Raw genomic sequence first — 144,179 nt, 5'->3', positions numbered from 1 at the left:
GACATTTGTATACAGGAGGGCTACATATTTCTGTGAGTTAATTTTGTATCCAGCTACTTTGCTGAAAGTGTTTGTCAGCTGTAGGAGTTCCCTGGTGGAATTTTTGGGGGTCACTTTTGTATTCTATCATATCATCTGCAAATAACAATACTTTGACTTCTTCCTTTCCAATTTGTATCCCCTTGATCTCCTTTAGTTATCTTATTGCTCTAGCTAAGACTTCAAGTACTGTATTGAATAGGTATGGAGAGAATGGACAACCTGATCTTGTTACTGATTTTAGTGAAATTGCTTTCAGTTTCTCTCCATTTAAGTTGATGTTGGCTACAGGCTTCCTGTAAACTGCCTTTATTATATTGAGGTATGTTCCTTGTATTCCTGATCTCTCCAAGATTTTCATCATGAAGGAGTGCTGGGCTTTGTCATAGGCCTTTTCTACATCTAATGAGGTAATCATGTGTTTTTGTCCTTCAGTTTATTATATGGTGAATTACATATACTGGTTTTCATATATTGAACCATCCCTGCATCTCTGGGATAAAGCCTACTTAATCATGGTGGATGATCTTTTGATATGTTCTTGGATTCAGCTTACAAGTATTTTATTTTTGCATCTATGTTCATAAGGAAAATTAGTCTGTGATTCTCTTTATTTGTGGAACCTTTATGTGGTTTGGGTATCAGGGTAACTGTAGCCTCAGAAAATGAACTGTAAAAACTTTTATTTTTTTATTATTAAGAAATTTTCTATTCATTTTACATACCAACCACAGATCCCCCCTCCCTCTTCCCGCCCCCAGCCTTCCCTCACAACCCACCCCCCATTCCCACCTCCTCCAACTCAAGGTCTCCCATGGGGAGTCAGCAGAGCCTGGTACATTCAGTTGAGGCAGGTCTGAGCCCCTCTCCTTGCATCAAGGCTGCCCAAGACGTCCCACTTCAGGTACTGGGCTCCAATAAGCCTGCTCATGCATCAGGAATGGATCCCAATCCCCCTGCCTGGAGGCCCCCCTATACAGTTCAAGCTAAACAACTGTCTCACCTATCCAGGGGGCTCCACAGCTATTGATCCACAGTTATGGGTTTCTACTAGTGTGGCTGGTCCTCTCTGGATGTTTTCCCATCATGATCTCCATGTCCTTTGCTCATAGAATCCTTCCTATCTCTCATCAATTGGACTCCTGGAGCTCGACCTGGTGCCCAGCTGTGGATCTCTGCATCTGCTTCCATCAGTAACTGGATGAAGGCTCTTTGATGACAGGGTATTCACTAATCTGGTTACCGGAGTAGACCTGTTCGGGCACCCTCTCGACTATTGTTAGTACTTTTCTATCATTCTTTCTTTTCTTTTTTTTTTTTTCTGAGACAAGGTCTCACTGTGTAGCTCTAGCTGTCCTGGAGCTCATTATAAGCAGACCAGGCTGACCTCGAACTCACAGAGATTCACCTGCCTTGTATTTTTAAACTTCCATGCTTCCCTTGATTCCACTTCTCCCCCATTCTTTTTTTAATTAAGGAATTTTTTAATTCATTTTACATACCAATCACAGATTCCCCTCTCTTCCCTCCTCCTGCTCCTCCAGACTTCCCCCCAATCCACCCCCATTTCCTCCTCTGAAAAGGTAAGGCCTCCCACGGGGAGTCACTAGAACATGGTATATTCAGTAAAGGCAGGTCCAAGCCCCTCCCCCTGCATCAAGGCTGTGCAAGGTGTCCCACCACAGGTAGTGGGCTCCAAAAGGCCAGCTCATGCACCAGGGATGGATCCTAATCCTACTGCCGGGGGCCCCTTAAGTAGATCAAGCTAAACAACTGTCTCGCTTATGCAGAGGGCCTAATCCAGTCCCATGGAGGCTCCCCCATTCTTCATGTGAAGTATTTTCTCATTTTTATTGCTCTTTGAAATTAACTGGGCTGCTTAACCCATTCTAGGAACCAAGGAACAAATTTATCAGTGAATCAGTTCACAAAGAATATTTTAGTAAGAAAACATTATGAAAGGCCCTATTACAAAAGTAAAGTATTTACTTGTTCTAGTGCCTTCCACAAATAAAAGTAAGTGATTTTGTGAACTGTCCCCCTCAAATATGTATTTGGGGCCAGTATTGTTTGGAGGGTATAGGGAGCTCTGCACCTGTGCCTCCTGAAGACTGAGCAAGTGCTCTACCCCCTACCTACACCCTCGGTGAATATTGTTGACTTTTTCTTCAACATAGCCATTTCTTCACACATGGAATTATGGGTGAAATTGCTGGGTAATTTTCACATGATTTTATTTCATTTACTTTTTAACTATTTGGGATGAAAGTCCTATCACAACTGCTCTGTTTACTATATACAAAATGAAAGGCATTAAGACGTGAAAAGGGCCTGATAAACTTAAATTACAATCACGATGGGAGCTGTGATTAAATCCTTTCAGGCACAAGATGATAGCTGCGAAAATAAGTCATCTATAATCTTCTGCCTAAAAGAAAAAAAAAAACACTACCTTGCACTTAAAGATTAAATTAGGAATGTGCTTAATTTCATGATTTTACTTTCTTCATTACACCTTTGTAAAATTTTCCCACTTTAACTGAATTCAAACTACTGCCACGTTTGCCAACTTACTGAACTTGACAGTAATACTTCAGCCTATCCTGTGCAATTCCAACGCCCTTCCTACGGCTTTTGAACACAAACTACAGGTTGTTTAACCTTCTTGACTCCCAGTCTACTCTGTGGAGAAGGCTGTCCCTGAGTGCTATCACTGTCATGTAACAGAATTCTTTTTTTTTTTTTTTTTTTTTTGGTTTTTCGAGACAGGGTTTCTCTGTGTAGCTTTGCGCCTTTCCTGGTACTCGCTTTGGAGACCAGGCTGGCCTCGAACTCACAGAGATCCACCTGGCTCTGCCTCCCGAGTGCTGGGATTAAAGGCGTGCGCCACCACCGCCCGGCGTAACAGAATTCTTATACAAAAACAGAATGTTGTGACTCGCCTCCATTTCCTATGTATTTATCTGCATTTCTTCCTCCGAAATGAGAGCCCAAAGAAAGAAAAAACATGGAACTCAAAATTGCTTCACCAATTCTTATTACATAAATAATTTAAAAGCAAATGTAGGATATTTTTGTCTTTTTGTTATTATATTTTTCATTATTTGAAATAATTTTTAAATTTAAACGTATTTTGATCATATTCTTCCCCTCCCCCAATGCCTTCCGTGTCCTCCCCTTCTTCCTACCCACCCAACTTTAATTTTTCTCAAAATACAAACATAATACAACAAAACCAAGAAAACAAAACTGCACCCAAAAAGAAAAAAAAAGCACCACACTGTAACCAAATAACACACACACACACACACACACACACACACACACACACACACACACACAGAAAAGAAAGAAGAAAAAAAACCTGGGAACAAGTCCAATTATATGTTTGTCAACCAGTCCTGAACATGAGGCCTGTCCTGGAATGGTTGTTATACCCAGCATCACTCTATCGAAGAAAACTGATTTTCCCTCTCCCAGTAGGTATAAGTGACTTATTAACCTTTACTGTAGTGTCTAGGTTTTCATTCATTCATTTTTTTTAAAATATAACAAAATAAAATATAATAAAATAAAACAAACCTATCTCTTCAAAGTTGGAGGACACAAAACAACAGAAGATCCCAAGAGAAGGCCCAAGAATCAGAGACCCACTCATTTGCACACTCAGGAATCCCATAAAAACACTACTAAGCTGGAAAATACAATATAAATACAGAATATCTCATGCAGGTCTGTGCAGGTCCTGCAAATGCTATTCTTTGTGAGTTCACATGGATTTGCTCATGTTGATTTAGAGGCCCCTTTTCCTGATGTCCTCTATCCCCTCTGGCTTTTATACTCTTTCTACCCCCACTTCCCTATGGTTTATAGATCCAGCTATACCACTCTTGGGCATATACCCAAAGGATGCTTCATCCCACCACAGAGTCAATTGCTCAACCATGTTCATTGCTGCTCTGTCATAATAGCCAGAAATTGGAAACAACGTAGATAGCCCTCAACAGGTGAATGAATATAGAAAATGTGATATACTTGCACAATGTAGTATTACTCAGCAATTTTTTTAAAATGACATCGTGAAATTCACAAGTAAATTGATGGAACTATAAAAAAATCATCCTGAGTGAAGTATCCTAAAGTCAGAAAGACAAATATGGTATATATTCACTTATTGTGGATATTAGTTGTAAAGTCAATAATAACCAAGATACAATCCATAGAACCACAGAAGGTATAGAGTAAAGGACTAGAGGAAACAGATCTACTTAGTAAGGAAAATAGAAGAGACAGCTGTGGATAGATGAGGGGGTACTGAAATGGGAGGGTAAAGTCAAGAGGGGGAGAGGAGAGGAGGCTATTGGAGGGAATACAGGGAAAGACCACTAAAATTAAGGGGCACTTGAGGGATAGTATGGAAACTAGCACAGTAGAAATTTCCTAAAATACATACATATTAAATGCAATATAAATGAAATTGCCAAATAATGGGGAAGGCAGAGTCTCAGTTGTCCATCTCTTGTCATCAAATGAAGTTTCCAGTACCATGATTGGGTTGCATCTAATTGAGTTGTTGGCCAAAGGGGCCCCACAGAAATCCTCAAACAACCCAAGCAGTTGCCAAGACTGTAGGTTGCTTTCCTCAAACTGTCAGCAAGGCCCAGTTGCTGAAGACTACATCTACACCACTCCTTACAGATGGAGATGGTAAGTTGGTGTCTCTATATAGAGCCTTCAGCCCTGTGTTCTGTTATCTTTGGTACAAAAAGGTATTCATGCTCTCAAAGGAGAAACATAAACATGAAGTCAGCCACAAACCCTTTATCTATAATGATGTCCTGCCTGCAAAATATGCTAAGGCAATGGTGGCACAAAGCTTGTGGGAGTTACCAATCAATAACTGATTTAACTTGAGGTATACCCCACAAGATGCAACCTATACCTGACACTGCTTGGGTGACAAGAACCTGATACTAGATAGCCTAAGGACTTAGGGTAAAACTAAACAATACTGGTCTAAAAAAAACCAAAAAGAAATGTAGTAATGAAATTGCTCCCAATAATATTCTGCTATACTGATAGACCAGTGTCCTATTCAGATATCATCAAAGAAGATTCCTCCTACAGCAGATGGGAACAAATACAGAGACTCATAGCCAGACATTACAGAGAGTAAGAGACTCTTGGAATGCTTGAGACCTTGGAACACTCAGTCCCCAGTAAGGATGTCTCCATCAAATCCCTCCCTTCAGACCGCAAATGTAAATGTTTAACACAGAAATTTGCTTATGATAAAATGGTAAAAAAAAAAAATACCTTCAAGAAACAAGTCACAACTTACTGTATGCTAATTGGCTTTATTGTCGGTTCTAGAATCAAACAGCATGTTATTCTGTTAAACAGGGAAACTGTTCTGACGAATCAAGCAGAAGAGACAGGTTTGATAGTTAGCAAAGGACTGAGGAAAATGGTTCGGGGGAGAAGGTAGTTAACTAATAGTTTCAAAGTTACTTTTCTTCGTAAACAGGGTGGAGATAGAAATATAAGGGAGGGAAGCTTATGTGTTAATTTCAGGTTATTTCACGGCCCCCTTTTGGTGCAAAGACTGCAACAGAAAGAATTTATTATTGTGACACTGAAATGGGTCTGCTTGGGAATTTGGGCTGTTGCCTCTAAACTTTATTTCTTGGAAGCTTAGAAAAACAGCTTAGTATCCATTAGGTGAGCCAGAGCTGTGGTGGTATTGTGTTCCCCAAAATATTGTGTACCCTAATAAACTTATCTGGGGTCAGAGACAGAACAGCCACTAGATACAAAGGCTAGAAAATGGTGGCACTCACACCTTTAATCCTAGCACTCCAGAGGTAGAAATCCCTCTGGATCTCTGTGAGTTCAAGGCCACATTGGAAATGGCAAGGCATGGTGACACAGGCCTTTAATCCCAGAAAGTGAGCCTTTAATCCCAGGGAATGATTGTAGAAGGCAGAAAGGTATATAAGGTGTGAGGACCAGAAACTAGAAGCATTTGGCTGGTTCAGCATTTGGCTGGTTAAGCTTTCAGGCTTCTAGCAGCACAGTTCAGCTGAGAGCCATTCTAGATGAGGACACAGAAACTTCCAGTCTGAGGAAACAGGACCAGCTGAGGATCCGGCCAGGTGAGGTTAGCTGTGGCTTGTTCTGTCTCTCTGACCTTCCAGCATTTCACCCCAATAACTGACCTCAGATTTGATTTTATTAATAAGAACTTTTAAGATTCCTGCTACACAGAGCTTTACCACCTGGCCTTAAGGTGCCCTGTGCTAAAGTGTAATACTAAGCAACGACCTCCCAGTGTTTCACAGTGCAAACAGATTGATAACCTCTACATTTCTGTTTTCACTCTGCTTCCTGCTTTGATTTTTCTCTTCAGAGTCATTTTTAAATTCCACACTAAAGCATAAGGAGCAAGATGTAGAGATGTCTCCTCTCAGTTTTGAGAAAAACATGGCAAAGCTGCACTGTTACTCCTCTGATTCTTTAAGTCCATCCTCAGATTCTAACTTCTTTGCCCTGCATACTCAGGGAACTCACCGGCAGAGTCGCTTCTGATGCAGACTCTCATCACCTTCAGTATTGCTGATGCTAAATCGTATGCAGGTAACTGGCATCCTGAACAGCTTCCTATTTTTCCACATCATCAACCCCCCATCATTGTCTAACCCCACATGAGAGCATCATTTTTCCATCTCAACTATTAAAGTTTCTTTTCTTCTGTTCATATTGAATTCCAATATAATTTTAAATCCAAAGTGTTGGCAATGGTAGCATGCATATAAAAAGCTATGCAAATGAAGCATTATCACGTAAATAATACATGCGAATAACCATTCAACTAGCTATGCAGCCAAGCCAGAGATGCGTATAAGGGCACACATCCTGAAAGACCTGCAAGTGTCCATGCTGCTAAAGTTCTGATAGCCATTCACACATGAAACACAAATCTTAAAAGGTCTTATAATAAAAAACCAGAGCCAGATATTGGGGTGAAAGCTGAAAGATCAGAGAAGCAGAACATCCAGATACTAGCTTACCTCTACAAAATCCTCAGCCTCAAGAGAACAAGTTCCTGTTTCCTCATGCCTTATATACCTTTCTGTGTCATGTCATATTACTTCGTGGGATTAAAGGCATGTGTCACCACTGGTTCTGTTTCTTTCATATACCCAGTGTGGCCTTGAACTCACAGATATCTAGACAGATCTGTGCCTCCCAAGAGATAGGATTAAAGATGTGTGCCACCACTGCCTGACCTCTATGTCTAATTTAGTGGCTGGCTCTGTCCTCTGATCTCCAGGTAAGCTTTATTAGGGTACACAATCTATCACCAATACACACTTTGAAAGTTTCCATTCTCTCTGTAAATGAACTATTGCTGGATGACAGAAAGGAAAGTTATTTGATGATACATACACATATTCAAACAAGAAATGCGCTCAGTAGATCTTTGCTCAGAGCTCTTCCTCCAGGAGCGGGGTTTTCAACAACCCTATAAAAGGTTTGTTATGATAATTCATTTCTATTACTTTGTAATGGATCAGTTTACATTACTCATATTTATCTAACCAGCAAGTTCCTGCTCTTCTTTAAAATGAGACACCAACTAATTGACCTACAAAGAATTTTACAAGGAAATTTGGGGGTCAGATCATTTTCAAATATTAAGGATGGGAGACAGAGATATCTGATGGATACAAAAACTTTTTACCTAGAGAAAATACACTTGTAAAGGAATGTGAGGCCTTCCCATATGCTAAGTCTCCCAACACAGCTCTGTGCTGTTGCTGTCTCCAGGTACCAGAAATCCTTTTCCCTCTACTTACGTAGAAATCATAAATTTTACCTTGAAATACACAGGTGCTCTTCTTTTCATATGAATGAGGTCATTATTGATTGGCCTAGGAAATGGACTGGAGACAAGTGTTCATTTAAACTCCATTCCCTGAGGAAAGTACATTTTCATAACAATAATAAAAATAAAAATAAAATATTCTAAATGGAGACAGCTGTGCATTTCCTCTTATCTCTGTCCTTTTCTGGTAGTCTCTTAAGCAAAGCCTAATAACCGGCTTTGGTTTTAAAGAAAATTATGAAGCCTGAGGTCAAAAAAATCAATTTTGGAAGTAGTAATATCAATTTCCTTGGCAGAGTTGCTGAAATAGAGTTTTTATTGACTGTGAATCTCAGTTACTAAGAAAAATTAGTGATATTCGCAAATGGTTCCACTATGCAAATCCTTATGATAGAGTAACAATGGCTCATTGTTCACGGATAGATGTGGAAAGCATTTTTGAACAGTGGGAAATGCTTTACAGTGCCCTTTACAATGAGATTATGAAACGAAATCCTTGAAGATTATTCAACCTCTTCATACTAACCGGAGTATAAATTTATTTTTACTTTCTGTGTGAATGGATGTATCTGTGTCTGTATGTTACATATGTACATGCTCATATGTGTATGTGCACTGTGACCTGTATGTGTATGTGAGGATGTGCATGCACATGTGTGTGTGTGTGTGTGAGGGTGGAGGCCAGAGCCTGACATCAGGTGTCTCTCTTGATGGCTCCCCATTTTAGTTTTTGAGAAAAGGCCACCCATTGACCATGAAGATCTCTAATTCAGCCAGGTGACTGGCCAATGAACTACATGGTTGTGCTTGTTAACACCCAATACTGGTGCTATAGGTACACACACCATGTCCTGATTTTATGTGGTTCCTGGGAATCCAGACTCACATTATCATGCTTGAGTGGCAAGCACTAAACCATCTCCATAGTCTTTTCTCTTATTTCTTTTTTTTTTTTTTTATTTTTTATTTTGAGACAGGGTTTCTTTGTGTAGCTTTGCGCCTTTCCTGGAATTCACTCTGTAGCCCAGGCTGGCCTCAAACTCACGGAGATCTGCCTGCCTCTGCCTCCCGAGTGCTGGGATTAAAGGCATGCACCACTACCGCCTGGCTCTTTTTTCTTATTTCTATTTTAAAAACATAACTTCTTCTTTTGAGATTATAATATAGATACATCATTTCCCCTTCTATTTCCTCCCTTCAAACCTTCTCATATACCCCACCCTTGCTCTTTTTCAAATCCATGTCCCCTTTTTTCAGCAATTGTTGTACTACAAGGTAACTAAGGAATGCCAAAAGCTAAAGAAATAATCTTCCCCAGGGAAGAGCACACCACTTTGTTATCCAATACCAATTCTTCAGCTCAGAAAATGTAAGACGTGAATAACATACAGACTAAGAAGGTTATATTTACATATGTAGAAATATATACACAGATATGCTGTGGGGTGGTCTTTCTGAATGCTGTGAATATGTGTTACTACCATTGATTAATAAAGAAGCTGCTCTGGTCTACGGCACGACAGGTTATAGCCAGGCGAGAAATCCAAGCAAAGATACAGAGAGAAGAAAGACAGAGTCAGAGTAGATGCTGCAGGCTGCCAGGGGAGCAAGATGTAATGTAACACAGGTAAAGCCATGAGACATGTAGCAATATATAAATTAATAGAAATGGGTTAATTTAAGATAAAAGAGATAGTTGTCTCTGTACTTTTTCCAATCATGGTTCGATATCTCTTGCTCATATGATCCCTCCTCTCTCTCATCGATTGGACTCCTGGAGCTCGGCCTGGGACAACTAGCCAAACTAGTGGAAACACATGAACTGTGAACCAATAGCTGAGGAGCCCCCATGGAACTGGACTAGGCCCTCTGGATAAGTGAGACAGTTGTTTAGCTTGAACTGTTTAGGGGGCCCCCAGGCAGTGAGACCAGGACCTGTCCTTAGTGCATGAACTGACTTTCTGGAACCTAGGGCCTATGCCAAGACACTTTGCTCAGCCTTGGTGCAGGGAGAAGGGGATTGGACCTGCCTCAACTGAATGTACCAGGCTCTGTTGACTCCCCATGGGAGACCTTGCCTTGGAGGAGGTAGGAATGGGGGGTGGGTTGAGGGGGAAGGCTGGGGGGTGGGGGAAGGAGGGAGGACAGGGGTATCCATGGTTGATAAGTAAAACGAATAGAAAAATCTCTTAATAAAAGAAAAAAGGATAAAAGAGCTAGTTAGCAATAAGCCTGAGCCATAGAACAAGCAGTTTGTAATTGATATAAGCCTCTGTGTGTTCATTTGGGACTGAGCAGCTGCGGGACACAGAAAAACTTCCGGCTACTCATGTGCACAAGCGTGCACATGCACACACACACACACACACACACACACACACACACACACACACAATTAGAATAAAAATGAATGTCCCTCCTTTTGGTGTACATTAAGTGCATGCTGATATTGAATGATCCAATAAACATCCCATGAGGCCCTTCCTCTTAGGTACTCAGTATCTGAGGAACTAAATTATGGAAAATTTTGAACTAATGGAAAACATGTGACTTATGATTACTTATATTAATTTACTTGGTCCCATAACCACACCTGCATATCTTTTGGGACCAATTTACCAATCATCACAAGAAGATTTTTTTGTGTGTTTTACTTTATTTTTTATTGACTTATTCACTGTTATTTTTCATTCTTTCAGAATTATTTTCATTCACTCTCTGAATTTCCAAAGTTTCCTATCAATTCCTCACAAAAGTATCTCTTCTGGAGTGCATACAATGTCTGGAGTCCCTTTGAGCATAGTGCCTTTAAATTATTTCTAAAATATCTATTATAGCAGACCATAGCATACCCCAGTCAGTCTTCCCCGTGCACTTCCCAGAGCTTGTGATGGCTAAACCTTATAGTCATCATGATTCAGTTGAGAAGAGCCTAGCAGATTAGTAAAGGCCTCTCTGGGGTTATGTGCAAGGATGCTTCCAAAAAGCGTTATTAAAGGGGAGGGGCTCCAATGAGGTAGCACCACCCACCAGGGGAGGGGCCTGCATGAGCAGCCGCAGGAGGAAGTGTCCTTCTCTGCTAACTGGCTGCAATGGGGGAAACACTTTCCTTCCTCCACATGCTTTCTTTATTTATTTATTTAGTGGTTTTTTTTCCATTACAGAACACGAAGTGGAAAGATTGTGAGGACCAGATGATCAGGAGTTTGCTGTGAGATGGTCTAGTAATGTCAGAAGCTACACTAACAAGGCCTTCCCATGTTTTTATTGTGATGTCCCATCTCACTACAAGCTTAGAGATGTGAAACTCAACACAATAAACTTAAATCTCTGAACCCATGAGCCAAAATAAATCTTCCCTCTTTTAAATGGTTTGTTTAAACAGTGACAAAATATCAAAACGAGACTGGCTATGTTGCTCCTCAGCTTAACTCCTGCAGTAACTACCTGCTGTGTTTATAAGGGAATGCTTAGCTATGAAGGGTAAGTACATTCAAAACATGACCTTTTAATACTCCAGACTTATGCTGTACCATCATTTTTCTAGTATCTTCATTTCCATAGTATACTGTTTGTAGCCCCTTCAAAGGATATATTGTCATATGCCAAGCATCCTTCTTCATTTATACCCTCTCCAATCACACAGCAATTTTGTGATAATTTTATATAGACTATCTTAAAGATCCTACTCAATAATCCCAAGCTATGAGCAGCCTCATTTGATTCCTTCTTGTAGACTGAAGTTTCTTGGTCCCTCCCAGCCCCACCCAGGCAGCAGCCATTTTTATAAAATAACCACTCAGAGGCCTGATATTAATCACAAACTGTTTGGCCTATGGCTCAGGCTTATTGCTAGCTAGCTCTGACATCTCAAATTAACCCATTTCTATTAACCTATATTTTGCCACGTGGCCATGGCATTACCGGTCTGCTGGCATCTTGCTCCTTGGGTGGCTGGATGGTGTCTTCTCCGACTCTGTCCTTCTTCTCCCTGTCTCTTTCTTGGATTTCCCACCTGGCTCTTGCCCTGCCTTACCATAGGCCAAAACAGCTTCTTTATTAACCAATAGTGGCAACATACATTCACAGCCTACAGAGAGACCATCCCACAGCACCTTCTCACAAGACAGAGTTACTCATTGCATAGCTTTTTGGTACAGAGGAATGTGTGTAGGCTTCTATGATATTACACATCATTGTGATTATAAATATTAAACATGTCTTTTATATTTTTTCTTTTTTATTATTAAGAAATTTTCTTTTTATTTTACATACCAACCACAGATCCCCCTGTCCTCCCTCCTCCCGCCCCCAGCCTTCCCCTCAACCCATCCCCATTTCCACCTCCTCTAAGACAAGGCCTCCCATGGGGAGTCAGCAGAACCTGGTACACTGAGTCACTTATCTATATTGCTCTAGAAGCAGGTACACTACTTGATATAGAATACTCATTCAATATTTAGAGTGTGTGATGGTTTGAATGAAAGTGGTCCCCAGAGGGTCATAGAGAGCGGCACTATTAGGAGGTGTGGCCTTTTTGGAGTAGGTGTGGCTTTGTTATAGGAAGTATCTCACTGGGGGTGGACTTTAAGGTTTTAAATGCTCAAGCCAAACCCAGTGTCTTTTTCTCTTCCTGCCTCCTGCCAATCCAGATGTAGGACTCTCGGCTATCTCTCCAGTACCATGTCTGTCTACACGCCACCATGCTTCCCATCATGATGACAACGGACTAAACCTCTGAACCTGTAAGCCAGCCCAAATTAAATGTTTGTCTCTATAATAGTTGCTGTGATCATGGTGTCTCTTCACAGCAATAGGACACTAAGATGGTGTTTAAGAATATTTCAGACTAATATCATTTGAAAAATGCAAATTCCACTGTCAAGTCATTTTTTCTTAGTTTTGTCTTTCAATCAAGTATGTATTTAGTGATGAATAGTATTATTGTTCCTACAAGTGAGGTCTGTTGTCCTGTTTTTATTGTTCTTATGTACCTTACTCCGTATCACTTATATTTTAGTCTATCAGTTACTTTTATAACTTAAAATAATATATAAATGACTATGTGTGGTGTTTTATCAGGAGACCAAGTTACTGACCCATTCAGAGAAAGATGAGAATTTCTTTAGCTGCCACTTCCTTTCAACTCCCATATTCACCCAGACACACTTTTCTTGTACCAAGAGTAACAGTCCCTGTGTTCTATACTACAGAGTAATAGCTCTGAACTGTCCTAATTCAGCGACCCTTTAATACAGTTCCTCATGTTGTGATGACCCCCCCCACCATAAAATTATTTCATTGTTACTTCATAACTGTAATTTTACTACTGTTGTGAATTGTAATGTAAATATCTGATATGCTACCCCCTAAGGGATCATGACCCACAGTTGAGAACCAATGTTGTAGAACATAATTGTACCTCATAGTATTTTGTTGTACTTTGAAATTATCACTGACTATGTTGCTGTTGCTATGTAAATATTATGTTACACAACTAATAATATACCTTAACTGCATTTTTGTTTACATATACATTTATTGTTTCATTTGTTAGGTTTTATTGTTTTTTTTCTTGAGTTTTTACTTACATTTTTAAAAATTACTTTTCCCTTAAGACATTTCAAATTCTTAACAACATTTTAAATTTACTGGGCCTCCTTCTTTTTCTCAGGCAATGCTCCCCCAGAATCCCCTCTTCTTTCTCTTATTCCCATCTAGACTCACTGTTCTTCATTCCCATGCCTTTGTGTTTCAGAATTCTCTGGGTTGTCCTTCTTTGTCTTTTTTGTCCTAAACCCCAGTGCTGTATCCTGTAGTGGCCATCAAAGAGACACAAAACTTTTCTGGATCCTCCTACCTTTAGGTTTGGTTGAGTCAGTAGCTGAGCATATATGTATGGATTTAAACAACTATTTCTTAAGAATTTTTTGAAGTATTGTTCTATTAATTTATATTAAATATATATAGTGTAGTTGATATTTTCAGTGTTAAAAATAGACATTTTCCTTTTTCCCATTCTAAGTTCATTGTCTTGGAACCCCCTAGTGAAAAATAAGTTAACAAGATAAAAAGCATGAAGATTCAGTTAATGTAAGTTTATGATTTCATGGGAACCTTAATGAAGACAAAAACAATCGAAGATGAGACCTTTAGTAATAGTAGGCTGAAGAACTGAGTGTTGGAGAAGTGTTCTAGGACAAAAGAGACCCGATCTCAGGTAATAAACTGGAGACCTCAGCAAAGCTTGTTTGATCATTCTTCTTGATGTCCTGTGTCTTCAGAGAGAACCATGTTCTTTTCCTTCCAGTATAAGGAGAACCCTTCTCATATAGGCTCTTTGACTTCAGAAGACAGTTGGGAAATTGTTCCTGTGGCTCACGACCTTTTTCCTAGAGAAGGCACCAGAGAGGGAAAGTACTCGTATAGTTTTCTAAGATGTCTTCAATAAGCCACATGTTGTATTTTAGGGCATCGGATCCTGAACCTCCTCAGTGCTGATCTGATGTTGGTTGCTCTGTCCTTATATGTTTAATTTTAGAAACTTTTGCAGCATCTTTAGTGGTCTGAAAAATACTAACAGAAGAGTTTCATATCTTGTTTTGTCTTGATTTTCCCATGCTGGACATACTTCCTCCTGTTTAATGACACTGTCTTTCATTACACTTGATGGTGTTGTTATCTGGACTGTTAGCCCGTGTATTGATTCTCTATATACTTTTGTTTTTCTTATCTAACATTCCTCCCTTTAGCCTTTTAACCCACTTCGTGGCATATCCCAAGGTCATTACACTTACAGATGCCAGTTTGACTAAATAACAAACATTCAAAAGTCAATCTAGTTAAATGTTGCTGCTTAAGTTCAATCAAGCATTTTAAGATTTTTCTATGGCATGAAAACTTTTCCCACATAGAGTATAAACAAGATGACTATCAATCATACTGATTATATTTTATTTGGTATTGCTAAACATAACATATATCAACTAAACCAAAATAAAAAAATCTCTCTTAGGTCTGTATTCAGAATCCTGAAGCAGAAAATTCATTGGGATTGCATTTTTACTCTCAGATTTATTTTCCTGATCTGAAAAATGAAATTAAACATTGTTTAACTCATACCTTAAAGAAATCTCTTTACTTATAATTATATACAATTGACAATGAATGACATTTTCCCTTTTCATTTGAACAATAATGTTATACAATTACTAAATACACAAAACTTTGAAGCTTCCATATTTATCCAGTGGCACTGGTTGAACTAACATTAAATAAGGAGAATCTTTAAGATCGTAGTGACTGTCTTGGAAGTTAAAGTCGCCACATTCTATGGTCCAGCTCTATGCATGCACTTAATGCTCCACAATCAGAAACCAATTCAAAGGTGCCTTTCTTTGTTTACTTTGCACGTTTGCAAAATTGCCCTTTCTTAAAGTTTTAGAAAGATGAAATCAGCAGGTAAAGGAATATTGCTTTTATTCCAAGTCAAGCCAGATAGATGCCCCCAAAATAGACACTGATTCTGAAAATTATGTCCAGTGGAAAATAGATAATGTGATCCTTATTTACAGGAGTTCGAATTGGCCTTTAATCATTCGTTTTATCCACAAGACTCTTGATTGCTGCAAGGAGAAGAACCGTGACACCTGCGGAAGAAGGGCAATGTAATTCTGTGCTGGTGGCTGTCCCAAGCCATGGGGCTGTAATTCACAAAGGGATAGGTAACAGAAGGTCATTTTATGGTTACTAAGAATGAGTTTGCATTTGTTTGTGTAGTTACTATATAAATTTATAGATGCATTTTGTTTGTATCACATTTTAAATTTTAGTGGCTGAGCAGGAAGAGGATTGAAGAAGTACAAGGGAGATGCTCATGAACTCCTTCTTAGCAGCCACTTGGAAAGGTGGACTGTAATTCAACATGAAATAGGTTCGGAGTGTTCCCACAAACTCATTATAAATCAAGCTGCTCCGAAGGTATGGTGTTATTAAGTTTGTTTTTTGATTTTCTCCTGCCCTTCCTCCATCATCTTATCTAGAGAAAGAGTTTAAAGGCAGGAAAAGTAATTCAGCAAGCATCTCCTGTTAGTGGCTGAAATAAAGACAGCGCTGTTAGATACATTTCACTCAGTCACAATGCAGCTCCCAGAGCCAGGGCTTGCTTTTGTGTTGTTTTGTTTTTTTACTATAGCTGACTGACTTTGTCTTCTGTTCTCCAGCCCAAAAAATGATCATGTAGCAGTTAATAGATGCATGCAAAAATCTATGCGTTGGAAGCTGTGGACAACTGTCACACGAGTTCAGCAATAGTGATGAAATTCAGCTGATAGCAATAATATTGTCACATTCGGTGAACCTAAACCAAGACAAGAGTAAGAAAATATCACTAGGCTAAGAGCACACACTGAGAATTAGGAAGTACTGGGTATGCACGTGTTAGCGAGAACAATTTTCTGACTTTGCCTGTGTACTAGGAAGTTACTGTAAGTTCAAATTGTTCTTCTTTCTCTTTGGTCTTATTTACCATATATAGAACTGAACCTGGTCAGAGCAGTGGGAAGTCTAAATCGAGAGCAGTAGTATCTCACTAGAGAGCACTGTTGTTTGAGATGGGGATTATGCCTTCCTTGTGTGTGGTGGAGGCTGATATCCGGTTGCTTTTCAGTGTGCATGCATTGAGCTGGGGCGGAGTAAACTTCAGGAAAGAATGTTTTGCGAATAAATGCATTTTTGTAGCGTTTGCTAATTCTCAATACACACTCTTAACCAGGTCCCAAACATTTTTATCAGCCTAGGATTTCTTCCCAGTGTGAGTTCCCCTGTGATTCGTTTTCCTTCTAGATATTTCAAGCTGTATTACAGAGCTTGAAATAAAATAGGCACTATATCAGTGTTAACAAAATATAGAAAATAAATGAGAAAATTTCAGAGTCATAAGATATCTGAGTTTACAAAGAGACTATTAGAAAGTTGTACAGTGCAAAGCTGTCGCCACTTGAAGCTTGTAATTCTAGCTACTGTCCACACAGGTCATTATTTAGAAAATGCATTTCTGAAAATATATCTAGCAGGATTCCAATTTTCAGTAGACCCTTATGAAGATCAAATAAGCAAGTGACTTTTCCTGAAAACTCATAGAATTAAGGTAGATATGAAAATTAGGGAAATCTCTCCTTCCTACCATAAAGCACAAATTAATAACTATCATTGCCTTAGCCCATCCATTATGCTTTAAGATATTTCTGTTTATAAATGCTGTCAGAATCCATGTGTGCAGAAATTTTCAAAAATAGCTATAAGGAATAATCTAATCAGAAATCAATAATGAATTAAACTATATTCTAGATAAATAGGATTAATCACTCTTCTCCATATGCATAATACAGGTTTCCACTTCATAGTAATTGGTTCAGATAGTCTCATGGCTGGATTGTTCTTGTGCTTAGCTCTACAGATCCCAAAGTCAGTCGACTTACTGACTGCCCAATTCATATTACAGAAGAATCTGAAAATATCTCTACTCATCGAGCCCAAACGAACATGTCCTGTCTCTATGTCTTTACTCTTCTTTCACCCGTATTTCCCGTAAGTTCTTTTGTACCACAGATTTAAACACTGACTCTTCGTGTCTAAAATGAAAGTTCCTAAGAACCTAGACTTCGGATGTGAATACAGGGAGCACCTGTAAAAGAAATACGAACAGCATTGCTTGTTCCTTGTTCTTTCTTGTTTCTTTTACTTGCTGCTAATAGTATTTTTAACTCAGCAAATGTTTTAAAATGATTTATACTGAGTGACATAATAAGTTATACTGACACCAAGTTGACAGAAGTTGGAAAGTTGAAACAGATGGAAGTTGTGAAAATCATTTCACAGAGAATGTGATAATTCAGCTAAAATTTAAGAGAGTAGAAGGCATTAGAGGTGACTTGAGGAATAATAAACAGGGTTTTCAAGAGCATAAAACACACAGGAAAGTGTTTGTGCAGAAGACTGTGATGTGTTCCATTTGATGGTACATTTTTAAAATCATAGAAAATGTACCTTTCCCTGTCTCAAACATGATCAAGGTGTTAGAGAAGCCTGACAGTTGGGCACAGGTCTTTGAAGAGGAGAATGATTGAAAGGTAGAATAGCAAGATGTCCCAGCAGGCAAAGACACTGCTAAACCTGATGATGGACTCCTGCAACCCATCCTCCAGGCTCCACAAGCAAACCCCAACTTATGCTCACCCACAAACATAATCAATAGATAGTGGTTAAAAAATAAAGATCTTATGACTCTATAATCAAAGTACAGACAGCAAGAAATTCAGGTTTTAGGAACCTTAACCTGTATAGAGAACAAAACAGATAGGAACCAGTAGGTTGGATGAGACCAATTAAAAGTGTGCTGTAAGACAGAACTAGCAAGTTTTAGAATTGTAGAATTAGCCACAGAGATGGGAGACCTAAATATAAGCCAAAGGTATTTTACATACTAGGTGAAACATGAACAGAGTATGATAGGGCATACATGTAAGCCCTATGATGGAACCCATGGAGCTAAATCAGGAAGGTTCAGAGGTCAGTCTGGGCTCCATAGTGAAATCCATCTCCATCAGAAATAAATACATAAAAATAAGGCAGAGAGAAGGAGAAAATTATGAGATGTAAGAAGGATTTGTTGGCTCTGAAGATCCAGCAATGATTTCTTGTATTTCGGATTTGCTATGACGTTAAAAAAAAAAAAAAAAAAAAAAAAAAAACCGACTATTTTTTACTGAAATTACTGTTTCCCTGCTTTATTTTGCTGAATCCAAACATTCAAATAATAAAGCACCATCCACTACTGTCATGTTTTCATGAAAGAGGAACTGTTTTGTCATTAAACTCCATGGGCAGGCAATCTCTGCACTTGCTTGGCAGGCCTTTCTCCTTTTGATTGCCCAGGAGATGTTGATCTATGCTCTGAGACCCCTCACACCTTGAAGACGCTCAGAATCCACCAAAGCAAAAGCTTTCCATAGTACCAAGTGGAGGCAATTGAATATATTTAATTGCTCTATCTTGCACATCCTGTTCTTCCTAGTGACTTACTTGATTGGTTCTTCTATGCCAGTCTAAGTCCCTTGTGGACATCTACCTAAAATTATTTCTCTTCAAACATCAGTAAGTAAGTGTGGGAGCAATTACAAGACATGTTATAGCTGAAGGTCATCTACCCTCAGAGACTGTGAGCACTGTTAGTACTGAGAGGGAATCAGCAACAAGGGCTGGTCCAGAGAACAAGCAAGATCACTTCATTTTAGAGGGAGTGCTCACAGTATGTGAAGTATTATAAGTAAAATAAGAACAAGAAATACTAGTCATGTAGGATATGCTAAAATTTTAGAAACAGTCCAGTATGTAGGAATTGTCTGAATAATTGAGAACTGAAAAAGATTGAAATCTTGGTGAAGTAAGACTTAAAAGAAGAAAATAAAAGCATGAGTGTTAAAACCCCATTCATACCTATTAGGAAAAAGGTGAGAAAATTATAAAAGATGTGGAAGAGGAGAAGGTAGAGAGAGACCAGCAAAAGGTGTTGTTCCAAAAACCTGGGCAAGAGTGGACCTCCAAAGCTAGTGGCCAGCAGTAGGATGCTGGATTTATGCTTCATGATTTGCACACCAGCTTTGATGAAATCAGCTATATTGAACTGACTGCAGAGGGTCTGGCTTACAGCAGCTGCTAAGTGTTGCCCTTATGAGGGAAAAAGCCAGACAAGAATATATTATTTGTTGGGTGTTAAAGAACAAAACCATCTATACAACAGCTGCAAATGATAAGGATTGTGCTTTTCAACAGTGTGTCAATGAAAATGGTTCCTTGGGAAAGGTGATAGATAATTCTGGTTCAATGGACACTAACTCATTTTTCATTCCACTTTTAATGAATTCACATTAGAGAGGATCATTTGAAGACATATGTGTTATTTTTTTAATAATTTATTTCTGAACTTTAAAAATTAATAATATTTGCACAGGGCCATTTTATAATCACAATATGACACCTCAAGGTGTGAATTATGATATAATAACTCAAACTTTGTGCATTTAAACAAGCACTCATCCTATAGCTTCATTCTCAGTAAAGCAATGGGATGAATTATTATGTAATAACTCATGCTTTGCCTCATATTATTACTTAATTATGGAAGAAGAGGAGACTTTCAACTAATTTCAGTCTCAGAAAAAAATCTAACATTTTTACCCTTGGAAAGAAAGAAAGAAAGCGAGAATGCTCCCATACTCATTCGGTACAGTAGGCTCACCTTGGAATGGTCTCAAACCTTTTGTCCACCTAGGCAACTCTATGTAACCTTTCTGAAGCATCATTGTCCACACTGCATCTTCTCAAGAACCTTAGAAGGCCGTCAGTATAAAAATCATTCAAGCATCATCCTCTAGTATTACATATTTATTCAGTGAATTTACTATATGAACAAGTTTTCAGGATTGTTGTGATGAGAGTGAACATGACCTCTCTAATAAAAGTGAGTGAGAAATGAAGAGAGGCAGGGAAAGGGGTGGGGAAGCAACCGGAAGCAAAGGGAGGGGGAGACCAAGGAGGAAAAATAGAATTAAAGAAGAAATTTCTATTAACTATGAACATTTTCTGAAAAAAAAATTGTAAAACAATAGGAAGATGCAGCAAGATAGTATAAAATGTGCTTGTCTGTGTTCATTAGAAAACAGCTTGTATTTCATAAAATATGGATCTAAATATTTCCTCAAGGATATTATCACTAATAGTCATCATTAAATAATAGGGTTTATTTCAAAATTTATACACAATTTATGTAGTCAAGGCTTTCTGTGGAGGCAGTTTGCAAAAGCTTTATCTTGCTCTTTGGGAGCTTGCAGTTCAGAAAGGTAAGGTCAAAACAAAGGCTAGTTGTGTAACACAGCACAGCCCTGACATAAGAGAGCCAACACACCAAACCAATACTAGAGAGTGCAGAAGCTCTCATTTTTCAGATAAATCATTAAAGGGTTGTTCCACAGCTGTAATTCAAGTCCTCAGGACATGAAGACAGAAGGATCCCAAGTTCAAGGCCAGCTCAGACTTCATAGTGAGATACTGAATAAACAAAAAGATTCATTCAAAACTTGTAGTTTGTATAGTAGATAAATGATACAAAAAAGATGTTCACATGGGGGAATAAAACACCATGCAACTGACCCTTCAATTGCTGATTGATTGATCAATACTGTCTCCATTAAACTTCAGAAGCTCTACACTTTTCTCCCCCATCTGAATTACTAGCCTTACAGTATTTCCTTGTCTTGGCATTTGGATTGGTATGTCACTAACTTGAAGCTTAGGCTCAGTTACATTCAAAATCTACGGAATTTTCTCAATCAGTGTAAAGACGTTTAAGGTGGCATCACTAACGAAACAACAGAGTAACGAGGGAGCATTACCCCAGAGCCAGTGCTAGCCTGCCTGACCTTAAAGTTTAGACCTAGCCTCTTCTAAAACATCCCTAACTCCTAGCGGATTCCTTGACCTCACAATTCTTTGAGGATCCAGTGTTAACTGTATCTGTGGTACCTTCTAGATAACCTGACAGTGTTTTTATTTACTTTCTCAGATCTCTGATGCTATCCTAGTGCTATCTGATATCAGCCCTTGGTCTTTTCCAAGCTGGTTTAAAATGAATTTAATTAGGTTGCCTTGGGTTAGGAATGTGCAAAAAGGCACGTTAGCATGGTCTTGAATTACCGCGGCACAATAAGAACCAGCAAATATGTTGTTTCATTCTTTGTTGCATAATTAGATATTATATCAATGGATTAATAATTAGAGTTAAATTATTTATACCCCAATTCTTGGCTATAAATGGTACTTTGATATTAACCACTCATTTAATGATTTATGTAGTTTTTGTTTTAGGTTAATCATGTTATGCAAGTTAATTTTATATGATTTTTGTAGGACATATACTCAATTATGAAGCAATTGTGCTTCACAGTGCTGTATATTTCTTCCTCTTATGATAAAATAATTTTTATCTAGAGTATAAGCAGAATCACTTTTGAATTTTTATTTACACAAAAGTTTCAGAAGTTACAATGAAGATGACCCCAGGTCCAAGTCCCTCTCTCTCTGTGTTTGTGGGTGCCCTATGTGTTTTTTCATATGATGAACTAGTCATTTAATGAAAATAATAAAAATGTGTTTCTTCTTGGAATTAGATAAATTCCTGATTAATTTTCTGTTTTCCTGAGGTCTGGATCTCATTTATTATTTCTTGGTTCTGAATGCGGTAAGTTTTAGACATGACAGTTAAAAAGCTGTGACAAGTAAATAAATATCATGGCAATGACAATTAATAAAATTGTTTCTAAAGGAAAAGTGGAGACAGTGCAGTTGAGTTCAATTCAGAATGACATTGTTCAAAGAAAACATACTGCTAAAATTATACTAAAGTATGATTATGCATCACATAATAATATTTATTATTGCCAGATGCTTCTACCCATTTAGTTTATCAAGATACATCATGAATGCTGAGTTCTTTGTGATGTGCAGACTGTACTAACCTGGGACCCCTCCCACGTGCCAGCTAAGAGATGCTCTCCCAGATGCAGAAAGGACCATTGTAGTGTAGAGAACCTCCATGAGCTTGAGAACAATTTGGCAACAAGCCCCAAATGGCTTCCTCCTGATGTCCTTCATTTCTCTCCTCCAAATTCACTTTCCACACTCAGCTGATGAATATTCAAACTGACGGCCAATCTGAAGAATGTTTGTGACTATGTACTTCACAGTCACAAGAGGAAAACAGTCAATGTAGTCTTGATATGGAAGCAATAAACAAAAAGTAGCCCACATCCTCTTTTTCTACATTTGTCTAGTTCTTCATTGGGGCTTTGTAGATCAAGGTGTGTCCTTTTCTTTCTGTCTTCATTATGTCATAGCTCTAAGCAACTAGAGGTCCCCAGAAACTCACAAAGATACCTCCACTATAAACTACTGACGATGGTCGAGAGAGTGCCTGAGCTGACCTGCTCTGGTGATCAGATGACCGAACACCTTAATTGTCATGGTAGAACTCTCATCCAGTGACTGATGGAAGCAGATGCAGAGATCCACGGCCAAGCCCCAGGTGGATCTCCAGGAGTCCAATCGGCAAGAGAGAGGAGGGATTATATGAGCAAGAGATATTGAGACCATCATTGGAAAAAGCACAGGGACAAATAGCCAAACTAGTGGAAACACATGAACTGTGAACCAATAGCTGAGGAGCCCCCATGGAACTGGACCAGGCCCTCTGGATAAGTGAGACAGTTGATTAGCTTGAACTATTTAAGAGGCCCCCAGGCAGTGGAACCGGGACCTGTCCATGGTGCATGAGCTGGCTTTTTGGAACCTAGGGACTATGCTGAGACACTTTTGCTCAGCTTTGGTGTAGGGAGGAGGGGACTGGACCTGCCTCAACGGAATCTACCAAGCTGGGCTGAGGTGGGAATGGGGGGTGGATTGGGGCAGAAGGCTGGGGGGTGAGAGGAGGGAGGACAGGGGAATCCATGGCTGATATGTAAAATTAAATTAATTATAAAATAAAAATATTTAAAATTTTTTAAAAAGAAAAAGAAAAAATAATAATACTGTCTGGGTTTCCTCTTGTCTCCATCACTCTCAAAACCAAATTTGTTAAAAATTAGATATTAAATATGACTCATTTGGTAATAACCAACATTGTTTGACATTTCAGCATAAATTTGGTTGTTTCATGAATGTGCATGCCATCTGTTCTTTGAAAACAGCTAAGTCAAATTATTTTATAATACAGTAGTGTATAGTGATATGGTCTAGCTGAAACATCACAACGTGGTTTGTTATATTCTTATAAATGTCTGCCGTTTTAACATGCTGGAAATGTATTCTCAAATTTGTGCTAGGTCTTGGTTGTTATGGGGAAGAATTAATGTGTTCTATTAAATTTAACTTTTGCTGAAACATTCTTACCTCAGCTAAAGCTCAACACTGTAATTGGAGATGAGCCTCTAAGCAATTAGGAATAAAATACTTGGCTTTTATAATCCATCTTTTGTTCTGGGAAATGCCTATACTTAAATCAGTATGGCATTAGACAGGGACTTGTGACCACTAAATATTTAATTTCATCAAAGTCCATCCATATTCTGTGCTTTGACAAGCCTCTAACTAGGTAAGTATTATTTAAACAAGAAAGAATGTTTCAATTAAGTTTGTACTGCAAGTGATTATGGCCTGTCTGTGTTCAGAGGCCTACTGTGCTTCCTAGCAACATACAGAATAAGATGCAAAGACCTGAGCCCTGCATGCTAGTCCCCAACCCCCACTCTTTAAACCTATGCTCTGTATTGAGCCACCTTTATCCCTGCTTAAAAGCTGCTGCCAGTTCCTAGAATATCACCCCCTCTTACCTACTTACATCCTACTACTTATCCTTTCAAGTCTGTTCTAAGTAAATGAAAGCACGACATCCTCACCTGGAATTAAGCTTTCCATACAATCCTTCCAGTCTGCTTGTTAGCACTGTGTCTATGCAAAGGCTTACTTAGCACACATCATCCCTCAGGAGTGAAACAATCTATTCAATAGGAGCATGGTATGAATTATGCTTGTATCAAGCTTTCTCTTAGCTTAGTACCTTGGACAGAGCAGGCATTCAGTAAATATTCCTGGATTGCAAACAGACAATAGAGAGCATGTTCTTTAACCAGGTACCCCAGGCCTCATGGTTTGAGGTCCTAGGATCACAACCCACATGCTAAGTTAAATCTGTTAAAATAGCTCAAAGGCAACTCTGTCATGAGGGCCTGTCCTTACTGACGTAGAACTGTTTTTACATGTTTGCTCCTGTGCCCATGTGTTATGATGAAACCTGAAGCAAAGACTTAGAAAGCAGAAAATTCATATTAGTGAGTTGGAATACTTTCTCTTTGCTCTGGTACTACAGGTTAAAGTTTGTTTGTCTAGTCTAGCACATTAACCAGCTTCTCATTTCTCCTTGTATCACATCAATGTAAGAATTCATAAATTAATATTTGCAATACTAATGGCAACAGAAACTATCTTGCCATATTAAGAAATCATAAACCACTCATTTTATATTCATTATTAGATGGCCATTGAATGCTACAATTTTATCTGTTCAACAAGAGACTTCAAACTAAATTTTAATACTAAGCTGAACATTACTAGCCTTGTTTAAAGACTTTTGATTCACTGATATCCACTAACAATTTGTAGTCTTTTAATTTTGGTCAACTCTTTTTATACCAAATAAGAAATTATATTTTTAGATATACGTTATGTTTTAAATTTCTCATTCTTAAGTTTGACTTAACTATACTTTCCAAGAATATAATCAAGTTTGATGTACTTGAATGGTGGTATTAATGGAAAGAAATAAGAATCTCTGTTAATTTTTTAATTTTATTGCTTGAAAAGAAGGGTAACATGCATACACATATGAAAATTACCTACAGCTCAATCATTTGCATTATTTAAAATTTAAGTAAAGACTGACCAGTGTCATTCACTAAAATATCACAAACGTCATGCAGTCTTCCTAACACACTTTTCTACATTTACATAAACATGTGTGTGTACCCCCAATGACAATTTTGAAAAAAAAAAACTTGACTCATGAAACAAAGTCACCAGCAACACAGTGCTTACAAAATTCTCAAATTAAAATTAAAAATACAACAACAAAAAAAATTGCTCATTGTCACCAATCTCTGTAGACAAATTTCTAAGTGGTTTTATTAAATAAAAAACACAGAGCCAAAGCCTTAGACTAGGGAAATAGGGAAAGCCACCAGCCAACCTTACCTCAGCAACTCTGCAGCTTCCAAATGCGCCAACTTCCTACCTACCTAAGCTTTATATACCTTGCTATTCTGCCCTCTCATTGGCTTTCTTAACCCAGCTACCTCACTTCCTCTTCCTACACAGCTACGTCACTTTCTGTCTGTCTGTACAGACCTCCAGGTCTCTATGGTTGGTACTGGGATTAAAGGCGTGTGTCACCACACTTGGCTCTGTTCCCTAGTGTGGCCTTGAACACACAGAGATTCTGCCTGCTAAATGATAGGATTAAGGGTATGTGCTGCCTGACTTCTTGTTTACTTAAAATGTCTGGCCTTTTCTCTTGATCTCCCAGCAAGCTTTATTTATTAACATACAAATAAAATATCACTGCATTTCAGCACAAATGAAATATCACCACAAATCTCTTCATTAAGAAATATCTACTGCTACTGCAAATGACAGTATTATGATGCTCAGTTCTATCTGGTTCTTTTTCTGGCCTTCTGCAATTGGCCACAGTTTATTTTTCATTGGAATTGGAATCAGTTTCTGATGAGTTTCTAAACTGGTTACTTAGGGCTAGAGAGATGGCTCAGCCATTAAAGGCTAGACTCACAACCAATATCATAAACTGGTTACTTCAAATTTATTCAAGTTGTTTTGTGTTTTTGGTTTTCTTTTTTTCTTGTTCAGAAAGCAGTTGTTACTTGAAAACAGACCTATCTTTGAAGCACACCAAGTGGAAGAGGTAACATCATCTGAGGCCAAAGAAAGCAATACATCATGCCAACCACAGCCAGCAGTTCTCATGAAAATATAAATACATAAAATACATATTTCACAGAGATGAGCAAAAGGGTGGACTTCAATGTATCCCTCCATAGCCCCAAACTGCCTTAAATTCATGCAGGGGCTAAGTGTGGCCACAAAACACAGTGAGAACAGTCGGCAAACCCACTAGCCCTGCACGGAGGGAGTAGAAGGCAGGAAAGATCCTTGGACATGGATTTTCAAAAGAAGGACTCTACCCTCAACTCCCTTCTCCACTTAATAACTGCACATGCCGTGTACTGTTCCAGCACGGCAAAGATCGGTGCTTAATTACATTGTTTCCCTCTTTGGCTATCATAAATGCCACATCTATTTAAAGACATGTTTTATTTGGTTAAAATTTGTTTTATCATCCACAGAAAGGATTATAAAATTGAGCGGGTGACTGTTTCAGTTCAAGTTAAAATCAATAGCATTTATCTGGGCCTTGGGTGCTGAATTCTGAAAGTCCGTGTTTGCCACTTTGCTGCAGCGCCGTATCTAAGCATCGCTGGCGGTTCTTTCCAGAGTTCACGTATGATTTATGGCTGTTCTAGCAGGTGGGACGAAAGCTTCAAGGCCTCTTTCAGTGTTTAAGCTTCTAATAACCAACAGAGTTTTCCTTTCTTACCTTTTAAGCTGAGACTGTCATTCTCAGATTGAACTCATAAAAAATAAAAAGTCAAATCTTTAAAGTACAGAACTTGATCTGTTATAAAATAATAAATACCTAAGACGTAGAAAGAATATAATCCTGTGAGTCATATGCTCAAATTTTCTCTAAAACAAAAGTCCCCTTAATTCCTCACAATGGGCTATTTTAGCTTTTGTTTATTTTTCTATTCCTGAACAATAATCTCATGAGAAATGGCAGTTTCAGATGTCCTAGGGAGTTTCAACCAGTAAAGTTTATCTAACAGCAAACTTCTCATTCAGAAACTATAACTCATTCTTTAGGCATGGTGTTTCTATTTCCCAGCTTAATTTACATAATGAGAATGGTTATAAATAACATTATCTGAATGTTTCCCATCAAAGCAGAAATGATTATTAATTGTTTAAACACAAAGAAAGTTTGTCATTCAATCACCATAAAAATTATTTTTCATTATGTTGGACAGGCTAGGAACTAATTATTTAAATTTGCTTAGTTAAAAAACTCAGTATGAGACATCTCTCAAATGAGATCTATATTTTTGAGAAAGTACATTTCAAAGCTAAATTACTGAGAGCTAAACCAAAAAATATAACCCAAGCCAATTTGATTTATTAAAGTATATATGGCCAAAACTGTTTCTTAAGAACTACCGCATAAAAATTCAGTTGCTATTGCTGCGTTACAATGTACTATTTTTGTCTAATGCTGTCACCTCAATCAAAAAGTAGATGTATAACTAAATTGCACTTAAATAATTGTAGGATGTGTTTACCTACGAAAATTACTGGTCTGCAAAAAATTGAGCAATCTTTACAGTGGCTCCTCATTAGCTGTCTTCAATTTTCAGGTTATCTTATCCATTCGAATTCAATCTGAAAATAAATGAATGAAATCACCTCAAATACAGCACATAAAACCTAGGAAAGTTACACTGTGAAAAGTGTATCTAGCTCCATGCTTTTAAATCTATTTTAAAATGTAAAAGTGTTTTCTGTTAACACAATTGTACACTCATGTAATAATCTTATGGAAGGAACATTTTTGTTCTTTTAATCAATTAAGTTGACTTCCAGAATATTAACATCCTGGTTTTGTTTATCCAACTACTACTGGACTAGTAAACTATGTAGGAAACTCTTTAAAATAACTTACACAATAACAAATACATTATTTCAACAAATATTTTCAGTGGCCATAAAACCAAAGCTTGATATAAATAATTGGAGGAAGTATACAGATAACTTAATTTCTCCTCTGTGCCCCAGTATACAAGAATAGAAAGCAGTTTGCCCAAACATTGAATTCAATCCTGAAAACAGCTCAGTACACCATTTTATTTAGCATTCAAATATTTACATCTAAAACATCAGAAGTACTTTAGGATACTTATACCCAGGGCTGATCAGAAGCCTCCTTTCCCTTTATTTTTGAACTTCTGTTTGTAGGGAGAGGAAATAACCTTTACTGTATCGTAGGTATAAAAAGGGACCCGATGATTCATCTCTGTGAATCTGCTTGTTGAATTTGATGGATCATTCTTAAAAGCGACGTTGCTAATCTTCAGGTTTTCTTTTTTAGGTTATTCACAGATCAGTGGGTTTTCCAGCTAATACAGGTCTGATGCTCTTCTGTCTTCACACATGGTATTCATCATCTCTTGACAAGAAAAGACCTTCAGTCTACAAATAACCTTCACTGAAGTAAGACATGTAAGTGGGTTTCTTTATGAAAGATAGATTTTATGGCTGAATAAAAAACAACTGTAGTTAAAAAGTGTCACCGAGTGGCCTTATTTGAAGATTTTTCCTTTAAGGAACTTTAATATTTGGTGTAGAAACTACTAATAGACCAAAAAGGAGAAAAGTATTAAATTACTTTATCATTAACCACAAACGCAACAGGAAGGGTTGATCAGCTCTGTATTTTATCATTCAGAAGCATTCAGCCTTTAAAATATTTAAGCATCCACATTAGTTCTTGTCAAACTAGCACAAAGCAGTGCATAATATGACCTGTGGGTAAGAGCAGAACAAGATAAGAGGCTGCAGAGTGAAGTTTCCACAATGGGATTGCCCTGTGCTATAGATAATACTTTGCCTTCCTGTTTCCAGACAATTACTAAACGATGTTGAATGTTTTCTTTATATCTCCTCTTGGTCATGCTAAGCAAGGGCAGCAAGTTCAGTTAATATTCAAGTGGCAAGGATGAAACAATAAATTTGAGGCATCCTCCATGTCCTGTGTTATTTCATATCACCAATTAAAAAAGGAATAGAAGTTGGGGCTGGAGAGATGGCATTGAGGTTGAGAGCACATACTGTTCTAACAGAGGGTCCTGCTTTAGTTCCCAGCACCCACTTTAGGCAGCTCACAACTTCCTGCAACTCCAGCTCCAAGATATTCAGCATCCTCTTCTAGACTCTGAAGACACCTCACTCACACGCATGTGCACACACACATACACACACACACACACACACACACACACACACACACACACACACATCCCACACCTACACATATGCATATGGGTAATCTTGCATAAAAATAATCTTCAAAAGATAATAAAAGTCGTTCAAAATTTATCAGATAGCCTGATGGTTTAGGATTTCAGGTGTGACAGAAACATTTAAAGAAAATATTAAGAATTTTTAATGGCTGGCAAGATGGCTCAGTGGTTAAAGGCACATGCAAGCCTGACAACCCAGGTTTGTGGAAAGAAAGCACTAATTCCCAAAAGTTACCCTCTGACCTCCACACACCTGCTGTTGCATGAGCACACACACCCTCCACCCTCCCACACACAGAGATGTTAACAAATAAAATAAAAAGTACTTTTAAAGTAAGCATGCAATAATACAAACACTCAGCAAATCCAAATTACTTAATGAATGCAAAGAACATACTGTGTACTGTTTAAAGAATAGCCAAGAGTCTGGAGAGATGCCCTAGCAAGTAAGAGCACTCTTGTTCTTGCAGAGGATCTGGGTTTAGTTCCCAGCATCCAAATAATGGCTCACAACCTTCTGTAACTCCAGTTTCCAGGAGTCCTGATGCCCTCTTCTGGCGTCTTCATGCACTGCACACCCATGGTGCACCGACTTACATGCACGCAAAGAAGTCATACACCTAGAATACACATAGAATTTTGAAAGAAGCATCTGAGATCCTTTCTTTAAAACCCCTGAAGTGTCTGCCCCTGATCTTATCTATATTAGTAAAACCTTGTGCAAAACAAAGCAGGTCAAAACATGATTATCATTGAAATCACTATAGAACACCCAAAAACACCAAATTTCACCCTTCTTTGTGAGATGAGGAAAGGCAAGAGAAGCATAGCATTAGGAAGGAGTTACACATTATTAGAAAAACATCTTGCCAAACCTTCGACCCTTATTATCCACAGACATTTATTGCAAAGGTGTTCCTACCCTTGTCCAGCTTTTAATTCTATGAACATGGAGTGCGGGGGGGGGGGGGGGGGGGGGGGGGGGGGGGCGGCAGGGAGGTTACTATTAATGAGATAACAGGAAATTCTCCAACTTTAACCAAGTTACTCATTCATTCAACAAGCATTGAATTTATAGTATGGAGAAGTTCCTGAAGAAACAACCAGGAACAAGACAGATACAGGCTCTACCTCAAGGAGCTTGTTCTATGATAAGAGAGATAGTAATGAGAGAGAGAGAGAGAGAGAGAGAGAGAGAGAGAGAGAGAGAAAGAGAGAGAGAGAGAGAGAGAGAGAGAGAGAGAGAGAGAGAGAGAGAGAGAGAGAGAGAAGAGAGAAATACTAAACACCTGCAGGCCGGAGCATCCCGTGCATGGAATGAGCAAAGTGCTGCAGTGACAGACTGGTGAGGACACACCTGCATATGTGTGAATGCAGGAGATGGATGACTCCGTAGCAACCAGAACAATGCTGTTCCCTGCTCAGGAAGCAGTGAAGGACAGAAAGTAGAGAAAAGTCAGCGGAGTGGGTCTTGGTAACAGAAATCTAGCCCTACGGATGCAAGGATGCAACTGACAACTCTTGTAGTCAGGCTACAACAGCTTGGGAACAGCATGGATTTGATTCTAAAATCATTAAGAATTGTAATCAGTCTGAAAAAGGATAGGATAACATTAAAACCAGAGAGGAAAAATAGCCAAAGCAAACAGCATTTTAAAATAGGTGTGTTAGAGAAGAGCAAAGTTAAAAACAGACCTGATAACTTGTCCTTGTAAGTGAACCGTCATGGGAAGCAAAACAAGAGACTTCTCTTTGAGACAGACAGTGACCATGACAGAAAACCACAAGCAGTCAAAATGCAGAGCTGTGGAGCCAGCCCAGCACCAATGGATGCATCTACCAAACACTCACACACCCAAGGCTCAGGGAACATCATGAAAGAGAGGGCGGAAACACTATGATCAGAGATTAGGGAGTTTGCTGTGAAATTGTGTCTCCTAGTGCTGTCAGGAGCTACACCAGTCAAGTCTCACCAACATGGCTGCCTAAATGTGAGCCAGACAGGATGACACCAGTGAAATGTCAAACTGGACAGAAAATGACCACAAGGAAGGCCTCAACCCTACAAGAGAATTACAGACAACTGAGGAGAGGTAGGAATGGAAGAGGTGGCCTTCCCCGGGGAAGAGTACAACAATTGGTTGTCCAGTGCAAAACAGCCCTGAAAACATACATAACAGGTACCATTATATTAACTGAACAGATTATAGATAGGGCACACACACACACACACACACACACACACACACACACACACACAATAACAGTTGCTAGGGGAAAGGCCATGAATTGGAATAAGAGCAGACAGGGGTTTGTGGGAGGATTTGAAGGAAAGAAAGGGAAGGGAGAAATGTTATAATTAAATTGTAATCTCAAAAATAAAAAAATAGAAAAAAGAAATAATAATACAAGGAAAATAAGAAACAATGAAGCAAAAAACTTGGGTGCAGAACACTGATATTTCCCATCACATTCGTAGGCACTGGAAAGTTAAAATACACAGTTTGAAATATTTTGAAACAGAAGAGCTTTGCTATGATCACAGCATTGATAAAACTATTGAAATTCTACCTGTAAAAAAAGAAATTGCATGTTAGCTCAATATGTTTAATCTTTAATTTGTTTCAAGCTATTAACTTTTAAAAACCTTTTCTCTTTGTAATAATTACTTTCTACATTTTATTCACAAGGTAAGAATAGTTTTAATTTTTGAAAAAAAAAGATTTTTCCAGACTAGAAGCTTACTAAATATATGGGTGCTATCTTTAAAGTCTATATTGACAGCTGAGAAAGCAGTTCAATTGATAGAATGCTTACCTAACATTCACAAGTCCTCAGTTTGACCTCTAGTATGGTAGAAAATGGTCATAGTGGCACATGCCTGTGATCCCAGTACATGGGATGGGGAGGCAGGAGAATCAAACTTTCAACATCACCTTCAGCTACATAGGAAGGTCAAGGCCGGTCTGACATATGGGAAACCCTAAATAGATAGATGATAGATAGATAGATAGATAGATAGATAGATAGATAGATAGATAGATAGATAGATAGATGATTGATAATAGATAGATAGATGAGAGATAGATAACAGATAGTAGATAGCTAGATAGACAGACAGATGATAGATAGATAGATAATAGATAATAAATAGATAGTAGATTGATAGACAGATAGATGATAGATAGATAAATAGATAGATAGATAGATGACAGATAGATTGCATAGTTAAAACACAAACATTGCTCTATCATAAAAATTGCTTAAAATAACTTCATAAGTAAAGAGACAAATTAATAGATTTATGCTTCTGTTTTAATTGTTCAAGAGGTACTGAGCAAATAGCCAGAATTCAAGAAAATGAGTGAATAAACTAAGTTGAAGCAGTTGAATGTACAACATTTTTATAGATATGGCATTGGGTGTATTAAAATATTTTCTAATATGCAAAAGTTAAGGCATCAATGATTGGACCTCTCTCTAAGGTACCTTTACAATAAAGAGTCCAATCTTCTCTTTCTGCTTGCCAGGGATTTTTGTGTTTGGAGTTAGGAGATGGATTAGACTTAATCCTTTTCCAGTTTGTTACCGCAAATCTCGGTAGGAAAAAAGACCAACCTCTCCCTTAGTTGCAAGTCCTGGGAAGTGTTAGTTACCCATCCTTTCACTCTGTGTTATCTACTGAACAGTATTATACTTTAAATAAGAACTGTCTCCATAAGCTCAGGTGTTGAACACTTTCTTTTCCTCAGCTAGTGGTACTATTTGGGGTGGAAACTTTATTTCTGGAAACTTTAGGACATAGGTCCAACCTGGAGGTAGTAGGGACATGGCTTTTGAGATTAAACTCGGCACAGGTGTTGTCCTCCCTCTAGATTGCCTGTTCACTGTGGAAACAGCCTTCTTCTCCCCAGACTCCCACCACCAGGGTGCTCTTCTTCACCACAGGCACACAATCAATGGAGCCAAGGATTCTTAGCTGATATTTCTGAAACCATGAGCTAAAATAAATAAATCCTCTTTTGAAGTGTTTTTCCTCAAATATCTGTCAAGACCAAATGAATGTAATTATTACAAATGTAATTATTGCAAATCAAGAATTCCTCCAGACACTTGAGATTCTTGAAAGAAAAATCTGAGATTCACTAGTAACCAAACCAAGGAAAAGGCCTCTTCTCTCAAACAATGAAATTCTACCAAATAATACATATCAATTTTAATACGTAATTGAATTGCATAGTTGCTTAGAAGATGATAAATGTCACGGGAAAAGGCATAGTAGATTAAAATCCAGAAGTGAGCCAGAAAGCGGTTGGCCAGCATGAGCTACAAGCACCACCTTGGGAAAGTGACTTGCAAGCAAGGCCTTGAAGGAGAAGGGTGGCAAGCATCTGAGGAAATAGTATTTTAATCATAGTCTTAAACATGGTAAGCTGAGATTTTGGAAGAAAAAAGGACTTGAGTTTCAAGAGCCAGACAGTGTCATTTTGTACTCTCCCCAGCTCATGATATAGGGGCCTTGGAGTCTAATAAAAGACTCTCATAAGCCACAACGTGGAAGGAACAGAAAGTATTAGGAGCTTGCAACTTGACAAGTATGTTGTTTTCCTTTAAGTTTTAATCACAGAACCAAAAGATAAGCATGCATTCTAAAGATGACTATATTTAAGATATCCACTACAGTGTTAGGGTTTTAACTGTGACTTCCCACATCCTAGGCAAGTACCCTGTCCTTGAGCTATAACCCTAGCCCAAGTTGGTTTGTAACAGATATTAGATATCCCAACTTCGCACCATCCTATAGTCTTAAGTCATGGTTCAGAATCATTCTGAAGACTACACATGTTTCTGACAAGTAAAAATATTGATTATAAAGAAATCAGAATGACATAGAAGCCTAAGGAGATACCAAATGCTGGAGTTGGATGTGCAGGCAGCATGTGGGGAAGTGTGGTTAATAGTCAAAAAACTACAAGGTTACTAAAATGTGTTCATTCAAACGCTCTGCATTTCAAAATGGCACAATAACCAAGGAGAAATGACAAGAATAAAATATTTTGTGATCTGTCTTTTTTAGTAGTGGGTAGCACTCTTGGGTTTTTTTAATTAAATTTGCCCATCACAGTCAAATTTGGGAGAAATAGTCTTGCCATAGTTAACTATTTTTAAACAAAGCAGAAATCCTTTGATAAACTGTAAGCTTGAAATAGTCCAAAAGAAAGCAGATCATTCCATGAAGCAAAGTGTTTTTCTCAACAACTTAACAATATGTGTTTATTGCATTGGAGCCCAGGACCACCACGCTCGATTACAGTAAAAGCTCTGCATTTTTTCCATCTGGCAATGAGAACACAAGATGTTGTGTAAACTACCAGAAGAGCTCTATTTCATTGTAATTAAAATTTAGTGTTACATTTAAGCAATAAGGCAACTCCAGGAGATGTGATTATCATGAGATAATGACCTTGGGGTGTTAGAAGGCATACAAGGAACCAAATGCCTCCAATCCTCCAAGGGGCAAGATTATTTCTACATAACAACCTCCACCTCCTCTCTCAAATGCACCCCTGCCCCTGAAGCTATATGATCAGGGCAAGAGCAAGGCTTGGGATTAAGAGTACCAATATGATTTCTGTAAGAAGAGGGCTTTGGGGGACTGGTATATGACAAAATTGGCATTGCGGGTGCTGAAGCAGCAGTTTCAAATGAGTTGTGTTGTTTGTGCAATAATTATGCAATGGTTTTAGAATTCTCTGGACACACATAGACCTGTCAGTGATGTCACAGTCCTGTAAGTAATCTTTAGCAAAGGCACGGATCTAACCTTTTCCCCTTGTTTGGGTTTCATGATTTCCATTCCATAATAGCAATAAGATATGACAGGTGGTATATTTCTTGAGGGTTTATTAGTCTTCTTGGGTGGTTGAAGCCATTCAGCCTTTGGCCTGAACCTCTCAAGACATCTAAGATGTATAATAATTCCCCCAAAATGCAAGGCTTGTCATGTCTTATTGCTTAATTACTTTGTACTTGCCGAGTAATTTTTCTCAAAGTGAATGCAGATAACAGTGCTTACTTTACAATTTTACACTGATAGAAACTACTTCTAAAACAGAATGCATGACAATTCTACTCTGATGAACGAGGTATGCTCCATTATATTACTGTTATAAACTCTGAAATGTGGATCACTTAAAATTATGTAAAATATTTATATTCTTTAACAACTTGTTACAGGGGAAAAGGAATAAACTAAAATTGGACCTAATATAAAATAATGGCATCCTCAAAAACAAGTCATGATAAAGAGATGAGAACCATAAGCATTAAAATAATTCTTCAACATCAAAGAGGTAAAAGTGATAGCTTAATTTGTAAATAATATTTCATAAGGGAAAATAGATGAGTAAGAAGAAACATTAGAGTTCTAAGGAAACTCTTAAAATAGAGTCATAGAAAGGATTTGTATATGTGAATGCAAATGTGCATATGTATAATCAATGTCACATGGATAAACTGAAAAAAGGTATAAGTATTTGAATTTTTTTCTGGGGTAGGGAAGAATCCTGAGCCTGATTAACAGTCTACCCCTTCTGGGTTTATTCAACAATTTTATTCTTGTATGAAACATGATCACTTTGTTCCTCTTTCTGTTCATCATTTGCCTAGAATTATTTTCCAAAAGAAATCAACTGGCATCTTGTTGTTTAAAAAGAATCCTGTCCACACAGTACATAACACAAAAAAATGTTTTTCTTTCTCAAATAGATACTTGCACACATACTGTCTTGGGTCTATTAGCAATGTATAGGTTGGGAATAGAATCCAGTGACAAGTCTCTCTCTCTCTCTCTCTCTCTCTCTCTCTCTCTCTCTCTCTCTCTCTCTCTCTCTCTCCTCTCCCTCCCTCTCTCCCTCCCTCCCTCCCTCCCTTTTCCATATATATATAATACATACACATATAAAGATAGATATGAATTTATTTATTACATTATTTGTCTATATTCATAGACACCCTATCAATGAAGAGTTATACTCTGGATGTGGTCACCCAATTATTGTTTTTTTTTCCTTAGGGAATATGCCAAAAGTAAATAACACTAGAATTGTGTGGTAATTGAAAACAACTTAGAAAGACAATTAACTTTGTTTCAACTTCCTAGATGTTCTTTTTCAATGGTATTTCTGTAAGCAAGGGTGAAAATGTGGAGTATTTTCTAAATCAAGTACATGTACACTTTTGACCTGAGCTATTCATTCACCTCTACGAACTATTTGACCAGTCTTTTCTGACATCTACCTGGCAAAAAGAAAAAGAACAAAAGCAAACAAACCAAAACCATTCCTTAAAGATGAAATTTTTATTGAACAGCAAAAATCCAGGTAGCAAATTAACATTAAACAATCAGTAACCACTGCACATATGGTGATTGTTTCTGTTAATCTATCCAACCTCTGACCTACTTATCTGTCTATCAAATAATCATCTATTTGTTTATATGTTGTAGCTCCACCTGAGCAGAGCATTGTTTAGAATAGGATGCTCTATTCAGGCAAGAGGACCACAATCCCACTCTTCTTCCACTTCAGACAGCAGTGCTCTGGGAAGAATCTCACACACAGGTTTAGTAACTAACTGAGGCCCTGTGAGATTACACTCTCTCTTGGAGGTAATGGTGATAAGGCTGCTACACGCTGCTGCTTTATGGCTGAGTGTGACAGCCCAGTTCCTGAAATAACTGTTTTCCAGAGTGTTCATTTCCTTCACGCAAGTTTCCTTTTAGCAAACGTTTTTGTTGTGTTTTGTTTTGAGGTATCTGAAATTTATTCATTATTACATATTTGGTTTTGAAGTATATTGGTTGCTGTTTTATTTCTATTTTTATAGCAGTGATTTTTAATTTCCATCTCACGTTTCAAATGGTGGCAGCAGTTTTCATTAGTCTTGGGAAGAGGAGTTGTTTAGGCTAATGATTCAGCTCAGGTAAGAGAGTCATTTCCTAAACACCCACAAAGCCTGAGGTTTTATCCCTAACAGTATATACAGGAAACATCAGGATGCACCTCTGCAATACTAGCACTCAGGGGCAGGAAGGCCATCAACATTATCCTTGGCTACATAGTCAGTTCAAAGCCAGCCTAGGATACCTAAGACTCTGTCTAAAACAAAATAAAGAAGAACAGTAACAAAAGTCATTCAAAGATTTTCCCAGGAATCATTATACTACATTCTTGAAACTATATTCCATTTTATTCCCTAGTACCAGAACGGCTTATTAGAGGGCCCCTTTGATTGTTCAAATATACTTCATTTCTTGAACTAAAACTATAAGATGTAGGAACTTATACTTCAAGAGTGTCTTTGTAGTCTAAAGTTTTATCATCGTTCTGCAATTTTCCTAGCATTAATTCTTGTTGAGTGTGATAGATTCTAACAATGTAAGACAGTCAAGCCCTTATATTTAGGGCGTCTGGAATCTTCATGAAATTCGCTTCATGAATGCAGGTGCTATTCCACATGTGTCCTTATACCCTCGAACATTTCAGGAAGCTAAGTATGTTCACAGTTGAGGATGTCAATGGAGGAGGTTTCAATTCCTTTTCCCACGGTGACTATGTCATTGTCCTTGTATTCAGCTCTAAATGTGAGACTGAGGAGGAGTGCTCCAAATAAAAAGACAACAGGATTCCATAGAACCAAACCCTCTTTCCTACTTTAAATAATAAAATTGGTCAATCATGGAACGACTCTATTAGCCACTATATTGTCATTTACATGGTCCATAAAATATTGCTAGCATATTTATATAGTCATCAGAAAGTATGGGCTAAGAAATTAAAGGTTTTGTTGGGATTTTTTGAAAAAAGTAGATGATTCTATCCTAAAAGTATATTTTCTGTTTGCATGTTTTCTTTTTCTCATTAACTGGTTCAGTCAGTTTTAACAGAAAGCCCCATTATGAAAGGTAAAAGAGAAATAAGCAATAAAAACCCATAAAATACGTGAGAAAACGCGGACAAATGCTCTGGTGGGAAATCATAGAAGTTAAAATGGCCCAAAGCATCATAAGATACAAATGTCACAAAACATTTTTTTAAATGAATGGAATAGAGTTCAACAAAAGCAATTTTACTGTTATCAAAGGCATTGACAGAGCCAGAATTGAAAAAAATAATGCATCTATAAAGCCAAGACCCGAAAAACAACTATTTGGTACTCTAGTTTCACCAAATCATGAATGCAGGTTTCTAACAAAAAAAAAAAAAAAAAAACCTGTCAGCCTGAGCTTTCATCTCCTTCGACTTCTGCTTTTCAACCTCACAAACTGTGAAAGATAATAAGCAATCACTGACGGAAACTCACCAAACTCCCAGAGTTTTATTGGCCTCTTCAAAATGGTGGAGAAGGATTTCAAATGAGTTAGCATCATGCCTACTCTGTGTCACAACTGCTTCAACAGTATCTGGGTCAGAACATGGGAATCAGTAGAAATGACTTCTTTCAAGTCCTTGGCCTCCATCTCAGAGCAGTCAGTCTACACACAGTCTTTGCTTATATAAATGACTTCCTCATTTGCCTGCTTGAAGGGAATTAGCTTATCTGAAGCAGCCTAGTGACAAACCCAAAAGTTTCTTGATGAGAACAGATCATATAGTTCCAGTAAATTGGCACACACCAAGTCCAGGATGTGCTGAATCGTCACTGTTCCAACAGGCTCCGAGGTATTGTCAGCATTAGAAAATGGCCTTCAAGAAAACTGCTTCAACTAAGGCTCCTGGAGTTTAATTGAGGCTGTGACTAGACCCAGAGTGTTGAATCTTTGCTCCACTACTCACTCACAGGCTGTGTCCTCTCTGAGTTCATGAATTTATTTATTAATGCTGGAAAAGTTTTAATGTACCTCTCAAAAGTCCAAAAAGACTTCTTCATGGCATAGTTCTAAAACTCTGGTGCTTCTTTTGCCATAATTCACAGCTACAAGTAGGCAGAGGCTGATTCACAAGGTTGCTGTGTGGCCACACCATCCATCACAGCACTGCATCCCTGTCAGTATGTGGAAGTTACTAACTTGGTGCACCAAGTTTCATGAGAGAAGAGGAAGAATGTTAAAAATCATATGTGCAAAACATTTTAATAATTGTGAATTCACTAAAAGATCACGATATATTTCTGATTTGTGTTTTACATAATTCCAAATCTTCTTTCTGATCTCGTATCCTGCAAAGTCTGCACAGATCTATCTATCTATCTATCTATCTATCTATCTATCTATCTATCTATCTATCTATCTACCTACCTACCTACCTATCTACCTGTCATCTATTATCTTTCTATCTGTGCATCTATCATCTATTATCTATGTATCTATTTATCCATCATCTGTCTATCCATCATCTAACTATCCATCATCTATCGATCTATCTACCTATCATCTATCTGTCTATCTATCTATCATCTATCTGTCTATCCATCATCTATCTATCATCTATCTATCTATCATCTATCTATCTATCCATCTGTCTGTCTGTCTCTCTTTCCATCATCTATCTACAATCTAGATGGAGACAGAAACAAAGAGAGAGGGTAGACTAAATACTGAATCTTGAAAAGGGATTTATTCTGAAATTGCAAAGTGGAACTGCTTTGTATCTTTGTGTTTTTCTGAGTTTTAAATTATCTCAAAATTAAAACCTAAGTCTCTGAATTTAACGGATAAAGGTGTAGGGGGATTTATTTCCACTACAAGGTGCCCAACCAGAGTGTGAGAGACCCTGGGGTGGACTCTCAGCGCTATTTAAAAAATGCAGAGAAAGATTATAGAGATATGAGAACTAAAAGTAATACATGCTTCAGTGCTGGATATTAAGGATAAAAGATGATGATTGGTAAAACATCAATAAATTAGATGTATTGGGAAATTGCATGATACTACTTACCACTTCGATGTCATGGCAGTTTGACAGTCTGAAAGATTTTTTTAAGTTTCCTTTCCCTTTCCCAAATATGTGTGTTCACAGATGAGCACATTCACTGCTTCTATCTCCCATGTGTCATGACAGCACTTGCGTTTATATAAAAGACAGTAATATTAGTATTTCATAGTTGATAGATGGATTTCCAAGCTTTATAATCTTTGTTGTCATATTGTATCTTAAAAAGTTGAACCACTAATCCTCTTTTGAGTGTACTTGTACTGATAAAAAGAGAAAGAAAGAGACTAAAGACACAGGAGAATGGGAGAGTGCTTGCTGAGCATGGACAAGGCCCTGGCTACCATCTCCACCACTCCCTAAATCTTCCAATCAGTCTGTAGCAATATTGCATAACCATTCTCTAAGAGTCTGGTTTTTATTTTAAAAAATTTATCTATATCTGAAAAACACCTCAAAAGGTCCATGTATCCCACCTAGAGTTTAGATGGGTATCGCTTCAGTAAAAAAAAATGATTTAAACCATAGTTTAAAAAGAGAAAAATAACAGATGGTCATTGTAAATGCAACACTGGAATTTATCACACTATCATAGGGTTTTCTACCAGAGGCTTAATTTCTCTGCTATTTTCCTCTCACTTTCCCTGACCCTGGGAGGATACTAATGGAATAAAAGTAGAATTAGAAAGAATAATTTTCTCCAACAAAGACAACCCCATCAGTGAGAGAGGAAAAATATGCATGTCAATAGCCAAAATTATATATTTCTTCCAATATTATGAGGACTATGTGTTGATGCAGTCTCCCGGCTAAAACTGAGGTCTGCACAGAACTTTCCGTGGAGCTCTTGGGGTGATGATATAGTGAAAATTGATATAGAGAGTCTCCTTGGGGAAATCCAAATGGTGATAACCTTTAACACATTTTGCTTAGAAATATGAACACAGATTCAGAACAACAGCCAACTGATTCTCTGAAATTCTGTGAAGCCCAAATAGATATCAGTGAGGTTCTCTTCATGCTAAAGACCATGGAAGCATTCTGCCTTAGAGACCAAAATCATGAATGTTTCTATCTGAATAAATGAGCTTGACAAACTGAACTAAAGACCTTTGAATTTAACACGATGAAACCTCGGCTGTTTCATCACTGTAGAAACTATATAGTAAAGTGTGGAAAACAACCATAACCATAAAATGCCCCACAATGGGCATTTGGCAGGTTTGCTGTGTGCATATGATATGTGCTCAACGTGTTACCCTGCATGCAGCATTGCCACTGAACAAGATTCTTCCTCTCAACGCTCACTAAATGCCAGTGCTCAGCTCCCTCCATGCAAGGGGCAGGACGACCCCTTTAGGCCAGTCATTCACCCAGGACCCCCAAATGAAGGAAAAGAGAGAGAGAGAGCAAGCATGAACTCAGCAATAGAGAAAAAAGTGAAAGCCTTCTGTTTTTCTGTTGCTAGTGTTGTTAAGTTTGAAGTGTTAGGGTTCAAACCCATACCTTCACCCTGCTGGGGAACCCTTCTAGCACTGTTACACCCTAATTAATTTTACCAATTAATTTGGAGTATAATTAATTAATTGATTAATATTATTTTGAAGAGGATTCAAAAGCAGGATAATTTTGAAAATCTCTGAATTATTTTTGCCACTTAAAGCTCACATTTTGTTGTACTTCCTTGTAAATAATAACAAAATAAAGTATTTGCCCCTGAGACTTAAAAAGAAAAAGAGAGAAGAAACTTGGAAGACATGCGCACTTCTCAGGAAGAACCATGGAAACTCATTTCTAACCAATCCCTAGAAATTACTGTTCGAGTTCTACACTTTTTTTGGCTTTCTTTTTTTTTTATTTTATTTTACAATATAACTTAATTCTACATATCAACCATGGATTCCCTTGTTCTTCCCCCTCCCGCCCCCCTCCTCTTCCCCCCAGCTCACCCCCCATTCCCATCTCCTCCAGGGCAAAGACTCCCCAGAGGATTGAGATCAACCTGGTAGACTCAGTCCAGGCAGGTCCAGTCCCCTCCTCCCAGGCTGAGCCTACACTTCTAAACAGAGTGAGCAGCTGCAGTGCCCCGGCCTAGATGCACAGTGGACGTGGTGGGCAGGGGGAGGGGGTGTGGATGAGCATCTCCAAGCACTGCTGAGATTCGGAAACAGCTGCTGGAGCTAGAGCACTGCTGTTCTCTCTCTGGTGCTCCCATGCTGCAAGGCTTACAGCAGAGACAGGGATTTACAGGTTTATAGCTTAGTTGTTTCATCCCAGCAAGATCCAGATTCCTGGAAATAACTGACTGAGCATGTTTAGATAACACTAGTTCACTGGGTCCACTGCATTTTCAAGGAGGGAACCTTATCTAGACAGACTGGTATTGACCAGATTGGTTCACTTCCAATGATGCTTTTTCTGGACCAGAATCACAGGCACAGAAAGGGGTGTTTCAGAAGTAACTGATGATGTACTACTTTCTCAGGGACTGGGCAGCAGCCTATGAAAGATATAAGTGCTTAAATTTCAAAGTACTCCACACTGGACCCCTGTCATCCTAAAGGCTGCGGGAGGATTTATAGACCCTTTGGGGTTCTACCAGAAAACTCCAATAGCATTTTTCTGACAGAAAAGGCAGATACCAAGAAAACCCCATAAGTATTGAGATAATTGTCCCTTACTACAATTAATTATTATAAAATTAATTATCACTAATCATTGTAAATTAAATGTATAACCATAGCATATATGTTACATGTTACCAGAGGCTAGCCCCTGACAGCTTACCTAACATAAATGCTTCTTCATAGTATATCCCACTCTAGAATTTGTTTCATCGTGCATTGTTTCACTCTTGTACTACATGTAAACCCCGTAAGGACAGTGACTTGGCTGTGGGCACCATGACCATGGCTCCAAGGCAGCCACAAAATAAGGACATGCCTGGCCCACAATAGATACTCAGAAAGTGTCTTTATGCCAAAGGAACACTAGATCAGTCCTGTCATCATGACAAATAGAACACAGTTGCTCCAAAAGATAGGTAGGTGGAGTCAGACTTTCACACAGGTGTCTGGAAAGGTCTCATCTATGCACTATTAGAGTCAAGCATGCAGATCTCAGATTGTAGGAGAGGAAGGCTGATCTTAAAGTGAACTTCAGGCTCACTTTTCCAGAAAATCCATGATTGTTTTGTCATCGGTGTACCACAGCATCCACAGCTGAGCTTGTAAGAACTGTAGGCTACTGGAGACAGCCAAGAATGACATTGGTCAACCAGTTGACAAAGACGTCTTCCAAAAGCTTATTTCACAGTGCTCCTTGCCAAAGTGCTGAAATCACTTTGAGTAAATGTTCCTAGAATTTAGGTGGAGTATTTACAATGTGGCTTTTCATGGGACTTAAAGAACTGGTAACATTTTCTACAACAAAATGGGGAAGTGGATGAGAAGAGTCTTTCAAAAGAACATTTTTCAGCCTTTAGCTTTGGTATTTATGAAAACTTAGGTATAGTCCTACAGACCTTGGGGAAATTTCATAACAATGAGATTCAATATTTAAGAAAAAGCCCTAAAACAGCTTTCAGACCTGAACGGTACACCTTTATGGAACTACAGAGTCTGATAAAACGTAGAGAAAGAACAGCTTATACAGGCTACAAATAGGTTTGTGGTCCTTGGTACATTTTAGATTATCCTGAATAGTAATGTTCTCCCAGGGAGTGATTTATGGCCCTCCCTAAATCTGATCTCCAGAGCTGACTTAGGCTAATTTCTAGATTCTACTGCATCTACTTACATCTCGTTCCTCATATATTTTCAATGCTAAATGCAAAACATGTACACTATCAGTGGCTATATTTTTTAGGTGGGGAATGCAATTCCTCCCCATAGTGGCAGTACAGCATCCTCTTCGTTATAAATATCTTCACTTCAATGAGAAAAGATGATGAAATTCTTTTTGAAGACTCTCAAAGGGCTTGCAGATTTTTAAAAATATTACCGCCACTTTGTTTGGAAGAAATACAGTTTGGTCGTAAAGCCATCATTTGTGAATGGATTTATGAACACGACACACATTTGCATGCTGTGCATGGAAACCTTGCACCAAGGATTGGTTCCAAACAAGGAAACTGTTGCTGGTAAGAGTTTTCTCAACTGTACTATCATTAACAAATTTCAAGTCCCCCTAACCTGGTGAAAGTAAATGTAAGTCAAAACCAATTCCCTTTGAATGAACAGTTTACCAGCTTCAAAATTCATTGCATTTTCTTTGAATATTTTCTACTAAGTGAAAGAAATTTCTTTTTCCGATTTTCTTTTCTTTTTTTTAGCAATGGATTCTTGCCATCAGTCTGTAGAGAGCAACCTTGAGTCTTGGCAACACCCTGGGTTGTTTGGAGGAAATTTTTTTTTCACATAGGATGCAAAGGACTTTTTCCTTTCTAGTGAGACAGGGCAAGTATCTTTCTTTTTATCTGTGGTGTGCTAAACATTTAGAGTCTACCTGTAATTACCTTAGAATATCTTATTATTTTGGAACCTGGTACCTAGGAGTATTTTAAGTTTTGTTTGTTTGTTTTAAGCTACCTCTCATCATGCAGGACACTGAGCCAGGAGGATCATTAGTTCCAAGTCAGCTGGGGCTGTATATTGATACCTTGTCTTAAAAACAAATACAAACACAGAGAATTATGTACCAAATCTATTTATTCAAAAATCCTGACTGAGCTCAAGAACTAGCGCTAGTAGAAGGATTTATTTTTACAAAGTAAATTGACTTAAGGAAGCATATATTAGATATTCCTTCATCACAACAGGAAGGGAATAATGGTAGTTGTTGAACTTGCGATGTTTTACACTTAAAGATGCAGAATGATGACTAGCTGGGACCTGGGGACCTGACAAGGCTTCTGAGAAACTGCCATTTGTGTTGGGATTGAACAATTGTAGGACTGTAGAAACTGGAATGTAAAGAGTGTCTGAGGGACAGACTCGGCTAGCAATGCAGTGATTGGAAATCTTGTCTCAAATCTGCAGTGAGCTCAGATCAAAATTTCATGAAAGCAAATGCTTTGGATTGATATTGGAGATGTGAAATGAAGCCCAAGGCTTAATGCACACTTCTCAATAACTATAGTAAAGCAACCCTGAGGGAATGTGGTGAGTGACTAAATTATTTTCAGTAAAATCGTCTCCAAAGATGAGATCTATATTTTAAGTACCCAGTGTTTCCACACAGAGGTAGTACAAGTTAAGGTTCTATATTTTGACTGTTTTTTTTTAAACTGTACTTCCTGTGAGAAACAAGAATCCCTTTATAAAATAAAATGCAAAGCAGAATACATTTGGCAGATCGCTCCACATTACACGCACAGCACCATTATCACACCAGCAGCTGCTTTGGGTCCCAGTGTTTCATCCTGTCAATGAGAAAATCCTTGACGTGCTACTGAAGGCGCAGTTATCTTGACAGCCCTCTTCATGTAATATTCAAGATAGCTTTTACACAGCCCCAGTTATAATATTAGCCTGAGATCTAATGCTTACTCTTTATTTAAGGGATGATGAACTTGATGTGATGCTTTCTCTGCTGTGAGCCAATTCAGACTCAGAATCCTCCTGGGCAGATTTCACTACCTTTAACTGACCGTAAACTCGGGAAGTTCCTAGCCAAAAAACCTATTCTTACAAATTACTTACCCAGGTTTAACTGAAGAGCTGTTTTCATCAGCTTTCCACTGTGTAGTGGGCCTGACCTTTGAGTCCTGTAGTCACTGAATTGCTATCATCTAAAATCAGAAACAACTCTCACAGATTGTATATCGGTTTGAATAGAGGGGAAAGTCTGTGAGATCAGCTCTCTCGAGCCCTTTACTACCACGAATCATCTACAGAAGAGGGTCGGGATACAGTTCATGAGGTTGAAAGGTCTATTTGGAAAGGAAGGTACGAGGAGAGGGAGGGACAGGGGGAAAGGGGAGGAAAATTGAGCCAATACTTAGAAACTCTCAGTATTTAGCCAGATTTTCCTTCCCTGTTTTGATGTCATTTGATATACAAACCTAGAATAAAATCCACAAAGATACACAAATCCAAGAATGAAACAGCACAATTGGCTCAGACATGATTTCTGGGTTCCCACGAAGTTCGGTAATAGTGTCTTTATTTCTCTTGAGCACACTGAGCAACATCAAGCCCCTCACACACTACCAGGCAAGATCTTGGCAGAAATAGATGGCTCACTGTGTCATGACAGGAGCATTTTATATGCTGTGTGCGTGAAACATAGGAAACCCACAGTGAATTACACTGTGGAGAACATGCTATTTTCACTCATGATGCTGCTTAGCATTGTAGGAGAGCATTGGGACTGTGGATGCATAACAGCATATCCAGCTGCCTATATGTACATTCCTCAACTACCTCACCCATTCCAGAAGGTCCCAAAAGGTTAGCATGTAAAAGAATTGTACTTAGCGGTATGATCTTTTAGTTTCTGCCAGTCTCCTTAATTTCATTTATTTTAAGTATCTTCACCATTTTTACATAAATGTCTAATCTGTACAGTTTCTTTCACATGCCCATCTTTTCTTCCAGATGGCTCCTAGGAAGAGGAAGAAGCAGAACTTTAAGGGGTCTCCTGTGAGAGAAGCATCAGAAGTCCACCAGTAGGTCATGTTGCTGTCCCCAGCTCTGCCGGTGTCTGTATGGTAGCTGCTGGGCCTACTTTCATCTCGGGTCACTTTTCTGGAGACTTACTTCAGAGTTGCTGTTGCCCTTTGTGATGGTTACTCTTAATTGACAACCTCACATAATCTAGAGTAACCTGAGGAGGGAGTCTCTCAATGTGGAAATGCCTGGATTTCCCATAGATATACCGTAGATATACCTATGAAGCATTTTCTTAATTGAGTTTATTGAGGTGGGAAGATCCTCCCTAAATGTGGATAGTGGCAACTTCATGTGCTAGCCCTAGACTGAATGAAAAGGCTGGAGTGACTACAGAGCAGTAGCATGTATTTATCTGTCCTCTTGACTCTGTGACTAGCTGCTTCAAATTCCTGCCCCCTTGACTCCCCTGCAATAATGAACCGTAAACTGCCCTTGCTAACCAAGTAAATTCTGTCTCCCCTGAATTGTTTTCACCAGGGATTTTATCAGAGTACCAGGAAATGAAACTAAGGCAGGCTTGCTGACCAGGCCCCATCCCACCAGCACCTGTGAGGACAAGGTACAGCCTTAGATGGCCAGACTCCGACCTTCCTCACCTAAGTATGCTGCACTTTTGCTGTGAGGACTACCCAGGGACACTCTGGGGTCCAGACAACTCCAAACCCACCACGGCAGGATGTATGCATCCCCTGCCTCTCAGGGGTCATTCTCCCTTTTTCTTCCCTGTAGCTAGAGTTTTCCTGCCTGACTCACAGTCAGGACAAATCTCTCTCACCCGCCAGTCCCAAGCCACTCAAACCCGATCAAGTAAACACAGACACTTATATTGGTTTCAAACTGTATGGCCGTGGCAGGCTTCTTGTTAACTGTTCTTACAGCTTAAATTAATCCATTTCTATTAATCTATACCTTGCCACGTGGCTTGTGGCTTACCGGTACTTTACATCTTCCTTGTCCTGATGGCGGCTGGCAGTGTCTCCCTGACTCAGCCTTCCACTTCCCAGCTCTATTCTCCTCCTTGTCCCGCCTATACTTCCTGCCTAGCCAATGGCCAATCAGTGATTTATTTATTGACCAATCAGCAACACATTTGACATACAGACCATCCCACAGTACTTCCCCTTTTCTTTTCTTAAAAAGGAAGGTTTTAACCTTTACACATCTCCAAAGTCAGCTTGGTATATTTGGGAATTTGGGCGTAGCTTCTCTTACTACTTCCTGCTGGAGGGGGGCGCTGTATCTTCTGGGGAAACAAAGAAAATTTTAGAATCATGGAGTAGTCCGTGAGGCTGTATCATCTGAGCCAGTTGTCTTGAAACGGTTCTGGATGTTGGATCATCTGGGCCATGGTGTCATCGGAGACCTTTCAGGGGGTCTTGGCTGGTCAAACCTGATGTATCTTACTCTGGAACAAATCCATAGCCTCTTGCTTTCTGTGGAAACAAAAGAGACTCTTTTCCAAAGCAACATATCCTTACATCCAAATTTTGAAGTCAAAGTATCTTTAAAATATACGTACTGGTTTAACTCAGCTTCCTTTACAATCAAACATCTCTCTGTAGTTAAGAATCCCAAAGACAACACAATCCAGACTCTCTGTGTAATAGTCATCTCTACGTGGCTTATTTTTTATATTAATTTTACTGTCTCTTTAAAGACTTTATTTTTTAAAACCATGTATTTGTTTCTATACTGTATATATCACCTTTTTTTGTCTCTTTCAAGCCTACGTATATTTTACACACATTTTAAACTATTACATCTGAATCTGTCTTATTGTAAACCTGTTGCTTTAAATTGCAGCCTTCTAAGCCTGAACCGGCACTGTGGCTGCTGGCTCCGCCCACTTTAGCTTCCCAACATGGCGGTAGTATGCTTACCGCCAGCTCTGGGAGCCATCGTGGGTCTATGCTTTTATCCAAGCAGTGTGTAGCCCAGAAACCTCTTTTTTTGTTTTGTACTAGCAAAGGCTAAATCCACAATGCAGCTTAATGTGCCACTTGCAGAGGCTTCATTCCCGCCATACGGGGGCAGGTCGAGCGCACACGCTAGGAACCCGCCAGTAGCTCAAACCGGCAGCTGCCGCTCATTTGAGAGAGATAATTAGGAAGCTGTTTTTAGCTCCGCTTTAGAATCTTTTTTTTCAGGTTTTAGGTGGAAACTCTTGCCACCACGTTGGACGCCATTTGTAGCTAGGGTTTTCCTGCCTGACTCACAGTCAGGACAAATCTCTCTCACCCGCCAGTCCCAAGCCACTCAAACCCGATCAAGTAAACACAGACACTTATATTGGTTTCAAACTGTATGGCCGTGGCAGGCTTCTTGTTAACTGTTCTTACAGCTTAAATTAATCCATTTCTATTAATCTATACCTTGCCACGTGGCTTGTGGCTTACCGGTACTTTACATCTTCCTTGTCCTGATGGCGGCTGGCAGTGTCTCCCTGACTCAGCCTTCCACTTCCCAGCTCTATTCTCCTCCTTGTCCCGCCTATACTTCCTGCCTAGCCAATGGCCAATCAGTGATTTATTTATTGACCAATCAGCAACACATTTGACATACAGACCATCCCACAGTACTTCCCACAGTCACCAAGGCTGGTCTTTAGTAACTCTTCCCATCAGTAAGACAGAGACTACTTGGCAGAAGCAACTCAAGGGAGAAAAGGTTTGTCCTTGCTTGTGGTTTCAGAGACATGTCCACCCATCACGGCAGAGCAGACAGGGTGAGCGGAGTTGACTCCATTCTCAAGGGCGGGGGTCTGTGGGAATAGCTCAGTGTGATAGACCAGGATACAGACGGCACAGGCTGGAAACTCAAGTGGGGTTAACCGTCCAAGTTCACTCCTAGTGATTTACTTCTTCTTGATAAACCCCATGGCCCCAAATTTTCAGTTTGGAAGGAGTCTGGTGGAAGACCCACCTCCACTCCTTTCCCCTATCTCTTTTCCTAAACCCGCCCCTTCAAAGCCTGCCAAACACAGCTCCTCCCGGAGAGAGGCTCAAGACCATTCCCACGGGGTATATAAACTGCATCCCGGAAAACAGACAGGTGGTTCTTCCGGCCTCTCCTCCGTCTCCTCTCTGCGGTCCAGGCCAGAGAAACGCCTGGGAGCGCTTGATACGGCTTGTTGCAACGGCCTTCAGGCGGTCTTAAACTTATCATTCACCACCTCCCCAAACCGAACCACCAGTAATGAATTCAAATACACGAGCCATAGCGTCCAGTAAGGCCAGTTTTCCTCCTCATCAAACCTAAGATCTCTCCCTGGGACGATGTCTATGCCATATCAAGAAGATGCAGGCTTTCGGGGGGTGGGGGGGGGCAGGCAGGGTTCTTTCAAGAAGTCTGCAAGACCAAAGTCATTCTCAGAATACTAGCATGTTCTTTGCTTCTTGCTCTCATTATCCTAGAAGCATACAGTGGGATTTTCAAAAACAGACATGATGTGTAATACCTCAAAACACCGGCTGTAGGAAGCTCCAGCGATAACATTCTTCTAATCCTTTTCTTTTGGTTTCAGAAAAATATTGGAGTTTGATGTGGAAATGCATTATGTTCAATGAGTTTAGTTTTGTTTTTAATTGACGTGTCATAATTGCACACATTTATAGAGCAAAGCATGATTATTCTGATACATGTGTACAGTATATAGTGCTAAGATCAGTGTAACTGGAATATCCATTGTCTCAAATATTTATCATTTCTTTATGTTGGGAACATTCGAAATCTTCCCCGTTACTTAGTCTGAAATATGTAGTTAAATTTTAAGAACCATGGTTGCCCAACTGTGCTATAAAATATTAGGAGTTACTTCCTGCCATCTAATTGCACTCCAATATCCATTAACCATCATCACAGACTTTGATAACCATTCCTCTACCTGTGGTTTTGTGCAATCAACTATATTTGACATTTTTAAATGAATTCATGAATAAATATTTTGGAAATTTTTTCATCTTAAATTCTATTGAGAAAATATCAATAACCAGTATAATATTAAATTCTCTAGAATCCTCAATAATTTTTAAGAGTGAAAAAGCCATTCTGAAACCAAACATGAGGACTGTCACTTTATGCTGCTCTAGTTTCTAGGCTCATTTCTCTCCCATATAAAAACAAAATGTTACTCATAGATAGTCCCATCACCACCAGCCCTACAGGTCCATTTGGACAACTGATTCTTGCTACAGAAATACAAAGAAATAGCACTGATCCAAATGCTCCCATCTTGATGGGACCAGTATTCACTCTCCTGGCCAGTAAACTTGGGAAAGTAAAAAGTTCAAATTCTGAAAGTTAAATAATTTAGGGGTGGAGGGATATAAAAATGACAACTTGGTGTTGGCAAGATTTTGCCTGAGACACTGTCCTCTGTAAGATTTGGGGAGAAAAAGATCGATGATGTGATTCTAGAACCAGTGTCAGGACCCGAGCAATAAACAATGACCCAGAGTTGAAGCAGATATTTTTTGCCCACGTCGCTGCTCCCCAGTACAACTTTGGCTCTTTGAGAGTTCCAGGCAGCAAAACGGAAGACGTTGTCAGTATCCTGAAGTATCCTGGAACACAGCCCTCAAAGGAACTCATAATGAAGAAGCTCAAACATACAAAGAGGAACAAATTTTCCTGATGCCGAGGACGCCAGGAGAAATGGAAAGACTCAGGTTCTGCCATGAACAAGTGGGCGCCTAGTGCTACTAATCTTGATGAAACATCACTACTATTGGCTGTAAAGTCCAGTGCATGCATATGGGCTATGGGCCTAAGATCCAACACAGATGTAACTTAAGTTACCATAGCAATATAATGTGAAGCTTGGACCTGCCTCTACTGAATGTGCCAGGCTCTGCTGACTCCCCATGGGAGGCCTTACCTTGCTGTAAGAGGGAATAGGGGGATGGGTTGGGGGCAAGACCAGAGGGGTGAGAGGAGGGAAAAGAGAGGATAAAAGAAATATAATGTGATCCATATATTTTCTTTTTGCAACAGACAAAAAAATTATTCATTCTTATGGATATAGAGTAGCTATTTCAAAAATGTGAAAAATAATAATTACAAGTAATAATTTTGAAATGCTGTGTGTTTTTCTAAATGCTTACTTAGAAATTAACTCATCTGAATGTCTGACAAACTCTGAATTTTTTTTTCAGTTTTATCTTTTATTATCACGATTGCCTTTATACTCATATCCTACATGATGAATCAGTTCTGTGAAATAGGTTCCTGTCCCTATGCTCAGTTAGTTCAAATCTTCCAGTACCTAATTTTTTAAAAATCTGTTTGAGAATACACATTTTCCAGAGCCAGTATTAGGGCCTAAGTCCTCTTGCCGGTTAGTTTGTTTCCCTGGGATAATATAATTACATTTTTTTCCTTCCCTTTCCTCCCTCTGAACTCTCTACATACACCTTCTATCTCTCCTTCAAATTTATGGTATCTTTTCTTACTAGTTGTAATTGCATGTATAGATGTATGTTTGTGTGTATGCACATATGTATATGTAACATGTGTGTACAAAAATATATACATATATTTGTGCAAGTAAAAATATATATTCCTAACCAATTAGTAATTTGATTCCAAATGGTCAGCCCTGAAAATATACATACAGGTAGCATTATACAGACTAAACATGAAATTTTATATAAATGTTATTGTTGTTACAATCATCTTCATTATAGGATTGAAGAAATAAGAAAACAATTTGTCCAAGATTATACAGTTAGAAAATGTTAATCAAATATGCTTTTCAAATTTTTTTTTCTCTTCAAACCTATCTTAACAGTAAGAACTTGGCACTCAGTAATAAAAACAGTCATAATCACATTTCAGCATACTTGTGATATAAAAGACCCACTTCTCAGCTCTCTATCACACCCTACCTCTTCTTCATAGATACCCATTTCAAACGGTCCTGAGAAATGCAGTCTGCTTCAATTTGCCAAGGGACAGAAACTCCCACCAAGGTTCAGCGATTGCTACAGTTGGAACGCTCTGAAACCGAGGCCATGTTCCTGTCATGGCAAATTAAGTCAACATGGAGAGACATGGAGCCATGCATGGGATGACGGAATGTAAAAGTACATTATTAACTGATGTCCTCTCCATTTTATTTTTCCTCAGTGACATCTAACAAATTGAATTTAAGTGTTCAGAAACACAAAATGCTCTATTAGATGGCTTGGATAGACGGGGAGAGGAGGAAGTACTGGGTAAACTGGCAGGCAATGTAATAACAGACGCCAGCAAGGAAGAATTCGAGGAATGTTTCTTTTTGATTTTCTTTTTTCACTAATTAAATCGATTCTTTGAGAATTTCCCATATGGATATAGTGCATTCTGATTACTTTCATCCCCGCCCTCTCTAATCACTCCTCCAAAACCTCAATCCTCCCCACGAATACTGTCCCTACATGCATATGTTTTTGCTTTGTTTTGTGATTCACCCACTGGCTACCTGTGTGAGCATGGGTTTGGAGCTGTTCGCTGGAGCCTGGTGAGCTCACCAGTGCATAAGCAACTGCAAGACAGTGACTTTTCCTTTCTGTGAATCCAGCAGTAGCCAAAAGCTCAGCAGAGAGCCCTGCCCGATCAGTAACAAACTGTGAACAAGATGAGTCTTGTTGTAGGCTCAGTGCACGTAATCCCAGCTGCTGTGAGTGCGTGACTGCAATGGCTGAGTCATACCTAGAAAACGGCAGCTTGCCACCCTTACCCCTATCTTCTGGCTCTTATTCTTCCCAGACCCTCATCAAGGACTTTCCTTGAGTCATCAAGGAGGTAGTGTAAAGGTTTTGTCTAAGGATGAGATTTCAGCCATGACTTACTCTCAGCACTTTGAGCTGCCATGAGTCTCTGCCTTCACTAATGTTCACTGAAAGGTTTTTCTCACTCAGGCTGAGAATAGTATTTGTATATGGGTACAAACAGAAGTACTTAGGAAGAGTTTGATGCTATATAAATTTAGCTTAATAAGAATAGTCAGTTCTCCCCAGGGCCTAATGACTTCTCTATCCATGTGGTTTTGACCAGGTTTACAATATCAGACACGGATTCCCTCCTGTAGAACAGACTTCGAATCCAATCAAGAGCTGATATTACACCTACAACAGTTGTGTGACTACTGTGTAAATGAGCTCATCCTGCCTTGCAGGTTGGTGCTGCAGTTCAAAGGTTTACAGCTGGCTAAGGAGGTGATTCTCTCCTCCACAAGCCTGTATCGCACCTTTCAGCACTATGAAATCTAACCAGCTCAAATCAGGCTCGGTTTCTGTTCTACAACCAAGGCATGCAAGGTCTCCATCAAGAGTTCTGATGGAAAATCACAGGAGTGGCAATTGCCCATATTGTTTGGGAATCCCCTGACCAACAATTTACACAAAGGTATCTTACCCCTGGCTTCTAGGAAAAGTATTGTCTAGCCATGCAAGGTATCTTCTCCCTTTCTAAATTATGTATTTTTAATTGTGTTGCAAGATAGTAAGTTTCCATTTGGCTTTTTTGCATACATTCCTTGACAGTTAACCTCACCTGCTATCTCTTTCATCACTCTACTTCCTTTTTTCATGTTAGTCCTTAAGCACTCCACCACTTTTTTCCCAATCTACTGTTTTTAAATTTGGAAGAGCTAATTTTATAACCCGTGAGTGTTTAGAAACACATACTTTAAGATATACAAGATAATAGTTGTATACAATGATACTATTTAAAAAATTAATAAAAAGCCTAAACATATTAAGCCCAGCCTAAGCCATAATGAACACAAGAAAATAATTAATTTTTATTGACATTCAATTTTATTATGGATTTCAGACAATGGATAAAACAAATAGCATAGTTTGATGGCTACACATGGGCAGTAGATCTTTTAGTGGGATTCCTGACCCTATGAGTAAATAGCCTTCTTACCTTGGATAAGCTATGTTACTTCTCTGTGTCATTATTGCTTTTAGGGGATGAAGGGAGTTTAATAATACCTACATTAGGAACTTCAATAAGAAATAAATGAACAACACATGGAAAGTACTTTAATGTGATTTTGATCTGGTAGGCACTTGATAAAAGTCAGTTACTAGTATCATCCCAGGCCTGCCTTACTTTCCTGCTAGTCTAGTCTAAATGTCTTGAAGATAGAACTTAAATTCAGGATAATTTGTTCCTCTAATAAAACACAAATCACATCACATAACTTTATTGAAAAGAAAAACAAACTCAAGGGGCTTGAAAAGATCTTAAGTTTTATGGATGGCTTTTTGCTGATAGGGCAATATACAGAACAAAAAAATATCTAGGGCATGGACTTTCCAAAACAATACTATAGTCACCATATATACCCACATGCTTACATACAAATATATTCTTTCAAAAATCCACTCTAATATATTTTTTTAATGTAAGTCCTTGAGGGGTAGAGCATCACACAGATTCTTGGCCCAAGAGCCTTAGCAGAAAGGTTGTTTCAGAAGCTGGCATGAACCATGCCAATGTCCCACAGGCATGAGTCACCTTCCTCAGATTGCACTGATTCTGATGAGTTTGTCACTGCTCTTGTTATTTTTTTTTTGCTTTGAACACATAAGCACATTCATCTTTCCAAAATAGAATTCAGTTTCATCTCTAGCATAAACATCTTCATTTTAGAAGAGCATGTGGAGATGGAGAGATGCTCAGTAGTTAAGAGTACTTCTTCTATCAGAGGACCCATCTTCACCTCCCAGCACTTACCTGATGATACAAAACTATCCATAACTCCAGTTTCAGGAGATGTGGCACCCTCTTGTGACCTCTGTGGGTTCTAGGCATACATGTGCTGGACTTGCATACATGCATCAAAATATTCATACACATAATAAAATAAAGTAAACAAATATAAAAATTGTAAAAAAGAAGAGTGAGTATGTGCTCCCTTTGGTTCCAGTGACTTCATGTATAGCCAGCAAGAATGACCTTGGTCCACAGTCCTCCTGACATGCTTGCCTTTGCAAATTTCTGTTCCCACCAGACCTCTACAGACTCCAAGACATCCCAAAGAGAGCTCTTCCTTTATAATCTTTAAAAATCCAGGGTGACAAGTGTGTTTTAAAAAAATGAGTAAATCACATAAAGTCACTGCAACTGTGGAAAGAAGCAAAGAAGGAATGTTCAATAATCACAGAAATAGAGAAATGAAAAGATAGTTTCTTTGCTCAATGTACAATTAACAACCTAATATGGAGCTGTTTTCTCCACAAACTCAAACAACTTAGGTACAGATGGAGACAAGAATGATGAAACTATGAAAAACTGGTACTCTGATATGTTGTTAGTAAGACTGAACACAACACAGACACTCAGGAAAGCAACTTAGCTGTTGCTCAAATTACTCAATGTAGAGTTGTGTATGACCCTGAGATATGACTCTTAGTTGTATGCCCAATAGATTTGAAAATCTATACATACAGAAAAAGTTAACAAAACCATTTTACACAAATGTTCATGCTGTTACTACTTATGCCAACCAAAAAGCAAGAAGAGCCCAAATATCTACAAATTGATAAGCAATTGCAATCTGTCCATCATAAAAAATAATAAAATATTGACAAGCATGAATTAACCTTGAAAATATGACAATAAATTAAAGAAGCCCGTCCCAACCAAAGTGCATGTGATCTGACTCCATCACTGTAAAATAGCCAGCATAGCTGAACTCACAGCGACAGACGGTAGATTGAATTTTGCTAAAACCGGAGTTGGGAAGGGTACTAAGGACACAGGGTCTCCTCTGACTACAAACAGAGACGGTGGTGATGGTGGGACACCTCCATGACTGCACTAGTGACTCGTGAAATCTATACTTCAAAGAGATAAATTGTACGATACCATATAAAAGTTGTTACTAAATGTATGGAAAACCTATCTAAGAAAATGAACACTCTTTAGTGTTTTCTCATTAAATTTCATTTAAAGATAAAGAATTTGGTAGTGTAGACTCACAACATTGGTGCCTTCTGGCATGGATATCCATGAGAGGCAGGTGCTGTTTATTGATGTTTCATGTGGTCCAGTGATTCTCATTCAGTCCTACAAGAGAAGAGTCATTAAACATTAGCCAACATCACCAAAAACTAAATATTTCTTCGTAGTCCTCAAAGCAGAGGGAGGCTAATTATCCCTGAAAATAAAATACAATCTATTCTTACCCAATCCCAATGACCACTGCAGAAACCATTGACACAATGCAAGGTGAAGTGATAGAGAACGTGGTTTAAGCTTTTTAAAGTCATCATTTTTGAAAAATCAATTGAATGCTAACTCTTATGCTCTTAACACTCTCCAAGATGTATCTTGTGTAACTGGGAAACCTAAACATCTTTGAGATTTATGCAAGAGTAAGATGCACCCAAAGATGCAGAAGCTGAAAAATTAGGAGAAAAGATTGTCAGCTTTGTAAATTATATCATAAAATTGTTTGATTTTTATGACCTATTTTGTGCTTCACATATATTACTAAATATTTAATTCATTTACCCTAGCTAAACATTGAATATACTGCTATCAAAGGAGGTTGGGAGAGTCTTCCTTTTTTTCCTATTTAAGGTAAAGTTTGTAATATCCAGAAAAGGCCCAAAGCTCATAAAATCCTCCTCATAGATTAAGAGCTGGTAAAGTAGTTCCTTCATTATTGTATTCATGACCTCCAGACAATTTCCCACTTGTGAACCCAAGGATGCGCTCTAAAACAGCTGTGAATGTGGTCAGACTGTTCTTTACCTTCCAAATTACAAAGGGGGAGAATCTCTCTTCTCTCTCTCTCTCTCTCTCTCTCTCTCTCTCTCTCTCTCTCTCTCTCTCTCTCTCTCTCTCTCTCTCTCCTTCCCTCGCTCTTTCTTGCCCTTCCTCTCCTCTCCTCCTCTCCTTCTCTCCTCCCTCTCTGTCTCTCTCCCATTACAGAAGTCCATTTGAGGACTATAAAGACTTTTCAGTTAAATGCAGTGGGTTATCAAGGTAACAATTTCATGCTTCCTCTGAAATATTGAAACATTTAAAATATAGGTGTTTGGCTGAAGGAAGGAGCTGGAATCAGTCCTAAACACTTTTGGCAAAAAGAATAGGAACCTGCTTCTTTAAACCTTGTATTGATGCCAAATCTTCTCTCTACCATCGACTTTTCATTAAAACTGTTCACCTTCCAAGTGTAAAAAATAATAATAATTAATTAAAAGTGGTTCAGCAAATGCTGTGTATTTTTTATGAAACTTTAGCAATGATTTCCATGCCAAATGATTCCAACCTTCTTTACTTTATGCTTTGAAAACAAAGCTATATTTTCAATGATCAGCTATGTGAATAGATACTGAGCTGTGTAGGCATAAGTAAGATTTAAGGATGGTGGTTTGTTTTGTTTCTGCGTTGTTGATTTTTTTCTTGAGTAAAAGATGCTATCTTTCTCTTTCCTCTTTTTCTTTCACCTCTTTTCTTTTCAGAGGCACCCAATACATACTGAGCCTTTTGCTGTGTCTAAATAGGACCAGAATTTTCACAACTACAGGATTTTTAAAACACACAAATTTATGGAAGTCTTAAATCAGTTCATTAAGGAGAGATCCAGTAAAATTAAAGTTCAGGAAGCTAAAGATCTGTAAAAACAAACACCTCAAGGAAATATACTCAAACACATGTAAAGATGATGAAAGACACCTTAAAATGAATATCTCAAAGAAATGGCCTGTGCAAAGAGGAAAGCGAGAAACCTGATAGAATTAATATGATTTTGTGAACAGAAAAGTCTTCCAAAGCATCCATATATCCACACGTATAATTTTAAATAAGTTAGGAACGAACATAATTAAAATAGCCCTGCTTTACTGAACTGCACCAAGAGCATCCATAAGGCAGTTATGCTCACCACTATAAACAGCACCTCACCCAGAAATTCCTGGTTCCCATGTCTGCTTCCTCATGCTTTCCTACCTATGTTTGCTTACAAAGTGCTTTTTGATGAGATATAAGGAACTATACAATCGCATTGTATCATTGATATGTCTCCAACTTACTGAATAAACTAGCAAATTTAGTTAATCATTTTGAAAAATATCATATTTTCCCATTTCCCCCAATTGTATCATTTTTCTTATTTCCTATAGAAAAAAAGAGAGAGAATAAAGTTTCTGGAGAACTTAGTGGAAAACACTGATGAAAAAGAAATGTATGCATAACTACCACTCCCACCATGAAAGCCAAGCCAGTAGGAACTTGTACAACAGTTCACTCTTCTAGTTGACTAGTCACTCCTTGATAATAGGCTGCATTTCTTTTGGCAACAAGCTACTAAATTTTAGCAGTTGACCTACTTCCCCCATAAGTCACAGGAATGTTCTTCTCCTTAGAAATTTACTCTGCTCTCTTGCTGTACTATATACATGAGAAGAAACTAGGAGTTAGTCAATTATCTCACAGTCTACCTTCCCCAGGCTGCCTGGCTTGCCACACTGCAACCTGAGAACTGAGACATTGGTATCAACTGAAAACAAAGTCATTCCTACTTTAGAAGTCTATAAATTACTTGTTTACCATTTTAATTATCATGAGAAGCACTAATTAGAGCGGAACATCAACAAGGTGATATACATTCAGCATTCTAGTAAACAGTCGTCAGAAGTGTTTTTTTTTTTTTGTCCCAATCTTTGGTTATTTGAGGACCACCACTGTGTATGTATAAGTGGCAGTACTTGTTGTCAGGATAGGGGTGCATAGAAAAGTGGTCTCTGCTTCATGAAATGTATAACCTAACTGAGGAGATAAAGCTAATTGGAAGACTAGTTAAAGAATGGAACATGAAGAAATATACTAATTCAGTGAAATAAAATATTGGTTGGACTAGACAGTACCTGAAGGATTCCATAAAGCAAGCAGGACTTGAATGACAGCTATGATTCACACAGGCAGAGAGGAGCACAAGAGATGGGTTTAAGCAAAAACACAACATCAGGAAAGTTCCCAGCTAGGGCAGGGGTTCACTGGAATAAAGTACCAATGAAAAGAGTAGACCGAGATGTGGGCAAAAGGGGCTGTGGGTGTCAAGATCCTACACTCTCGGAGTGTGCCGTTTGGCTTCCAGGAGACTGTGTAGTCACTGAAGCCTTCTGGTGGCAAATGACAGATTGAAAGGGTGTTTTATGATCAGCTTGTCAGCAACATGAATGATGTAGTGGCTGTGAGAGAAGCTGGACGTCAGTGGCATAATTAAAATTAAAAGGTTTCTGTAATAGAAGAAATAGGGGAGATGGTAAGAAGCTCAAAGAGAATGGAGAATTGGGGAAGGAAGCAGAATCAAGTGACATTTTGAAGAAAAAAATGGCAAAAGTTGGCAACTCATAAGATCTGGAAGACCAAGAAAAGTGTATGAGACATCACACTTAAACATGGATGTAAATAAAAGTTACCAAGATATCACCTTGCACTTGTAAGACATGGAACAATTAATTCGCAAAACAGGATCATACTGGAAACAAAGACCTATAAGCTCTTGTGGTAAACACTATTTCTTGGTAGGATGGCACAAAATGTTTTCAACTACCAACTACCTTCCTTAAGAGTGCTGATAGGCTCGGCATCCTGCTGAGCCCTTAGCGTGGTTTGCTGCAGTTCCTCTTAGCTATGTTGAAGCAGCTATCCCTCTCCTGAACATGTGGACATTGAATTGGGCAGGATACTAAGAGAGACTGGATAGAACATGTGCAAATGTACAAAACAAAAACAATATGAGAAGAGAAGAAGGAAGGGAGGGACAAGGGAAGAGGAGAAGGAGACATTGACACATAAGCAGAAGACAGCATTAGTGAGACACCATTGCTAATGCCTTGTTCTGGACCACAAGCAGCCCTGGTTCCCAGGAAGTCTTAGCAGTACTGCTTACCTGTGGCTCGATGATGACGCACTCTGTATCCTCAGATGCCTCCTCTTCCTCAGCCTAGTTTGACCTGATATTGTTTCCTATGACAAAAACATCCCCAGGAACCCTCATAATGTTATGTCAGAGTGAAAGGCCTCTTTCCAGGGTAGGTACTGGGGGAGTCAGGGTGCCATGGGCCTGTTTGTGCACCCAGCGCGTCTCAGAAATAGGGTGGAAACCACAGCAGGCGTCAGATGTGCCGATTTAGTTTTGGAGGTAAAGGAAGTTGTACAAATCTTCTTGCCCATGGTGGCAGAAGGTAGGAGGAAGAAGTAAATGGGGCAGAAATGACTCAGGACTTTGCCGGATTTTCAGTGATGATAGTTCAATATGACCTAGAAAAGGGGGAAGCCATGTATATCTAAAGTTATGCCCTTGGTGTCCAGTGGCAGGAATGACCCTCCACCAGCAACCAGCATGGTGTACCTGTAAGGTTCAACCCGACAAGGGGAAATTAATCAACTCTCGGAGCCAAGAAGCAAGACTCTGCAATCCTAGTGTCCAGAACCCATCACAAAGTTGAACTTGCAAAACACATGTAGGACAGTATCTAAAGTTATGGCTTTAGACTTGATGTCCAGGACCCAGCTTTAAGAAACTACCTGGTTTTCAGCAAGGCTCTAAGAACTCCAGGAAACTCAGCTAAATTAGATGTGATCCTCATCTGCCACATGCACCTCAAGGCAAATGTGCCCTCTTAAATACAAAAATATATTGGACTTCAGATATTCCTGTCTTCAGGGACAGGGCTGAAGTTTTGTAAACAATATTAAAGAAGTTTCCCTATTTCAGATGTAAATAGAAGCTGTTTAATCCCTAAAATAATCAAAGAGTTAATCTTGCTTCATTCTTGCAAGAGTGGAAGCCACTGGCAAGCTGTAACCATGTTAATTTTCAAACTTTCAAGTCCCTTCTCAAACCACAAAAGCCAGCAAAGTAGAGGCAAACAAAAGGGATGTTTGGTAAGGACAGAAATGAACTATGCCTTTTGAAGTGTTTCCAGGGAAATGTGTTGGGAATATTTAAGTCCCCAGTGACTTACAAAGGTTATTCATTCACAAGTGAGATAAATTCATAGCTGTCAAATTGTCGAGATTCTCTGTGTGATCACCAGGGCTTCAAATCATTTATTTTTTTTTCCTAGCAAAAGTTCAATATTTTCACAGCTTCAAATTTGATCGTACTTTATAATTTGGAAATAAAGATTTGCTTCTCTTCCTCACCTGCTCACTGAAGCAATCACAGTCTATGAGTATATTAAAGCAGGTTTTCTCTTTCATTGTATTCTCTTTCTCTGAGTAAAGCCAAATGTGTCTAAATTGGATGTTTCTCCCAGGGAACTAGCTGCATATAATTAACAGTGTTTGGTTTCACCACTCTGATTTTGGGAAACCACTGCCACTGTAAAGTCTCTAGTGTTTAATAATTGGCTATATTAACCAGCATAATCGTAGATGCATGTGTTCTAAAGTCTCCCCAAATAAATTTGCCCTGTTTTTCTTATTCTTCTAAGAATATTGCCTATTAGCTTATGAACTACCCAATTTCCCTGGAAATCATACAGTGACCATTTCTGCTGTTCAATTTTCATCATGGAGGAAACGACATGAGACTATTTCTCAAGACTGCTGAGTGCATTTTTGGTGTGTGTGTATGTGGTATATGCACATATGTGCAGACTCACAGTTGTGCTCATGTACATATGAAAGCCAGAGGAGGACATCAAGTGTCCTCTATCACCTTGCACCTTATTCCCTTGAGCTGAACTTAGAGCTGAGCAGGCAGCCAGCAAGCCCTAGACATCCTTCTGTCTGCACCCACAGAGTACTGGGTTACAAGCACTCTCATTCATACCCAGCTTCTTATGAGAATGCCAGGAATTCCAATTCAGTCCCTTAGGTTTGCATAGCATGTGCCCTTAACCACCAAGCTACCTCCCGAACCCCACTGAAGGCATTTTGAACCAAGTCCTTCAGAGATTATTTCAGTTGTTCATTTTAAATTATATTGAATATTTATATTTAATTCAAATATTTTAAAAAATTTTATTAACATATACTCCTGTGCAAATTAATGGGCTTCATCATGACATTTCCAAATATGCATATCCTGTATTCTGATCATGTTCACATCTCTCCTGTCTTGCCCTCCTCTCCTGTTATCTCGCTTCCTCTTCCCAGACATCCCCACTTCTGCTTCCACATCTCTCTTTGTTTAAAATCTGGATTCCATACATGAGAAGAATCATGTGATGTATATCAGAGTCCAACTTAACACGATGTTCTGTAGCTTCATTCATTTTCCCGTAAAGGACATAACTTCACTTTAAAACCTTAAACTACTTGATAAAACTTAAGAGTTAGCAAATGATGAGCTCCAGGAAAGATAACGAAGATGCAAGAGGCAAGGAAACAGGTCGGAGCTACGGCAAACACTGGGCCTTGAACCTGCTTCTCATGACAAGTGTGCTTCAGCAGCTCATAAAACACCCAATCAGGAGCCCCCACGATGAAACCAAGCCAAGACGACCAGGGCTTGAGAACACCACCCAAATGAGGAAAATGAGAGGCAACTGATAACAGAAGGAAAATCTAAGTAAACGCTCTAGCTTCGCCGGAACTTGGTAAGCTTAAAAGTCACTAACCCCACCAGACAGTGGTGGTGCACAGCAACTATGGTGGTTAGTCATACATGTCCATTTGATGGGATTTAGAATCACCATAAAACATAGTTCATACATGTCTATACAGACTGTCTAGATTGTGTTAATTGTGGTAGAAAGATCCACTGTAAATGAGGGCAGTGTCATCCCCCAGGCTGGAGTCCCTAACTAAATAAGAACACCATATAAATCCAACCAGGCACCAGCACTGGTGACCCCCTGAATTCTAACTGCAGACACTGTGTTACCAGCTATTTCAGTCTTCTGTATCATGACTCCCCCACCACATTGGACTGTATTGTTGAAGTGTAAGCCAAAATAAATTCAACCTTACTTCAGTTTTTGTTTGTTTTGTTTTTTGTTTTTCATTTTTATTTTTTGGTTTTTTTGAGACATGGTGTCTCTGTGTAACAGTCCTAGCTGTCTTGGAACTTCCTTTCTACACCAGGCTACCCTCAAATTCACAGAGATCCACCTGCCGCTGCCTCCCAAGTACTGGAATTAATGGTGTGTGCCACCATACCTGGCAGAGTTTATTTTTTAAGTTGCTTTTCTCAAGCATATTTTATCATAGCAAATAATACAAGTATAAAACTAGCACTTGGGATGCTGAGGCAAAAAAACACACACTGAAGCTAGCCAGACCTACTCAGCAATGCCCTGTCCTGCCCCCTGCAAAAAAAAAAAAAAATGCTAATTTTTGAGGTCACACATCATAGTGACACATTAGTCTCCCTTCATCTATATTGCATACAACATCTGTGATCTGGAAGTTTTCCTTTCCTAGCACATATAGATATTTGATGGATGACTAAACATAGGATAAAGGACTTGGTATCTCTGATTTATACCATGTTTTTCTCCTTTGCTATCTTAGCCCTTCAAAAGACTCTATTCAGCAATGTGCAGATACATTGCTCTTCTGTAGACACATTGCTCTTTTGAGAAGACCATTTGTCTAGGACTATAGCATGGTCATACTGGGCTCTTGCTCTTTGTGTTTCTTCTACCTAGTCCTCATGATTTCTTACCTATGTCAGCTCCTTCAGTCCCTCAGCCTTTTCATAAAGCTCAGGACAAATCACAAAACTGGGGTGATCATACATGCTGATGATGCTCGCATCAGGAGAGACCCTACATTCCTAAGTCAAGCCCTGAAAGTCCTTCAGCCAATGTCAGACATTATTCAAGGTGATGATAATACCAGCCAGCAGTTCCTTATCCCCCAAAGTACAAAGCCAGAAGGCTTCCACATAAGAAGAAAAGCAACTAATGAATAATTACTAAACTTTTGTTAATCCCACCCCTTTTAGGAGAATGAAGGCTAAGGAATCTGAAAAACACTGGACAAATGAGACATCTGAAGAAAAAGGACAAATCATCTAGAAAAAAATGTCCTAAGAAAAAGAGTAAAATGGCCTATTGGTATACCATCTATAAAATTTCATGTCTTCCTAAATGTTTGTTTCTGCTCTTCTCAAAAGAAATTTAACACTATTGGTCTTCTTGTAGTCCCAGTTCAATTAAAATTTAAAGCTGGCTTTGGAGTTGGAGAACGGCTCTCTCCTTTAAATCCAAGCATGTTGTTAAAAAGAAAATTCAAACTTCCTGTATCATGCCAGAAGAAAGAGCCATCTTCTGATATGGGACAGGAGAAAAAAAAATTTAAGGGACTATTCTATTACTACTAATCTCAATTCATTGATTCTATTCTGATTCATTAAACTTTTCTTAAAGTATGAATTTTATATCAAAATTTATAAGATTTATATATATACATATATATATTAAGCTTTGTTAAGATATTAATGGTCATATAGAATACTAACTAATTCTTGAAAAAAGGCTTCAATTAGTTGCCTATACATGCCTTTGTGTTCGAGTCTTTATCAGTTTTCTGCAGGAAATCATGGCCAGGCCTAACATCAACTGAAGTCTCCAGGAATAAGATGGGGTCCCACAACAACAATAATTCCACGTGGACAATAATAGTACCACTAAGCTGACAAACATCATCTACAGATCAGCTTTGGACTACAAACTGCTCAGAGCAATTTTGAGATGGCTAGCTGAGATGATCCAGTTTCAAAGACTACTTAAATAAGGACTTGAGATAAGCCCTGAACTTTGGCATTATTCTCAGACTGAACAACAAAGGATATAGCTACCTTTCCTAGAATTTGACAATTAACCCAAAATTTTTCTTTTCAGAATAAAGATACCTTCGCCCATATCCAGCAGGAAGCAATTTTAAGAATACGACACCCACATTCCCAAAGAGGTGGTGTGGGGTGGGTGGTTTTTTGGTCTTCTAATGGGTTTTGGGTCTGGGATAAATTTCATTGTTTAGGAGGGTTGGTTACAAGTTGTTGTTAGGGGTTAGGAAAAGGACTAAGCAAAGGAGATTAGATTTAAGGTTCTTGTTTTAAAAAAAAGATAAAAAAGATATATTATTGAATCTACTTTTAAAAGACAATTACTAGTTTTAAATATTTTATATTGGATTGGGTTTTTGTATATTGTATATAAATTATACATATTGAGAATGATATTGTTAGAAAATGCTATATGTATATTTCTAATCTTGTTCAAGATATTGTACTTATACCATTCATTTAACAATGTAATGTAATTTGCTAATCCTTGAATGCTATTATTACCAACTATTAGGATACAAAAAAAATAAAAGTTAGTAGTTAGACATTACAATAGAACTTGTAGTCATATTAGGTATGTTTTCAAGATCGAGCAGATATATTTTAGATAGACAGGTCATCTTCAAACCCTTCAAAGATTTACAGAATATGGCATTTAAAATGTTTTAATAACTTAGAAATTTTTTTCCTTTTTTGTTATGACTATGAGACATGTCGGCTCCTGGCAGTACCAATCTACTTCAGAGAGAATATGGGCATTGAAGAAACTGCATATGGAGTTAACTTTCATTGTGGCAAAAGTTAGCCACTGGACAACAAAGTATCCTCAAATTGACTGCTAACAAACAGGACAAAATGGACAGACAGGACATGAAATGAAGGACTACCAATTCTTGCCAAGACAAGTGTGGTTGTGGCTTTAACAAAAGGCATCTTCTGAGTCCGGGACAATATGGCACCATCCCTGAAGTGGCCTTTACAATCCAGAAAAGGTACAGTGCCTCTTTCTTTGAAGGAAGCTGAACTGGAAGTGGGCCGGTGGCTTCTGATGTGTAGTGTAACAGCAGCTGAAACAGTTATTCTTGAAAGAGTAACTAAGGTGACAGAGTCTAACCTCTGAATGGTAGACTGGCATTTAATAGAGAGATGTGGAGAAGAACAGCATGCCGAGATGAAGCCACACACACACAGCCAAGAATAATGGACAGCTGAATTCAAAAAAATCAACAATTTCCAGAATTTAAAATCCTGAATCTTGACAGGACACTAGTGGAATTCAGGTGTTTCTGGTACATGAACTACTCTCACCAAATGCGAGGTTGAACTGTTGGCCTTGTATACATCCTACTTCACAAATGAGTCTGTCAAATACGCTAAGCCTATAGGCTGAAAAGATGCCCCAAGGGTGCGGAGAAACCTCAGGTGACTGTCCAGGCAGCTGGCTGTTACTATCAATTCACATTTTTTGGAAGCTGCTTGCATGCACTTCCTGTTTTTATTTTTGTTAGGTAATATTATTTCCTTCTTGGGTCTCTGAGGGAGTTGAAGATTGGATAGTTATAGTTTTCCTTGTTAAGGTTTTTAGAAAAGAAACTCACTAAAGAGGTGTAAGTGTATAAATTTGAAAGACATTATAAGATAGTTCTGTTAATAATATAAGTTAGGATAGAAAGTGAATCAGGTACGTTTTGGACTTACCAAAATAGGATAGATAATAGAATTATTTTCTCTGATTTTGTCAAATGCAAATGGACTAGATATTGTTTAGTATTTACTGCTTGTATATATTGTATATAGTTATTGTACTTTTTGTATGTAGTTTCTCTTAATTATAACTTTTTTCCTTTTTTCTTTTTATTAAAATAGAAAGGGGGAAATATGGTGATATTTTATTTATGCTGAAATGTGATTTTATTTGTATGTTAATAGATAAAGTTGCCTGGGGGTCAGAGCTAATAGCAAGCCATAGCAGAAGTCTGGCAGTGGTAGCACATGCCCTTAATCCAATCACATGGCAGGCAGAGTCTGTGTGTTCAAAGACACTACCAGCATGGAGACACATGCCTTTAATACAAACCATAGAGACCTGGAGGTCTGTATAGACAGGCAGTGATGAGGAGGTCATGTGGTTGGGTTTACAACCAATGAGAAGGCAGAACAGAAAGTAAAAAAAAAGGACAGACACACAGGAAGTAGGTCTCTTTCTCAGGGGAAGGACGGTAGCGGCAGCCTGTGATAAGAAGGCAGCTTTAGTCTCAGCTCTTAGTTACCGCTCTGACCTCTTGGCTTTTAACTCTGCATTTGGCTCTGTGTTTCTTATTTAATAAGACTGTTACATCTACACACACACACCCTGAAATAAATCCAAAGGAACTTGTAACTTCTTCAAAGGGGTGGAGCCAATCACCACCTTGATCACAATCTACATCAGCTCTCAAACCACAACCCCTACCCACTAAAACTTTTCCCACCTTGTTCAAAATAAATGGCTTAATCTCGTTTGTGAAGTTTCTGGGTCTCAAGCCCCAGTATTCAGTAGCAATAATATCTGGCACAGCAATTGAAATTATTCCATGGAATATATGAAAGGGAAGAGTTAGCTCTAGACAGAAGTGGCTACCCTGTCTGTTTCTGCTAAGAAGACAGCAAAGTCCTCACATGTGTGGACTGAATGTCACTAAGCCACAGTGTAGACGAATTTCTAAATGGTCTTATTAAATAAAGAACACAGAGGCAAATATAGGGGTGAAAGCCTTAGAGATCAAGGAAATAGTGAAAGACACCAACCACCTTACCTGATCAGCTCTGTAGCTTCCAAAATGCCACAACTTCCTGTCTACCCAGACTTTTATTGCCTTGCTATTCTGTCCTCTTATTGGCTCTTAGCTCAACTACCTCTCTTCCTTGTTACTGCCTGTCTATACAGACCTCCATGTCTCTATAGTTGGTACTGGGATTAAAGGTGTGTGTCACCATGCTTGGCTCTGTTCCCTAATGTGTCCTTGAACACAGAGACGCTGTCCGCCAAGTGATCAGATTAAGGGCATGTGCTACCACTGCCTGACTTTTGTGTTTACTTAAAATGGCTTGCTATTTCCTCTGATCTCCAGGCAAACTTTATTTATTAAAATATCAGCAAATTTCAGCACAAATAAAATATCACCACACCACAGTGATTCTGTATACATTGCATCTGAAGAGGATGCTTCTGAAAGTCCAGCTCTTTGTGACTCTCATGAGAAGAGAAACCATTACCATTCACACATTGTTGTCAATGACCTATCAAGCAGGCTGCCAAGTTAGAAGTGATCTTTGTCTTCTTGTAACCCATACCATTGGGCATTCAGGGATCTGTAAAAATAGTGAAGTTATAGCATATATGAAGGCATAGATGATTACTGAACTACAAAAAAAATGCCAGAGGAATTTGAAAACAGAGCTTGAAGGACCAAGAGCCAGGCATGAGTGGAGTGGAAAGTGATGGCATCTGGCTTGTGCAGTTGGAGGTGACAAATTCTGAACAAAGCAGTTAAGTGTTGGCAGGATACCCATGTAGCAAACAGAAGGGAAGATTGAAATGAGAATGAAATTAACGAGTTGGGGGATTATGTGGAACCCCTAAAAGCCTTTATAAAAATGTGTTGTATGTGAAGTTATTAAAACTGCTATCCTAGTATTGATCTGTAGATGGAGAAGGAAGAGATTATAGCAAAAGAGACATATTAGACATTATAATAGAGACAAATGGCTGAGAGCAGTAGCACTCTGCCTAGGAGAAGGGAAAGTGCTTAGCTAATGTGTTAAGAATTTACACAAAGAGGTTACAAAGCACACCGTACAGAAAGGGAGGATTAAGATCGACAAAAGGTGGACCAAGGTCAAGATTAGGACCACTTGATGAACAATGGACGACTTCATGCAAGAGGAATATCTTCTTTAAAGAATGATGGGACTCTGAGCCAGATAAATCAGTTAGAGACTCAGTTATAAATTCAGGCCATACTCAGTTCTGTCATAAATATGCATATATATGATTTGGTTCCATAAAACAATTTATGCATGTTGTTTAAAAAATAAAATACGATGTTTTCACATTTTTCTTAACACTGGACAACTTTAGCTCAGGTCTCACACTTCACTAATATATATGCTTTTAAATTGTTTATAAATCTTGATATTTTAATGATCTAAGGAAAATATCATTTAAGTGATTCTATTGTGAACTGCCCTGTATGCTGATTTATTTGTGATATGACATCATTTATTTCTCAATGGCTAAACCTTACAAACAGGGAAGGAGTATCTGTACAATCTTGTAAGATTTTGCTGAAGATGCCTCACAAAGCTGAGTGTAGAAGGAAAGACAGAAAGAAAGGTGAGTCTGGGTAAGCTCATGAGGTAATGTAGAAATGGTACCTTTACCTAAATGCAAGAACTAAAGGGTTCTTCTTAATTTGTCATTCGAAAGAACAGGTAATTTTGATAAAGCCAATTAATTTCAACTTTAATAAGAATTAGATTGAGAGTCTTAGATTGAATTTTAAAATACATTTATGGGGTTGTAAGATGGACAGGTGATGGATCCACTATGATGGTCCATCAGTGATGGACCAGTGATTAAGACACTTGCCTCCCAAGCATAAGACTGGAGTTTGTATTCCCAGAACCCATGTAAATGTGTGGGGGGGGGCAAATGCCAACCTATAATTCCAACTTCAGAAAGCTGAGGTAGGGGACCCCCCAAACAGGGTGGCTAACTAGAGAAGTTATATCAGAGAAGCTGTGGGATTGGCTAAAAGACTCTGCCTCAATAAATAAGGTGGAGGGGAGATCCAAGGTGATTCCCAACACCAACTTCAGCCTCACATCCATAGCCTTGGTGCCCACACTCATACAAACATGCTCAATACACGTGTACATCACATGAACCATACAAACATAAGGAAATGGGAAGTGAAAAAACGGAATAAAAATTTATAGTCATGAAAATGATGAAATGATGCAGAGGACAAGGGGGTGTGGACCAGGCTGAGCACAAGGTAAGAAGCAGCCACCATGAAGAGAAGACATGCAGCAGCCTCTCTAAAGGATTGGGAGCAATGTCATGAAGACGGAATTCATCTTTTAGAGAGGGAAGCAAGGAAAAGAAGAAACCTAGGGAAGAACTGGTGGTCATTCTAATAAAAACTCAACACTAATCTTTTGTTCTCCAGCCTACTTTCACGTCTGATAACCTAGTGGGATGAGTTGAAGGTGTCCCTGAGCAGTTGGCATTATAGAGACTAACTAAAACTCCATGCTTGAGCAGTCAAGCTCCCTAAGTCAGAGTCTCAACTCAACTCACAAGCCCTTTAACTTGCATAAACCCCATTCCTTCCCCTCAGGAAAAAAAACTTGCATGAAGGATATTACTCCATAGTTTAAGAGTAATGCACAGAAGCACTTACTAAAGACTCACATTCACAGAAAGATTTTGTCAAGTATGAGCTACTACCGTTATTACTGTTTATCACTAATATTAATAATATTATTACACATAGAAATCCATGTCCCTGGTGTCCTATGAATTTACCTTTTGGTGGCAAATTTGTTCTTTCTTATTGTCCTTTTCCTACATGTAAACAACTCATCTACTTCTACAAAGGAGTTGAAGGAACTGCAATTGATGCGTACATTCAATACGGTGGGAACGATGCAAACAGAAAAACTTAACCTGCAATGTATTGCATGTGTGACTAGAGTTGCAATGATCTAATCTCAGCCTCTTTTTTATTGGCCACAAGACAAAGACTGGAAGACATTAAATTATGCACAGCGTATTTTAGGATAGTTCTTGAAAGAAAACTAAAGACAAATACTTGGATCGTACTTTCTAGTATATTCCATCAAGTTTCATATGTTCCTCTCAAAAACCTGTGAGTCTATTTGCCTGCTATGATACTCAACTTTATATATGGAGAAATTAAATCCCAGAAAGCTTACACGAAGAAAACTTAAAAGAAACAGGTCTACGGCTTGAATCTGAGTGAGGATAAAAAGTGGGAGGCCAGGGTGACTGTGAGACAGCTCAGTGGGAAAATCACTTGGTAGGAAAAATCTAAAACCATTTGGATCCCTGGAGCCCATGTGAGAAGCTAAAAAGTCATTGCACTCCTCCTGTAATCCTATTGTGCAGGAGACAGAGACAGGAACCCCCTGAACAAGTTGGCTAGCCAGACTGACTGAAATGGCAAGCTCTGAGTTCAGAAACACTTTGTCTCAATATCTTAGGTCAGTGACGATGAAGAACACACCCAAAGTCAACCTGGGGCCTCTGCATACACGCACACATATATGTACATCCACCCACACACATACATGTGGCCACATACAAAAAAAGCATGCATACAACCTTCATATGCAAAAAGGGATACATTCAGCATAAGAGTACAGCTCTATGGGTAGAGTGTTCCCTTAATATATATGAGTGCCTGGGGTCAATTCCCAAGACTATGTAAATCAGGAGTGGTAGATCACACCAGTATTCCCAGTGCTCAGGAAGATAATAAATTTGGTCTTCAACTATATAACAAGCTTGAGGTCAGTCAGCCTAGAATACATGAGACCATGTCTCAAAAAACAGAAACAAAAAGAAAACTGTACACAGAAAGGCATTTAGCTATGAGTTCTCTTCAAGTGAAGATAGAAATGGTGAACAGACCAAAGAACAACCAAATTAGTAAAGAGATATCTGCTTACAACAGACAAGTTATGGAATCAGCCTAGGTTTTCACTAAACACACACACACGTATATATGTACATATGTATGTATATATACATATACATAGAGAGAGAGAAATATTCAGTCATAATAAAAAATGACATTGCATCATTTTCAAGAAAATGGAGGGAACTAGAGATCATTGTATAACTGTAATGATATTCTCACAGACAAGTATCACGTTTTTTTCCCATATGTGGAATCTGAGGTAGAATAATAAGAAGAACATAAAAAGGGAACAATTTGGGGTATGGCAGAAAAGGGAGCGTGGGAAAGGGATAAGAAGAGGTAATGGAGAGAGTGAGAACAATTCAAGTACATTCTATACATGTATGAAAAGGCCATAATCAAACGCCTTACTTTGTGAAACTGAAGAAAATTTAAAATATTAGGTGGCATAAAAGGCAAGGGCCATGCCTCTTCTTATCTGATAAAATATTTAATAAAAAGAAGCATGCCTTGGGCCAGTAGATCCAAGCTTTTACCTTCCACTAAGGGAAGAGAGATTAGTGCTGTGGATATTTATTCAAAGGCTTTCAACCACAAAGTGAACTGTGATTTTAGCAAAAGTCTTAAACAAAATACAGACATCTCTTTATGTGATTCTTTATTATGTAGCCTGAGGGAGTAATTTTAAATTGGTTCTGTGAAGGAATTATTTCCAAACAGCAGATGGCTGAAGCAACGCTTTCTAAGTAAATGGTATTCTTTTAAGGCAGATTTATTCTGAGCCTACTATGTGCCGGAACTATGCTACCCAGTGAGTATGCAGAAATGAAAATTAGTAGTGTTGTTCTCAAAATTCTAGCCGTTTAGTGGAGAAATTCAGTTATGAGGACACACTCATTTGGTTGATGGTATTTTTTTTTTATTTTGCTGTTGCTGTTTCCTTTTTTCCAGCTAGAGCAATGATAATGGATGGCAACCCAGCTAAATGTGCAAGAGGGCCTCAGTGAACTGGAGACCTGAAACTTTGGAAGACCCGTCAAATGAATACGAGGAGAACAGGTTTTGCAAACTGAAGGATGAGCATGTGCAGGTGGGAAGGTACGGCTGTCAGTGGACTCAGACATTAATCATCGGTGCTGCTGGATTTTTGATAAGATGGGAGAGAGGACAAGAAACAGGCAGTAGCCCGAGAGCTAGCATGCCCTGAGAGGGATGGACAGAGCTGAGGCTGTGAGCGGAGGGAGGCCACTGGTGTCTATGAAGCAGAGAACGGGCATGGCCCTACAAATGAGAGTCCTGACAGCCTCAATCCACTGGATAACATTTGGTAAATGACCAACTTGCTAGCATTTCTGAGCTTTGTCTACATGTCAAAATCGTTTTTCTCATATCAGCTTATAAAATTTACAGAGGTTTATGAATTGATAATTGGCTTGTTTTCATTTTGACTTTAATTGTTGGATCTTACAAAATAGATGTTTTACATCTGCTGCTGGGATACAACTGGGAGCTTGACCAGAGAATAGGCCTTTGCCAGGAAAACACAGGAAGTGAGCTCAGTTTGTTCATTTGGAGAGATCGACTGCTGAGAAATTGAAGTTGGGCCTTAAGCAGAGCTCTGGGAGGGGGACTGTGAGGCTGAGAAAACACACTGGGGAGAAGTTGGAATGGCAGGGACAAGTGGACAAGTCTGGAACCTGATGGGAAGAAAAAGTGGAGGAGAGAGAACAGGGACCCAAGGAAATGAAAGGGCCAGGCAGCCCAGCCTCAGAAGCCTCAGTCTTCACCAGGACCCTGATCAAGATAACTGCGAGGTAAGCAGTGTTGAATCAGATATTCACAAATTTTATGTCCAGAAAATTGTCTCTGGAGTAATTATTTCTTTCCCAAATAAGCGGGTTTCTGTATGGAAGCTCAGAAGAGATTTCTAGGAGTGTGGCTGGAAAGAAGATAGAGAAGGAAAGGCAGAGTTCTTTTCTTTTTAAAGGGGAAAGTGGAATGAATTTGTAGGCTAGGAAAGAGAATAAACAAATTTATTTTTAAAAGAAAGGATTTTTTGGTGGCAAAGTAGTCCCGTAACTATTGCCATACAAGAAAATTTCCCCAAACCTAGTGGTTTAATAAGTGTTGACATTTATTTTGCTCACAAGCCTTCAGTTTGCCAAGCACTTGTCAGGGACCGCTTACCCTATTCCTCTAAGGGTTGGCTGGAAGGGTTCAGAGCCTAGAGCTGCAGTGAGCTGAAGGTTCTCTCCCTTTATGAGCCTGGCAGCAGATGTTGACTCTTGACTGATGGTCTCAGCACTGTCCCTGTGGTGCTCTCCATGTGAACTCTGCTGGAGCTAATCTGGGCTTCCCTGGCATGGTGGGTAAACTAAATGACAATCATCTCAAAAGAAAGAACCAAGTGAAAGCCAAATGCATTTATCTGACCTAACTCCGACGGTCACACCATTTCCCTTCTGCTATATTCACAGGACCACATAGATTAAGAAGAGTGAGCATAGACCCCCCTCTTATTAAGGCAGAATATCACTATCATATAGTAAGACAAAAACAATGATTGGACTACACCCACACTGAACATTCCTAAGTTGAAATTTTTCAAATTCAAAATTATCCACATCTGTAACGTTTGGAGCCCTGTCATGATACCACAAGAAGAGAACGTCCAACCTGATTCCATGTGCTGAGTTACAGTCAAGCCACAGACATAATTTAAAAAAAAAAAAAAGTAAATAAGTAATGAATACTCCTGGCCCCAAGCTTTTCTGGTAAGGGATACTGAACATGTATACATGACCATCTTTGAAAAATACTGTTGTCCACCCAAGCTCATGGAGGCAGCTTTAAAAATTAACTGTGGAACAGAGATGAAATAGCCTTGTACAGGCAACGGGATGATTTCTTTGTTAGGAAGGGGCCAGGCCAGGAATACAACTGATTTGTGAGCTAATTTGAAGAGAACAGAGAGAACCAAGATAGCTATGCAAGCAGGTTTGGGTTTTTATTTTTCCATCTAAATCTCAGATGGTATCTTGGCCTGCAATTGCCCTCCTTTATCATAAAGCCAAGTACAGGGAGCTATAATTTGTTGAGGTTTGATGAAAGTTTTATTCACACATTAAAATAGTTGACCACAAAGTCTTCTTTTTTATTCTATGACCATCCGTAAATATAGAAGAGACTTAGCACTAGTATGTTGAAGATGTAGTTTTCAACATATGCGCATGCCTCTTCTGGAAGAAACGAAAGAAAAAGTAGGAGATAGTTTAAAAAGGCAGATACTGCAGTGACGTATCATGTCAACTTCACCCTGCCCTGGCGTTCCCAGCACCACTAATCACTAGCCGTTGAATTCTCTGAGGTGTGAAGATGTAGCTAGAGTTTTCCTGCCTGGCCCACAGTCAGGACAAATCTCTGACACCCACCAGTCCCACAGCCTCTCAGACCTGACCAAGTAAACACAGAGACTTATATTGCTTACAAACTGTATGGCTGTGGCAGGCTTCTTGCTAACTGTTCTTATATCTTAAATTAATCCACTTCCATTAATCTATACCTTGTCACGTGGCTCATGGCTTACTGGCATCTTCACATGCTGCTTGTCATGGCGGTGGCTGGCAGTGTCTCTCACCCAGCCTTCCACTTCCCAGAATTCTCTTCTCTGCTTGTCCCGCCTATCCTTCCTGCCTGGCTACTGGCCAATCAGTGTTTTATTTACTGACCAATCAGAGCAACATATTTGACATACAGAACATCCCACAGCATGAAGACCTTGTTACATCTTTCCAAGGATAAAGAACAGCCATCCCTAAATAACATATTTAATAATACTTAACACTTACCACTAAGAGAATGTCAGAATTTATAAACAGTTCACAAATAGTAATGCTGATCTAGTTTTCTTGCCTTTAATGAATACTGGTCTCATTTTTAAAATTATAAGGGATCATTTTAGGTCCAATCATTTCTGAAACATCTTGTTTACTTTAGAGATAACACAGTTAGAATCTATTTATTTCTTTACCCCTGGGTACAAAGGAATTTAAATGTTTAAAAATGCAGATAGACCATGGAGAAATATCATTTTCTACATCCAGTAACTTGAGGAAAGAGCAGCCTTGTTTACCCTGCCCTGAAAGTCAAGACCAGCTGCTCTGCTAATGGGTCAAGTCCTGAGCTTTAAGCAAGCTCAAAAAGCACAAAGGCTGAGAGTCTGAACCTCTGGAAGCCACGTGGATCTGCCGGCAAAATCTCTAAGGAGAGGTACATGTTAGCGGGGAATTATGAAGGATAACAGGCAGAGCACCTAGAAGGAACTCTAAGGCCTGATGCAATATTTGTCTGCTAGAACACCTAGGAAAATTCTGTATCTGGCTTTATTCAGTCCTAAGAAGGAAGCTTATTGTATGCCAAGGACTGAAAAATTGTTACCTCATGTGCAAAACTGAAATTCCTTTGGAACTCATATGCCTTCTTTTTTACCACATAAAGCATCTCTTCTGATAAAGGTGACTGCTCCTTTGAGACAGGTTCTGGGCCCCTGACTGTCTCATCTTATTAGACTTGTTCTGTGATTATCCCCCTTTCCTGTATCTTCTACTTCTTCATCGATACCAAATCACTTTTATAGTGGGTAGCCATTCTAGCTTTGATCTGGAAGTTCCAACCCCCACTGAGGCTTCAGTAACTGTCATGCCTACAATGCAGGGCCAAGGGAGGACCCTGAAGACCTGAGATCTGGATGGGCGAGCTCTCTCTGTTCCTGGACCATGGACGGTGGAGGTTGACTGAGCAGAGCTCCAGAGAACACCACTGGACTGAGATACACCTTCCCCAGACCCTGCAGCCTACCTATCCCTTCATTCGTAAGTTACCCCACCAATAAACTTTCCTTTTAACTATGTGGAGTGGCCTTAATGATTTCACCAATACACTCTACTGAAACGACACATCGTTGCAGAAACCATCCTCTGTCCTCCAACTGCCCAACATTCCTGGTGTGATAGTCCTTAAGAAGAAATTCACCTTTTAGTCCTCAAATTGTCTGAATAGTGGTCATATAAAGCATGAATGTCACATACTCTCCTGTGCATCCCAAAACTTTCATTTCTCCACCAGAGTAAATTTGAGTCCTATGAGCCAAAAATCAATCCAGCTCTTCAAGGAAGGCCAGGAGATTTTTCAAAGAGGGAGGAGAGGGAAGGGAGAAGGATGGAAGAAGAGAAAAAAAGGGAGGAAGGGAGAGAGGGAGGGAAATACAAATGGAAGGGGAAGAAAAGGGAGAGGGATGGAGAGTTTTATCTGAGTAGCTAATTCAAAAATTAATGAGACCTAACGGTCTGTCAGTAAGGAATCTGAGACACAGGATTTATACAGGAAAGCTAAGTTCACTTACCTCCACTAGACACATGAAATAAAAAAAATAAAAAGAGAAAGCTTTCACTAATTTATTGGAGTTGAAAAACTAAGGATGGATCTCTGCATGCAAAGTGCCATTGTTCTGTGAACTGTGCAGTTGAAGTTCATGGAATGATGCAGAAATGATCGAAGTGGAATTTTATCATTGTATGCCCTTAATCATGAAGAGCTCGGGTGCTTTTGAAAGAGGAGGAATTTGGAATAACAAGAGCATGAGACTTCTTTTATTTTAAGGCATTCAGATGTTGAAGTCATAGAAACTTCAAGTTCTTTATTGAGCTGCTACCTCAGATGAAGGACTTTTTAGAATTAATAAGCTCCGAGAGCCCCAACTTGTCAGACCCCCAGTGGCTCTGAAGAGTGTACATCTTTGTGAGCATGACAAGACGTCTAAACACCCTGAACCCAAGACTGCAGGGGAACGAGGAGCATTGCTTATCCACGTAGAGTGTGAGTGTGCAGGCTCCATGTGGACATGTGGACTGAGCAGATGGCAGCTGGGGATGGTACTCCCTTCCCATCTCTGAGCATTCAGAGCTCAATGTATTCAGACTGTCTTTGAAGAATTACAGAACTGATAGAAAAACAGTGATTTTTAGAAAGGATTTATACAACTTAACAAGTACAAATCTTGCTAATCTCTACAGCAGTACTTAGAGGAAACATCTGGTTATGGTGCCATGACATCTGCCCACCCGGAAGTGAAGTATCTTTTAAATTTAATTTAAGTTATGTCTGAATCCATTTGGTTGCAGCCCTTGAAACATTATTCTCTATCTGGCCCTGGTAGTATATTCCCTATTGAAGTGAATTATTCTGCCTGCACCACATCCTCTTGTCCAGGACTGGTGCATTCATGTCATATTGGCTACTAATAGCATAGAGTTAGAAAAAACAACTTTTTCAGGCTAACTTTCAGTTAAGTAAAGCAGCCTAACTTGGGAAAGTGTGCTTCATTGTCACTCTTAAGAATAGATAATAGCCAACGACTGTCTGAGGAGGAGAGGATGGTTTGAGCTTGCTTGGGAAAGAAACCTGATGATTCATTACATGCCCTATGGAACTCTCTAGAAGAGGTGGGTACTAGGCTACCCTTGAGACTTCATCCTAATATAAGTATGTTACTAATATACGACGTAGTATACTACCTAATATACTACCTAATAAATATACTACTTAATAAATACACTACCTAATATACTACCTAGTATACTACATAATAGACAACCTAATATACTACCTAATATACAATTTAATATACTACCTAGTATACTACCTAATATACTACCTAGTATACTACCTAATATACTACCTAGTATACCTCCTAATATATGACCTATCCTGTTGCTCTCAATCCTTTTTCTCTTAAGAATGTAAGACAACTACCTGAATCGCTTTCTTAGGCTTCACTTCCAGGAACTAGGAACTGCAATTGGTGTTAAAAGGGGTTCTAAGAAGCAGACTCCAAAGTGAAAGTTCTTGAGTTGAACAATTTGCCAACCAGCTAAACAGCCCTTCTATTATTGGTAGTGGACAGAGCTTTCAAATACGAAAAAATATTAGCAAGGTCAATCACCATGATTAATTGAGACACCTCAGATAAATGGCTGAACATCTTAGTGTACGTAAAATAACATGGTGTGCCTCACGAATAGAATGAAAGACAAAATCTTATTGTCATCTCAACAGGTGCAGAAGCTTTTGACAAAGGCGGGGCAGTTCTCAACAAGTTAGGGACCGAAAGAATGAACCTCAACGTAAAAAAGCCAAAAGGTTTATATGATAAATGCATAATTAAGGGCATTGTCAACACAAAAAGTTTCCTTTCGGGTCAGGAATCAACAAGGAGGCCTACACTCACCACTTCCACTTCACATAGTACTGGACTCTCCAGCAGGTCAAAATGCCTGGAAGCTGTGCAAAGAGATCTAGGGATGCAGTTTCCATGCATTATTACTGTGCTTTTCAGTGGTGATGCTGCCTTGGATTCACCCAGTTTTCTGTAACATCTCATGTAAGCTCCTGTAAGTAAGTGTGATAAACTCCCTAGTTCACTAAGCTAGACTTTGGGAAAATTGCTTCTTTGGTCTTTGTCAATAGTGCCTGCTCTGGTATGAATAGATGCTTCTTCACATCACCAAAGGGAAAAAAAACATGATGTTGGTCATGATCACTCCATGACCCAGATGGAGAATTATACAAGAGAAAGAAATAAAAAAAATATTCAAATTAGAAAGAAAAAAATGTATGTTGTCTGATTGTAAGCCACATGTTCTTATAGATAGAAAACCGTAGCAATTCCACTAAAAAAAAAAAGAGGTAAAACTAACAAATTTAGTAAATCTACTAGATACAAATTCAATATAAAAGTCACTGGAGTTTTTATGCACTAACAATGAACTATCTAAAAAGGAAATCGAGAAAGTAGTTGCCCTAGATTCAATTCTATTGTTGTAATGAAAATATCCTGAAGAAAAAAAAAAAAAACAGCTTCCAGGAGAGAAGGATTGTGTTAGTTCACGAATACAGGTTATAGCACTTCTCGGGCAAGGAAAAGCAATAGGAACTTAAAACAGTTTTGCATACCGTACCCACAGTCAAGAGCAGAGAAATGAATTCATGCATGACCACTTATTTGCTTCCTTGTGCTCAATTCAATTTCTTTGCTATTATATCGTTCAGGAGTCCCTGTCTAGGGAATGATTCTTCCAATAGTGGACTGGGTCTTCCCACAGGAATGAACTTAATTAAAAGAATCCTCCACAGACATGCTTAAAGCCTAACCCAGTGTAGGCGATTGCTCAATGAGACTCTCTTCTCATGTGATTTGAGGTCATGGCAACTTGACAATTAAAATTAACCATCACAACAATCCATTCTAAAAATAGGTAGGAACAAAATTAATTTGAAACATATTAATTGAGAAAGTAAAAGACATACATTCTAGACACTTTAAAATATTGATGAAAGAAATTGAAAAATACACAAATAAATAAAATATTTTCATGTTTATGTTAGTATTACAAGAATGTCCACAATACCCCCAAAATGATCTATAAATTCAATATCATCTCTGTTAAAACTCCAATGTCATTTTTCATAGGAACTAGAAAAGAAGGTAATTTTAAAAGTCATGTGACACTATAAATGAACTTTGTTTAGGATTCACACAATCCTAAACAAAGAGAGCAGAGCCAGAGGTATGCTACTACATGACTTCAAAATCTACTCCAAGCCTCTCGTCATCACACTGTTGATAGAAACACATGGCAACAGGCCAGGACAGAGAGTCCCAAAATAAGCCTTAGCATTTAAAATCAGCTAAATTCCAATGAAAAAGCCAAAAACCATGCACAGGGGAGTGGACAGTATCTTTAATAAATGGCGCTGGGAAACTGGATATCCACATTCTGAAATGAAATTTGGTCCTTGTCTCATACCAGATACAAAACTCAGCTCAGTATCAAAATTAAACATAAGATCCGAAACTATAGAATTACTGAAAGAAAACAGTAGAAAAACTCTTCCATGTCAGTATAAGTAAGATTTTTTTGGATATGGTACCAAAACACAGACAGCAGAGCCACAGAGCAAATAGGGTATATCAAATTACCAAGCTTTGCATTGCAAGGAAGCAACTAAGAGACAGTTTATGGCAGCTTGGTTGCAGCCATGCTATTGAAATAGCAAGCTAAAAAGAAGTCATGTCACTTCTATAGAATAGGAGAACCTATGACTGGGAAAGTGTGCACACTATGCTTATAGTAAAGGACTAATATCCAGGAAACACAAGGAACACAAATAACTCTACCAAGAAAAACAAATCTAATTAAAGAACGACAAAGAACTTTATACATTTCTTTAAAAAGGAAATTCAAGTGGCTAGCAAGTAAATAAAAAAATGTTCGTCACTGATTATCATCTAAGAGATACAAAATAAGATCACGGTATCACCTCATACTCAAAACTGGCTAGTATCAAAAAGAAAAGATATCATCTATTGTCAAAATGTAGAAAACAAGGAATTCATGTACATTGTAGGTGGGAATGGAAATCAGTATAGCCATTGTGGAAAACAGTAAGTGTGTCTTAAAGAAATTATAGAATTCCATATGATCCAGCAGTTCTGAATACGTACATGTCCAAAGGAAATGAAATCGATACATGAAAGAGATAACTATACTCTCATGTTCAATGCCATGTCATTTATAATACCCAAAATATGGAATAATCCCTAGCATTTATCAATGGATGTGTGGATAAATGAAATGTTATACACACTGGAATATCATCCACCCTTTAATAAAAAAAGAAATCCAGCCATTTGTACAATGGGGATGAATCTGGAAGATATGAAATGAAATAAGCCGGGTACAGAATTTTGTATACTGTGTGATCCCTCTTGGATGTAGAATGCAAAATAGTCACAGAAGCAGAGAGTGGGATGGGTGATCAGGTAGTTTGCAGTACTGTTGGTCAGAAGATACAAAATTTACTTAGACATAAAGGATGTTTCAGAAACATGTTTGTGCAACATGATGACTATCGTCATAGATAATTATGATTTTTATTTTTCAATTAAAAGTAAATATTTAGATAAAATATAAAATGAATACATTGAGTAAATAAATCCATCATGTTCTCAGAATGGGTCCATGGGACAGAAGCGAGTACTTGAGGCAAATATTTCCTCTTTGGCTTTTTTTCCTGCTTTGGATGCAGTTGTGTGACAGTAATTCCTGGTTGTTACCATGTCATGGCCCTGAGCCGACCAGCCAAAGGAAAATAATGTCACTTCCTGGACTTGACAAGGCAAGAGGTCGTGAGAATCCTCGGGCTTTGATGATGTCATTGAACTATAGCACTGTTCCTGGCATCTTTGCCTCCAGAATCCTTTACCTGTAAGATACATGTTCTCCAGGTTTTCTAGTTTGCTTTCTGCTGTAATAAAATACTCACTGAAACCAACTTGGGAAAAAATGGGGTTCATTTCATCTTATAGTTTGCAGTCCATCATTGAGAGAATGCAGGGCAGAAACTCAAGCCATAAATGAAGCAGAAATCATGAAGGAACATTGCTTACTGGCTTCCTCCTATGCTCATATTCAGTTGCCTTATACTTTACAGCCCAGGCCCACTTGCCTAAGGATGGTGCCACCCATAGTAGCGTAGGCCATCTAATGTCAATTAGCAACCAGGAAAATGTCCCACAGGTCTGTCCACAAGCCAATCTGAGAGTGGCAGCTCTTCACCTGAGAGTACCTTTTCCCAGGTGGGTCAGGTTGACAACCAAGATTTCTCTTTGGGCCAGGGCCAAAGTCTCACGGTTTGAATGTCATAATTTGAAGAGATCCTTTCAGTATCATTAAGGACAGGCAGTCTGTCATTTATTTACATTTAAAAACACATAGCCATGTTACATTTATTTTAGAAAGTATACATGTGCATTGTAGAAAGCATGCATGTAGTATAAGTACAAACACAAATGAAATGGACATATGCCTACTGTGTTACAGCAATTCCTTTAAGTGAGGGTGGGAATTAGATGAATTGGTAGAGCAAAAACGAACTTCTTCTGTACCTAAAATGTGACATTTATTTCATTTTTTAAGAAATTCTGAAGCAAATATACCATATGTTAGAATCTCATCAAGTTCATGATGATTCCCATTCTTCATCCTTCTCTTTCTCTGCTTGAAATATGTAAAGATTATAAAATTTATTACTAACTTTAAAATTAACTCAAGCAAGGGATGGTAAGAGATTATCCCAAATTTAGAAAATGTTAAGATTCTCCTGCACAGAGGTGTGTACCCACTCACCCATCTCCTCTGCCATTTCTCCTCTTCTTCTTTGCCTGAAAGGGAGGGGGGGATATAGACAAATAAAAGCCAGAAATAGAATCATTTGGCAATCTCATTGGCAGTCTTGTCCTAATCATATCCATGAGGGAATGTTTGAGCTACCTCTAATCCTTCCCTTTATCAAAAGAAGTGCTAGAAGCCACAAATATTCCTTCGCTCTGGACCACCATTCCCCTAACCAGCGTCTAAATGCTTGATTTAACTATGCAAAAACACTACTAATTATATTCATTTGTGTGACTGACTTACCATTTGAATCTAATTGCCATGCAGCAAAATAACTGTTAAAGCATATCATTAAACTACTTGAATAATTAGAGAGAAATTTTCTTGTGCTCTTAGTTTGAGCCTAAGCTTTAGGGCAGGGACCTCACCCCCTACCTTTAGTATGTTCTTAAATTAGCTGGAAGAGGAGCGTGTAAAAACACGGGCAGGCCAGCTATCTTATCAACAATCTGGGTCTGCTAACCAGCAGAGACGTCAAGGAACAGTCTATTATTCACTGTCTTAGTGTGGTTTGCTATAACAAATTACTTCAGACTATGTGGCTCATACAACAAACATTCATTTCTCACAGTACTGAAGGCTGTTGAGTCCAAAATCTGGTGCCAGCATGGTTAGTGCTTTCATGGACTGATCCATGGCCCTCTTCCAGGTTACTAACTGCCAGCTTCTCTGTGTATACTCACAAGACAGAAAAAGAGCAAGCCACTTTGCTGGCTTCTTCGTTTAGGAGTACTAGTCTATTTCATTAGGTCTCTGGTAGCATGAACTAAATGGCTGGCTCAAAGAGACCCCCATCTTTAAACATTATCATCCTGGGATTAGAATTCAGTGTAGGAATTTTAGGACCCAGAAATGGAAGGCATAGCATTCAACAGCCTCTCTCTTCCCAGAAAACATTCCTCCTCTGCTTTACCCAACAGTTTTCTTCAGGGACTTTCTTACAGAACATCATCCATGCCTAACCATTACATCCAATTTTCTTGGTCATTTCTCCCAAGTTACTGATTCTCATTGCACTCTTTCCTGAAAGCTTACTTATCTCCTTTATTCTTCCCATTCCACTCTGAGCTACCACTTAGCACCTGCCTCCTGTCCTTGGAAGCCATCCTCATTGAGAAACTTGCCCTTTGGCATTTAACCTACCTTCTCATCATGCTCTAAATTTTTGTTCCTTCAGAAACTTGACTACTTGAGATCACAGCACCTTCCAGGTACTCTCTTCTCGTGTTTATCAGTTCACTGAATATAGCACCAGAGAAAGAGGACCAGCCTTAGGGAAATGGAAACTGCCTCCTCATTTATTAAGAACATCTCTACAAACAATTTTTTTAATTTCCAGTGTTTTAAACTCAAATATTTGTGCCAAATTCTTCCAACTACATCAGCTGCCAGTTGCCTCTCTCCCCTTGGCTGTCACACCACTTCTGTTTCCTGTGGTCTCTTCAGGATCTATTGCCCAGTCACCCTCCCTTTTCTGCCATCCATTCTTATGGTTCTCAAATCGTCATCTTCACTAATTACCCTTCAAACTCCTTGACATTTGAAATTTCTGGCTCCAAACACTAGAGAGAGGGCCATGAGAAAGATAAACACAGTTCCCACCTATTGAGTTCCAAAGTTCAGAGAGGGTGATGAGTCGTAATCTACACACACAGAGAGAGAGACAGAGAGAGAGAGAGAGACAGAGAGAGAGAGAGAGAGAGAGAGAGAGAGAGAGAGAGAGAGAGAGAGAGTTCTTCAGTATAATATTATGAAAGAAACCAAAAGAGCACTACTAAATCACATAAGAGAACGACAGCACTAATTCAGTTGGAACAGGAGAGGTTTCATGAGCCAAGACCTGAAAGAACGTCCACGAGCCAAATGGAAAGGTGGGCAGGAAGCACAGCCGAGACTAGCACTCACTGCATCCCAATTTTCCCCAAATCTTAACTTTACAATCATCCTACACTTACTACACCTTGGATCCATAGCTAGATTTTTACTGTTTTTTATAAACTTCATTATATTAAAAAAAAAACTTTCAAATAAGTATTCACACACTGCCGGGTGGTGTTGGCGCACACCTTTAATCCCACCACTCGGGAGGCAGAGCCAGGCAGATCTCTGTGAGTTCGAGGCCAGCCTGGTCTACAGAGACAGATCCAGGACAGGTACCAAAATGACACAGAGAAACCCTGTCTGGAAAAAAACCCAGACTCAGAAGGACAAACATGGTATGTACCCACTCATAAGTGGATACTAGATGTAAAGCAAAGGATAACCAGACAACAACCCACAACATCAGAGAAGCTAGCTAACAAGGAAGACACAAAGGGACGCATGGACCGCCCTGGGAAGGGGAAAGAGATGAGATCTCCATGAGTAAACTAGGGATGAGGAGTGGGCAATGGAGGGTAAGGGGTGGGAGATGAGAACATAAGGGAATCGGATGGTTGAGCTGAAACAGGGATGGAGTGGGAAAGCAATGGGAGAGATACCATGATAGAGGGAGACATCGTGGTGATAGAGAGAAACTTGGTGCTAGGGAAGTTGTCAGGAATCCCCAAGGATGACCCCAGCATGGACTACTAGAAATAATGAAGAGGGTGCCTGACCTGCAATGGCTTACCCCAGTGATCAGACCAATGAATACCCTAACTGTCATCACAGAGCTTTTCTTCAATGACTGGTGAAGGCAGACGCAGAGATCCACAGCCAAACACCAGGCAGGGCTCCAGTAGTCCAGTCAAAGAGAGAGAAGAGGGATTCTATGAACAAGTGCATCAGGATCATGATGGGGAAACCTGCAGGGAAGACCAAACCAAACTAGTGGGAACTCATGAAAGTTGGATCAATGGCTGTGGAGCCTCCATGAGACTGGACTAGGCCTTCAGCATGGAGAGACAATTGTGTAGCTTAATTTGCTTGGGGTCCCCTAGCCGTAGGATCAGAATCCATCCCTAGTGTATGAGCGGGCTTTTTGGAGCCCACTACCTATGATGGGACACCTTGTACAGCCTTGAGGCAGGGAGAAGAGCTTGGACTTGCCTCTACTGGATGTGCCTCCCCATGGGAGGCCTTGCCTTCTTGTACAGGGGATTGGGTGGGTGGGCTGGGAGGGGGAAGCTGAGGAGGCAGGAGGAGGGAAGAGGGGCATCTTTGATTGGTGTGTAAAATGAATGAAAAAATTTTCTTAATAAAAAAAATTCACACACCGAAATTAACCAGACTCAGAGCCTATTACACTTATTGAACGTCTACACGGAGAGAATAACCAATCAGAGCAGAAGACGTAGATATTCTAATATACCCTTTGGAGAGACCTGGATTTCCTTTCCTTTTTCTAAACATACCAAGTCATTCTCACATACATTCAAGTTATCACTGCTACTCATTCTGTTACTGCCCAACCCCTAGAGCAGATGAAATATGAAAGTGTCACTTTATAAAGACTAGTCAAATATCAGAACCTCCACAATTTAAATGAGATTACTGGCGAACTAGTTGGACATCATTGTTACTACTTCTAGCTATAGTATCTTTCTTTAAATTTTTATTGTATTCCTACAGTCACTACACCGGTTTCTTGGTCACTGAGAGTTCCAGGCCAAAAAAAATATAAAAAAAACCACCAAAAATAGTCATCTATGACCTACTTTAAAATCAAAACCAATTATTTTTAATTGCTAACCTAATGCCATCTATTTCTTTATATATGTGCGTGTGCATGTGTGTATAAAATATAATACATATAAATGTGTAATAGATACATATACATATATGAACAATCTTCTTCTCTGATATAGAAGGCCACTATAGACAGTGATAAACTATTCATTGCTCATTTTCCTTGATATAGCCACTCTGGGATAGTTCTGCTGGCTCAGCTCATACTGCAATTGTGACTTCTACACAAAACAAACAGCGAATACAAGGTAATAAAAAGTATGTGAGGCATGTGGACAAGTTATTGCACTTGAATTGCAATCCTATAAACCACGCCAGGCAGACAATGCTATATTCACTTCAGAAGTGTGGACAACTGAGTCCCAGAGATGGGCAGCCAACGACAGCAAGCAATGGGCAAGCAGGAAAGTCAGGTGAGTGCTCCCTTTTCATCCTCACTCTAAGGTCTTCTGAAGTCACTTTTCCTAAGACTTCGGGGGCAGAAGAGGAACATGCTGTAGAGCCAGTTCTCTGTAAGCCAGGACAGACCACAGTCTGTGGCAATACACACCAGTCCTCTGCTACTACGCTTTTTGATGGGGCTCCTATTCTGGTTCCCTTCTATTTTCAAATTCCCCAAGGGTTCTTAACTTTTGGGGGAGTGATTTAAATGGAAGAGTTTGGAGATTGCACTGACCCAAGACTTGCCTCCAAACAGAAGAAAGAACTAGAGGAAGAACAGAGGTGGCTTGGAGGGCACTGTAAAAGTCAGTCAAACACTCAGTGCTTGTTCCCTACTAGGATCTTGTTCACTCTAATTTTCCCTGCTCCTATAGAGTTCCAGGTGTTTAAAAAAATAGTTCTTGTACATCTCTCTCTTTTAAAAGTCCTAGGTCCTTTTTAAGTAAACAGCTTGACAACCTTGTAACGTCAGAACTGCTGGTAAGGGAAAGGATGGTAGTCTTCCTAATTGTTACAAACTGTCTGTCTTTGTTTTGTTTTCCACTGATGGCTCTGCATTTCCAAAGCTCTGGGATCTGCTGTGGCTTTGAGAAAGAGAAAAGGACAAAAGCATAACTACAGATGAGTTCCAGGCACTGTTAGGGTTTCTGCATAATGCTTATAAGTACACAGAGGTGCCGAAATAGGAGGAGAAGAGGAAAAAGATGATGGCGGCCGTGGCACTGGCGACAATTTGCATGTTTCCTTGGAGAAAAAAAAGATGGGGAAACCTTATGTTTTAACTTTTCAGTTTGACAAATATGATGCAGAATTATGGTTTTCCAAAAACCAAAACAGTGGCCAAAAGTGTGAATAAAGAACAAATTTGGGGACTGGAGAAAGTACCTGTAAATTTGCCACCTCCCTTCACCCGCTCATGCTACCCTTTCTCCCCTCCGTACCCTAGGATGAAATGATCTGGGACAAACTAATTGAGAAAACTAGTAGCGCATGCCTTCCGGAGGTTTTATTAATGGAACCAGACACACTGCTCTAACAGAATGTACGACTGCTCTTTTACATTGATCTAATTAGAGCATTTACATACTGAATGCCTCCTGGACAATTCCCTACCAATGACACTCACTGTGTGCACCAGGCAACTGAATAAAGAAGTCATCGGGTCTCCTTTTTCTCTAAGAAAAATAACATTGTCAAGGTTATTAACAGTCAATAAGCTGTCATGGGCTCAGCAAGGATTTGGGTTGCCCTGTACTTATAGGAGATGGGAAAACAGAAGGCTCTTCATACCATGACAAGGAGTGAACCCTAATGGTTCTTTAAGCTTAAACAGAATGGGAGTAGGAATGGTCATCATATTGTTCAGCTGGTTATTACTTCATGACTTTGTACTATTTTTAAATGACATAAGGTGTTTTTAGCTCTCTTCTCACCCAGTTCTATAAAATCAATAACCAGTTTAGAGTAGTAGGAAGCAGGCTAAGGGGAAAGAAGACTGGAGGCCAGGCATACCCTGCTTGCTCAATCACTGGTTTATATGTACGTGTGAAAAGGAATATTTCTCATGCTCAACTTCTCAGCATTTCCTGACACATTCCTTCTAGCAGCCCTGAGCCCATGCCCATCTTCAAAAACCTTTAAAAAAAATTGTTGTCTAAAGTTTCCATGAGGTTGAAGGTATAGCCTCTGTAAAAATTAGCATCCCATGGATATTTAGAGCATATTAAATGTGTGATGGTTCACAACACAGTCATCTGAAAGGGAATTGGAAAACAAGTATTTTTCAGAGCCTCCACCTAAAAGGGAAACTGAAACTGAAAGCAGCTATTGGACTACTATTCTAAAGAGAACTGTTCTATGTCCTAGTTTAAGACAAGATTTCAAGGTTCTCTAAGGTTCGGAAAGAAGATGATGTGGGTAAAACAGACACCCACATAATAGGTGCTGTGCTTCAAAGGGGAGATAACTTGACTTCTTTTGCCCTCTCTCTCCATTCTACCTCATTCTCTTCTTTACTCTTCATCTCTCCTCACCAAAGACAGGGAGCCAGCCCACATGCAATAAAATTAGGATTCTCCAGAAAGTACTCATGTGCATCCTCTTTTTAGAAATAAACAGCAGCATGTTCTGCTAAGCAAACGAAGCAACTTGGGATTCAAACGAGCTCACAAGCAAGGTATTTCTCTAGTGAAAGAGCATTCATATGCAAAATATATTAAGTTCTGGAACTGCACTAAAGAGATGGAAGACCTGATCCAAACAAGGTTGTTTATATTGTTGACCAACAGCTGAATGAGCACAGCTACTGACAGTGATGAGCTTTTTATGGCTAGTTGGTGCTCACAATGTTAGAGAAACAGATCGTTCAAACACAAGCCAGGCATTTACAGAGAAGTTGTACATCCCAAATGCTCTCATTTTTATTCTGAAATTTTCCACCGGTGGCCCAATAATTACACTGTTGCTTATACGCTGCAAGCCAGACATATGTGTTCCTTTATGAGACCTCTAGGCCTTGTCCAAGGCACAGTCAGCTGGCCTACAGCCTAACGATGCCATTGTCAATGCCCCCGTGTCAAAGACATACAGCTCCTCCTACTTTCAAACCACAAAGAACCAACAGCCATAGATGAGATTAAATTTCAGGTTCTTGGTTGCCTGAACAAATCCCACACAGTGACAGCATTAGATGACATGAAAGCATGGATCAGGGAAATCTCACAAGGCCCTACTCCAACAAAAAGGATATAGGCAATTCATGACTGCTGAGAGAGAGAGAGAGAATTAGTCTTCTCCAGGAACAAGCCCCTGATAGGTTACCCATTCCTAAGAAGTCAACCCTAAACACATATACTTGAAAGCAACACTAAATGGACTCAATAGACTGTATTTGTACATTCATATGTATATGTGTAGCAATAATAATTGAAGAGATCATGAATTTGAAAAGGAGTTGGGGTAAACACAGGAAGAGTTGGAGAGGGGAGAAAAGGGGGTGGAAATTATCTGAATATAGTACTCATATATGAAATCCTCCTTTTTTTTTTTTTTTTTTTTTACTTATTCATGTTTCTATTTACCAACAAAGACTCAGGAGTCAAACGTCGAGGTGAATACCTATAGCTCAGAAAGGCTGAACAGCTAACAGCTGACCTTTCTTTTTGACCAGAGACCCACCAAGAGAGTGCCTCTTTAGCCATCCCAAACCAAAAAGTCTGTGAAACTCCAAATCACTCCCTACTCCTTCCTATGTGTCTCTCTATCCATATTGCTGGCTCCTCAGTACTCTCCGTAGCTAATTCCAGTCAACTAGTTGCTGGCTCCACCCCCTGATCCAAGGTTGATTTTATTAACACAGTCTCAGGGTCTCACAGTGCAATCGAACATCTGTAACATAGTCAATGTTTTTAAATTTTACAAAAACAATTGTTCTATTACATGTGTTTATTACATAAGCAAGAAAATATGCAAAAAAAAATTGATCTTTGAAGGCTGATTTGATAATCCTAATAAAGAGATCAGCCAACAAAGCAATGAAGTGTAAATTAAATTTAATCTAATCTACATTAAAAAGTAATATGAGGGCCGGAGAAATGGCTCAGAAATTAAGAGCATTGGCTGCTCCTCCAGAGGACCCTGATTCAATTCCCAGCACCCACATGACAGCTCACAACTGTCTGTAACTCCAGTTCCAGGGGATCCAACATCCTCACACAGACATAAATGCGGACAAAACACCAATTCACATAAAAATAAATATGAATAAATAAAAAAGAGTCATTTTTAAAAAATTGAAAGGTAGTATGAGAAAATACTTTTAAAAATAGCTCTTTCCCCCAGATCTAGCCCCAAATAGTGCCTTGATATATGGTCAATGACCTATAAAACTTCATGATGCTGGGATTAAAGAGATTCTCTGGTCATGCATTGGCTTTCTGGAATCTTCTAAGTAATGCCTGTCTCCTCACATAGCAGACTATCACACAACACAGCTAATCCCTGCACTTGATGAATTTCTGGTAGATTCTGTCTTGAGCTGAGCATTGCCTGGTGGTCCACTCCATGGGCCTGATCTTTACCCTACTCTTTATTCTTCCTGCCTACCCTGATAAGTCTCTGTGATATTCTTTAATCCCTGCCCTCCATTGCCCCCTCAATCTTTGCCGTGGTTGCCCAGTGAAACTTTGTGCATGTTAGCAATAGAAGTTCTGGAGTGCAAAATGGATCCTCTAGCTGCCTGAGCCCTCTCCACCACTGCCTTGTTATTCACGGGTTGACCGCTATTATGCAAGGACACACTGTTCCATATCCCATCAGAGTCAAAAGCGAAAACAGAAAAAGAGTAGAACAAGAAAAGTATCTCTACCTTTTTTTTCCATCTAACCTAGCAAATTCCCCTCTCTCTCCACTCAGATGTTTGAGGAGTCAAAATGAAAATGATGAGAAACAATTCTGATAATGCTCCCCTCACCGCCCACTCATCATCTCCCTGCTAAGCCCAAGACGAGCACAGGTAAGCTTGGGGTTCTGTTTTTCTCCACCTAACTAAATAGAATATTCCTTTATGCCTTAGCTTTCCATCCCCAACTGGTTTCATGTTTTCCCTCTTGACTGGGACCCAGTAGCAGCAGAGGGAAATTGGTTTCTTACTAAGCACACTTAAATTAGGAAGTTTTGTACTTCTGGCAAGATTTCAGAGGTATCTCCAATACAGAGAAGAAAGAGGGAGGATCCTTCCACAGCCCAGTACTGACCAGACCTGGTTTTCCAAATGAAACGCTGTAGAGTGTTTGTCTCAGAATCTCACCACATGTAACAGTTCTGTCCTAAGGCTTCTTGAGGAAGACATGAGCAGCACTTCCAGTCTTCTTTCCTAGCTATCTATACCCATCTGCTATAAGCAATTCCCGAACATCGTGTCCTTCATGGACGGACACAATATCCTACCCTGTTTTCATAGCCTGTTAATTTTAGAAGTTGTTTTCATAGTTTTAAGGACAATGTGAACACATTTCTTTTTTTTATAGTTCCCTTTGGTCTTTTGAAGTTTGATTTGTTTGTTGTCCTGTATTTGACTTGGACAGTCCAAGAACTTCATAAATGTTGGGAGAAAGGGAAGGCCATGCAAACTCATTTTATGGTTACTAATAATAATAATACCTTTTTCAAAAGGAGAAGTTGTCTTGAGTGTTTGGCCAATTTAAAAGAAAAAGCAAAACAAGACAAACAAAAAACCATGCAAGTGAGGTAAGTAGAGAAAATCCTTAACATTAAGTAAACTAAAAATATTGAATGCTTGTATTAATCCATTTTTCTTTTTCGTTGTATATTAATTGCACTATTTCTCCAAACAAAAGCACAATATAAACATATTTTTTTTATTTTTATAAGAAGGAATTACTGAGATCCTTTTCACTGTTCCACTTCAGAGCTTGAATCTGAAGTAGCTAGAATCAAACTATCCTTGTCTTGGAAGAAAAATGCAGTCTTTCCCATTCTGTGCAAAAAAAAAGCAGGGTTTTTCTGTCTGATCGTCCTGAATTACCTTCACCAGTATTCAGCTGTGAATTCCACAGATAAATTTAAAAAAGCCATTACAAACTTGTTGTTAGTGCCATGATTCTGCTAAGATTATAAATCTATTTTGTGCTTCCCTTAAACTGCTTTTCATGATTATCCTTCTTATACATATAACATTCAAGCCTACACTCCCCACAAATACATCTTACTTTTGGAAGACAACTTGTAGACAGAGTTCTACTCTGCAGATCCTCGGTGTTTGACTGACACACTTGACCAGAAAAGGTTGTTGTGTCCCAAACACAACATACTGCCCCAGAACCAGAAGTTAGTATAACATGAATGAGGGCAGCATCTCCACCACGGCACAAGTATTAGATTTAATACTGTTGGCTAATGTAATAGATACAAAATGTAACAAATTGTTGTTGTTTTTCTCTTCCTGTTGTTAATCAGACTGTAGACAATCACCAGTATCTTACGTACTCTACTCATTACAATTGCTTAAAAGCCCAAAGAAATACACACCTTCCATTTGTGAAGTCACACGTGCAAGAATGCATGCCCAAATGTGAGTCCCTCCTTCTCTAGCAGCAAAACTTATGGATTATGAAGGTCTGGTAGATATTTAACCCACTTATTTTTCAGTCTCAAAAGGTGCAATATGCAAATTGCTGCATAAGCAAATCCCAGAAAATAAATACTGAAGCAATGTTAAGAATTCACTGATACCCTAATTTAAAAAAAAATCATTAAAGATTTCATAATTAAACCTTATCAGTAAGTTTTGTGTAATACCAGTGCAAATTCCATCCAACCACAAAAAAATCATTTTGAACTAATATGAGAGAAAATTAGATGCATCATAATGTCCAGACCAAATCAGCTAAGTTTAAAATGTAATGGCATATATAAATGTATATGTTATAAATATAAATGAAATAGATCACAGAATAGTCAAAAAGTGACAGCTGCTTTAATTCATATGAGTTTAGACTTCCAGCCCCTCTGGAAATTATGAAATGAGGAATAACAAAAAAAACCTACCCCCCATTATTATCCAAGCACAAGTGGTGTAAGATCATTTATCTTGATGTATGTCACCTTAGAGCACATATTATCCCTATCTCTCAAAGTGTTTTTTCCCCCTTATTTCATCTCTGACATTCATTGTAAATTTAATGATCCACATACGATTTGCTGGTGTCTCAGTCTGGTGTTTTGAATCATGAAACTAGAGCTAAATTTATGGAGCTGCGGTACCGCTTAGTGAGTCATTAAGCAGCGCGGCGATTTTAATGATTTGGATCATACTGGACCTCGTCACTAGATAATGAGGTTCCATTTAGTGTAAATTTTATGTAAAAATTCAATTTGCAAACCAACAACATGAAACTACAACATTTTTTCTAACTCGACATTGTATTTATTTATCTCCTATTTCTGCTGGGTTCCACTGTTAAGTTCATTAATAGAATAACACCTTTCGATTTGGCTAGCATAATGATTAAATGACACTAAGAAGGAAAGCGACCAGCAATACCTACAACACTTTAAACTCTGTCATTGTAGAGTTTACAAAATGCAAAGGTTTCAGAGCTATAAACTGTTATGTGCTTTAAGTATCTTGTGTATATGTGTCCATTTTACTAGACACAAGCTGGATGGCTTTATATGACCCTTTGTTATCCAGACAGATTACAAATGTGACAAAGGAATGATTATAGTGTATCTCTCTTGCCTTTTCTATTTGACAAAAAAGTCTGTAGCCTTCAATAATTATGCTTTCTCTTGTGAAAAGATAAAGTTTAACATTCTAAATGATATTAAATTAAAATGCCAACTATAGTTCAGCGATGCCAAGTGAGTTTTCTCAAAAATAACACTTTGGCCTCAAAGCGTTGATTGTATTAACAAAGTGGCATTAAGCCCTACAACTGAAATTAGTTTTATAAGCAGCTACACTGATTTGATTATTCATGATAATTTTATTAATTCCCAGAAAATGAAACTGAGGATTCAAGAAGTTACATATATTGATCCAAGATATACATATATAAATACAAGTATAGCCACAGGTATTGTATGGATGTTGGGAAAAAAATAACATGCCCCTGGACCCCAGTCATTCTTTCCTGAAATTCTCTTTTAATTGAAGTAAAACATGGCAATGTATTCTTGTATCTGCAGAGAAAATTTCTGATTCCATGTTTTTATATCCCTGTTTCCTCTACATCATCAATGAGCTGATTTTGCTCTGTATTAAATGATGGCTTCAAAACCAGCTTCCAACAAGAGTGGCAATAAGTTCAAATGGCACAATGAAAATGTGCTGGTTTGGGGCTATCCAAAACAACTTTTAAAAGCTCTTCCTCGACCTAAGCAAATATAATTCAAGGAGCTAAACCAAGGGAAATGTATATGTTTTCCTTGCTTAGTCCAACTAAAGCTTTAAAAAATTGCATAAAGATTGGAGGGAAACCAAATACCTAGTTATAAAAGGCTCGTGTTTCCAAATAGAAAGGGTATTATATTTTTAATGTCAGGAGAATTGTGGCATCTATCCCCCTAAAACTCGCCCTAAGACCTTAAGTACATTAAGGAGGAAAATTGAAAACTTAGAGCTCAGTCACTTCAAGAGTTCTCTGGGATGAAGAAGCATAGTGTCTCTTACAAGACTATGTGTGAAGGGAGGTTGGGGAACCAAAACAGAGATGCTTAAGTTAAGTCTCTTCTTTGAAGTCCCAAAATGCCTTGTAGATTCTAATGGATTAGATGATTTGAATGAACTTTTCAGAGCTCTGTGGTTATTTCCACGTTGTCTGGCACTCTTCTCCAACACTGTTAATGTTCACACTTGTGGCTGAGGCTGAGAACAAAACAGAAGCAGGAACTCCCAGCCCAGGCTCCTGCCAGCTTGTGCTCCCCTCCTTTGCACCACTAAGCCAAGTGTCTGTATTTTACATGGATGGTATCTAGGTTCTCAGAATTAATAACGAAATCAAAAGAGAAATAAGGATATCTATCCGTCTCCTGTCTAACGTCTGCAGCCACTCCTTTTTTTAGCAAGAGATAAAACTGTGCTAGTGATCTAGACACTTGACTTAAGTTTGTCACAGTTTGCTAAGGTACAAAAACCCTTACAACAGTATGTTTCCAACGTGCTCTTCCTAAGACTCCGGATGGAGTATCCTGAGAATACAGGAATGAATGTGGCTGAAGATGGAAGAGTGGAGCTGCTGTTGAGTTTAATCCAATGAGGTTCAAACCATTGGATGAGGGGCAGCCAAGCAATGCTCCCAAGAGGATTGATGTCTATATTGCTGGACAAGACACTAGACTTCTGGAAAGGCAAGTATGCAAGAGTCCCATTGCCCCAAAGGAATGTGCGTTTGAAGATACTTCTGTGCCACAGCTGTCTACTTCACCTGGCTGCTACTGGTTCAGTCTTAGCGCCATGTTGAGAAAAACCCTTAAAATATTTATTCTTCCCCACTCCCCAGGCCCCATTTTCTTCTCTGCTCTTTAGGGCATCTCAGGGACCTTCAGCAATAAAACGGTGAAGAGTGTTTGTAGCCAAATGACCAACTAGTCGTTTTTTACAATTTTCTCAGCCTTCCTGTTGTCTGACCTGGAGTGTGAGTGATGCATGTTCAATTCTGGGATGCAGGGTTTCCTGCAGCCAGAATGACAAAAGCCCAGTTCCAAAAGGGACTATGATGCTCCCCCAACAAGTCCTGACTCTATCTCATCAAAAGGTCAAATATAGTGTACTCCTACTTGGTCCTCAGGCCTTAACTTCTCTAGCCCAGATGCTACCACTTCCATGCTCTTGTCCTGAATTCCCTTTCTGTCTCCTCTGACTGCCATAACATCTCCAGAGAACTTTGGCTTACAAAATCTAAAACCAGAACTGGCTGTGTTGTACACACCTGTAATCTCAGTACACCACAGAGATTGTGGGGATATTGACTTTGAGGCCACCCTGGTCTACATAGATAGCTCCAGGCCTGCCTGACAGAAGTACAAAGACCTTAAATTTAACAATAAAAACATAACTAGACTCAGTACAGAAAGTCATTTGGATGCAAGAAATACACTTGTGTTCAAGAAAACTTTGATTTCTGTTTTATAAAACAATGATGTAAAGGCAAGGAAACAAAAAAGTTCTGGCTGCTTTCTTGAATGGATGGGGAAAATGATTAAAATTTGAATTTCTCAACAAATAATTATCCTATTAAATATGTCAATCACAACAGCATTAACTAAGCTCTTACTGTGTCTTCGTTCCTATGTACCACTGATCAGAAACAGTTTGAGCCAACTTCTATATGATGGATACAGTCAAACACTGAGATACTCACATCAAATTATACAGAGGCTGTATTGATAAGGGATGAGGTCAGTTAAGTGGCATGGGGATAGGCCATGGGATTAAGTAATCACTGTAGGTTAAATGATCAATATAAAGTACAGTTAGGACTCATTAGGTTTGGTTGGTTGGTTGGTTGGTTGGTTGGTTGGTTGGTTGGTTGGTTGGTTTTTGATCACAGAGGAACCAGGGTCTCATTATATAGGCCCAGGCTGGTCTGACACTCACTGTGTAGCCCAGGTTGGCATTTAATCTCCCAGATAGTCAAGTCCTGAGAATACAGGAATGAGCATTTACCCTCTGTTTATGTTCTCATTCTAAATCTTAGATCACTGGGGGCTATCTGCAGACCATGAAGTGGGAAGTAAAAAAAAAAAAATACATTTGCAATGCCATAGATGGGCAATTGTCACAGAGGAAACTTGGGAAAAGGAGAGGCTGTTTAGCAGAAAACTCAGGCTCTAATGCTACATTGTGACTGGTTTGTTAGGCCTTACCTACTGTGCTCATGGAGATGTATAAACCTGAAGACAATAAACTTAGCCTGCTTTTGCAAATAGGTGACATCTTGGAGTGACTGTCCCCTGATTTTAGAAATTCACCTAAAGTTAAATAAATGTCACAGAAGATGAACTACATGTGGAGATATGTCCACAGACGATTTCTGAATAAAGGCAAAATTTGGTAATATGTACCCCTTCCACACACATCAGAATGGCAAGTAACTTGAAAAATCTCAAAATACCAATTTGAATCTATTTTAGTGACTTCATCGGTAGTTGGTTTCAAATAGTTTTTAACTTGCTGTTATATCCCATTGGGTTAGTCTTTAATGTTTTTAGTAAGATGAGGATCAAGGGAAGTGAAATGATATTAAACATTTAATGATATTTAAACATCACTAATTAGGCTGCTACGTTAAGAATCCATTAGAGTGTAATATGGGCCTCATCACTGTGCATTCATCTCTTCTTGATTGTTGAAGTCGTATCTTTATTTGGTTTGCTTTGTTTGTGTTTGGGTTTTGTTTACTTGGGGTTTTTTTTTGCTCACTTGAACAAGTTCTCACTATGTAGCCCAGGCTAAATTCATGGTCTTTTTGTCTCAACTTCTGGAGAGCTGAGATTATAGACATGTGCCACCACATCTGGCTGAAGCCAGCTTTTTTTTCCTTTAATTGGCAAATAACAACTGGGCATATGTATAGGATATAGCATGATGGTTCAATACATATATACATTATGTAATGATGCATCAGGGTGGGTAGCATAACTATGACCTTGTGTATTTATCTTGTCTTTGTGGTAAAATAAGCCATAGTCCAAATATAAGACCTCATTCATAAGTGTAATCTAAAAAGTTGAACACGGAGAAGTAGAGAGTAGAAACATAGCTATCAGAGACTGGGAAAAGACAGGGGAGGCTAGAGAGAGGTTGGTAAATGGAGACAAAGTGAACTGGCAGATGAGGAACACGTCCTGGGGCTCTGCTGCCCAGAGGGCTGACTGTGCTGATAGCAGCCTGCTGTATACACCAGAACCAGAAGAAAGCTTTGCAATTTTCCTACCACAGAGAAATAAAATAGATTTTAGGGAATATTCTCCTCCCTCCCCTGATGCTTCACTAAAATTTCCAAGTTTGGGGGCCAGAGCAGCGGCTCTGTGATTAAGAGTGCTGGCTGCTCTTCAAGAAGAACCAGGTTTGACTCCTAGTACCTACGTGACTGATCACAACTGTACATAACTCCAGTTCCAGGGGATCTAACAACCTCTTCTGCCCTTTATAGATACAATGATACACACACATGATACACAAATATACGTGTAGACAAAACACCCTTACACATAAAATAGGTTCTTTTTAAATTCTAAGTTCCAAAATGTTTCATAAACACATTTAAACTTAGGTTAGCAGACCATCTTAATTGTTTAGTACCCAAGTTTTTGTCTTGAAAGACTGATATTCATGGATTCAGTGCTTTGTATAGCATTTGTTGTAGCAATCCCTAAAGTGGGAGAGGTTACATTCTGATTATTCTAGCTATAGGGCCTCAACAAGTTCAGTTCTCTGCATGCAGGAAGCTGCAGGGGTAAAGTCCCTTAAGCTAAACAGAGGAATTTGAGCAAGGGCATGTGCCCTAAGAAGACCAACATCTATGTGATGAAATTATCATTTTATATCACTAACTATATATGATGATCATAGACAAAACAACTCAATGTAGTGTGTTCCAGGAAAAAAATTTTCAACGCAGGACATTATCAATTGCATAGACTTCATACGACGTGAAAATGACTTTTTAAAAATGTTTAGACGTTCCAAATAAATAAGATAAAAGCTGTAAGAAAAATGTGTTTGGCAACAAACCTGAACAGTAAGGAATAACTCCAAACTTTTGTCGTCTATAGTGAATCTCTACAGCCTTAAGTACTGTGCCAAGCAAAAGAGCCCTGAGCCAGGCATCCCACAGAACAGCTCTTCCTGAGCATAGGAATGAGCCCAGAGAGTCCAAGGGTTGCAACTTAGATCATGTCTCTTCTAGCCTCCATATTGGTTTCACAGGACTAAAAATGGGGACCCAGAACTTCAGGATTCCATAGAAAGACCTCTGTCCCCTAACGTCTACCTTGTTCACCAATTAACATCCTCATTGAGACCATCAGAATGAATCCCATGTGTCTGCCATGTTTACATTGGTCCTATGAAATCTAGGCCGTTGCCTAGTTTCTCACCTCCTGAACATTAATTGTCATACAGTTTGTGGGCAGAGAAGCAACAAAACTTCTGTTCATAGCCCCCGGTACACTCTTTCTCCCTTTGTGCGTTATTTTTCGTTAGAGTATTGACCATCAGCTGAAACGCTGTATATCCTTTCTACTTACTGATTTTCTTCATGAAATGTATGGTTGATGACGACTGGGCTTCAAACATTGGAAGTAGCCCACAGCAAACAGCAGGTGATCAATGATTTTAAGAACAAGTAGAAGAGAGAAGGAAACACAAACAAATTATATGTATTTCATCCAAATCAAGCTGTCTTTCTTTTATAGCTCAATGCGTCAGGTGATTGTGTCTGTGTGTACAGCAATTGTGGATATGGAAGTGGGTGAGACTCAGAGCCTTCGCTCTGCTGGTCCTTGACCCTTGATACTTGTTTAATTACTTTGAAAAGATAAACAGGTAGATAGGTGGGTAAGGTGGTGGAGAGAGATAGAGAGAGAAAAAGATGTTGGAAAATGAGCCACACAAAGAAAATACCAGTTTTGAATATTCCGTTTATGTGGCACTCTCCCATTTCCATAAGATAAAGTATAGACATGGCACTCACTTCCACTGTTTATGATGTAATTTATGTATAACCAATATTTAGTGAGAATTGCACGTTTTGCTATATTCCAATCAAATTCCCTTATCTGGCAAATGAAAATAATCTGTGCTGCAAGTCATCAGTGAGGAAAATATTACATCAAAAAGCACTGAAAGTCAGAAGAGAGAACAAGGTTATTAGCCAGCTTTTAGGCAATTTATAATAACCTATCTCTAGAGGGGTAAAAATGGTCCCATTTCTCATTGTTGGCAATTCTTCTCAATGACCAATATGTCTACCAACATTTTCTTCTTCAAAATACAGTCAAAGTTGTAACAGAAAATCACAGATGCAATCAAATTTATCCTAATGGTTGAAAAGCGCCATATGTGCTCTGCTACCTATGCACAATAGGGTGCAGCTCTAATGACTTTCTTATTGTGCCCCTGTTGTAATTAGGTATTAAAGGACATATGGTATGCTGCAGTTTTAACAGTGAATTTCCTTGTTTTTTATTGTTTTCTATCAGAAGCTTAACAGTCTTTCAGGGTAGTATTAGTAGTGAGAATTAAACCACATGTTGATTTCATTTTTTTTAAGCCTTGGAATCTCATCTTGATTAGCCTTATTAGTGTAGTGCCAAAGAAAACATCCAAATCGTATCTATTTTCAGTTAATATTGAGTAGAACACATTTGAATTGGTAAGAAATAAGTGAAAATGCCACTAGAAGTACAGAAGTCCTGGTACAATAATCTAAGTAAAGGTGTAGAAACCAAACAATAGCTTGTGTGTCCAGAAAGTCACCAAGCTGTGATGGTTTCAAGATATTTCAACCTTTTCCCTCCTTTTGAAAATAAACAACTTCTTTAAAAGAGATCCCTTTATAATTGCCAAAGACACAATAAATCCCAAATAACATAGTCACAATTTAAAACACATTTGGAAACCAAAAGTCAACTAAGTAAGATCTTAGATTAGAAAGCCAAGTCATGACGTTTCATTGAATTTGTTCAAATACAAGCTAAGCATTATTCAAAAACAAGAAGACTGATTTATTCAAATTTGCTTAGTTTCCAGAAAATCTGGATCCACAGAGAAGGCTATGTTTATCACCACTAAAGGAGAAAATTGAGAGGGAGGTGACAGAAAGCTATCCTTTTTCAAGTCATTCTAAAACCTACCTAAATTTAACTAAATCTTCCTCCTGTTTTTACCTTATGTAATAATAAAGCAGAGAGCAGTTTTAAAATCAAAGAATGCTTGCATTCCAGAAGAAATGCTACAGATACTTAGGAGGAAAATTTCGCTGCATAGTCCATCTTTCCACTTGGGCTTTGTTAGATTTCTTCATTCATTTCAGGTAAGGAAGGGAAAAGATCTTATCATGCAAGTTTATATTCTTCAGTCGTAAGCATGGCTACACATCTCTGTCCCAGTCAGCACTAGGGCCACATTACAGGATAGCCAGCCAGGCTTCCAAATGAGCCATGAAGATTAATAAAATACAGTCTCCAGTTCATGTTGGCACCTCCCTGTCAAGCTAGCTAATGAGTACTGTGTTACTGTAAGAGTCAACTGTCACATTATCTCTGGACTAATAAATGGGTTCAAAGACAAATAACAATACACAACTAAAACCCAGTCTGAAAAGAGCTTTTCACTTATTGCAGAGTGGTACAGCCCTGAGACGCTCTCAATCTGTCGGCACAGTAGCCTTGTCACGTTTACAGAAAGTATTCAGTGAGGGAAAGTAAGTTTATGTAAAAGAAATCCAGCATTACCTTTCTAAATGCAAGGTTTAACATGAATAGTGAGCTAGGAGCAAGTTTAATTCAATAGATGACCATGCCATCTACAGCATTTGCAGAAAACTAAGCTAAGTCTGACAAAAATATTTGGGGAAAATGTTTGGCTCAGTTTAGGGGAATTTTACGTTTTAAACATGAATTTATATCTTGTGGTGGACTTTATCTAGTTTTCAATCACAGACAGCAGAGGAAATTGAGAAAGTACAAAAAAGAGGGAAAAAAGCAAAGAATAAGTAAACTCAGAAAATTGTCAAGACACATCCATGTTGCTTCTCCTCATTTGTAGTAACAAGAAGTAAGCCTCAGTTCATCTCTTCAAACCGAGCTGATATGCCTTGGGCTTTGAGGGATGGAGAGATATAGATTTCCCACTTAAGGTTGATCGCTCATCAGACACTTATTTCCAGCACTTTGACCATCTGGAAGTCACTGTATTAACCAACACCCTCTAGAACAAGGAGCTGCTCTGCCCCAGGCTGAGAGCCACAGTAGTCTCCAGTGAACATACATATTTATAAGGCAGTTGGACAACAAGTTCATTTAGGGAAACAATGGTGGGTCCTTGGGCCCAGGTCCTCCTCAACCGTGTGCCTTTGACCAGGTTTATAGTATCATGTAGCTAGTCCCTCCTATGGAATAAGCCACAAATCTAATTACAAAGCAGTTGGTCATCCCCCAAAGAGTCAAGCCTCTACTACATCAGAGGGCACATCTTGCCTAGGTGGCTGATATTATAGCACACATGGTCTATAACTAGGTGAGACCAGTGATGAGTTTTCTCCCCCTCCCCACAGCCCGAATAACACTTGTGACTGTAAGCACTAGCCAGCCACTCAGTTCCATCCAGGTTGCTCTGTGTTTTGTAATCAAACTGCATGGTTGTCTTTGCCAATAGACCTTTCACCGTCTAGTGCTTCTGAACAATTAAGAGCAATTACAAAAGCCTGCATGTTTTGGGGGTGTCTGAGATGCCTCTGGCCAAAATCTTCTAGGAAGATACCCTGCACTTGGTACTGGGGTTCTTGCTTAAAAGCTATTGACTTGTGGGAGCAGCAGCATCTACCCACTAAGAGTGCCTCCATCCCAAGCTCTTTTTTAAATTACATTTTTTAGTTTATGAAGTCAATTTCTAGATGGTTTTTTCATGCATCCTCAGTTTTTTTTTTTCAATCTTCACTCCCACCCATACAATTTCCCCCACCCACTCTGCTCCAACCTCATTTACCCCTTTCCCTGGCTAGTATCCCCTTCCCTACTTTCATATCCTGTGTTTTACTATCTCTCAACCTTTAGGGCCTCTCCTACAGCCCTCCTCGACCTGCCTCCACTGTGCCTCCTTTCTTGCTTCCTGGCTTCTATAGGCTCTCTGTCCAATGTCAGTGCTTGTTTTGATACATTGACAGGGTGTTTACTAAGCACTTTTTAAGTCTATGCCATCTCTGGAAATAATGAGCTCTTTCGCTTACTTCCTTCCATCTGAAGCAGCGTCTGCTCTTTGGATTCCTCATGGAACTTGCAAGAAAAGATTCCTTCCATGTAATATGCAGAACAGTAACTAGAATATTTTCATGAGGGTCAAGCTCTATGTGCCAGGAACATTATATGCATTTTTTTATTTAATCTACATAGTATCATAAAGGTAAATATTATTGTCCCAATTTTACAGAGGTGGAAATGAAAGCCTGTGAAACTAAATAACTACAAGTCTCACCCTGAGCAGCAACAGTCAGGATTCAAACCTAGACTATCAGCATCACAGAAGAGTAATATTCCATCACTGATATGAAACCTCTCTACAAAGGCAGGTCTCTTTAAGGAAGCCCCTATGGGCAAACTCATGATACTTGACACCCTCCCTGTTTTAAGACAGCTGACCCCACACTTGAACCAAAGTTTAGACAGCCCCATATTTAAGGTGTTAGAGAAAAGACAGTTGATCAGCAGACACAAAATTTCATCAGCCGGCTGGTGAGGACAGAGATGAATGCCTGGAGGAGTCCTCTAGGAAAGACTTCTGTCTTCCTAGAAGGATGAATTTGATGTATGTTCTGCTAAAGTTTACAGCTACGAAAGGAAGATTCCTCACATCTCTGACATTTGCAAGGTTCAGGATTCCAAATGGTGGGGCCCCGGCCAGTGGAGAGGATGCTGCCATTCCAACCTTGCAGGCTCTTGCAGCATGTCAGAAACCCACAGTGGCTGCTTTGTTGGGTCTCTTTGTATAGAGATGCTTTTCCTGTTGCATGCCAGATTTGTCAGCCTTTTAAAACTGAATGTGAGAGAAAAAGAGAGGGAGAGAGGGAGAGAGGGAGCCTGTCCAAGAATAACAAATGACAATTTTTTATATCTTCAAAATATGTAGATTTGAGATTTGTTTGGGGGAAAAAATTCAGGGGCTCTACTGAGCATCTGTAACGATGATATATCTACACATTATATGGCCAGCTATCTTTAGTTTGTTTTTATATCCCGTGGAGTGTGACATCTGTGCAGAAATTATGAACTGACTCATATACATGCAGTGCTTATTCAGAGTTTGAAAAATGGGCCTATTCTTCTACAGTCCAATTATTTATGAAGAAATTAGAAGGAAACTTTAAAATCTGGGAATCTTTTTCTGAATTTATTTGTGCTTTGCACTAGTCAATCTGATCAAGCAGAAACTATCCGTAACAAGGGTGAAGGTTTTTCTAAGTGGGTTAATTATATTTATTTTCATGGCCACCAGCCCCTCATTTGCTTTTTATAAATTACTCAGGGCAAGGGGCTAATCTCTGTGATCGCTCTCAATCTAGATGTAACAGCTCAACCTTTCATTTGAAGAGGATCTTTTCTATTACAACCCTTTTATGAACCACCTGTGAAATGAAGGCTATATCCACACGGAGATACAGGTATATGCATATAAAAATTTATAACTATTCCCTAATCACTCAGACGTGTAGACTAAGCATCACTTATGATTACCACACGGATACCATTACACAAAGAAGTACATTTATATGGAAAACTAAAGAAAGCTTTTATTAGAAGAATAAATGTTCACTGATCCTTAACTCTAACTGTCCTATTAATGCAACAATAAGGAGGTTCTCTCATCTCTGCCAGTCCATACTTAAGCCCTCTTAGGTATGTCTGTAGGCAACTAAGAAAAATTAAATGATTCTCTCTCCTACTTGGCTATCCCGGCATGAAATTCTTTTCCCTTCTCCCTTCGGTGTATTTCTTTTACTTATGAATAATTTTTAACCGGAACTCCAGTATTGGGACGGAGAGTTAATCCTTGTTTGGGAGGAGGAAAGATCTTGCAAACGGCTTCTTTATTCAGTTCCATTTGACAGGAACCATGGACACAGACACAGGATAAGTGACTCTCATCTTATGGCCAATTCATCTCTGAAAGTTCAGCTCAGGGGAAGGAGAGTGAGAAATGGAAAGGAGAAAGTGATAGAGAGGCTAAGAGGAAAAACAGATTTTCCTTGAGCACCATTAAGAGCACGGTGGTTGGCCCTTAATATGTTTTAATGTGTCATTAAAAGGGATTAAGAAAGCTTCACCATTTCTTGGATTTGAGAGTTGACTTTGCAACATAGGGGGACAGGGAGAAATAAGCTTTAAATCTGTGAGGGTAGAGGTAATTTTCCTTCAGCTTTCTATATCTTCTGCATTTGGAACCAGATGTGCCTATCTCAGAGCCAGGCTTGGCAAAGGGTGTACATACCTCCCTTTAGAAGCGCTCTCAGTTATCAACATTCACACAGAGAAAAGTTTACAAATTGAATTATAGCAAGAAATCCACGGAGTCTGTTTAAAGGTCAAAGGAATTTATCAAGGGGAAAACCTCACTGTACAGAACAGAATAGTCAAGGGTTCTGGAACACTGTTCTGGCCGCCTGAGTCAGTCTATATCGAAAACCATGAGGGAGAGAAGAGAGCTAGTAGGTGCATCTCAGGTCTTAAGGGTCCCTGGGAGGCCACGCCCCAGGGGCATGTACCTCAAGGTCATAGGCAGGTAAAGCAGTTACCTGCTGCATCTCTAGGAGCAGTGCTTCAAGGTCATAGACAGAACAGCTATCCACTACACTGAATAGATAGTTTGTGTGCTAAACTCAAAGGTTACTTCACAGAACTTTCATCCACAAACTGTAGCACTAACATACGTCACTTCACGGAGTAGAGTCAAAGACTCATTTTTAACAGATGGACAGGGGACAGATACATGCTCACTCAGCATTCAGTACTCTGTCAGCTAATTGTCCACCTACGTTTGGAGGTAGATGATCAGGTCCTTTGAATTATGGAACATGGGTCTGAAAGATAACTTAGGAAGCAAATCTTGAGAGAAACTGATATTGGGAAGAAAAAAAGTACTGAAGAGAAATAAGTATGTGGGAATACAAGAACATTTTAATAAATTTTAATTTTTTAATAAGTTAGCATTTACTAAAAGTAGTATTTTAATAGATTCTCTTGGCAGTTCAGATTTTTAAGAAGCATGTAATTATACAAATACAGCCCCTCCCTTCAAAAAAAAGCAGGGGGTGTTTCATCTGCTTCTTGCTCCAATAAGCACTTGGCTTCCATCAAATAGTTCATGAGCAATCAGAAAAACTGGTTGTGAGAGGAATTTGAATATGATTTTTGAATGTTGGAGAATCCTTAACAGCAAAATTCTCAGGAGGTTGGCAATCATGAGTTGTGAAAAATTATGATTGATATTTTTCCTTTCTCATGTAAATACTTAGTTTTTAAAAATTGTAAGAAAAAAATTGGGCCACTAAAAAAAAAAGAAGAAGAAAAAAGCAAACCACAGAGACGAGTCTCCTTTAATATTTTGCAAGACTGACATCATCATTGTTAATAAAGCATTTATTGGGGGCCCACTGGGCACAGTGACATTCCAGCTTCCCACTTCTTCCCACCAAGCTCTCCGCTGGACGCCAGCCTCTCTGTGCACAGTTAAAGGCTGTGATGAAGCCCTCTCAGTTTATTGTTAATTAACTTGCCATCTAGATTGCCTCCACATATGACTGAAAATCCAGATTGTGTGCACTTTGAACATAAAGTCTTTGAACATTCCTCACTAATTGTTTAAATGATGTGTGGATTTTGTCTTTAGCAGTTGGTTTCACTTTAACCTTTGGACAAATTGAAAAGTTTTTTTTTTTTTCAATAAAACTCCTTTCTTCTTTGTAGTCTTAATTCTGTACCACGGGGACTGTTTATACACAGTTCACAGGAAGGAAAGAAAGACCTGAGGACCCAGTATTCTCAGTTTTCCCCAATGGTTAGACACAGAAATTAGTCCAAAAAATGAGAGGAAAAAAAAAGAAAGAAAGGAAAAGAAAACAAGATTATGATTGGTTACATATAAATGAGAGCAATTCCCTGGAGTCCTTAGGCGAATAATGAGACGAGAGTTAGTTACTGCTAAAATTGACTTTTTAGGTGTAAGCTGCTTTCATTTTCCCAAAAATCTTTTGTATATTTATTTAGTAATTGGTCATGAAATAGTGCTTTAGACAGGCATTTTAGAAAGCATATCTCCTGTTTAATAAATCTGAGAGTTTGATAATTATTAATACACAAATGCCAGTCCAGAGATGCTTTCCTCTTCATGTCATGGCTGAGCTATTAACGGTACTCAAAGGAGTGAAAATTACCATTTCGGAAGTGTCCGACGCAGTAAGCTGGTAAACAAGCCTGCAGTTAGGGCTATGGATGATGTGAATCAACAAGGGTGAAAAGATTTGGTTACTCTGTGTATTAGTGTTAATAGGAATAGATTATAGAGGAATATTTGTGATGTGACCTTCTGTGCACTAATTGAAATAGTATTCAGAGTCAGCATTGGCGTAATCAAGTTAAACACGGAATCATAAATCATCATGAAAAGGGCTGTCACAACTTCACCATTAATGCCCTGGACTGCTGGGCAGCCCCGAGAAAATATCTGCTATGCCGATCTTTAGGTTAATAGGAACAGAAATGGCATTTAAAGACTATTTGGATCAAATCTGCTCCGAGGTTGAAAGTGTTCCTCTGTTAATTTACTGGTAATTTGAAGTGATGTAGTTAGGGTTAGAGGGAGCACAGCTGAGCCCCTTATAGCAAAACAAAGGGCTGTGGGAGTTTCTTCTAATATTTATTTAATTGCTTTAGGGTACAGTGCTAATCAGTTCTAATCTACATGTGTACTTTCCTTTGTTTCTCAAATAGAAAAGAGTTGGCAAGGTGGTCTAGTGTGTCCCGCTGACTGCAGGCCCGTGGGTTTGACGAGTGAGTTTTTTAGCAGCCTCATATTTGACAGAGATCGGTTTTATTGTATACATGGAAATATTTCTGACAAGTTAAACTATAATGTGTCCTGGAGAAAGAATAAGAATTTACTAGCGATACTTGTCTCAGGAACGTTTCCTATTGATTGGATAGAATCAAACTAACAGGCTTAAGAAAAATCACAGCGGAATTTGTTGTGAAATGATATATACTGTTGCCAATAAAGCACCACGTCTCAACACCGAGAAAGGTTGTGCTAATTTAATCGGTTACTCATCAACTCATGTAGACAATAAGATATATGATGCTAAGACGGAAAGCGCTTGTTTATTATAATTTGTTTCAAATGCTATAAATTAATAGGAATTTCAGCAGAGGACTGATAATAGCATCTTTCCAAAAGTACCGTATTTTACTTCAAGTCTGAAAGCACCTCAGGTCTGCCCCACTTACAATATTAAAACTCTGGGTGAGTTAGGCACCCAGTAGTGATGCTGGGCTGGACGGGGGAGGGGTGTAGGGGGGGGATCTACACCTAATTGCTCACCTGGAGGAAAAGGCCTGTAAATAAAGTAGGACATTCTTGAGGAACTGTTGAATTCTGGTTGGCCTCACAGTTTATCTGTAGCACACAAGTGAATGTTGTAGGGCAGGGGCTGGAATCTAAACTCTTAGATTCTTCCTCTCAGGAGCAAGCTGGTGACTTCTGTAAGACTCTGGGTCATTCAGATGGTATTTTTCGGATCTTGGCACTGCAAGTTGCAAAGCATAGGCAGCCTGTCTCAGCTCAAACTTACTTTACAAAAGTAATAGCTGACCTTCCTGGGCAATGGAGTTTCCATTCCCACAGCCAGCCAGGTTTCTACTATCTAAAGAAAAGTAGTGGACCTGAGCATCTCTCAAGAGTGGCTCTGGAAATGCTCACATTAGATCTTTGTATGAAATGTTTATTATCTCTTAGATGCTACCTGCTTTTTCCCACGCAGTGAAAGTATTTCTCTGGACGCACTCAAACATAGAACTCGCAGCTTGTAGCCTCAGTAGTAATCAGTTGCTGCCAATCAAAGTAGTACTGCCAGTACGCCTATGTGCAATCAGTGTGTAAGAACCACACAGGACAAAGACTCTGACTAACAAAACAAGCACACCAAGCAACCGAGGTCATATTTTAGGACAATTACTAAGAAATACAGGGGGGAAATTTCAATTACTACTTTGTAATAGAGCATTAGTGATGGGACCACCAGCTAATGATCCTTTGACAGTGAATTTAAATCCTGTGACTAGGAAACCAGTTCTTCATCAAGAGTTGATGTAAGAAGCAGACGTAGTGTGGGAAATTTTACCTCCCATCATGTCTTGCTTCACCACGATGTTTACAAATTCGAATTAGACACCGATGCTAATGTTGTAAACGCACAGTGGACTAGAGGAAGGGTGCTAGAACTACAGGGTCCCATGCAGCTCTTCGGAGCTCTTCGGTGACTCATGGCGGAAGCAGGAATAGACATGGAATCTCCAGTCTAGTCAGAGGGCCACTTCTTCTCAGGTAACCGAGGAATCAGAGGATATCTGCCCCCCCCTCCCCCTTATCCTCAACTCTGCAGTGACTCGGAACAGGGAGGAGAAAGACCAGAGCCAATCCCCGTGTTATTTAGGGACTCTGTGGTCCTACAAGACAGCATCAGTTCTGTCAGCATCAGTTCTGTCTTCAGTCAGTCATCACCATTACGCTTCACAAGAGAGTGCCATCCCCGAGGCAGGTATCGGGAGCCGAGGAAGCCCTGAGTGAATGTGTAAAGAGAGAATGAAGTCCCAAGTGAGAGTGTTGACATGGACCTGGCTGTGTCAAGCACTTTTTGCCTCAGTCCCGTGAATGGCCACTGAGATGAGGCATAGAGAGATGGAAAGATCCTTCCTCTGGTTCAAGTACTAAGATTGACAGGTGCAAGTGGAGGTGTTTGTGAACGAGTGAACACTCAGTGTTCATAAAACCTACCAACTGCCGCTTCCTTCTCCCAGATGTTACAGCCTCAGACTGCAAGCCTACAGAGACCTCTTCCTAGGACTAGCTAATGCCTCTCCCTCGGCTACACATTAATAGAAGTTCCCTGGTGCCTAGTTGGTACCACTCCATCAGAGTTCCCACAACTCACTTGACCCAGCTTTTCTGTATGTATGTTTATCTGCCTGTGCTTTCTTCATTTCTAAGCCACAGATGTCCACAGGGAAGGAAACCGGAAAGGGGTCACAAAGGAAAATCTTATCAGCAACTTATGACTCACTGCTTTTAGGATTGAGGATAGGCAAGACTCTGTGTGATACCAATTAACACAGGAAACTATCAAATACATGCTAAGGCCTCTGGTCGTATTTATTGTCTCTGTTATCTTCTGGAAACTGGATTTTTTTCCCAGTTTGGGATTTTCTTTTCTTTTAATATTTACAATGATTTTGGTATTTTGTGGCACACAGTAAATGCTACATAGACATTTGATAAATTAAAAAAAAAATGATCCAGTATCATTATTTTGTTTGTGGTCAAAATCTTAGGATTTCAAGACTTTTAAATGGTAGGTTTTCAAAATGTATAATAGGAGAGCAAGAATAATTGGCATCTAAGTAGAGATGTTGTACTTCACTGTAACTATTTCACATCTGACACTAATTTTAAAATCTTTTCTCCCCAATGCCCGCTCACTACCTTGGCTTTATAGGCCGACCTGCCATCCGTGAGCAGAGCTGCGTGTCTCCTCCACTTGAAGAGCCCCATGAGCATAATATAGTCAGTGGGAGTGCAGAACAGGAAAAAAAATATACACTGCTTTGCACACAGCCTGAAAATCAAGGCAAAGAGAGAAAATAAATCAATGAGTGCCATTCAGCCTTTGCATGCATAATTCATCAGTAGAAATAAGTATCTAAAATGTTTTACAAGTGAATGGAGTATAAGTAACTTTATTTTTCATTAAGATCTAAGTCATATCTGTATCCCAGACAATTTCAAAACAGATTATTTGAACTGTGTATGCTAACTATTTAACATGTATATCAACTTGTTGATTTTAAGAATGTATTTCCTGAAAGCAATACAAAGCAGTTAAATCCTTTTACAAATAGCTGAGAGAGAATCAAAACAGGAGTATCTAAAGTTGTGAATAGAATTAAGATTTATCAAGCTTCTCCAAATTTTCCATCAGTGACATCAGCATTCTCACACATTGTCTTATTTATCCTTCCTAAACCTCATCCTCAGTGAGATCAGGGCTATATCTGTTTATATGTTAAGGCATTAAGATCCAACGGGATTGAATGGCTTCACTATGGGCACAAAAATATAAAACAACGGACTCAAGATGTGACCCCAGGCTTCTGTGACCTTAAACCAAACTCAATTTACTACCTGCATGCTGGTCATCTAATTATGGCATCAATTACCCACAAGAAAAAAATAGATGTGTGCATAGAGAGGGAAGAAGTGAGGAATGGGGAGAGAGAGAAGACAAAATTGGGCTCAATTAACTGTATGATCCTTCTTTGCTAAGCCAGGATTGCTCCCCAGTCCCTCGAGAACTTGCTGCTTTATAGCCTTCCCTGAAGCCAGAAGGCCTTCCCTTTGAGGAGTGAGACAGTAGAAAGAATGGGTTGGGTTGCAGAGCTTTGGTTTTGAATTCAATTTTCTATTGCAATCAGGCATCCAAAGGAATACCCTCACATAGACAACTTACATGATGTTGCAAAATGAAGAGAAAGATTTAGGACCACTAAACTCCAGGGTGGAAAAATAAAGGATGCAGAGTGTCAACAACTTCTCCCCAAATGTGAAGGGTCACTTTTAATTGTTGCAAATGTTCTGATAGCAAATTTCAAGACACTTTCCTCTTTGTGTAGACAGCCATCACACAGAGTTGCCTCCTGTAGATGAGCAGAGGGAAGGACATGACTGTACTTCACTTTCCTCATCTGAAGCCCTGCTCTCCAGGCAGAGGTGACTCATTGGCCTCATAGATGCAACATAGCTGAGCCGAAATGACCCACTGTACAGTACAAGATCAGATGTGTTTTATATATCACAGTTGTAAAGACCTAACTCTAGTAGATAAAAAATGCCATTGTGAGGCTGGGAAATGGCCCAGTGGGGAAGAGTGGTTACTGTGAAACCATGAGGACCTGAGTTCAAATCCCAAGCACTCATGTAAAAAGCTAGGTGTGGAAGCGTGCAGCATCTATAACCCCAGGAGTGTGGAGGCACAGACAAGAGGACTCACTGGGGCTTGTTTGCTGTCCACCTACCTCCAAGTCTCAAAGGAATGAGGAGAGGATGACAGAGTACATATGCAGCTACACACGTGTATATATACCACACACACATATCACTCACATACAGAAATTTTAAAATGCATTATGAAAGTCACCATTTTCTAATTTATCTTGTGATACTTGAAGACTTAGCTAATGCTACATAATGTAACCATCAGCCAAAAATGTGCTGCAATGAATTCCATGTAAAATTGCATTAAAAACACAAATCATATTTCAGCTATTACGTACTTAAAATAGACAAGTTTATCACATGGTTAACAATGTTAGCTCTTGAGTTTGGAAATATATTTATTCAACACATGAAATGACTATGCTTAAGTTAATGTCAATTTTGCACTGTTTTTGCTGGTCTATTCTCTATCACACTGTGAGCCCGCAATGTCTGAACATAAAAGAGCCTAATGTATTTACTGTTAATGTTGAGTTTTGACACAGTGTTTGATTCACTTTTTAGATGTTGTCCCATACTAAATCCTAAATGATTTTCAAATTGAATGCTCAATTCCAAAACTCCAAACAAGTCATTGTAATTGAGAGGCAAAAAAAAAGTTTAAAATAAAAATTAATGAAATTCTATCCCATATATTATCATGCTTGGCAATGAAGAAAAGGCTTGAAAGAGAAAAAGATAAATCAAATTTAGCATTATAACTCTTTTAATAATAAAAATGTATAGATTCAAAACCCCTTCAGTGACCCTGTCTTACACAGTATAATTCCCTAAAACTTCTAAGTCACTCAATGATAAGAGCCTGATCTAAAGGCTCCCACTGCATTAATCAAATACCAGGTCTAATTAAAAGAGCCATGCACAAAGCTTTTTCAAAATGTTGCTCAGGTATTGCAATAATTTCTGATCACCCAAGCCTGGAAGACAAATAATTAGAGCTGCCAGAGCATTCTGATGAGTGATGTCAGCATCTCCAAGTGACCTTCCCTCCACTAATTAATTTTCATCTTAAGAAAAGAGACCCTGTTGTTGCACATTATTAATTGAGTTCACTAAAAGATGCGCCTGATTAATTTTTGTTGATAATACTTGTCATTCTAGGCAGCGGCTGTAATCATTCTATTGGGTTTTATTTTTTTAAGTTGATCTAAGTCCTTTGCAATGTGACTGATAGATCTGATACAAAATATCATGCATAAGGGCATATCCTGTAATGTACCTGGCTATTTTTCATTGCAGTTGTTTGCCAAGGTAAAATGAAATGTCAGAGTGGAGTTTTCTGAGCAGTGGCAAACGGCAAAGGTGTCGTTTCATTTTGTCCTTGTAGCTTAGCAAGACCACCTATTCCTGAGTTCCCCCAAAGAGAATGCTGTACCCTTTTTTAGCCTCTTCAATTTTACGATGGAGTGTGCCATCACCAAAGAAAACACCTGCATTGATCCTACAAGAATCCTTCAATTGCAACAAAAGACTTAATAGAACTTCTTTGTTCTGAGAGTGGGACCGATGGTCCGCTAAGTATGTTCAAACATCTGACCCTGTAGGAGGGGCAGAGCCTGAGCCTGGAATTTGGAATTCTGCCCTGTTCATTCATAGAGCATTAGGAAATAAAAAAAAATAGAGCTGTATTAAAGTATTTATTTCATTAACCTGAAATTAAACAGGAAACTCAGGGACACACCTAATGAATGAAAGCCATGTTTGTAAGGGAACATTCACATGTCATTGAATTTCTGGGTCTTAATTAAAGCCACGGCTTGTTTTTAGTAGGACCTTCTAAATGTGGAAATAATTTCTTGGGAAAATGTTGTGTTTCAGACTCTGAGACATTTCATTTGCATTGAGAAAATGAACACACACACACACACACACACACACACACACACACACACACACACGCATGCACATAAGTCTTCTTATATTTTAATGGGGTCTGGTTAACCAAATTTTGATGAGTTAGTTCAATTGAACAGAAAATAAATATAACCATGAATAAAGTTCAGAAGCTTTGCTGAAGCCAAAACCTTTTCGTAGTGTGTTCATTCTTCAGTGTGGCAGAGGAGGTTCCGTTCTGGTGGCATTACCATTTGCTTAGGTGTTTCACGGCATCCATAAGCAGAATACAGAAGAGAAGGGAAACTGACGGAACCATGCCTCTCTCCTAATCTCTTTTGTGGCAGCTTCCCATCTGGTGAGAACCTGTTTCCTTGTTTGTTTCCCATTTGGTCCATGCCAGATGGTTCTCAATCATCCTGGGTATGAAATCGATGACGTTGCCTTCTCTGGAAGCCAGGTTCTTACCGCTTTGTTCATGATCTCCAGGCGTGAAGACGTAGAAGTGGTTCTCTAGTGATGGAGGCCAAGTTCATAGTTATCCATCAATACTGATGTTCACTGTCCATGCTGGAGTGTAGTCACTTTCTATATCCTCTCTGAAGACTGAATGTGATGTCTTTCCCAAGGAAACAAATTTGAAAACTCTGAAGTTTGGAAACAAAGTGAATAGTTCTGTGAACTTGAGGAATCTATTCATAATGTATATTTTAAAAGTACCAGTACAGAAAACACCAAAGCTAATGTTTCATGAAATGTTTTGAAATGATTTGTCACTGTATTTTCAGAAAAAAAAAAAAGATATATCACTTACCCAACCCTAACCCATCATACATTAAAACAAAACAAAAAAAATCTGACTGCCAAAACATGTTGTTTCATTGAACATAAAGCAATCCTTTCTCATGCAAACTAAATGTAGAAAACAACCAACAATGAGCACTAACTTGTATTTAGTTTAAACATCTTTCTTTTAGAATGATGAGCAGCACACATTTCTCAAGTGCCAGCACGGTTGTGAGCACTGTCTGGGTGTGTGAGTGGATGAGCACTGTCAGTGTGTGTGAGTGGATGAGCACTTAGCAGCATTGATACAATTTTTAACATTAAGATGCTAAGGGACCCATTTAGTCTGTTAAATAATCTAAAAATTATTGGCTTTTCAGCTAAGGGGTTAAAATAAATCAAAGAGAAGAGCAACCGAGGTGAAGCAAAGGAGGAGTGAGAAAGGGAGGAAAGGGGAAAAGATAACTTGGCATAATTTGGTCTCATTTCTTATGTTCATCCTCATTATACTTCTAAATTTTAATACGTGAACCTAAGAAAAAGTTTCCCATGTGACAACTTGTGACCAAAGTATAATTTCACTCATCTAAGCAACTGATATTGAATATTAAATACATTTTTTGTCATAATAATTCCATGAATCCCCTTTGTTCAACTTCTACATAGTAAAATCTTAGTAAACTTAGTGGCTAATATCAAAATCCTGCAATGTGTTTCCAAAACAATCAAGTGACACATACCAGGACATATTTTTTATCAAAGGAAAAATTGTCTTTGTCTTTTTAATTTGAAGAGAGCATAATGATCTTGAGAGAGCATCATTTTGGACCTTAGGGATAAAAAGATGAATAGGGCTCAGGATGTCTTCCTGAGGACAGTGAAGAGGAGATGGAGTGGAGTGTCAGGTATTGCTCTGAATTCAGGTCATTATAGCTGAAAGCACACCCAGACTTTGGAAGGTTGAGTGATGTGATTTAAATTGATATAGAGAGATCATCTCTGGCTAATATATCTGACATTAATCTTCTAATCAGATTTTAGCTAGAGTCTGTCAGCATAACGTTCAGAAATAATCATCAATATTTCACTTTGATATGAAATCTTCTTACTTTTCATCTGGCTTTTTCCTGTTTTAATAGTAATAATGTGTTTTGGTAATTACATTTAACCAAATTAGAAACTGAAAAGAGAAATTTCCCAAATTTGGATTCTGGCCTTTAGCTATGTCATTACCCTTCATAACCAGTGGCATCTTCAGTTTTCAGTAAAGAACACTTATGTAGAGAAAGTGACTTGAATGTTTGGCTTTAAGATGTATGTCTATCGCAGCTAACTAACTAATTTATTTAGTTTAACTATTCCCAGTCCGATCAATATTTTCTCAAAGAGTAACTGAATTTAAAATGCACGGCTTCAGTGTGTGTAGATGTGGCACACACAGGTACTCAGAGGCCTTTTTATCCCTATTACAGTGTGAAGGATGTAGCACCCATAGGGCTTAGGAGTGTGTGTAAGATTCAGGGATAGATTCGTTTTAAGAAGGAGTATGGAACTAGAGGGAGACATGCTGTGGGATTTGGAGTCAAACAATCTTTGGTTGGAACTGTTCTGTTAGACTATTATTTAAAGTGACTGAAACTCATTTTCAGTATTAGTAAATACAAACTTATGTTGCATTGAGGAGAAATAAAAATACAGGATGTGAAAGAACCAAACGTACAGCCTGCAATATTGCAAGCACTCAGTAAATAGCATTTCCCACTCAGTCTAGCTTCATTTTCCTGCTTCATTTCTGGAGAACCTTTGCTATTCAAACATCTCAGCATCCCCAGCTTTGACATTCACTTGTCTCTTCCTTCACACACAAAAGAAACACACAGACTGGTGAGTTCTCTGGAGACGGAGCTGATCCAACAGAGCAGGCTTGCCAGTCAACCTAGAAAGTATGGTTTCCCAGACTGATTATCCAGGGTGTGATGGCTTTAGACTCTCAGAGATGGAGAGCCAAGTCCAACTCCTGACTCAGGGTCAAGCTGGTTTGGGAGTTTAAGATTATATATCTTGAAATAGCCCATATTCAACAAGAGCTGTTCTGAGGCCTTGGAGTAGAAATAGAATAGAGAAAGGACAGCCATTGGCAATAAAATAGAAACTTAACAATTTGACTGGTTTTCAACCTGATTTGGTAAAAGAGTTTTAAACTTTAAAAGCTGGAAAGTATCGTGATCTGTGGCAGTTTAACTTCTTAAATGGAGTTTCACAGACCTTACTAATTTTTGACAAATTTCACATCATTTAATTTTTTAAGAGGTATGCTTGACCCAAGGTTTTTGAAATACCTTTATTTCTGACCTCAAGGGAACCTTTTGCCTACCCTCTTTTAAAGATAATTTTGACAGAAAGTTAGCTTTGGCTAGTAGCCACTTCACCATAAGTTTTGACCTTGAATGAGCTCCAATTTCCAACAGTATTTGAATAAGTGACTTTTAGGTGAAAATAGGGGGTCAGGAGATGAAGTAGCAAAGTTATCACGATTGATTTTTATTATTTCTCTCTCATTAATTGCCCATGTACTAACCCCTCCCCTCTAATTTAATATCTTCTGAAAATTCCCTTCATTTGTGGGTCATTAACAGCAGTTTTAATGTAGGTCATGTCTGAGGCAAAGTGATAGAGCTTTAGGCTTGAACTAAGAAAGCCGGAATCCCACCCCGGTTCAGCCACTATCTAGTTGTGTAAGGTCTTTTACCTTAGGTAAGACAGTAATTACCAATTTTCCAACCCCACAGAGTCTTTGTACAGTTTAAATAAGTTTTTCTCTACAAATACATAGAGAACACTATAAAGAATTACACACATAAATCATCGCACTAATTAAATTAGATATTTGATTTATGGTCTTGAATTTTTGAGGATCAAATATTGTTTTCATAAGTGACTCCTGGAAATAATTACACTTTAAAAATATATTGAAATGAAAATATTTGCATTCATGGGATATAAGCTATAAAATTCAAGGTTGTGATTTCTAAAATTATATTCTATGAAATTGACCCTGTTTTATGCTAAGAATCTTCTATAAGTTCATGCCATGTCTATTCTTGATGACATAGAGTTGATTTTCAACAGCTGCCAGAATGATCCTTTTAAACAAGTCAGATCATTTTACACTTCTGTTCAAAATTATCTCATGCCTCTTCCTGACAGAGCAATAGCTGGCCAGCAAGACTTAACATGTGTGGGTCACCTGTCATCTCTCTGACCCCCATCTTTGATTAAGCTCCCCAGATCCACACATCCTCCTTAGGACACTTGCGCTGTCTCTTTTCTCTGCCTAGGACACTTCTCCCAGACATGGCTGTCATTTATGGCATTCTAGTGTTTGTTAAAATATCATATTCCTCCTGACTAGACCTTCCCTGATGATCTCACTTAAAGGAGCACTCTTCCTCCAAATGCTGCTCTGATTTTTTTTCTTTGTTGTGTAGTAGATCCCTACTGATCTACCACCCTGTATAATTTACACATTGCTTATTATGTTTGTAATTTCACTCTACCCACAATAATGTAATTTCCACAGGAGAAAAGATGTCTTGGTTTTTTTTTTTTCAATATACCCTAAAAACTGTCTTCTGATATCTATATGCACACCTTGGCATGCATGCATCCACACTCACACAAACATACAATAATAACAACAACAATAAGGAATGAATGTTATAGTGACAATCTACATACATCTGTGTCAGTAGGTGTGCAGAGTTGCTGTTCTTATATCAGTCATAAGTCTTTTAAGACATGTGTATCAGCTAAGTCTGAGAAACACAGCCACAACACAAAGATAAAGCTGTGCCTGGCAGAGAGCATGATGAAAAGCTTAACGTCCATCCCCTCTCTCCCCATTTAGGTCCTGCATTCTCCACCAGCAGGGAGAGCGGTCACTTCCGTGGTCTCATCTTTTGGATGCTCCCTTCCCTCATCTCTAATGAGATACTGTCACCTGGAGACTGCACTAACCTGCTTCTAGATTAGTTGAAGAAAAGAGAGAAAGATGGAGGGAGAGAGGAGGGATAATGAGAAAGAAAGACTATGAAACCACCTAGCTATTCTAGGCACAGAACCCATGACCTTGGAATCTCTTTGTACATTTTTTAACCAACGATGTTAACAGCATTTTCTTTGTCCTAGGTCTACAGAACATGACAACATTAATCTCTTAGTAAATTTGCATAAAATTTGCAAATATAATTTCATGATCTGTAAAACCAAAATCAAAGTATAATATAGCAATTTCATTGACTTAATCTTCCAGAATTCTATCAAAAAAGTAATTAGATTTTCTTATCATTATTTATTCTTTTAAAAATACTTATAGCTCATCCTTTTATTCTAAAAAGATTGATTAGTAAATTTCCCTTTAATATTTACTTCAATGTTTAAATTGAGATTAAACTATTTTTACCTAATATCTAAAATTACCTGAATCTTTCCTCTTTAAATCCAGGAGATATTACATTTAACTTATCATTAGCTGTATAAAGTTTCATGCTGATTTTTAAACTCCATTTAGTAACTGGTCAAAATTCTTACTGCTTGGACATCCTATACCTGTGGGCAAGTTCATGATTCTTCCTGTGCTATACTCTACCTTTATTAAAACCCTAGTTATAACAGTAGTATAATAACACTGCTGACAGCTCTAGTCTTTCATTTACTCTTTGTAGTATTTCATTTCTTCTAGTTTGCAGCTGTATACCAAAATTCTGGTTATGTCCCTAAACTTCCAATATGAAGGCAAAATATTCATTCTGAACAGATTGAATGAAATCATGAAAATGAAGCAAAGCAGACACAGTCTTTTCAATAAGGCCATAATTTGTACTTATTTATTTACTTATTTTGTAGGTGTGTATGGTATATGTGTGTCTACAAGCTTGCACTGGGAATGGCAAGTGCGTGTGCGTGGAGGCCAGAGACATTAGGTATCTGCCTCAATCACTCTCCAGTTTGTGTTTGCTTGTTTGTTTGTTTGTTTAGTTAGTTAGTTAATTAGTTAGTTGGTTGGTTTTGTTTGTTTGAGGAGTTTAGTGGGGTTTCATTTTTGAGGCGGGCACTGAACTTGTAGCTCACTGAATAGGCTACAGTGGCTGGCCAGGAAGTCTCAGGAATCCTCGTCTCCTCCTCCCTAGGGCCAAGATTATGAGGCTGTTTTCATCTGTGGATGCCAGGAACCCAAACTCGGGTCCCCAAGCTTGTACAGCAAGCAGTTTGGACTGAGTCATCTCCCCACTCCAGTGCTAAAATTCTTAAATCACACTGTGCCTTTCACCATGCCAGCAGCAACACTGGACCTCTGAAAGAACCCTGCAGATGACCGTGGAATCCCTCTGTACACTTACTGCCCTGCAACAGAAGAACTGTTTTTTTAAGTCAATAACTCAGTACACTTTGCTTACACACTTTAGCAGCTTCTCTTTTTTTGCTTTTTCTTCTTCCCTTGTTTTTAACCAAGCAGTATGACTGTCTATAAGAGTCACTAAGCACGTTTTCCAAGGCCCTCATGCTTTTTGCTTTGGATCTACAGCCTCACGAATCCATTTCTCCTTTGTCTCCAGTAACTGTGACTCATCCCCAATGTAATACAAGCTCTCTAGTTTGAGGAGAAGTGAAATATTTGTCAGATTAAAAGGCAAGGTAAGTCTGAACCTCTCCCACTGATGACAACTGTGTCTCCCATTGTGAAGAAACTGGAAGATTAAACCCTGTGTCTGTGTAAATAGGACAGTGGAGTCTCCTGTGAAATAACACGGATCTCCACATGCCTCTCTCCTTTATTTCTGGGTATGAATTTGTTTGCCTTCTGACACTTAGGGTGAGGTTCTACAACATCATTCCATAAATGTGTTTCCTAAAATTTCTCCTTCCTCCTCATTAGTCTTTTTAAAGTTTTATTGTTTTCTTCCTTGTGGGAATATATTTTTCTAGAAACATTATATAGATATTACCCAGGTGTGCTAACTCCAGGGTTTTGGCTATTGTCCAACTTGAACAATTAGTTAAAATTCCCTTAGTTTTACACAGATGTTATAGCCCCCATTTCCTGACCTGAAAGGCACTTTTGGATTCTGGGGGTTTTTTAATACTTGTCTCCTTCCCTTTGTGAAGTAGCTGCACCCCCATGCTAACTTTTAATACAGTTCCTTATTCTGTATGCACATATAATTAGTGAGGTTTATACAACATTTGGAACAAATCTGGAATACTTTAAATATGAAAAGGCAGCATTAATGAACTTTGCTTTACACATTAGGTAGCTATCAACCTTAAATCCCCTTTTCCCACAGTTTTTAATCAAGATATTAATTACTAAAGAGATTGGTGTTAATTTTGGAATGTTTTCTAAATTTGAGGTATTTCCTTCTATTCAGAAAGCCCTATATACATGTAAACTACTAATATTAGATGGTAAGCACTCTTTCTGAAACTATGCCTTTAACCATTCTAACCATTGACCTAGTCAATGTGCTCACTTCATATGTCTCCAATATATTTTTATTAACATATAGCTATGTATTTTATACTTCAAGAATTCTGGGAAACCACCCCCAAGGTCAAATTATTTTTAGCCCTAACAAACATTAGTCATCCATGATCACAACTATTTAATCTTTTTCTCATAGCCTTTCATTTCCTGTTTTGTATTAATTCCTCAAACACCTCCAGGGAAAGAAAGAGAAGTGACTGTCCCCGCCCATCACAGATAACTGAACATAACCAAAAAACTGCCAAGGTATCTTGAGACAGCTGATAGGCAAAAGGCAAGTCCTCTCAGCTCTATTCAGCTCGGAACAAGGACAGGACCTTCCTACGAGGGAAAAGACAGAATGAGGAAAAAAAAAAAAAAAAAACATTTCTAGCATCCGAACTACTGAACATCTAGGTGTGCTTGTGTACCGACATCTTAAAGCAAATATTAGCCCTAAGCTGTGCCTAACCTCCCCAGTCTTTACCTGCAGCAACTGTTGAAACCAAATGCTCAGGTCTTTTAGATACAGTCTTTGAGCATTTAGATAAAAGTGAGTTCAATGGTTTTTTTTTATTAATTTTAGCAGTATAACAAGGATGGTGTATCATTTTGACATAAAGAGTTCAAAGTTACGATGTAAGCGCTCTGCCATTAATCTTTAAAATATATTTGCTGGGTGAGCAGCCAACATAATCCTGGCTAAACAGATAAGAAAATAGAGAGCTAGTGATAAGGTGACTTGTTTAAAGCTATATAACAAATCAAAGATAGAGCTGGAGGCAAGTTCTTGCTCCTGTTCCCAGCCCCAGGCATCTCCATAGGTTTGTATTCCCACTAGGAGGGAGAGACTGATGCTTTCCTGTTGCCCATCATTCCACAGGGGATGTACTTTAGTGGCAGAGCGCTTGCTTGGAACGTGTGAAGGCCTGGGTTCAGTCCCTAGTACTCCCAAAGAGAAAAGAGAAAGTAAAGAAGGAACTGAATAAATAGAGGTGCATGGTTGCTTTAAATCACTTTGTTTCCAAAGAGGAGGGGTATCCCTCAATGGCAAAGGGCTCCCCTGGCATATACAAGGTCCGAGGTTCAATACTCAGTCCTGCAATAAATAAGTGGGTTTTAAAAATAAGTTTCAAAACAGATGGGAGTGACTCTGGTCTTTTCTGGGGAATACAGAAGAGAATTTTGCAAATGGAATTACTAGAGGCCTTAGGAAGTAGGAAGAAAAATCAACTGTTTTCTCTCGTGTCAGTATTTATTTTGAGCCATGTTCTCGATTGCATAGCATCAGCTTTTAATTATTTAGAGAATAATTATTCATTTGTGGGTTATCAAGTCCTCTTCCTTCCCTCTTGCTTCCTGCCTTTGGGGCATTTCACTGTTCATTAATATTTGCATCAGAGGCCAGAGCTTCTGCTTAACTGGTGGGCCTGATAAAAATACATGGATGGACAAGTTAGAAAGGACTGAATGTGTGAACTGTGTGGTCATCTTGGGGTCACATCCAGACAGAATAGCTTAAGTCAACAACAATGTTGTTCCTTGGTAGAAAGGCACCACTCCTTCTAGCCTTTCACCCCACTGACATATTTTTCTCTAATTTAATACTTGCTGTTTATGACCACAGATCACTGAATTTGGCAAAAGATACAGACATCTGTCTGATAGGGTTTGAAAATGCTCATGTTTTTAAACTCTTCCTTTCCCGCTCCTAAACCCTCAATAAATACATCTTGCGTCTATTAAGAGATGAATGAAAGGTATGTTTTCTCCAAGTTATTTGTTAGTTGGTACATAAAATACAGCAACCTGGTCTACATTCCCCCACCCCTCAAGGATGCTCGGCTCTTAGGAGTCTGTCTGGTGGTGTCAGATTAGTGAGAAGCTGAGATTGCTTCATGAATCAGGGAGAAGCTGCTCACAGGTGGCAGTCAGTTTGATCTTCCTAGTCAGTCAAGGAGGATATATATCTTTTGTGATTATCACTCTCAGGGATATCCTTGAAGGAAAATGAGACTGCCTCACCAAAACACAACTAAGTGAGACAAACAAAAAGGAGCAGTGACAGGGAAAGGGGGCGGCGACAGAGAAAATTATTCGGAACCCACAGAAATCAAAAGGAATGTATATGTAAACTCCCTCTGCTGCTGCTGCTGTTGCTGCTGCTGCTGCTGCTGCTCAAATCTCCATTCCAGAGCTGTGCTGACCACATCAAAACAATGCTGCTGCATAAGCAAGGGAATAAACAAAGCAAAGACCCATTAGCTCTGTTTCCATTAGACACCACGCAGAGAGTTAAAAAAAAAAAAAAATAGAAAGAAAGAAATCAATAACAGGCAAACAGCAAACAAAATTGATAGGAAATAAATGTTAATTTTAGAGCTTTAAAATGAGGTATTGCAAACAATGGCATGCAATAAAACCTTGAAAACTATTTTTAAAACTTGCAAAATCATTTACATGGAGAAAGGAACTCTTGCAGGAGCATATACAGCATATTAAACTTTAGTGCATTTTTAATGACTCGTCTTAAACAAATTATGCATGAGATAGATTACACATCCTTCACCCACTTAACAAAAAGGCATACGCACGAACAAAAAACAAAACCAGGTGGCTTTTAAGAAGAAATTAAGTGTATACTCAGTGACTGATTGGGAGAGATGCCAAGTAGTGCGAAGGACCTCGAAGAACAGCATTCTCTTGAAAGAAGGTAGATTGATGGGCATTTCTGCCCAGACTGGAGGCAGAGCAGGACAAACGGTATCAGCCTCTGCTTTCAGATCCCACCCTGCAAATGCACTCAGCAGACAGGCTGGGGAGGGGATGAACAAGAACTTGCACTTGAAGGAACAGGTCCTTCATTTAAGTCCAGGCCTCACCACTCACTATTTGCCCAAATGGGGATGTATTTTTTCAAACTTACCTTTTCCCTATTTGTAAGGTAGAGACAATAAAAGAGAATGCTGTCTACTATCTCAAATTTGGGGTGAGGCCCAAGTCTTGGCGTTTTTTAGAAGTCTCAGCTTCTTGTGCTCCACAGGTCTGGTTTATAATCATTGGTTTAGATCTCAGGTATGCCTAAATCACCCAGAAGAGTTTGTTAGAACTGGGATGGGCTGAGGGTGTGGCTCACTAGTGGAGCACTCACCAGGCATGAGCACAGTCCTGGTTATGATCTCCAATATGGGACAGGAGGCGGGGACATGATAGAGACTTCTGAGCCTTCCAATATGTGAGAAGCTGCATTTCCAACATGCCCCCAAGTCATTTCAAGGATGCTTTCAGGGTCACAGTCAGAACTTCTAGTCAAGGCTTGGAATTTTAGCCAGTCATCCAGACCCTTAGACTTTGATGACCCATTCTCCCCAAGGAGAACCAGTGTTTAACAAAATCCCACACTGATCTATATGCACACTAAAGTCAGACTTGCTGGTCTTGGAATCTCTGAAAGCCGTGGAACCAAAGAAAATTTCTGAAAATCCAATTGGCGTTATTTGTAAGAAAAACTCTAATCAGAACAGCGAAAATCCAGATCTCTTTTGTAAAGTTAACAAAATATACCCATTAGAAACAGCTACCCTGTTTTTAATTCAAGGCACTGACACCGTCTGTGGTAGGTGCCAGATTGCAGAGTGCCCAGGTGCGTAGTGAGGTCAGATTCAAGCATTATTTATAATGCCATTCTCCTTTTAAAATATTTTTATAGTCACACTCATCGGTTTTTGTTCTTTTCCTTATGCCTTAGAAATCAAATCCTCTTTGTATTTCCTATCTGCAGATCCTTTTTGCCTATAATAAGGGATCTGATATGAATTTGATCATCAGGAAAGTTATATGAAAACACCAAGTTTATTTCCATCAGGGAATTCCTGAAGGCTCAAGCGTCACCAGGTTAAGTGTCAACGGTCTGTTATCAGCCTAGCATCACAACAAGCCCTTCGTTCAAACGAGGCTCCCATTGCTTGGCATACAAATCAGAGCCCCAGCTTCACATTTGTGAGATTTATATGACCATTTAGAGAAATTCCTCTTGTTGCTTCCCTGATAACCATCGCCGGCAATACAAAGCTGAATGGCTCACATCAGATCTCATCTGTTCTATGTAGTGGTTTAGTGTTTGAGGACGAACTTAGAGACTATTAAATTTATAAAAAACAAAGACAAATACACAACATAAAACAATTCAAGCTCCAAAAGCTTTATATTAGCTTTGGGGAAAGAATGGCTACAAGAAGAAAGAAGCCATGGAGATTAAATCTCTTAAGATTCAATTTGTCTGTCCTGTCATATAAAGGCTAACCTTGCTGGGGACTTAGAATTATGACTTTATTTCAGTCCACAACTAAGTAAGGCAACAGATATCATTTCAATGATATGTTTTACAGTAAAATCAATAAGAAAATATTTCAGAGCTACCCACTCTAATATTAATAATGTGAGTATCATGGCAATAACCTATGGATAATATTAACAATACAAACATGTAAATACCTGGGTTTTTCTGTTTTATTTTCATGTGTATAGTTTCTTTCCCAATTATTAAGAAATGGTGAAAAACATCAGTGACCATTAGAACCTAAGAGATATTTGGTACTAAACTAGTTTCCAGCCTCATAATCTATGAGGTTTTGTTACCAACATTGTAAAAAGACATCTCTAACAAATAAATCAGACTGCTAAATGCTGTCTACCTGCTAGGAAGCAAGCTCTTTTTCCAATAACTCTGCCTTTATAACCAGATATTTCTCCCTAAACATTTTCTTTCCTTTTGTTTTCCATTGTGTTTTAAATTTCTCCTAGCTTCATAAGAACTCAAGAATCCTTTTTTTTTTTTTTTTTTTTTTCGGTTTTTTGAGACAGGGTTTCTCTGTGTAGTTTTGTGCCTTTCCTGGAACTCACTTTGTAGATCAGGCTGGCCTCGAACTCACAAAGATCTGCCTGCCTCTGCCTCTCAAGTGCTGGGATTAAAGGCGTGCGCCACCACTGCCGGGCCAAGAATCCTTATTTTTCTCATGGTGAGCCTTCCTATTATGTACTTACATACAAGAGGAGAATTTCTTAGCCAATCTCATTGCATAATCCACACCCTGGTTATGCAAAGGGGATATGGTTGTTCCAGTTGAGGCATGTGTTAAAATATTAGTTGGCTGATGTAGACACACATATTATATATGGATAAATATACATATACTGGAAGCAAGTGTCTGTTCTGTACAAATAAAAATGAATAAAAATTCTGTATCCCAGCCCTAAGAAGAAACATAAGCATTGCAGACACCATTTGTGATTTTACACTGAGTTTTAGTGACTAAAGGGAAGTGCATTTTGCATATGTTCAACTTTGCTCTAAAAATGACTGTAGTAAATAAAAACAAAAAGGGAAGAAGCCAGCATTAAAACTGTGTTTTTGAGACAATAACAAATGAACCCCCTCTGAAGATTTATGAAACATTTCATGCCATGTCTGCAGTAACACTGGCCTTGACCAAACGTGAAGGGTTTCTTGACACTGGGTGAACATTAAATTGTCTCTGTACAACACCTGAATACCTGAGATTTCTCGGGTAATACCTTGTGCTGAATTAGGTAAGAAAATACTACAAGCAGATTTTCCCAGGTACTGAAAGTTTGCCCATTAGTTCCACAGCTTGAGGTCATTTTCTGTTCTCTGAACAGTTGGTATAAAGTGCTACATAATATGAACAACCACCTGCTAAAAATCAAGTGCCCACATCTAACATAGATTTCCCAACATAAGCACTAGTGTTTCTTGTCTACTGGAAGGGAAGACAGCCCTTAACCTTCCCCAAGGGCATTCTAGCCCCTCTTCCTCCTTCCAAGAGCAATGGTTTTGCTTCAGGTTTTCTAGCTTAAGAACATTTGATGAATTATTTCAACATAAAAAGGTGAATCAGATTAAATTCAAAAGAGGGCAAAGAGGAGAGAGGAGTGTTTATACAGTTCTGGAAACTGGTGGTGAGATAAATCCAATGTGACAAATCTCCGTAGACTTGAAGTTAATTTTGTTATGGAAAATACACATAAGGCATGCCTAATGAGGAAGGAGGTCACTGCATTCTGAGAAATGGGCTAGTATTTATAAATACTATGTGGTATCTGGAAAAATGCATTTAAGGATTTAATCCCTCATCTCTCCAGGGCTTACACTTTGCTCAGAGCATTACTCCAAGTGGAAAATAGGAGACAATACAGCATGTCGTCCTTCAGGTAACTACACATTTTATAGGGCAATGTTTACCTGTGAAAAGTATCCAATCTTTCATTTTGTTGAGCAGGATTCTAATTCAGGATTGTCGGGGAGAAACATCTCCACTACAGCAGAAGCTCCACCCTACAAGACAGAAATTTTGGATTTTAATGATGATCTGGAGACCACAATTTCTTTGTCTATAAATGGGACATTATATTGATGAATCCTAACTTACAATGTCTTTGTGAAATTCACTGACATGATACCTAGGGTAAAGGTTTTGAAATAGTGCTCTCAATTCATAATGTGATAACATTTTTAATTTCATCTGGCCCTCAGCACATCAGGAGCTACAAAAGGCTTTGGATAATCAAGACAATCTTAACCAAAAGCGAAGTAGAGACTTCAAACTGCAAAACTACAGTAACCAGAACAGTGTGACACTTCCATAGTAATGGACATCAGACCACTGAAACAGAACAAAGAACCAAGGAATAAATCCTCACATTTGTGGTAGTTGATTTCAAAAAGAGTCCTAAAAATATGTAGTAGAAATGTAAGTCTCTTTGATATATAGAGCTGGGGAAACTGGATATTGATCCAAGTTTATGAAAATAGTATAGAATTTTCTTAAAAATAAGAATGACATGTGACCCTCGTCATCTCAAAAGGATGAAGAAATAGATGTGAGCCTAAAAATTCATAGGCTGAGAGTCCTGTGACAGTAGTCTGCACATACACATTTGGGTATGATGCCAGAAATACAGGCAGCACACACAAATATGAACAGATGAGAATAAAACAAACCTAAACGATTCTCTATAGTCAAGAAAATAATTAACAAAGAGACCACTTACAAAATAACAAAAATATTTAACAAACTGCAGATCTGAAAAAGGACTAATGTCCAAAATATATTCTGTAAATATGATTAACACAATGACAAAGAACATATAGTCTGATTTTTTTTTTAAGGATATAGAAAAGAATCTGAAGAGATACATCTCAAAAGAGGACACTCGAATGGCCATGGAGTAGATGAAAAAAAAAATGTTCATCACTTGTCATCAGAGAAACCACAATGATATGACCACACACTTGTTAGGTTGGAGGTGATCAAAAGTAACAAGATAATGTCATAAAATATGACAAGTCAAAGCAAAATTAATGCTCCAACACACTGCTAGTGGGGATATAAAATCAGTGTTTCCGATATGGAATACAATATAGAGGTCATTCAAAAAAAGGGGTTTTTTTTTGTTTTTTTGAGGTAGGGTTTCTCTGTGTAGTTTTGGTGCCTGTTCTGGATCTCTCGCTGTAGACCAGGCTGGCCTCGAACTCACAGAGATCCGCCTGGCTCTGCTTCCCAAGTGCTGGGATTAAAGGCATGCGTCACTGCCGCCGGGTTAAAAAAAAAAAATTAAGTAGAATCCCAATATGATGTAGCAATACCAGTGCTAAGTAAAGGAAATAAAATCAGCATGTTCAAGAGATACCTGCATTCTAAGTCCACCACAGCACTCACTGTTCAGCAGCACAGGAAAAGAGTCCACCTATGTGTATACCATCATGAGTTAAGGAGAAAATGCACTGTTTGAAAACACAATGAGATGCAATTCAACCTTTGAGAACAAGGAAATCCTATTTGTAACAATATGGATGAGACTTGAGGACAAGTTAAGGAAAATCAACCATGCCCAGGACAAATACTGTATAATCTTGTTGATAGTTGGAATCTAAAGTAGTTGAACTCAGGCAGAGAGAGTGGAGTCTAGTGGAGAGGGGAGTTATTGGTCGGTGAAACAAAATTTTAGTTGGGAAGAAGCATATCAAGAGGTATCATTCCACATAGTGTATAGTTAATGTCAATGCACTGCATTCATTTTATACATTCATTCATTCATACTTTGAGTGTGTGTGTGTGTGTGTGTGTGTGTGTGTGTGTGTGTGTGTGTGTGTGTGTAGCATGAGTCTTAAAAGTTCTTTTTAATAAAATCAAACCTGAGCCAGGTAATGGGGTGAACAGTGGAAGGTCAGAGAGAGAGAACAAGCCACAGCTAACCTCACCTGGCCAACTTCTCAGCTGGTCTTGTTTCCTCAGACTGGAAGCTTCTGTGTCCTCATCCCAATGGCTCTCAGCTGAACTGCTGCTCAAAATCCTGAATGCTTAACCAGCCAAATGCTTCTAGTTTCTGGTCTTCACGCCTTATAAACCTTTCTGCTTTCTACCACCACTCCCTGGGATTAAAGGCTCGCTTTCTGGGATTTAAAGGCGTGAGTCACCATGCCTGGCTGTTTCCAATGCAGCCTTGAACTCACAGAGATCCAGAGGGATTTCTGTCTCTGGAATGCTAGGATTAAAGGCGTGTGCTACCACTGCCTATCCTCATGTTTAATATTGTGGCTGTCCTGTTCTCTGACCCCAGATAAGTTTATTAGCATACACAATATTTTGGGGAACACAATACCACCACAGTGTGTGTGTGTGTGTGTGTGTGTGTGTGTGTGTGTGTGTGTGTGTGCTCATGTGTGCAGTACAGGCACACATATGCTATGGTTTACATGTGGAGGTCAGAGAACAACTTTCCAGAATCAGTACTCTCCTTCCACTATGTGTATTCTGAGGACTGAACTCTCAAGTTTGGAGTAAGTGCCTTTATCCACGGAGTCATTTTACCCACCTCAACGTGTTGTATTCTTAGAAATTGACAAGAGAATAGATTTTAAGTGGTCTCATCACAAAATATAAGAAAAATGTGCGAGATGATGTATGGTAGAATAATATATATATATATGTATATATATATATATACTTTAAAATAACTTATACAAGATAAATGTGCATAAATTTCATCAATTTTATCTGTACAATTTTTATTTGAAATCCAGGGGTAAAGGGGATGCCTTGTAGTCATAATCTGTCTAGGTAAATTCTGCTACCAGTCCAAGAAAACCAGCCATTCCAACTTCTTTATTAATAAGGCCAAAGAGTGGGACTTCCAGAACCTCATCACATTAACACAGAAGTATTCCTCTCCTTCAGCACATTGGGTGTGACTTGTGTGCTCAGACCCTACTTTGCTCATCACCAGGACCCTGAATCCAGCAGTCAACTCTCACCAAGTGACTGTGAATGAACTGAAATGAATGAGTTAGCTGGTACAAGCAGAGAACTATGTTGGGGATAGTTTGACAGATAAATGAGTCAGAGCTCACACAGAGAAACAGAAACACAAGGAAATATCTATGCTCTAAAAGATTTATTGTAGGGCCTTATTTCTACTCACTCATGTGAGCTGTTAAACACTGAACACGGACTGCTGCTTATGTGCTTAGCGCTGAAGCCAGAAATCATCAGCACATACAGTTAGAAATAAAAGCTATTAAGAGGAGACCACAGGACCACATTGAACTGAAGGCATGAGGGGAGATCAACAAAGAAAAGCATGGAACTGCATCTGTGTCTTTTCACCTCCAGAATGCTACCTGCCAAAGATGAGGGTGTCCTGTAGGTAAAGCTTATGCCCATTGGGGCTAAACACACACCTGACCAAAGAGGATGAGGAACTGAAGGAGGAAACCACTGGGACCAAACAATGGCCCCCACAAGCCAGATGAGCCAGCATGGATGTGTCAATATATGTGAGGCCCAGCAGCATCTCCTGCCTCACACTCATCTCCCAATTCAAAAGAACATAGTAGCATTTCACTTGCTATCACAAACAAAATGTCCCTCATGGCTCATAGTAGAGAAGAGAATTCTGGGAAATAAGTATTAAGATCCTGTTAGCTCCTTGGTACTTTGTATTCTCATTGGAATACTGCAATGTGTAGACTTACTATTATAAAATTTCTGAAATCTGTGTATAGCCTTTCTGTAACTTAGAACACGCCTACCTCTTGGCCTGTGGTCCATGCCCTTTTCCTATATTCCCATACCTACACAGCAGCTGCAGCTTTTACACATGGCCTCAGCTGGGCTCAAGTACTACTCAGAGAAGTCCTGAGGACAATTCTAGGCATCTTCAAAGAGCTTCCACCAGTTTCCCCATTGTCAACAGTGACTGAGATGATGGACAACAAGCATTCTTTCATACAGTGCTTATGTAACTTAGACAGTCCATGAAGGAAAGTGGTAAGACCCCTAAGGGCCCACCCCTGTAAAATGGGAAGAGGTAGGAAAAACTGATGAGCCCCTAAAAAGCTAGGCTTACATCATCCACCTCAAAAACTCCCATACTCAACAAACAGGTCATGAGGTACCTCCATGTGTCCAAGTGGCCCTGCTATGTCTATGATACAGATCTCCACTCATTTGCAGGCTGAGAAACATGATTATTGGTGAAATTATTAAGGCCACTCCACATGGTTAAAAGGAGATTTATTTAATGGTGTAACTTACAAATTAAGGGATAGGTAGGTCGCGGGGTCTGGGGAAGGTGTATCGCAGTCCAGCGGTGTTCTCTGGAGCTCTGCTCAGTCAACCTCCACTGTCCAGGGTCCAGGAACAGAGAGAGCGCTGCCCATCCAGATCTCGGGTCTCCAGGTGCCTCCCTTGACCCCGCCTTGTAGATATGACAGTTGCCGAAGCCTCAATGGGGGGTTGGAACTTCCAGATCAAAGCTGGAATGGCTATCCATTACACATGACACCATTACATTATTACATCATGCAGAGGACACTTGCTACTTACCTCAGGCCTTCTCACCCTGGTGCCCTTCAAGAGCCAGCTGTCATTTCAGAACATCAGAGAGTCAATGTTGAGTGCATTTCACAATGCCTGCCTGCTTAAAAGCCCAACTGCTCAGACATCTATTTCTGGTAGTGATGCCTCTCTCAGGCATCTCCTCAGGCTAGAAGCTCACCCAGAAGTCACATTTCATTTCATCACAGGTAATTCTTTTAAATGTGAATCTGAGATCGAAGACAGAAAAGTCAGCTGTGATGTGGGAAGTGGAGTCCACGAAACTAAATTTGAGGTTCATTAGCTTTTCTGAAAAACTTTTACGTATCTGGGTGGGTTATTGGTACAGATAATGATCCTACAAGAATGTGAATGCTGATGCCTTTCAAATACTTAAGCTCTAAGAAAACTAACAAGTGGATGCCTATGTTTATGTCTCTTTTGATATTGATTATGTGTATAAACTATTTCACGTTAGAATTTGCAGGGTTTCCTTCAACCCACTGCAGGTCTGAGAAGCAGAGGAAGTTGAGCATTGTAGACTACTGCAGACTTGCATCCCAGTACAATGCATTCTAGGACCTGGGAACCAGGAACTTCTTAACATAAACTTCACTTGTTTTAGGCACATTGTCTCTAATCCTGCCTATAGCAAAAACAACAACCAAAAAAAAAAAAGGCTAATACATTTGTGTTGGAGACTTAATACTTCCCAGAGCTGGAGCATATAAGCAGAATCATTCAGGCTTAACCCATTACCTTAAAAGAGTTTCCAAAATTTTCTGAAGGGCAAATAATGTATTTAGATATTTGGTTAAAGAGGCCAAGGACAAAAAGGAGGGAAAAAAAGGAAAATTTGCATTTTTAATATTAAAAGATGGAAATTGTACAGAAGAGTACTGTGGTCATAAAGTAAATAAAATGTAGCCTTGTGCCAAAATGTACTTTCATGTCCTTCTCCAGGATAAAGCATTGTTTGTGTGCAGTAATGTATTTTTAGGAGGGCAAAAATCACCTTTTCCATCTCTCTTCCTATTTCAAATTAGTTTTTTCCAAGGTCGTTAAAATGAAAGAATGGCAGTCGACTTTCTTATCAACAGCTTGTTCCAACAGATACAATACATGGGTAGGAGATCAAAAAGAGCATGAGAGGCATTTCTGCCAACATTGTAGAAATATTGAACATCTGCTATATCTGGGATCCTGGGAGTTGTAATTATAATTTTTTGAAATCTGTACACAAGAGTTATAAATATTAGAACTGTAGCCTGTGAAAGCCATGAAATATTTAACTTGTTTGGCAGGCTTAAGCAAAACTCATAAACTTAATTTAAGCAAGCCAAACACTATAGTTTTTTTACCAATTTTATATCTTTCATGTCATTAGTTAGATAAATTAAAGCAAACTATAAAACAGACTAGAGATCGCCCACTGGAAGTCCTGTGGGCATACTGAAGAGGTGCATTTTGAGAATTTACACATTTTGCTCTTTGCCTGTCACCTTTGCAGTTGTCCATGAGTCAAAGGTTCCACTCTTTGATTTGGAGATGGGAGAGGGAACTGCTAATAGGAAATGGATTTGCGGTAAATAGAACAGCCAGCATCAGGCACCTTCAGCAGGTTTCAAGAGTTAGAGTAAGACCCAAAGGCCACCGGTGGTTTCTACAAGTGTCAGTTCATCTGTCACAACCCCATCTGCTGGTCTGAGTGAGGACCTTTCAGACTCAGAAGCAAAACTAGTCCTGGACTGCAGCTAAAGGCAAACTCAGACACCAAGGAAGCAACGAGAACCCAGGTTTCCATATTTGGCCCAGTTAATCTCAGACACATGGTTTTTTCAGTTGGTGATGGTGATGTTTGTGTGTGTGTGTGTGTGTGTGTGTGTGTGTGTGTGTGTGTGTGTGTTTTCTAGACAGAGTTTCAGGGTTTCTCTGTGTAGCCCTGGCTATCCTGGAACTCACTTTGTAGACCAGGCTGGCCTCAAACTCACAGAGATCTGCCTATCTCTGCCTCATAAGTGCTGGGATTAAAGGTGTGCACCATCATGGCTGCCCAAGAGACCTGTTCTTAGAAAGGAGTGCACCATCATGGCTGGCTGAGAGACCTGTTCTTAGAAAGGAAGCTAGGCTGGAACACATCCAACTGTGTGCACCTTACAAAAGTCCTTTCAGTTTACCACACAGCAGTCATACTCAAGTCAGCTGCTCTCATGAGTGAGTTGGCAGTACTACATGGCGTTAGAATTTCTCCATTTAGGGACTGGAGATGTCTCAGTCAGTAAAGTCCTTCTTGTACAAGCCTAAGGACTCGAGTTTGATCCTCTAGAACCCACATTAAGAAAAAAAATCAGGCACAGTGGCATGCACCTATAATCTCAGACAAGAGGAACCCTAGGGCATGCAGCCTAACAAAACCTGAGCATTCCAGCTTCAATGAGAGAAGCTGTCTCAATAAACTGCATGGAGAAGAGCTGAAAATGCCTCAGTGATTAAGAGTGCGTGCATACATCTCCTGTAGAGGAGCAGAATGTGGTTCCAAGCACTCGGGTACATAAGAGCTACCTGTAATTCCAGCTTGACAGTGTCTGATGCCCTCTCCTGGACTCCACAGGCAACTGCACTCATGTGGACACACACACACACACACACACACACACACACACACACACACACACACACACACTTTAAAAACACAAAATCTAAAATAAAAAGTGGAGAGAGATTTTTGAACACATCTAATGCCGACCTCTAGCTTCCACATGCACACATAAACATATCCACACACAGAAAAATGTCCATTTGTGTCTCCACCATGCATAGTCTCTCCAAAATGAGACTAAGAATATTCCTGTTGGAGATTCCCACTGAAAACAAGTGCTGATAAAGGCATCATTTACTTTATAGCCCTTCGTTTAGAACAGAGCAACCTCTGCCGATATGTAGACATCTGTTGTTGGTTGTTTTTACTCTTTTACTCTTTGCCTCTTTACTCTTTGGGGACCCACTACCCAGCTCCCAAATAAATCACACTCAGAGAGACTTATTATTACTTATGAATGCCCGGCCTTAGCTTAGCTTGTTTCTTGCCACCTTTTCTTAAGTTAATTAACTTAAATTATCCCATCTATCTTTTGCATCTGGGCTTTCACCTTTCTTTATTTCTGTATATCTTTTCTTTCCTTCTTATTCCATATCTGGCTGTGTGGCTGGGTGGCTGGCCCTTTTTTTCTCGCTCTTTGATCTTGCTCCTCCCAAATTTCTCCTCCTATTTATTCTCTCTACCTCCCAATCCCACTTATCCTTTCTCCTGCTTTGCTATTGACTGTTCAGCTCTTTGTTAGACCAATCAGGTGTTTTAAACAGGCAAAGTAACACAGCTTCATGGAGTTAAACAAATGCAACATAAAGGAATGCAACACATCTTTGCATCATTAAACAAACAAAAAAAAAGCTTAAACAAATGTACCATATCTTAAAATAATATTCTACAGCAGACATCCATGTGTCCTTTTTTGCAAATTAAAATAACCACAAGTGAGGTATAGGGTATGCTTACAAGCACATAGTTGCCAGTCCCAAGCCTGAGGTCTTCTGAAGCTTGGACTCCAGTCACAAGGGAGGCAGCTGATTCTCAGAGCTCAGAACATCTACTCTGATGGAAAACTGAAGGAAGAACGAGCTAAGGTCTTCCGGTGTGTGAGTGACACTTCCCTTCCCCACTTCTCTGTCCTAAGGCTCTGAAGACTCAGTATCTCTATTAAAACTTCCTACTCCTCTCCCCCAGCTTGTCTACCTCTCTTAACCCCTACAAAGGACTGAAACTGACTGTCAGTTCTGGGGGTTGCCACAGTCACAGCAGCCTTTGTTAATAAGTTAAGAATCTACAGGAATCCCCTCTTTGCTGTCTCTAGACTCTGTACATGAGAGCCATCAAAAGGAGCAGCTGCAAACCCCTAGCTGTGAATTCATAAAAGAGCAAATGAATAGGACAGTTCAAAGGAGATATTTCACTGAAATACCCTGCTGGTCCCGTTTTATTCTGCATTTAAGGAAATAATACCCATGCCCAAACAGCCTCTTCCTCCCTTAAGTAGAGGGCTGATATCACACAGAATGTCTACACAGGGGAACCAATTGAAGGCAGAACTGAACGTTACAGTTCAGCCCAATCAGCCCATGTCATATGTCTGGGGCAAGTCCAGCGAGGCTTAGAATGTGATTTGAAAGAGTCAGTGGGAGTTGTCAGAGGCCCACACAGGCAGGGACTGCTAGCTCGGGTTCCCTCGGGTGGGAAATGAGTCTGAAGGGGTTTTATGAGTGAGCATCTTGTGTGCTAGGTTCTGAGTGAGGTATTTTTTTGTGTTTCTTGATTCACCTTTTCAACAAACTTAGGAGGTGGACTAATTTTATATTCATACTCCATTTCTAAACAGAAATTGAGTCATTTCTCTAAAATTAAAAATCTGGTAAGTGGAAGATGTAAATGTCCATGGATACAAAACACATTAAATAGATCGCTGCTGCTGAAGCTACATTGAGGAGTGTGGGCTTCTGGGTGCACTTTAATCCAGCACTCTATGCCGGGAAGGGGCCAGCCTGGTGTTTCCCATATTCCTGGGCTGATAAACCAGAGAGAGAAACAACCCAGCTGCTCGTTTTAGGGCTAGCTCAGTGAAGAGGCAGGGTGAGCCTGAGTCCCTTCTCAAGCTTCGTCTTTGCCCATTCTTCCAAATAGGGTCAGCAGGGGTCAGGGCTTGGTCCCTGCTCTAGTGATTGAATCGGGAAAAGTGTGAGAAATGAGGCAGACGAAACGAGGGACCTCATCTCCTCTCTCATCACATGAAGAGTAAAATAAAATAAAAGGACCAGACTCCAAGCTAAAGGACTTTCACAACATGGAAACAAAATGCCACAATGTGACATTATTTTTCTTTTTACAGCAAAATAGCAAGCTGGAAAGTCCAGCAGCTTTAAAGGAGTGTTCATCCCAATTCCCACTCATGGCTGATAGCTCCATTTCCCCTACGTGGTCCTGAGGGTTGCTACCTTCAGGAGGTCATCGCCTCTGAGGAGACTAACTAGACTGGCAAGTTTAGGGTCTCCAGGGTTAGAGCCACTTACAAGTTCCACCAGAAAACACAGCAGGAACAGGTAGGGACCCCTGTACCACAAATATCTAGCCCCCTTCTTACCTACCTACACCCAGGCAGTACAGCTGTGGGGACTTTTCCAGAACATTTGAGTGGCAAATTGTTACCCTTCCAGGAGTTTATAGTGATAAGAAGGAGCTGTGCTGGGACTCCTGATCAAGCCAGTCTGGTGGGTCCTACATTTTCCTCCAAGACTGTGGGGCTTGTTTACACGTGCTTTATTCAAAGCTACAGTAATCCGTTCACAAGAGACAGAAATCCTGGTAAATCAGTCCTTAAAGCCTGTCGACATTTGTCCACTTGGCAGATCATAAAAGCCCCTTGAAAAGCACAGGAGTAAATGTGTAAACTGTTTCCCAAATTATGTGGTATAAACGCCAAGAGGAGTCATTCCCAGGATAAGATCACTGAATCGTGACTGCCTTCCGAGTAGAACTTCATTTTGGTCTTGGGTTATATGTGAGGTATTTGCCAAGATCAACTAAAATAAAGACAAAGACATATGAATTCAGCTCAAAAGATGCCTTTTAAGTTCTCGATCTTCAAAAAGGCTGGAGATTATGAGATATAGCTTTGCATAAACAATCCTTGCTAACAAGAGTTTTCCCCAAATATCAGTTAAAATTTAACTATTCCCTGTAAACGTTATACAAGTGCCAGAAATGGTCTCAGAGTGTTAAAAGGAGGAGGAAAACTACACAGTGAAATGGTGAGTGGCAATCAGACTATAAGAGGCTGAAAGTTGAAGGTTACTGGCCCCACTTGCCCAACAGAAGACTTGAAGTGGGGTATAATAGAATAATCACGTGTGAAGCAATTATAAGCGCTCAACACTGTGCAGATAAATCTCTACCTGAAGCTATTCGGCCTGAATGAGGTTTTTCTCAGTCTCTCAAAAATCCGGTACAATGTTTAAAACTCTCTATCCCATGATAGTTTCATAGATCCGGTTGAAGTTGTCCAGCAACTGTTTGGATCCATACATTAATTTCCTTGCATGTCTGCTTTGCAACTTGTAGCATCTACTCAGCAGAGATGACAATTACAGCTCAAAGAGGAAATGGAGGCTCCAGTGATGTCTCCACGTCATGCTGTCTGCACTCCATGTCACGTGGTGAGCACCAATTATGTGTCTGCTCTGCTGTATATCAAGTCCGTAGCTAAGACACAACCCTGTCCTGGAAAAGATGACTGCCTAGAGCAAAAATCTAAGAGAGTCAACCACAGGAATTACAGATCATGATCAGGGTCCCAGAAGCTCATCCTACAGCTTCATCTTCATCAGGAACCATTCTGGAGGACTAACCACTGAGCAGAGCAGTCAGTGAGAAAGGAGACAAGCCGAGTACTGGAGCTGAGTACCTGCACAGAACATTGGAAAGGAGTGTATGTTTACCCACGTCCTGTGAGAATATCCCGTGTATAAGAGGTGCATATAGTGTGGTCTAAAGAAAAGATGTTCTGACTTAGTGTGTTCCCCTTTCATCTCTGCTCGAATAAGATTTACTCACATATTCAGAGATCTAATCACTAAACTATAAAGATTAAAAAACAGCCATTCTTGACACTGTGGAGCTTACAATCTAGTGCAGGAAATACTTAGTTTCATCATTGTTTGTTTGTTTGCTTGCTTGCTTGCTTGCTTAATTTACATGTTATCAGAAACAACATTATGAAATAACAACAAGGAAATGCTGGTTATTCAGGTTAAAGGTTTAAAGGTTTTTTTTTTTTTTTCCTAACTGGGTTGAATCATCTTTTTGGTAGAGAAACTCAAAATAGAGGTTTTCTGCCTTGGTATGTTTAATCTCCTACTTAGCAGAGATAGCAATTATGGTCCTGGAGAGTTAACTGAAAATCAAAATGCATTTTGATCAGTGGGTAGCTCAATGACCAGTCCTTATATTGATCTTTGAGGGCATCTGCAGAGAAGGACAGATAAAGACTCGAGCTAGTCATGGGGGGCGGGGGCAGGGGGTGCATAAAGGCGCAGAATGCCAACATGGCGAGACACGGAGCATGAGAGATCCAAAGAGAAAAATCTGGAGTTAAAACAAACTATCTCTGAGAGTTAAATGATAGAAATAAGGAAGAAATAGAGGACCAAAATAAGAAAGGAAATTTGATAAATAAAAATCATTTCTGGACAAAGAGATGGCTCAGTAAGTGAAGGCACTTCCGGAGACCTAAGTTCAAACTCTAGCAACCCACACGGTGGATGAGAACTGCCTCCTGCAGGCTGTCCTCTGACCTCCACACGTGAACTACAGCAGTGGCTCTCCACCTTCCTAATGCTGTGGCCCTTTAATCCACTTCCTCATGCTGTCCCCATCCCAACCATAACATTATTTTATTGCTCCTTCATAACTGTAATTTTGCTACTATCATGAACTGTAATGTAAATATCTGATTGCAGGATATCCTGTATGCAACCCCCAAGAGGTAGCAACCCCCAGGTTGGGAACCACTGTACTATAGCTTTCTTGTGCCCATACATAAACATACACACTAGCACACACATAAAGAAAGAAAGAAAAGTAACAATAACTGAACCACTAACAAAGAAAAAAATGACCTGTATTCTACTTCGGGCCCCACTGCACTAAGTCAAATAATGTCTTCCTTGAACACAGTGGAGAGCTCTTGTTTTTGGCCCCATTGCCACTGGACAGTGTGATTCTGTTTTATATATTTAAAGGTATCCTTGGTTTCTCTTCACCAGATGCCACAAGCATTAGTTAGACAGACAAACTGTCTCCAAATATTGCCTTATGTCCCATGGCAGGACCGGGGTAGCAGGAATATTGAAAGCCACTAATTCAGAATACCAGGAATAAGAAATCAGAACCCGCCGGGCGGTGGTGGCGCACGCCTTTAATCCCAGCACTCGGGAGGCAGAGCCAGGAGGATCTCTGTGAGTTCGAGGCCAGCCTGGGCTACCAAGTGAGTTCCAGGAAAGGCGCAAAGCTACACAGAGAAACCCTGTCTCGAAAAACCAAAAAAAAAAAAGAAATCAGAACCCAGTCAAAAGAATGTACTGAGACAATGAAAGAGATCTTTATTAGAAGAAAATTATTGTAATTCCTCCATTGTGGATAAGTGCACACCAACATTTTTCACTTGAGTAATCTTTAGAGTCCGCTATACATAAGAACTCACACACATGGGCACAAGCACACACACACACACACACACACACACACACACACACACACACACACACAAAGTAAACCTTTTCCTTGTCTTATTTATATTCTGTGAATACTTGAAAAAAATGTGTGCTCTGTAATATAAGAATTAAATGGATTTCCAAATCAGCTTCCTGGGGTTTCAGAATAATTTCATGTTACCACATCAGTGCTGGAAAAAAATATATATCTCATCAAAACCATTCCAGAAGCACCTCATTTTGATAGGAAAGTACTTTGTGATGATTACCTAATAGACAGCATTTGTTGAAACGCTTTTAATAGACCTTTTTTATCACATGCAAAAGAATTTCAATGCTAGTTCAGTCTCCTGTTTCATTCTGTCATGAATCAATTTGTAGAGACATTTAGAAGTCAATAATCCACTGCAGCTTTGATGACAGGTGATTAATTTCTACATTTTAGAGACATAATAAGATTTAGCAATAAAAAGGCCTTGAAGTAACCTACCAAAGAGCTTTAATCTCAGCCTTGGGACTGTTGCTAAATATGAATGCTTGTACACAAATGTGAGTGATTTAAGTTAGTAGGTTTTATTGCAGACTCCTTGTGTTTTCATATTAATCTTGCTTTACAATCAGGCTATCTATACAATCAATTTATGTTGAATTTTTTTTTCCAACACAATGCTTTAAGGCAGGAAGAGGCTTACACATTATTTACACACAAAGGGTTTTTTCTACAAAGGAAGTCATTTTACATGTGTATTGCAGAGAGGATGACTGATTTTATTGGTGTAGCAGGGAAGGAGAAAAAAGACATGAAGTGGCCTTGCAAAGATGCAGGCAGAGGCGGGTTCAGGGAGGGGATGGTACTGAAAGAGAACAATAGCTAATGTTTCCTTCCAAGGAAGGAAATAACTGTCTGTTTTCTTCTTTGTGAAGTCCTCCTTACCTCTGTCTTCTTTCTGCGGTTATGAGAAACATGCTGGGGAGACGGCTCAGTCAGTCAAGTGCCTGGCACGCAAGCCTGAGGACCAGAGCTCCATCTCCAGTACTCACATGAAAATAAAAATTCAGGCATTGTGACCTCTGCTTGCAATCCCAAGGCTAGGCAGGGTAGGCAGGAAGACTTCAGGAGCCTGCGGGCCAGCCACCCTAGCCTGTCAGGGCCTGACCAGTGAAAGAACCTCTGTCAAAAGAGAAAGAAGGAAGGAAAGGAAGAGGGGGCGGGGGAATGGCGACCAGCACATTAGGAATGACACTTGGATTCTTCTTCTCTGGCCATCAGACAGGCACAAAAACCCAGGTATACATGCATACACATGTGAACACACACACACACACACACACACACACACACACACACACACACACAAATAAATAAAATTACCAGATGCCTCATAACAATTCCTAATCTTGAACAATTTCTACTAATTTAAGACCTCAAAAAAAAAAGCAAAGTTGTCTTACCTAGTTGTGAAACCATGAGCCACAGTAATGAACAGTATGACAAGATATACCCATTCTGGCAATAGTCTCTTGAATGTTATAGTGGTAACCAACCACTTTCTGTTTTTGAATTAAGGCCCCATCCACAGGAGGACGGGCATGCCTGATATTGTAAATTTGGTCTAGAATCTATGGGACACTCCTAAGCTCCAGCACTGAATCTACTACTATTATTTTGCAAAATAAACATAGAGCTTTTGAATTTGTATTTCTCTACCCACAGATCAGTGTAGCTGTCAGACCTCACCAGAGATGTTTCTGTGTGCAGTGGACAACGGTTAATACAGAAACTCACAACTGGTCAATGTACATCAAATAAGTGCCTGTGGAATGCTCAGCCGCAAGCAGGACATCCACATCACACCCTCTACCCTGAAAACTCAAGGACCGTTGTGGCAGAAGGAGGCTGAAATATTTTCAGAGCAAAAGCAGGGAGGACAAAGCTAAAATAATGTCTTCTGGATTTGACAAGGGCACTGTCCTCACAAACTCACAACCTCTGTGGTTGCCTGTAGATCAAATCAGTTAGCATTCCAGGACATATGTATGAGGGGAA

The sequence above is a fragment of the Peromyscus californicus genome, unplaced genomic scaffold (genome assembly GCF_007827085.1).
Source record: "Peromyscus californicus insignis strain IS unplaced genomic scaffold, ASM782708v3 Scaffold_12__1_contigs__length_115047231, whole genome shotgun sequence".
Taxonomy (NCBI): Eukaryota; Metazoa; Chordata; class Mammalia; order Rodentia; family Cricetidae; genus Peromyscus; species Peromyscus californicus.
Note: the sequence above shows the minus strand (reverse complement) of the source record.